General features: G+C 64.8%; 9 protein-coding genes across 24 annotated transcripts in view; 3 read left to right on the forward strand and 6 right to left on the reverse strand.

The window, feature by feature from the left end:
* Positions 1 to 26,061: 26,061 nt before the first annotated feature.
* Positions 26,062 to 38,590, reverse strand: LOC111161900 (ephrin A2). Its single transcript, XM_022525969.1, has 4 exons — positions 38,448 to 38,590; positions 28,990 to 29,303; positions 26,865 to 26,930; positions 26,062 to 26,270 (listed from the first exon to the last, which is right to left on the reverse strand). The coding sequence occupies exons 1-4, from the start codon at positions 38,588 to 38,590 to the stop codon at positions 26,149 to 26,151; spliced, it is 645 nt and encodes a 214-aa protein (XP_022381677.1). The 3' UTR covers positions 26,062 to 26,148.
* Positions 38,591 to 44,004: 5,414 nt separating this feature from the next.
* On the reverse strand, positions 44,005 to 46,099 carry LOC111161881 (chromosome unknown C19orf24 homolog). 2 transcript variants are annotated; one of them, XM_022525936.1, is made up of 3 exons: positions 45,809 to 46,096; positions 45,056 to 45,172; positions 44,005 to 44,388 (listed from the first exon to the last, which is right to left on the reverse strand). In XM_022525936.1, coding segments are annotated over exons 1-3 (375 nt in total). In that variant the 5' UTR covers positions 46,066 to 46,096; the 3' UTR covers positions 44,005 to 44,387. The 2 variants fall into 2 exon arrangements, with proteins under 2 accessions (XP_022381644.1, XP_022381643.1); XM_022525935.1 differs by having other exon boundaries at positions 44,005 to 45,172; positions 45,809 to 46,099.
* An 822-nt stretch (positions 46,100 to 46,921) lies between these two features.
* Positions 46,922 to 57,394, reverse strand: LOC111161880 (cold inducible RNA binding protein). Of its 6 annotated transcripts, none has more exons than XM_022525934.1 (8): positions 51,495 to 52,317; positions 50,389 to 50,497; positions 50,208 to 50,314; positions 49,981 to 50,119; positions 49,805 to 49,886; positions 49,628 to 49,698; positions 47,220 to 47,350; positions 46,922 to 47,057 (listed from the first exon to the last, which is right to left on the reverse strand). In XM_022525934.1, exons 2-7 carry the CDS (start codon positions 50,489 to 50,491, stop codon positions 47,346 to 47,348), a joined length of 507 nt encoding a protein of 168 aa, XP_022381642.1. In that variant the 5' UTR covers positions 50,492 to 50,497; positions 51,495 to 52,317; the 3' UTR covers positions 46,922 to 47,057; positions 47,220 to 47,345. The 6 variants fall into 6 exon arrangements, with proteins under 6 accessions (XP_022381642.1, XP_022381641.1, XP_022381639.1 ...); XM_022525933.1 differs by having other exon boundaries at positions 47,220 to 49,219; XM_022525931.1 differs by lacking the exon at positions 51,495 to 52,317 and adding an exon at positions 52,325 to 57,394 and having other exon boundaries at positions 47,220 to 49,698.
* Positions 57,395 to 62,119: 4,725 nt separating this feature from the next.
* Positions 62,120 to 68,466, reverse strand: LOC111161749 (midnolin). Of its 2 annotated transcripts, XM_022525660.1 has the most exons (8): positions 67,855 to 68,466; positions 66,732 to 66,819; positions 66,488 to 66,550; positions 64,405 to 64,533; positions 64,008 to 64,319; positions 63,709 to 63,853; positions 63,197 to 63,457; positions 62,120 to 62,560 (listed from the first exon to the last, which is right to left on the reverse strand). In XM_022525660.1, the coding sequence occupies exons 1-8, from the start codon at positions 68,085 to 68,087 to the stop codon at positions 62,283 to 62,285; spliced, it is 1,509 nt and encodes a 502-aa protein (XP_022381368.1). In that variant the 5' UTR covers positions 68,088 to 68,466; the 3' UTR covers positions 62,120 to 62,282. The 2 variants fall into 2 exon arrangements, with proteins under 2 accessions (XP_022381368.1, XP_022381369.1); XM_022525661.1 differs by lacking the exon at positions 64,405 to 64,533 and having other exon boundaries at positions 67,855 to 68,464.
* Positions 68,467 to 73,103: 4,637 nt separating this feature from the next.
* Positions 73,104 to 75,081, reverse strand: LOC111161765 (ATP synthase, H+ transporting, mitochondrial F1 complex, delta subunit). Its single transcript, XM_022525696.1, has 4 exons — positions 74,873 to 75,081; positions 74,066 to 74,219; positions 73,488 to 73,576; positions 73,104 to 73,341 (listed from the first exon to the last, which is right to left on the reverse strand). The coding sequence occupies exons 1-4, from the start codon at positions 75,011 to 75,013 to the stop codon at positions 73,219 to 73,221; spliced, it is 507 nt and encodes a 168-aa protein (XP_022381404.1). The 5' UTR covers positions 75,014 to 75,081; the 3' UTR covers positions 73,104 to 73,218.
* A 2,679-nt stretch (positions 75,082 to 77,760) lies between these two features.
* Positions 77,761 to 83,991, forward strand: LOC111161897 (CACN beta subunit associated regulatory protein). The gene is made up of 9 exons (XM_022525962.1): positions 77,761 to 77,793; positions 79,559 to 79,672; positions 79,760 to 79,899; positions 80,148 to 80,212; positions 80,542 to 80,686; positions 80,940 to 81,111; positions 81,310 to 81,447; positions 81,934 to 82,159; positions 83,301 to 83,991. The coding sequence occupies exons 2-9, from the start codon at positions 79,580 to 79,582 to the stop codon at positions 83,768 to 83,770; spliced, it is 1,449 nt and encodes a 482-aa protein (XP_022381670.1). The 5' UTR covers positions 77,761 to 77,793; positions 79,559 to 79,579; the 3' UTR covers positions 83,771 to 83,991.
* Positions 83,992 to 84,272: 281 nt separating this feature from the next.
* On the forward strand, positions 84,273 to 85,448 carry LOC111161655 (voltage-dependent calcium channel beta subunit-associated regulatory protein-like). Its single transcript, XM_022525420.1, has one exon. It carries the CDS (start codon positions 84,273 to 84,275, stop codon positions 85,446 to 85,448), a length of 1,176 nt encoding a protein of 391 aa, XP_022381128.1.
* Positions 85,449 to 86,830: 1,382 nt separating this feature from the next.
* LOC111161896 (serine/threonine kinase 11) lies at positions 86,831 to 106,015 on the reverse strand. Of its 6 annotated transcripts, XM_022525958.1 has the most exons (11): positions 105,568 to 106,015; positions 96,682 to 96,765; positions 95,568 to 95,657; positions 94,540 to 94,672; positions 94,330 to 94,466; positions 93,200 to 93,327; positions 91,177 to 91,234; positions 90,698 to 90,894; positions 88,517 to 88,552; positions 87,935 to 88,151; positions 87,117 to 87,180 (listed from the first exon to the last, which is right to left on the reverse strand). In XM_022525958.1, exons 1-10 carry the CDS (start codon positions 105,855 to 105,857, stop codon positions 87,949 to 87,951), a joined length of 1,356 nt encoding a protein of 451 aa, XP_022381666.1. In that variant the 5' UTR covers positions 105,858 to 106,015; the 3' UTR covers positions 87,117 to 87,180; positions 87,935 to 87,948. The 6 variants fall into 6 exon arrangements, 5 of the variants coding, with proteins under 5 accessions (XP_022381665.1, XP_022381666.1, XP_022381668.1 ...); XM_022525957.1 differs by lacking the exon at positions 88,517 to 88,552 and having other exon boundaries at positions 86,831 to 87,180; positions 87,935 to 88,146; XM_022525960.1 differs by lacking the exon at positions 88,517 to 88,552.
* Positions 106,016 to 116,589: 10,574 nt separating this feature from the next.
* Positions 116,590 to 133,143, forward strand: part of LOC111161775 (strawberry notch homolog 2) — a 51,897-nt gene continuing 35,343 nt past the window's right edge. Inside the window, exons 1-3 of one of the 4 annotated variants that reach the window (XM_022525712.1) lie at positions 116,590 to 116,844; positions 130,280 to 130,471; positions 132,150 to 132,266. In XM_022525712.1, coding sequence (XP_022381420.1) covers positions 130,352 to 130,471; positions 132,150 to 132,266 — 237 coding nt within the window. In that variant the 5' untranslated portion in view covers positions 116,590 to 116,844; positions 130,280 to 130,351. Of the gene's footprint in view, positions 116,845 to 127,713; positions 130,472 to 132,149; positions 132,267 to 133,143 lie in introns of those variants that run through there. The other 3 variants (XM_022525718.1, XM_022525715.1, XM_022525714.1) reach the window with 3 other exon arrangements.

The following is a 133,143-nucleotide window of genomic DNA, read 5'->3' on the forward strand; positions in this document are numbered from 1 at the left end:
GGCGGACTGCTACATTTTCCCTCATTTTGCATCCCGGAGCTCCAAGGGGATGGCCCTGAGCTGGGCCGCTGGGCTGCGCGTTCCCGAGCCATCTCCCGGCGGACCCGCATCTGGGCAGCTGGTCTGCGGCTCGCGGATTCTTGCCGTTCGTTGTCTCCACCTCTCACCCCTCAGCCCAGAGCATCTCCTGCCTCCAGCCGCGCTCGCAGTGGGTCACTAGGCATTGAAGGAGAGCCCGTGGCCCCATGGGGAAACAGACATCAGTCACCGTTCAGGATTCCACCAGGCAGGACAGCCAGAATGGGGTGGGGCGCCCACGACAGAATGCCACGGGTGTGAGGATGGGAACCAGCCCCCCTTCTCCCCAGAGAGCCCTCAAGTGCCTGATGCCATTGGCTGAGAGCTGCTGCCCGGCCCTGTCCAGAGGGTGGAAAGGAAAGTGTCCCCCATTGTCTCCCCAGAGGGACACAAAAAACAGGGACAAAGGCAGCCTTCCTAGAAGGGCTTTCTGCCCCTGCTTTGCACAGTGGTGCGGGGACGCAGACGACAGGGCAGGGGCAGCAGAAAACGTGGGACGACAGCGGGCTTTGTGCACCGTCCCCTCGCCACAAGAGAGAACGGGGCCTTCTGCAGCGTGTCCATCCAATTTCAGGAGAACCGGAACCGTGGGAGGGTTCAGCCGGCCCATTGTGCCCTGCCTTGCCCCCCCCCGGCACCCCCCAGGCCTCCTGGGGCCCAGCAGCCCCGCGGGCAGTCAGCTCCGCGTTGTGGGAGAAGGCCCCGCTTGGACAGGGTCAGGGCTGCGGCCCGAGGCAGCTCAGGGTACAGAAGGGGACCCCACTGTGAGCGCCCGGGCTCACCCCTGGTCACTCACCAGCCACCCGCGTCGGGTCGTCCCTTTCCATCCTCCTGGCGTCAACCCCCTTGCCCCAGCAGGGCGGCCGCCCCCATCAGCACGGGCATGGGGGGATCCACCAGCTCCTGCGGGGGCCGTGTGGGGGGTTCGCTGGGGCTTCCCAGCTCTGGCTTTAAGACTTTAGTAAATTTGGCAGGGGGAAGTTTCTAGAAGGGTAGAGAAAGCAGGATTTTGCTTGGAGCCAAAGGGAAAAAACCTCAGAACAAGTCGCGGTATTTCCTGCCTGTAGGAGTGGGCAAGCGGCTCTCTGGCCCGGGTGGGGTGGGCTGCCAAGGCGCCCACCCCCAGCCGCCTGTCCCCTCCACGTCCAGCGCAGGCCGTCTCTGCCCCCAGTGCCCAGGGCAATCCAAGGACCCAGGAAAGCGCTGCCCCCGACCCTGCGAAGGCTGCGTGTGGGTCCTAGGCCTCCGGCGCCCCGAACCTCACCACACGCACCGCAGGACGTCCTCGCGGGACGAGACAGCCCCAGCCAGCCCGACAGATGGGACACAAAGGGTCCAGGCGGAAAGGCAGCACAGCCCAGGCGGGCAGCAGGCAACAGCAAGACACAGGGACCCCTGAGCACCTGGGAGGGACCGAGCTCCGCGTGAGGAGAATCACTGGCCACGCAGCGTCATAGCCCGCCTTCGGGGACTTGGGAATCGGCCCCAGTGGAGAGCACATCAGCCCAGGCCTTGCCAAGCGCACGGCTCCGTTTCCCCCGCACCCCATGCACCACCCCCAGGAGCGGCCATGGGGTGACATCTGTCCAGAGCTCGCCCCGGGGGCGGCCATCACAAACCACCGTCTGTCTGGGAGGAGGACCGTCTGCCCCGGGGGAAAGGGTGTGACAGGTACCGGGCCCAGTGACAACGGGGTGCAGGGCACGTGAGCACGCCCAAGGCCACCGCTGGGGCACAGGGAAGCGGATGTGCACCCACGTCACTCATGCTGCTGGGTCCTTGGCGCCAGGCAGGGCTTGGAGAGAAGACGGGCCACTTTTCTGTGGTCGTCACGTTTCCTGTGACGCTCGAGGTGCGGTCTGCAAGGGGTGGCCAGGAACCCGGGGCTGGTGGCCGGCCGCCGGCTCTGGGAGGCGGCAGGACAGGTGTCCCGGAGCCTGTGCCTGCCCCGGCCAACTCGGACACTAATTCCCTGTCCGAGCAGGGTTAGTGCTGCCCTTCTGTGACCCTCATCTGAGCAATGGTGACAACTGTGAAATCACGGGCTGTCAGATCTGGGGGCTGCCGCGAATTACACAGTCGGTCGTCCATTCAGCGCGGGGAAAACCCGACCGTCTTCCAAAACAATGGCCTGTGTTCTCCAAAAACGTTCAGCTGCTTTTTTTTTTTTTTTGTATTGTAAAAAATATGTCCTCTAAACAAATTTTTTTTTAATTTTTTTAAGTCCTCTCTCTGCCCAACGCGGGGCTCAAACTCACGACCCTGAGATCAAGCGTCACCCACTCCCCCCAAGCGGAGGCAGCCGGACGCCCTGAAGGACACTGGGTTTAGCTCAGGGAATGGACAGAGGACAAAGGCAAAAAGGCCAGGGGCCCGGTCCGCACCCCACGGACATCCTCAGGGAGCTGGTGTTTTTATACAAACGCATGTTTTTGGTTTTTTTATGCTTCTTAAGTTTTCTTTAATTCCACTCTTTGTTTAGAAATAGTAACAGGTTCACAGACACTCATAAAGCTGGGACCGGGGAGCCGTGGTGCCGACCCCCCCCACTCCCCATCCCCCACCCCTGTCGGTCCGTGCATCCCAGCAGGGCATCGGGTCAGCGCACAGAGCTCCCTCCAGTGACCCGCGGACCCGCACCTCTGCAGGCCCGCACCCCTGCCATCCGTCGTCCGCACAGACCACCATCTGTCCCGAAGGTCTGTCACCGTGAGAATGGTCTCTCCATGTCTTTGGAGAGTGGCCGCATGCCCGAGGGGCCCACCAGGGTGCCCCTGCCGTAGTCTCTTCCTTTGTCTTCCCAGTAACGTTCTGCAGTGCCCGGACCCGCCAGTGTCCTGACGGGCTCATGGGTGGGGTCCTGTCTGGAGCTGTTGTGGGTCAAGCTGCCGGGCGTGTCCATGCTCGGGTTCCGGGGGGACACGAGTCTTCCTCTCTGGGAGGAAGGCCGGGGACGAACCCGGCAAGGCTCGTGTCCCAGTGTGTCACATGCTGCCTGGCGGTCTGTTTCCTGGCCCTCGTCGCCAGATGTGGATGCACGTCGCCTGTTGTGGTGGCTTCTCGGGGTTCCTCCGGGCGGGAAGTGAGAGGCGGGTGGCTCTCACGGTGGCTGCGGGAGGGGACGCGGTGCCCGGCACACAGCACACACTGGGATGTGGCTCCCCTCGGACCACGTGTTTCTAGAAGTGGCGTAACAGGGTGCCGGGCCGCAGGGAGCACAGGTGTCCCACGTGCATGGCCACTGCCCTCTGACACGTCTTCGAGTGGCCTTTCTCTGCAAATTGAGACGATCGACCTATTGAAAGGTGCTCACTCCAGGCGGTAACGCAGACCCAGCGTTCGCAGACATTGTAAAGGGAGCCGGGCGGGTCGGTCAGGGCTCCTCACTGCGCGCCGGCACTGACGGCGGAGAATGCCCCCGGGATGCCTGTGCTTAGCCCGGCATTGGCAGCAGGATGCGCCCCACGGCCTGGCGCGGCTTGCTGTCACCGGTCGGTTGCTCCTCGGACGCCCCCCTGCACCCCCGCCTTTGGGAGCCGCCGCTCTGTCCTCTGGACCCACGAGCTGGGCTGCTGGCGTGGATCCATGCGGGAGCGAGGTCACGCGTGTTTGCAGGTCTGCCTGGCTCCTTTCGCGCCACCGACACCGCCGGTAAGGTCGCTCGTCTCCATCCGTGTGTGTCTCCCAGACGCTCGGCACGAGGGCCGCGCACCTACGGCAGGCCCGCGGCCCCCACTTCCCTGAAATAGCCCCAGCTCGCGGCCGGTGACCCCACTGCTCCCCAGGGCCGCGGGTCGCCCCGCCCGACGCATCGCGCCTGCCGAGGGCCGTGTTTTCACTGGCTCGGTCCCTACTCTGTCTGGGGCTGGTGGCCTTTGTTGGCCCACAAGAGGAGCCGTCCGGGGAGGACGTTCACGGTGCGTCCCTGCGTGGGATGTTTTGGGTTCCCAGCGCTCAGATCTCGCACGCGTCCTTTCTTTGCGGTTGCTGACCTCCGGAGCGTGCCGAGAAAGCACGCTTGCTTTAAAAAATATCTTTAAAATTTTTAAATTAAAAAAATTTTAAATTAAAAAATACATTTTTATATTTTTTAAATTTATTTTTAAAATTTTATATTTTTAAAATTTATTTTAAAAATATATTTATTTGGGGCGCCTGGGGGGCTCAGTCGTTAAGCGTCTGCCTTCAGCTCAGGTCATGATCCCCGGGTCCTGGGATGGAGGACCGGATTGTGCTCCCTGCTCGCGGGAAGCCTGCTCTCCCTCTGCCCCTCCCCCAGCTTACATTCCCTCTCTCATTGTCAAATAAATAAATAAATAAATAATTTTAAATCTTAAAAAAAATACGTGGAATTTTATCTGGGACTTTATGGATCAAGAGCGACTCCAGAACATACGTCTTCACCGAACTCTTTATTTTGCAATGGTCTGTGCTGTATAGGAAAGTCGATTCACAGACACCCAGGCCCCCACACCTCGTGTTTGCATCTGACCTTCCCCCCAGGAAACGGGCACGGGCCTGACTGGTCGGTGAGATGAGCGCCCTGAGGGGGCTCGGGCGCAGGGAGGCCTGGTCCCGTGGGCTCTGTACCCGTGTCTGCATCGGAGTGACCTGAGGAAGCTCTCTCTCCATGGGGGGCCGGAGGTTCGTCAGCCCCCGAGCTTCCGCCCAGACCCCCCACACCCCGGACGGCATCTAAACAGAACCGGATCCCAAGCGTGTTGCAGGACGACGGGGCGACAAACCTGGGCCCCGCAGACACACCCCTACCCTCGCTGATTCGTGGAGTAACATCTGTCGCTCCCCAGACACCCGCCTCAGGTCAGACCCTTTCCTGGACTTGCCAAGAACACGGACCCGGACCCCTTTCCAGGGTAAACCCCACCACCAAGCCGGGGTGAGCCGCCCCCTTGAACGGGTCTCTCAGACGCTCCCGTCCATGCCTCTGGCTCTCGCTTCTGGCTCACGCCGAGTTTCCACCCCTGGAAGCCAGGGGCCCACTCGGCTGGTCCTGCGGGGCCCCTCTGGGTCCCTGGACTCGGCCGGCATCGTGCAGAAATCCTAGCCTTTTGGGAACAGATTTCACCTGTTTTTCCAGTAACGTCTTGTCTGTTGCCAGATCCCATCCAGGATTTGCCATTTCATCCACCTGTCACGTATCCCCAGGCTCCTCTGGCCGGGTCGTACTGTCCTCTGAGATCTACCAGGGAGGGGCGCCTGGCTGGCTCAGTCAGTGAAGCCTCTGCTTCAGCTCGGGTCGTGGTCTCGGGGCCTGGGATCGAGTCCCGCATCGGGCTCCCTGCACGGCCTCTGCCCCCACTGCTTGTACTCACTCACTCTCTCTCTCTCTCTCTGACAAATAAATAAAATCTAAAAAAAAAGAAAAAAGAATCTGATGGATTTTTCTCTCCTGTTGGTGTTTACATGAATTATTTCTAATCTCTAGGAGGTAGTTTTACTCATCCCTCAGTGTTTGCATCCCCCAAAAGATGGGTCCCCACATGTCCCAACGCCCAGAACACATGAATGGGGCCTTATCTGAAAATGAAGTCTTTGCAGATGTCATTCGTTAAGACGGGGTCCCCCTGGAGTGGGACAGTCCTGAATCCAGCGCCGCTGTCCTCACGAGAGGAGGGGGATGGGTCAGAGATGCACAGAGGAGAAGCCATGCGTCCATGTAGATGCGGTCTGGAGAGACGGAGGAGGCCTCCAGCCAAGGGATGCCACGATCGCCAGCAAGCCGCCAGCCGCTGGGAGAGCCTCAGAGCCCCGGCCCCCGTGGGCTTCGCAGGAGGGCAGCTCCGTGACACCTTGGTGCTGAACTTCTGGCCTCCAGAGCCGGGAGGGAATACATTTCTGTGTTTTGAGACCATCCTGCGTGTGGTCATTGCTTTTCCAGGGAGCGCGTGCACCTGGTGGCTCCGAGCAGACCCGGGTGCAGAGCTCTGGGAAGGCCACGGGGTCAGGGACCCCGACATGCTGCATCGTTCAGGAGGAGCCTCCAAAACGCCACCTCAGAGCTCTGGCTGGCAAGGAGTCCCCGTGCAGGTGTCCCTCCCGCCGGGCCCTCCTGTAGACGTAGCCCCCACTGCAGGCCAGGGCCCCACGTCCTCGTTTACTGGGAGAATCATCGACACAGGCTCAGCATCCAAACAAAGCGTCCCTTCAACAAGCCGCGGCAGTGGGGCTCTGTGCCTCTCCCGCTCTGCCTGGTGAGCCCCCAGAACACTCTTCCACGTGATAAACCCTGGAAACTGAATTCGCGCTCACTCATAGAAAGGGTTTTGCAGGCGTTACGAAGGACTCAAGGTGAGATCCTCCTGATTAGGGTGCGTCCTAAGTCCAATGTCAAGTGTCTTTTCCAGAGATGGGAGGAGATCGCCACGCGACCACAGACGCAGACTGGAGGGACACGACCACAGGCTGAGGACCAGCGGCCCCCGGAGCTGGGAGAGGTCCCTGGAGCCTCGGACGGATCGAGGCCCCACCGACCCGATTTCCAGGACCCGAGCACGAGGTCAGCATGTAGCAGCAGCTCCGTAAACACCTGAAAACCAGCTGCACGTCTCTCTGGAGCCACCTGCACACCCACAAGCCCCGCCGTGGCCAGCCTGGGGCAGCGACCCAGACACCTGCAGCTGCGGACACCACCGGCTGGGGCCCTCGGCTGCCCGGGACGTCTGACCCGCCCAGGTGGTGAGTCCCGTCAGCCTTCGGGGCCCTGACCCAACACAGGCTTTCACAGAAGCCCCGCTTCTGGGCACCTGGGGGTCTCACTCAGATAAGCATCCAATTCTTTTTTTTTTTTTTAAGATTTTATTTATTTATTTGACAGACAGAGATCACAAGTAGGCAGAGAGGCAGGCAGAGAGAGAGGAGGAAGCAGGTTCCCTGCTGAGCAGAGAGCCTGATGCGGGGCTCAACCCCAGGACCCTGGGATCATGACCTGAGCCGGAGGCAGAGGCTTAACCCACTGAGCCACCCAGGCGCCCCTCAAGCTTCCAATTCTTGATTGCGGCTTAGGTCAAGATCTCTGGGCTGTGGGATCGAGCCCCGCCATCCATCGGGCTCCCTGCTCAGTGGGGAGCCTGCTTCTCCCTCTGCCTCTGCCCCTCCCCCTGCTCCTGCTCTCCCTCTTCTGACAAATAAATAAAATCAAAAAAAATAAAAAATAAAAAGTTACCTTTCTAAAACCATGCCCGGGAGTGTCCCTTGGCCCCCACGCGCTGCCCCGGGGCAGACCCCGAGGCCACGACGTGCAGGGAGGGAACCAGACACAGGAGGCCACACGGGGTGTGAGTCCACACGTGTGACACGCCCAGACCAGGCTCCTCCACGGACGGGAAGGGGCTTGTGGGGGTCGGGGCTGGGGGAGGGGAAGGTGACTATTCTCTTGAGGGGACAGAATGTTCCGGAATCGGATGAAGCTGGTGGCTGCGGGACTCTGAGTGTACCGAACTGCTCACCTGAAGATGACTCATTGTATGTTGTGTGAATCTCGTCTCCGTGAAGAAGTCGCCTCCCTCATTCTGTTCTTCACGGGGACAGGGACACATGGTCGGCGTTAGCCACCGCAGGAGTAGACACTGTGGCCTACGGGGACAAAGGAGCTGGTGTTCCGATCACCCTCCAGGGAGAGAGGCGCAGACGACCCGTTCTCAGGAACTTCAGGAAAGCCATGTCAGCAAAGGCCCCTGCTGCCCAGGGCTGGTGCCGCTCGCCTCCCGCCTCCCGCCCACCGAGAATGTCCCAGAGCCCACGGCGGGACCGGTGGCCACCAGCCAGGGTCTTAGGCCCATGCAGTCCCTCCCGGGGCTTCTCCGTCAGGATCGCTGCCCCCACCTCTGCAAATCTGAGCCTCCGCTCTGGTTTGGACCCACAGGGGCTGCTGGGTCCCTGCCCCGGGGTTTAGGAAGGGGCGCGGAGGACGCCAGCCTCTTGTGCACTGCCCACAGGTGCTGCGGGCAGTCAGATGGAGGGATTCAGGCCGAACCCTGGCCCCTCCCTGCCCAGACTGCTCTTCCCCCAGCGAGGACCCAGGACTCTGCAGGTAACCCCAACACCAGACCAGCCAGGGGGTCCCTCCCTCCGTGTGGACGCTGTTCCCATTCCACAGCCAGCGACACAAGGCTCAAAATGGCCACAGCTGGGCCCCAGATCCAGGCAGGGCAGGACCAAGATCTGTCCCCTCCCCCAAGACCCTGAACCCAGGGCCCAGGCCCCTCGCATGGGCAGGGGAGGGGAACCTCTGTTCTCCTTAAGCCTCCATCTTTAAGCCCGCTGTTGCCTTGGCAACGGTCTGCAGCTGACCTTTGTGCAGAAAAAAGGGTGACCTTCCCAGTGCGGTCCCTCCGCCCCATCGCTGTTCCTCTCCCCCTCCCCCGTCTGGGCCCCCACCCGCCGAGCGGTTTAAAGGCATCTCTCTAAACAATGCATTACGGATTCCCCGAGGCCTGGCACAGCCGTAGAATTTCAATCCAGACAGCTCAGGCTTTCCTAAACTTGAGAAAAGGAGAGCTCCCCCGGTGGGGTTAGAAACGCATATTCCAGGCCTGGGGGTGTCCGATGGCAGCCCTACTCTCACCGGGCTCAGCTTCCCAGTCTGCGTCTGCCAGGCGGAGCGCTGCGAGGGCCGGGCGGGTGGGGGTGACCAGCCAGCGCGAGCTAGCCGGGCGGGGGCTGGAGCCCTGCCGCTCCACTGTGGGGACCCCTCCCCGCTCTCTTGCCCTGGAACAGCAGGGAGTGACGCGGGGGCCAAGGCTGCTCCGCACAGCTGGACGCTTGTCCGGGCCCCAACTCACCCCAGCAGTGTGTCCTCACCCTCGCGTGCCCAACCAGGCAGAGACGGGAAAGGACCAGAGGAGAACTGAATTCCTCCCAGAACTGCCCCCGGCAGGATTTCTAGCCTGAGCCCCTTCCCCTGCCTCTAGGCTGTCCTACCTGCATCGGCCTTCTGATGGCCACTGCCTGACCACATCCCTCCCCTGCTGTGGCTCCCCGGTGCCCCTGGGAGAAAAGCCAAACTCCTCCCCCACCTCCTCCTACTAGGCCACCCTGCCACCCACCAGCTTCAGGGCCTTTGCTCATGCTGTTCCTTCTGCCTAGATGCTCACCGCCCCCAGGATTCCAGCTCTCTTTAGGTCTCTGCTCTAGTGACACCTCCTCTGAGAAGCCCTCCCATCCCTTCCCTTAGTATTTGTCAACTCAGAGAGAGAGGACAGAGACAGGCCGCTCCTCCGAGCTCACTGACCACCAGCTTCTGGAGGACGGGCACCAGCTTTCCCTTCATGTCTTATTTTCCCTTTTGGGATTCCACGTCACTTTCAGACACAACGTGTTTATCTCGTGCCACGCGCTGTCCCAGCCACCTTACAAGTATGGATTCATTGGACCCATAACTGCCTGTTACCCAGACGTGCAGAGGTGGAAACCGAGGCCAAGTGAGAAGGTCTGCTTTGCTGTTGCATGTCGGCCGCTGTGGTATGTCCTGGTGCGTGTCCCCGTCACACACACGCATGTTACGTGTCATACTCTGGGGCACGGGACCAGAGCCCACCCAAATGACCTCGAGTTAACCCGACCACATCTCCAGGGACTCTGTTTCCAGGTCAGGTCCCACTCGAGGGTCAGGACTCGGACACAGTCCACCAGCAGTGGCGTGTCTGTGAGTCTACACCCTCCCCCTCTGTCCCCTGCGCTGAGACCCTTGGCTCTCATCGGCCCCCACAGGTTCCCGGGAGATGCCGTCGCACCCCGACGACAGTGCCTCAGGTTCCCCTCCTGGGGTCCTGGGGCGCTCAGCTGGGGTAGACCCCCTGGGGGCCTGACCCCCCTTCCCAGGTCCCTGCGGCCACACACACACACAGCGGGGATTTCCCAATAGGGCTGCCCCAGAACTTCAGGATGCCAGGAGCCACGTGAGGCAGCCAGCCCCTGGGCCCTAGGAACCTGACCTGGGCTTACGTCACCCTCGAGCCCCGAAGGCCACCGAGCAGACCGCGGTCAGCCTGGACACTGGGGTTCGGGGAGGCCAGAAGCGCCAGGACTAAGGCTGCTGGCCCCGTGACCTCGTATCCAGCCCTTGGCCAGCCTCCTCCGCATGGGTCTGTGTCTGTCTCCCACCCGTCATGTGACCTTCGTCTTCCTGTGTCCATCGGAGGGACACGGGTCACTACGGGCCGGGGAGAGTCAGAGAAGGGCAGTTTCCAGGGCGAGGTCTTGCCCCTGCCACAAGGGGGCCTTTGAACCACCCGTCCAGCTGCAGCCCCACAGCCCGCCTCTCTCCCATGCCCCCGCACAGCCCCCTGCAGCACTGGCATGGTGGGAAGTCTTTGGGGACCATGGGTGGGGAGTGGTCTCCTGCGGGTCTGGTTGGACACAGCCCTCTTCACATGCCGGGCTTGCCTGCCATGCCCAGCGGAGGAGCGACCCGTCTGCGGTAGGCAGGGAGCAGGCCTGTCTGCGGTTGGGAAGGTGGGCGCGGGGTCCCGGGGAATCGCTCTGGCCAGTGGAGATGCGGCTGCCAGCCCAAGCTCCCTGCAGTGGGACCAGCAGCCCTCACCACCAAGCCTGCGAGGCTTCTCCCCACTTCCCGCCGCACCGCCCCCGAGCCCTGCATGGACTCGCACTTTGCTCTTGGCCTTGGCGGGCCCTGACCTTGTATGAGGGTTTAACACTGAAGACAAGGGCAGATGGCAGCGTTTTCAGGAACAGCCTCCCCTTCTTACCTGCCAAGTAGGGATATACCCACCTGCCCGCCAGTGGTGCATGGACATACATCGCGTCCCCCACGCGCAGGAACGTCCCCGGCCACGAGCTGGAGCAAAGCCCCCATGCGCTCCCCCGGGGACGGACCCTGAGCCCATGACGCTCAGGGAGGGAACCAGACACAGAAGGCCCCACGGGGTGTGAGTCCAGGCATGTGACACGTCCACAGAGCGTAAGGGGGCCCATGGAGGCCGGGGGTGGGGCTGGGTGGTGACCGCTGACGGGACAGGGTTTCTTTTTGGGGAAGAGGCAAGTGTTGCAGAATCAGTAGAGTTGATGGATATATACCTCTGTGAACGCACTAGAATGAAAGAATTGTACTTTTTAAGTAAACGATCTAGAAGGTACATGGCCCTCCGTGAAGCTGTTTAGAAACAAGAGCTACCGTCCTGCCCAGTGTCACCTTCCTCCCTGGCTCTGGAAGTCCACCCCCGGGTAAGGCACATCCTCACCTTCACCTGGTGCCACAGGCAAGGAAGGCTTGTCTGGGAGCCTTGTAAGGTAGTGAGGCTCCCGTCCCCAGAGGCCCGAAGGCAGATTGCGGCAAGCCATAGGCAGGGGTCCCTGCCCTGGCCTCTGCTAAAACTGTCCCGCGAGCGCACGTACATTCGCACACACACATGCAACTGGGGATTTTCCCCCTTTTCTTCCAGGAAAGGGCCCTGTCATGGTCGCGGGACATCAGTGACATCGCGGATTTCATGGTGCTTTCATCACCGCCCGCCCGGCGCACAAAGGCTCCTCTAAGCCCTTCTCCTTGTATTCTCTACGTGGGAGCCTCCCGCTTCCTAGTGACTTCAAACGTCCCGATCCGATTATGGTGGGGGGTGGGGAAACAGCAGAACGGAGGAGGTGGCCTTTATCCCCTGACCCGGGCTGGGCAGGGCCCCTGGGGACTCGAGGGTCCCTGACAACATCCCACCCCACCTCGCTGCCAGTTGGAGGCCGCGGAGGGCCGGCTGGGCGTCCTCACAGGCTCTGTGCTCCCAGGCAGGAATGCCAAGCACGCAGTGGGGTGTGGGCACCGAGGGGTCCCCCGGACGTGGCTCCTGAGCTGACATGACTCACTGGAGCCCCCGAGAACATGACTCCCCCACTGGAGCCCCTGAGCCGGAGCTCCCTCACCCAGGAAATGGGGCCGATCCCACCTCTCATCTCCAAGCTCTCGCCAGCACCCTGCTCTGGTGGAAGGAAGCCTCCCCACTTCCTCGCCACGCTGGGACCCTCTTGAGAATGCCCCGGCCCTCGTGGGGCCAGCAGGATGTCGGGTCATGACCTGGAATTCAGACTAACATCGAGGGCCACAGGGAGCCACAGGGGGATTTAGGCAGGGGACGGTCATGGTCTGATCTTGGTTGTTGAAAAGTCCTTGGTGCCCTGAGAGGGAGGGAGCTGGGGGCAGTCCCTGGGATGAGGGCAGTGGGACCTGTGTGGCTCAGGGTGGGACAGACGGGGAGTGGGGAGGAGCCGGATCCCAGGGGACCCAAACTCCGGGGTGCTGGCCCAGAGGGAGGTAGGCTCAGACCCAGCTGTCTGTGAGCGGCGATCACGCTTGAATCTCAACAGGACCCTGACCAACGTGGAGAAGAGACAAAAACTGGGAGCTCCCACACACCGGAGGGCTCCAGGCCAAGAGCAGGGCGATGCCCCCACACGCTGTCCCGGGGCAGACCCCGAGCCCACGACGTGCAGGGAGGGAACCAGACACAGGAGGCCACGCAGGGTGTGAGTCCACGTGTGTGACACGCCCAGACCAGGCCCCTCCATGGACGGGAAGGGGCTCGTGGGGGGCCGGGGATGGGGATGGGGCTGTTCTCTTGGGCATTGGAATGTTCTGGAATTACACCAAGGTGATGGTCATACATTTGCTAAAAACAACCGACCTGCTCGCTTTAAGCAGGTGAGCTCCACCTGAACTGCCCCCAGCTCAGGAGACAGGAGTCACTGGCTCTTCCGGGTAAGGCCTGATCCATTCCCTCCGTCAGCGTGCGCCGCATGGTTTGTAAACCTGTTTGCGTCTTGTAGTTGACGTGACGTTCCGGAAGCCAGGGACCATTCACCAGTCTGGAAGCGTGGTCCCTGACCCCTTTCTAAGAGATATTAAAAGTGGGCATCGGCAGGTGTGGGAGGGCCCACCTGGGCGCAGGTGGGTGGCTGGTTCGGGTGAGGGTGCTGCTCTTGGCTTGGCTGGCCAAGGCTGGACAAAGCTTTGCAGCCTGTGCAAAGGCCCCAAGGCAGGGACAAGATCGGTTTATTCCGAAGGTGCAACAGGTGGGCGGGTCTGCGGGAACAAGGGGGAGGGGCGGGCCAAGGCGCACAGGTGCTCTGTGGGGCGGGGTGAGGGCCTGGGCCTGGCTCTTACTGCCAGGGACACGGTCCGAGCAGACGGCTCGGCGGTGTTGGGCCCTCCAGCCCCAGGCTGTCCCCTGCCTCCCAGAGCCTCAGGTCAGATCCAATCCTGGACTGAAATCCATGCCTGTTCTGTCCCCACGGTGACCACATGTGGAGCAGACGGGGTTAAGGGCTTCTTCCCGCAAGGAACACTGGAATGGGGTCTAGAGTGATGTGGCCTTTCTGGGGCCCAGGGACAGAAAGTGGCCCCCACGTGTGCTTGTGACCCCAAAGGGGGAACCCAGACATGCCGATACACAAAAGGCCTTCCCAGATGTGCTAATCACATAGCAAGGGGTGAGGGGCCCGGAAGCACTGTGAGCGGCTCAGCCGCCTCCGGTGGAAACCGAGAGAATTAAGCCAGAAGCCGCTCGTCAGATGGTAGGGGAGGGGCTGGCAGAGGCAGGAGGGGTCCCGGAGCAGGCTTGGGGCTTCAGCTGGGGGTGGGTCCAACCCCGAGGCTCTGGGAGGCAGAGAACAGCTTGAAGACGCCCCCTCAGGCCGTCCTCATCTCTGAGGTCCTGGCCCAGGCCCCACCTGACCACCCCCCAACCTCTCCCTGTCCCTCCCTGGCCTCCACTCCAGCCTAAGCAGCCTGTCCCCAGGCAGCCCCCCCAGCGCTGTGAGACAGTCACGTCGCCGGTACCACTCTCCCACCTCACCCACCATGGCTCCCCAGTGCCGTCCACATAAAACTCAAGTCCCCCCCACAGCCCACACAGGCTAGCCTGGCCCCCCATGGCTGGACTCCAGCTCCCGCACGTGCAGGGCCCCCCGGGCACTGACGAAGCCGTCTCTCCGTGCACAACGCCCACCCCGCCCGGGATCGCAGAACTCGCATTTCCGCTGAAGCATCACCTCCTCAGGAGAGCCCACAAGGCCCGCACGACGCACAGCCCTGGCCCCCGTCCTGAGGACCCCGAGGAGGCCCGCCCGGCCTCCACCTTCCCTCCCGCAGGACCGTGCTCGCAGCCCCCACCCACGGGCTGAGCACCCATCCTCGGTTTCCCCCGCTGCCGGACCGGCGGGCTCCTGCCTGAGACAGGTGGCTCAGGGATCGGGAGTCAAGGCTGGGCCCCAGGGTGTGTCCTTGCCATGCCCTGGACACTGTCCCCCCACCCCGCCGTCCAGCCCAAACAGATCTGTCACATTCCTTATGGCCGCTGCCTGCAGGACACAGGCCCAAGCGTGGCAGCTTTGCGCCCCCCTCCAGCCCGCCCAGGCCCGCCTCTCCCCAGCTTCTGCAGCTCTCTCCCAAGCCCCCGGGGTCACACCCGTCTCCACCAGCCTCCTCGCTCCACCTAGTGGCGGCCAGAGCCTGGAGCCGCGACAGGCCCCCAGAGGGCTCCCAGGGCACACAGCAGGGAGAAGTTTCCCCAGGCGCAGGGGGGTGGGGTGCTGGGCCATGACTGCGGTGCCTCATCCCTGCCCCCAGCTCGCCTTGGTCAGAGAGAAGAGCCGCCCACATCTCTCCTGACAAGGCCAGGAAACTGAGGCCCAGAGGGACAGGCCGGTGTGCCTCCCAGGTCACACAAAAGGGCTGGTGAGTTCCAATCAAACTCCAGGGACGGGGGACCCCATTTATGTCCCTCCCCCACCCCGGAGAAATGGAAAGAGGCCTGGAGTCAGGACCTGCCATGGGGGAAGGACAGGGGTTCAGGCAGCGGACTGCTGCTAAGGGGTCTACTGTGGGGGAAGGGGCAGGCCACACCACTCTCCTACTTCAGCCTCCGGGAGTTCAAACCCCAGGACCCACCCTGTGTCCCTGGCCAGCAACCTCTTTGGTAGGCTCACTGTTTCTTCATATATAAAATGGGTGCGATTACAGGGTCCTTGTGAGGTTCCAGGGAGGTGAGGCCAGTAGAGCCCATAGGTCAATGTTGGGTATGCAGTAGGTGCTCAATAAATGTTGGCTGTTCATGATCCTTGGGTCGTACTGCTACCAACCTCATCCACCACCACCCCGCTCTCTCTTCTCACTGGCTTCCGCCGCACAGGCCTCCTTGTGTTCTTCCCGGCACCACGCTCCTGCTGCCTCGGGCCTTTGCACATGCCGTTCTCCCTGCCAGGAAAGCCCCACATGCCCTTTCACCCTGATTAATCCAAATTTTTCCATTTTGGTTCCCACTGTGTCTCTGGCATTCAACACGGGATTGAGGGCACAGCTGGCCCTCCTGAAATGCATGAGGTTGGATGAAAATGGGACCGCTTCCCCACCTTCTCAGTCCATCATTTTGGGGAAACTGAGGCCCGGAAAGGGGCAGCAACAGCGGAGCCCTCTCGTCAGCAGACGGGCTCTGGGATGTAGTAGGGTAGGCTGAGGAAACCGCCATCCCCCCTCCCCAACCCTAGCCCCCAAGGAGGGTCGGCTGCGGAGGCAGAGCCCAGGTCAAATTGAAATTGATTGTGGGGAACAGCTCAGCAGTGTGGAACAGATGCGTGGCCGCAGGGGAGCGCAGGGGCGCCCAAGCGTGCGAATGCATTCCGGGCTGGTGAGGGAGAATGCTTTAGTCTTCAGTGGAAGCTTCTAGCAACGGCCTCCCAGGAGCTGGAGGGTGAGGGGCTAAGTTGCGGCAGCCGGCAGAAGCAAGGACCCCCCTCCCTCCATTCGTTGCTTGCCCCTCTGTCCCGGGAGCACCCTTGTGGCGACACTGTGCACCAGCCCAACTCTCATCTCAGCTCCTCTCTGGCCAGCCCTGTGGGGTCGGTGGACACGGAGAGAGTTGCAGCCCAGCTCTGCCCTCGCGTGCATCCTTAAGTGCCTACTGTATGCCTGGCTCTGGCTGGGCTCAGCATGGTTAATGTGGCTCTTCCTGGATCCTTTCTGTGCACTGGGGAGCCGCAGAGAGGACAGAGCTCGCCCAAGGAAGGCAAGTGGAGACATGAGCCCAGGCCGCGAAGCTCGGGGAACAAAGTTGTCAGCATTTCTTCAGCCCTTGTCCAGGTGGGGAAAACGGTCTTGAAGACAGTGCGAACTACAGAGGAATCTAGAGCAGGGAGGGTTTCCTGGGGCCTTCTTAGGGGTACCTCTAGGCCATGGACCCCCATAGCCACCCCTTATTGCAGAAGGTCCCACCAAGGCACAGAAACCAGGTACCCTCCCGATGAGGCCTCACTTCCCAGGAACTTCCTCTTTTGAGGCTCAGAGAGGGCAGCTGCTGGCCCACGGCTGCCCAGCCTAAAGGTAGCAGGACCCGCCTTCCCTCAGTTTCTCCTGTGGGCCTCCTCGGGGTGGTGACCAGACACGTGGCCAACAGGGCAGCAGTGTTCCTCTGAAACCTGTGTTCCCTGACCCGGAAGCCCCCCTTGGCGATGGGGCCGGGGGTCACACCCTGACCGGGCTCTCAGGGCCCCCCCCCATACGGGCCTCAGCCCGGGATTAGGGGGCCAGGGTCAGGGGTCAACGGTATCTCCCTTGGCTCCTTTCAGGCCGCAAGCGGATCCGTTCTCCCTGCCACCTCCGATTTCCTGGACAAAGGCTCGGGGGAGGGCCTGGGGGGACGGGTGGCCAAGCGCCCCTGGGAAAGTCCTGGGAGGGCCTCCACACCCCTGGCCGCCTCTGCCCTCACAGCCCCCACTGATGCTCGGTAGACGCACCCATGCCGCAGACAGGGCTGCTGAGCCCAGGAGAGGGGCTCAGCCGGGCCGCCGCGCAGGAGGCCCCTGGGCTCAGGGTCCCCAGGGGTTCTGTGAGGCTGTGGCCGGCAGGGGGCCTGCGGCTCAGCGGTGGGAGGGGGGCAAGTGGGGGGCGGGCGGAAGACAAAGGAGAGCAGGCTGGGCCCGCAGGGGCGCGTTCCGCTCGTCAGCCGTGGTTCCACTTGAGTCTATCCTGGACAGGCTGGATAATCCCTCCCCCACCACTGTTGGGCCGTGACGACTTGAAGGGGCCTGCAGGCCTGACTGATGGCTGGGGGGGGCTGGAGCCCCCCCAACATTTCCCCCCAGCTGCTGGGAATAGCTTCAAGCCATCCCCAGTGGTGACGATGGAGAAACCAAGTCACGGAGGGGCACACACAGCCCCTCACACCACACAGTGAGGCCAGGGCAGCCCAGTGGGGCCCAGACCCTGGGTCGGCCTTGCTGGGACTTCCCCACCTCCACACAACCTCACCGGGACCCTGGAGGGACTCAGAGGCCTGGGCCCAGGAATCACTCACCTCCTGTTCATTCCCCAGCACCTGGGCGGCAGGTACACACAGGCGGCTGGACCAGAGCCAGACCCAGGGCCCGGGAAGGCCCCAGAAGTGGCTGGGTCCGCCCGTCCACCGGACCTGAGCCCTGCTGGATGGACCGCCCAGTCTCACCTGGCCCTCTGCCCCTCACCCCTGGGTGCCTGGAAGGGTCTCCGTGGGGGAAGGCTGGCATCCCAGGGGGAGGGACTCTAGACCCTGAGTGTGGGATGGGACAGGGGGCCTGTGGGGGCTGAGCTGGGGAAACTGAGGCCCTAGGGACCTGGGGCACTGTTCCCATAGCAGATCCTGGGAGGGAGGTCAAGGCCACTGGGGCTAAAGCCTGCCAGGGCTCCCTGCCGCCCTCAGGAGAGACAGACGCCCTCTCTGCCACACCCCCCATGGCCCCAGGCTCCTCTGCGTGATCCTCCACCCGGCCACGCAGCCGGGCGTCCACCTGAGCTCCCAGACGGCTGAGCAAAGGTGTGGACCTGTCCACGGTGACTTCAGCCGGGTCCAGGGACCCTGAAATCCCAGCCCTGGGATCCTTAGGCCAGGGCTGGGGCTCACCAGCAGTTTGGGCCAGGCAAAGCCCCCTTCCGTGCGCCCCGGTCTTCCACACCATCAAGGCCACCTTTGGAGGGGCCCCACAGGTGTGCTGGGTCTGGGCCTATCCTGGCCTGTTTCCCCCTGTATAAAACGGTATAAAACGGTGTGAAATGGGCGCCGGCTGCTGCCGAAGAAGACTTCCCCATCTGCCTCAACTCCCGGGCACTTAGCCCCACAGCCCTCAAGAGACCGCGTCCCCTGTTAATCCAGCCACCGGCCCTCGCCTCGGTTTCCCCTCCTGGTGGCCTAATCCCTGGATTGTCAGAGGCTGGTTTTACAGACATTGAGAGGCTTTTCGTAATAGCTTTATGGGGCCTTGCCGCCTGGTGATTAGTCACTCCTTAATTGAAAACTCCCTTCCCACCCCTCCGCCCCGGGCCAGGCTCTGGAGGAGGGAGGGGGCCTGGGAGGACCGCGCAGCTATGCGGGCCTCCGGGGGGCCTCCCACATGCTCCAGTGGGGTCTCCCTGGCATCCAGCAGACTGGGGGGGGGACACTGCGAGGCTGACCCCAGCCCACGAGGGGCCAGGCCAGGACACAGAACTGTCTGTCCCATGCCCAGCCCCCAGGGCCACCACCCCACCCCACCCCACCTCACCCCACCTGGGCACACAGTGTCCTGGGTTCAAATGAGGGCATGTGACTTGTGCAGGGACCACCTCCCCCCAGCTGAGGAACTGGCCTTCCCCCAGCCCGGGGCCTACGGTCCCCTGGGCTCCTACTCTGTGCTCAAGAATGTGAGTGTCAGACTCCTCATCTCACTTCTTGATCCCCTGAGTGTCTCCCCCCGTGTCCAGCAGGCTACAGGGGTCAGGGAGTGACAACAGAGAGCCAGTGACAAGTCCCCACCCCTCCATCTACCCCTGCCATCGCTGCCGGATCCCCAACCGGGCGACTTAATTCCGCTCGTCCCCAGGATGCGGGCCGGGTTATTCACGTGGTATATATATGTATTTTAATTTAAAGACCTGCCAGCCAGCATAGCAGACTCCCGCAGTGTCCCACTGCCCCCTCATCTGAGAGAGGCTGTTCCCCACCAGGGCCCCCCATATGGGCACTCCCTAAGGAGAGAATAATGGAGAATGAGGCCAGCATCCCCAGCCTCGCCCGGTTGGTGACAAAGAGCACTTGATTTGGAGTCCATGCACAAAACACACTAACCGGGTCATTCCACCCACATTCAGCAAGGGGCACCGACTGTGCCAGCCACTGGGGTCATGCAGGGAGGGGAACCAAAGGCCCTGGTCTTGTGCGGACACTTCTCCAGCTTATCGAGAACCCGGGCTCCGAGGCCCCACTCTGGGCCACCACAGCCCCATTTTCCAGGAGAGCAAACTGGGTGCCGCGCCGGAACCCAGACCTGCCTGATGCCTGGAGCTGTGCCCTTCGCCGCCGGCAGCGAGGGACTGCCCTGTGCCTCAGTTTCCCCTCCTGGCCACGTGCCATCTAGAAGTGGAGCATAGGGGTGGGCGTGAGGAGTGATGCCAGCCATGCCCGGTCCATGAGGACTCATGAACACTCAGGCCACGGAGGGGAGCCGAGATACTGGAAACCATAACTCTGGCGCCTGGCAGGGGCGGGCCAGGTAAAGGCACAGAGCAGGCCGGTGGGCGTTCCCACGCAGGCCCCGCAGAGAGCCCCTCTGGGGGTCCCCCCACTTCAGGAAAATATCAGGCTCTCATTCTGGCTGCTCAGAGCCCAGGAACCCCACCTCTCGCTGCCTGCTCAGGCGCCCCTTCCCCGCCCCCCCAAGAGGCCCTCACTGAATCTACCTTACAGGGAAACGGATTCCAGCCTCCGGTGTGTTGCGCTTACCGGGGCTGTGGGGTGGGAGGCCCTCCCCACTAGCTGGAGTACGCACAGTCAGGCCCTCCCCCATCCCACCCGCATCCCTGCTAAAGGGGGTCCCCCCGCTCAGGCACTGACATTGGGCTGCCAGCTGGGGGGCCTGGGGCTGGACGCGCCCCCCCCTTCTGGCCTCCGCTTTGCCACCTGTAAAATGGGTCTCGGGTGGGTTTGGTCCGTGTGCAGATGCAGCACATCACACAAGTGGGGAAACCGAGTCCTCCCGGGAACGGGGCGCAGAGCGGGGCGGAGGCGGGGCCTCGGGGAGGGGCAGGGCCTGGGCCGGGGCTGGAGCCGGGGAGGGGTGGGGGTCGCGGCCTCTCCCGGGCTCCCGCCTGGCTCCCGGCGGCCGCAATTGGCTTTAAGCCCTTCGAGCCCCCAGACTGGTGCGAGGGCGGCGGCGGGGCGGGAACCGCGGCCTCTCGCCTCCTCTTCCTCCCCCAGGACCGCTCTCGCGGCGGGGGGCGGTGCGCCTGACCCAAGCCTCGGTTTCCCTCTCGTCTGGCCGGGCCGCCCTCGAGGGCTCGGTAACCGATGGTTCCGGCGATCGCGGGATCCAGGGGAGGCGTCGTGGCGGGGGTAGGTGGCGGGGGCTCGGGAAGCGCCGTCCACGAGGCCCCTCAACCCGCCTTCCATCCTCCATCCGTGCGTCCTGGAGGCTGGCGCTGGAGGGGGCAGAGGGTGGAGCATCCTGGGAAATGGCTCTGGTGAGTCTGTCCTGGAAGCTTCTCCCACGCCCACCCAGGGAGTCAGGCCAGTGCCCCCCGGGGCCCAGAGCGAAAGGCCGCCCGCCTAGGGTGGGGGTCTGGACTCGAACCCACAGCAGACCTCCAGGGATCCTGAACCCAAGCAGGTACATCAGAGTTTCAGGGAGAGGGCAGCCCCAGGGGTCCCCAACAGGGTCCGACCCCAACAGGAGTTTCCAGCGGGGACCGAACAAATGTTTCCTGGCTGCTGGGGTGGCCGGGGGATGGGACCCGGTCCATTCCCTGGGCTGCCCTAGTCCCCTGGGGCAGATCCGAATCCTGATCCCACAGAGGCCTGGGGCTCACCCTGGACGCATCCCAAGCACAAGTGGGGCCTCTGTCCTCACCTGCTGGAGAGGAGCCTCCCCTGGCACCCAGTGTCCCCCCAGACTGCACTGTCCATGAGGGCGCCTGGACCCATGGCCCTGGGCCTCTGCGCCTCCGTTTCTGGGTCGGGTGGGGTAAGGGGCAGGCAGGGAAGCGGCAACCCCCCCCCCCGAGAGTTTCTCCCAATCTCTGGCCTCAGAGGGAGGGGGCTCACCCCAAACGTTGGGGCCTCCACCACTGAGCAGGCAAGCCCCGTGTTCCTGTAAGTGTGCAGAGGGCCCACGGGGGCCACAGGCAGGGGCTCTGCTCGGCCAGGTGACTCCACAGGGAGGGAGGCACCGAGGTGTGCGCCTCCCTGGAGACCACCCGGGTCCTGGTGCTCAACACCCCAGTCCGCTCCTCCTTGGCTTCCAGTCCTGCCCCAGAGCCTCCCACGGCTCCCCCAGCTCCTCTGCACACCCCTGAGCTCTCCCCCACCCACGGCCTCCATAAAGACTGGGCCACGACTCGACTGGCTCGCCCTTCAGTCTGGTGGCCGCGGCTGTGCCACCAGCCCTTAGGCGGAGCATGCAGGCCCCTCCCCCGGCCACACCGCGCCAGCCGCTGGCGAGGGGGACCAGGAGGGGACAGGAGCCCCTCCCACGGCAGTCCGCCCTGCTGGCCACACCGGCCCAGCTGCGGACAGTTAATTTCCGACTTGTGTGTCATCTTGCTCTGATTTATGGCTCCTTGGGGGCTCCTGGGCTGTGAACTTGCTTTTTAATTGTCCATCTGTGGCCTCCTGGCCACCTGCAACCTGGACCAGGGGCCCCAATACTGTGGCCTCCTCCCGTGGTCCCTAAGTGCCCCCAGTATTGGGCCCGGAGGCCACAAGGGCCCGCAGACAAGGGAAGGGCCCAGACTGACCGCATACAGGAGAGGGGCCCGAAGTGCCCGCTCGGGGCGCTGACCTGGGTGGGAGTGACTCATCTGTCACGTTCTCTCCTTTCTGCTTCCGCAGCTTCCATGCTCCGTCGCCCCGTTCACAGCGTTTCTGGAGCGCCTGCTGCGTACCAGGCATGCTCTAGGCCCTGATGACATGGCAGTACCAGAGAGACAGGGAGGCACAGGGCTGAGACCTGCAATGGTCCCGTGGCCTTTACTTGCTGTGGAAAGCAGGGGCAATGGGGGCTTCTGGCTATGGGACTGTAATCGAGGGACTCCAGAGGACCCCTGAAGTCAGCGTGGTCCCCAACAGCCCTGAGGGTGAGGGATGATGGGCCTTGGGGAGGAGTGGAGATGGAGAGGGGCCGCCGGGGCCTCCGGGGCCGTGTCTAGGGACAGAGGGCTGACTCCGCTCCCAAGCCAAGACGCTGCAGACCTGACCAGCTCCGCCCAGGACCCCCTCTCCGTAGCGGGGCACTGAGGCAGCACAAACCAGCCTTGGAGCTGGTTCGCGTCAGGCCTGCATACCCATGGCTGCTGGGGGGCCTGTGGGGTGGTGCCCGGCATCCGGCGGAGGCTGGGGTATGGTCTCCAGGGGCCTCACTGTGCTCAGTGCAGCCTTGGGAGTGAGCGGCCACCCCGCGTGGTGACCGTGGTCTGGTAGTGGTCTGTGGCTGGCGATGGACGGGGTGGTCCCTGAGAGACCCGGGCCCTGCATGCAAGCCCCAGGCAGTACAGGGGGGTGGCGGGGGCAGCGTGGCTGTGGGGCTCTTCTGCACGTGTGCGAACGCGACTCTGCACGCAGCCTGTGGGTGACAGGTCCAAGGGGCGTGTCCCCACTGTGGGCACTGGGTCCCGGTGCTGACCAGGCCGGCCTGGCCCTGCTCCCCTGGGGGCTCCCAGCCTGCAGGGCAGAGCAGACCAGAACCAGACTCCACTCGAGGCGGGTGGGCTGAGTGGCCCGGTGGCCAGGGAGGCTGAGAGAGGACATCTCACCTGGTCCGAAGGGTCCAGGGCAGACAGCCAATCAGTGACCCATGGGAACCGTAGACCAGGCAGCGGGAACAGCCTAGGCCAAGACCCTGAGGTGGGAACAAAGCTATTTTTGTACTCATCCACCTGACGTTACCTTTTATGTTAAAACTTTGTGTTAAAGGAGTGCCTGGGTGGCTCAGTCGGTTGGGTGTCTGCCTTCAACTCAGGTCAGGGTCCTGGGATCGAGCCCCACATGGAGCTCCCTGCTCAGTGGGGAGCCTGCTTCTCCCTCTGCCTCTGCCTTTTCCTCCATTCCTGCTCCCTCCCTCTAAAATAAGTAGATAAAATCTTTTTAAAAAGTCCCGGGCGCCTGGGGTCTCAGTGGGTTGAGCCTCTGCCTTCAGTTCAAGTCATGGTCTCAGGGTCCTGGGAGGGAGGCCCCCCATCCGGGTCTCTGCTCTGTGGGGAGCCTGCTTCCCCTCCCCCGCCTGTCTCTCTGCCTACTTGTGATCTCTGTCTGTCAAATAAATAAATAAAATCTTTTAAAAAAATCCTTATAATAGCTAGCTGGAAACACCTTAAGTGTCCATAAATTAGTGAAAGGATAACCAAAAAATGTGATATAGCTCCACGCTGGGACATCACTCGGCCACAAGCAGGAGCGAGACCCCCAGGCACTGCCCTGGGGACAGACCCCAAGCCCACGATGTGCAGAGAGGGGACCAGACACAGGAGGCCACACGGGGTGTGAGTCCACACATGTGACACGTCCAGACCAGGCTCCTCCACGGACGGGAAGGGGCTCGTGGGGGTCGGGGCTGGGATCTGACAGATGATGGGGAGGGGTTGCCCTTGGGGGCAGAGAGAATTCTGGAATCAGATGGAGGGCCGGCTGCACAACTTGTGGATGTACTAACGTTTACATGGACGACAGTGTGGTACGGGAGTTATATCTCAACAACTTTTTTTTTTTTTAAGATTTTATTTATCCATTTGACAGAGAGATCACAAGCAGGCAGAGAGGCAGGCAGAGAGAGAGAGAGGAGGAAGCAGGCTCCCCGCTGAGCAGAGAGCCTGATGCGGGGCTCGATCCCAGGACCCTGGGACCACAACCTGAGCTGAAGGCAGAGGCTTAACCCACTGAGCCACCCAGGCGCCCCTCAACAACTTTTTTTAGTAAGAAAATTAAAGTCAGTGCTGGGGTCCCACCACGGTCCCAGCACCATGTCCCTCGGGTCCCCTCCCCTGTGGCAAGGGGAGGCCTCCTCCCTCTCTCAGCCTCCGGGTCCTCACCATGGATTGGGGGGTCCTTAGGGTCTCCCTCCCTGCTCAGCACAGGTGTCCCTCGGCCACCCCGCGACACCGGGCACGGCAGGTGGGACGCACACAGGGGTCTTTGTGCGGCTCAGTGGGTTCATTAAGAGGCAGGCCCTGTTGCTAGGCTAAGCTCGGCTGAATTAATTAGCTGAGAGCCTTCCCTCCCTGCTAATTGCGCCCAGGAGGCTGCAGTCCTAGCGGGTGGCCCCGAGGGGACAAGCCTCTGAGATGATCCCTGCCCGTTGGCCCTGCTGGGGCGAGGCTGGGGTGAAGGCCACTGGGACCCCACAGCTCCCGACACCTGCCTTTTGCAAAGCCAGAGAGGGACTGAGAGGCAATAGACTGACCCCTACCTTGGCCTGGGCAGTTAGGGAAACTGAGTCACGAAGCAGCAGAGCTTGGTGACATAGAGGTCAGAGAAGGTGGTTGGATTCTAAAGGAGCCGAGATGAAATCGGGGTTCGCCAATCCCCCGTCCCCGGCATGGAGCGGGGAGCCGGACGCCTTGACCAGCCCTGGGGTCCTGGCTTCCCCTGTGCTCCTGCTGCCGCCAGGGTCTCTTCCCTCCCTCCTCCCAGCTGCCCCACGGCGGGGGTGGGGTGGGGTGGGAGGGGGCTCGTTCCCATTTCTTGGCCTGGGGTTGACTGAGGTCCCTGGAGGGCAGTGAAGGACAGCCGCCAGAGGCTCATCCCAGCGCCTGGCCCCCAAGTCCCCCCGAGACCCGGCTATGACGGGCCCCAGACGTTCCTCAAAGACACCCCTCCCCGGCCCACGCCAGACGCGACCCCACACTGTGCCCCCCCCGCCCCCCAGTCAGGGTCGGTGGCCCTAAACACACAGGCACACCCTTGAGGTTTATGCTCGTTTTATTATAAAAAAATACAGAATCCAAAGTTGATCGTATCGGAAGGGGAAGCCTGCGCCGCCAGCTCCCGGCGTAGCCGCGCTGTGTAGGTACGTATAATATATAGAAAACACAGATCAGGAAAGGCGCATAGAAATATGAAATCCGTATAAATGCCGTTTGCTTCTTGAAAGGGTCGGGAGTCTCTTTCTGAGTGTGGCCCCCGCATCCTGCGTTGTCCTGTTTTCTCTTATAAACGTAGTTCCTAGCGCAGGGGGAGGGGCTCCGACAGACAATCGAGCTCACTGCGAAGGTGGCTTCTACTCTAAAAGGTCCCCCCACCCCTCGCCAAACAGAAGTGCCCCCTCCCAGGAAGGGGTAAGAGAAGAAGAAACTCTCCAGCCGTCCTTAGGAACACAGTAGAAATAAGTCACAGTATAGTTGCCCAGTCTATTTACAGAAACGTCATGTCTTCTCGGCCTGGGGTGGGGGGGCGCTCGGTGAGGCTGGGGCGGTGCCGGGGGAGGGGGCCCAAGCGGTTCTAAGCCTCAGAGGCTGTGACTCTGAAGAGGCCCCCAGTGGCACATCCCAGATTTCCACTCTGGGCAGGGGTCACCAGGAGCGAGGAGGGTGGGGCAGGGGACGGGGGTCTGAGGCGGGTCTGATTCCTGGACCAGGGCCTGCCGGCGGTCGCCACTCACCCCTTCGGTCTCAGACCGGCCTGTTCCAGGGCTCGAGGGTGGTCCAGGGTGGGCTCCAGTCCGGACCCAACAGATGGAGTGACCAGACCAGGGGTCTCCAGACCTGTGCCCCAGGGGGCCAGGGACCACCCCAACCCCCGTCCACTGTTTCCTTCCCAAAGTCAGCGGCAACAGCAAGGAATAAATTAAATTAAAAACTCAAGTCTTTCGGATTTCACCATAAAAGAAAAGCACTGCTGAGAGGTTCTTGGCTTCTCCAGGACTCTAGAAGAGCCCGCCTGGCCAGGCACCGGCCAGCTTCCGGGCCTCTCGGGCCTCGGGGTCTTTAGCCACACACCCCGCAGGGCTGGTCGTGGGGTGGCGGACAGCCCCCCAGCCTGGCAGGGGCAGCACCAGTCGTGGGAGAATCGGAGTCTTTCTCTGGTCTCTAGGCAGGGCCGTCCAGGCGGGCCGGGACTAGGAGCCCAGGAGGGTCCACAGAACGGGCACCGCGCCAAGGACGAGCCGGCAGCTCCCCAAGCCGCTGCAGGAGTTGTTGCTGGTGAAGATGGGCTCAGGGGCCTCGTACAGGGTCTCATCTGGAGGGACAAGGAGGCAGACAAGTGGGTCATCAGGTGGCCCCGCCCCCCCACCCCCCCTCCCTAACCAGCTGCACCGCCCCCAACCGGCCGCACCCCCACACCAGGGCTGATCAGCCTCAGCTGCGCCCGCCCCCCCACCCCGGCTGGGGCACTTCTGACCGTCTTCACTGGGCAGAGCACAGCAAACAGCAGGTGCCAAATCATGGGTGTCCGGCACCTGGGGGACATCACGAGGGACTGTGGAGACCCCCTCCTCTTTGGATGTGGCTCTGATGGTTCAAGAGTTCAGGACATGGGCCCTTTAGATCTATCTCAGGAAACTCCGCTGATGCTCACTCTTGGGGGAACAGGGCTCTGGCCTCAGCACAGGGCCAGGTCCTGACCTGTACTCCTGAGGGTCTGAAACGCTGTCCTCATTTACAGATGGGGAAACTGAGGCTTGGGCAGAGGCTGGCGCAGCCATCGCTGAGGTCATGGGACTCCCAGGGCTGTGCTCCAAGCACTCTGGCCCTGCTGACCACAGAGTGGGTTCTGTGGGTTCGGGACACAACGGTGGGGGACTGAACCCTGCACAGTGCCCTGAGGACTTACTAGTCGGCCGGACATAAACCTTCAGCCTCAGGCAGGGCCGGTCCACAGCATTGGGAGGCGTGGCAGCTGGAAGAGAGGGAGACGGGGATTGGTGGAGTAGGGGACCTCCTGGGGCCATGTCTCATTTCCCACACTGGCAGCTCAACCCACCCCCCCAAGGCTATGGGAGGCACCCCCCCGTAAAACTCCTGACCATACATCAAAGCCCCAGACAGGACGCTCTCTGTTTCCCAGAAGTCCTCCTGCGCACTCCCCCTGCCCCTCCCTTTGCTGAACCTGGACCCCAGAGAATGGAGGTGTCTGTCTGGTTCCATCTCACCCCACGGCAGCACAGGGAAAGGTGATGAACAAAAATGTGTTTGTTTTGAACGGGTCAGCAAAAAAAAAATCAGTATAACCCAATGATTGATCTGGGATCAGATACCTGTTCTCTGGTGCCCGTGGGCAAGTCACCCCCTATCTGGGCCTCATCTGTCACACTGTACGTGCTTTGGAAATGATGGCCTCTATGTGGGAGCCAGCAGAAGCCAGTAACCCCTGGGACAGAGGCTGCACTCCCACCTCCCCCTGAGAGGGACCCACACTGCTGGAGGTCACGCGGAGGCAGAAGCATGGTCGGGCCTTGTGCCTAACATCCCATTTTTGCTCCCTGCTTCTTGGCCCACATGAGAGTACCCTGCAGGGGACGGGGGTAGTACGCGGCATCAGCAGAGTCACAACAGAGGGGGACTTGGGGCCCAGGACAGGGAGGGGGAAGGAGGCCCAAAGGCCAGTGAGGGCCAGTGGGGTTCACACATGGGAAGTCTGTTCACGCACACAGACAGCCAGGCCTCCTGGTGGCTGCCTCCTCCGCCCTTCCCCCTAGAAGCCGCTTGTGCTGGGAGATGAAGATTAAAAAGCACGTAATAAAAATAACATTCGTCACAGAGATAGAACGAATGATTACAATAATTATCTTTATGAAACTCCCGTCCTGGAAAGAAAAATGTAATTTTTCTTATATTATGAGGACTTAATTTAAACACCTTCTTCCCCCTTCCTCCACCCACTTTTTCCTTGAATTAAAAGGAAAATATCCAAATAGACCAGCAAGGAAGAATGAGGTTTGTACAGTTTAATTTGACGCAGCGGGAACCAGGGCGGCGAGGGGCGGCCTCTGCCCACAGCCTGGCTCCCCTCCTGGCTCCCCAGAGGCCCCAAGATGCTGAGCAATGGGGACCCCCACAACACCGTGGTGCTTCAGTGCTGCCCAGAGGCATCAGCCGGGTGACAAGGTGGGCACCCGGAGGCCCCCATGTTGGTGGGGCGTGACGCCCAGGCCCCAGGATCCTGGCTGAGGTTCATGGAGAAGAACACAGCACGATCTGGACCCAAACCCAGGCCCAGCTCTGCTGTGTTCCCGCCTCCCCGCGCCCTGCCACGGGGACTTTATGGGGAAGCACACAGGGGCCCCCTGGGACCACCCCCATGGGCAGCAGAGCCAGGGGCAGCCCACCCTGTGCCCCAGTGGGGCTGTGTGTGCCTGAGGGTCCCAAGCCTTGAAAAGCAGCTCCCAAGGTCCTTGGGGAATCTTGGGCCAGGTGGGCCAGATGGGGGAGACTGGGTGGCGGGGGGAAGCTGGGGGGCACCTGGGAAATATCTGCCCAAGCCAGGCGGTCGGGCAGAACATGGGCTCTGTCCTCTCACTGGCTTTGACCATGCTTCCCTGCCCCACCAGGTTCCCCGTGCCTGCGTCCCTCCTCACTGCAATGGTGGGGAGCACCCCTGGTCTCAGGATTGGACAAACCCATGGTGGCCTGGTCCAGAGACTGAGGTCCCAGAAGGGAAGCTGTGGGTTTGGACTCTCAAGGCCCCTCTGAGCCTGTTTCCCCATCTGCAAAATGGGGACCCTTGACAAGCCTCTGGGGCTTGCTGGAAGGATACCATTCAAGAGCTTGAGCCCAGGGAGACAAAGGCCAGGGTGGGAGGAGGGCCCCAAGGGGACAGTCCAGCCCAGACCCCATCTCCCTGGGAGGGGCCTCTGCCTCCAGCACGCGGGCGCACGCTCCACGCCCTCCACCCCCACCCCCCCACACCCGCCCCGGCACCGACTCAGTACCCCGCCCCCGCACCCCAGCGCACTCACAGATGTAGTAGTACTCGTGGCCCGGCCGGAACTCGAAGCCCAGCGAGAAGGGCGTGAAGAGCTGGAACTTCTCCGAGAACTTGAGCGGCCCCCCGGGCGCCGCCGGCCGGTTGCACTCCCAGCGCTTGAAGCCGCGCTGCCGGTGGTCGCAGGACGCGTGGCCCTCGCCGTTGACCATGTACAGCACGTAGTGCTCCATGCGCTCGGCCGGCGGCAGCGGCGCCCCGTAGTGCGGGCAGTAGATGTCCAGGTAGTCGTTGATGCTCACCTCCACCGTGTAGCCGCCGCCGTCGTCCGCCGCGCCCGCGTGGAACCTGCGGCCCCGCGGTCCGCGCGGCGGGGCCGGTCGGGGGAGGGGGCCGGAGGGGGGCCGGGTCAGTGCGAGGGGTGTGGGGGGCCGGGGGCGCGGGGAGAAGTCCCAGGGCTCGAGCCCACGTGCCCACCCCCCACCCCCAGGCCGCCGCGGGCGCCCTGGGGTCCGGGCTCGCCCTGGCCTCCCGCCCACCTGCTTGGGGGGGAGGGGCGGCCGCCGGGCCTGCTGGGTAACCGCAGGCCGCCGAGCCGGTGCGGCGCCGCTGGACCCGCTCCCGTCCCCGCCCCCCACCGCCGGGCATCCGGGCCGTCTGTGGCAAGCGGCGCTGGCGCGAGCTCCTTCCCGTCACGAAATCCGTCTCCGGAAAAACGCTATCGCCTGACCCCACGCCCCTCCTCCAGGAAGCTCCCCCCACTGCCCCCCGCAGGCAGCCCCCTCAGCTTTCCCTCTGCAGATCTGGCTGCCAAGAAGGTCCCGGGTGGGGGCGCCTGGGTGGCTCAGCGGGTGAAGCCTCTGCCTTCGGCTCAGGTCATGATCTCGGGGTCCTGGGATCGAGCCCTACATGGGGGGCTCAGCAGGGAGCCTGCTTCCCCCCCACCCCGCCCCGCGCCTGCCTCTTTGCCTACTTGTGATCTCTGTCTGTCCAATAAATATAAAATCTTTAAAAAAGAAGAAGGGGCGCCTGGGTGGCTCAGTGGGTTAAAGCCTCTGCCTTTGGCTCAGGTCATGGTCCCAGGGACCTGGGATCGAGCCTCACATCAGGCTCTCTGCTCGGCGGGAAGCCTGCTTCTTCCTCTCTCTGCCTGCCTCTCTGCCTACTTGTGATAAATAAATAAATAAATAAATAAGAAATAATATAAATAAATAAATAAATATAAATAAATAAATAATATAAATAAATAAGAAAATAAATAAGAAAAAAGAACAAGAAAAAGAAGAAGGTACAGGGGGCTGTGGGGACACAGGCTGGGTGTTCTGGGCCCCAGGGGGCTAGTTCTGACCCCTCTCCTAGCCTCAGTGCCCTGTGAAGGAAGCCCCCTCCCAGCTCAGATGTGCTCTGGGTTGGACCCCCAGCCCCAACTCCTTCAGTCCCTGTGACCCTAGCAAGTCCAAGATCCTCCCTCCAGAGCCCCTAGAATTTGGCCACTGTCCCCTCCGGCCTCTTGGTCATAGCAGCGGCTTCCCCCACCCCTGACACCTCTGCCCCTCAGCCCTACTTCCCAACCTTTGCCCTGGAGGTCCCCCCACCGTCATGCAGCCTGCACCCCTTCCTTGGGGAGGCCCTCCTCCCGGGAGCCGGTCAGCTGAGAGAGGAACAGGAAGCCCCCCCACACCATCACTGCCTCAGGCTAGAGTGCCAGGAGCCCTTAGATCTCCCTGCTGTGGTCCCCTGGGTCCCTGTCATGTGAGGTGGGACAAGGGGGCCTCCGGGGAGGAGATTATCACATAAAAGGCCCAAGCAGGGGAGGGTTGGGGCGCAGGCTCCCGGGCTGCCCCTTCTCCCTCTCCGCACAGGCTTGGACGCTGAGCCCCAGTGAGGTCCACGGCAGGGACGGCCTGGTGGCTTGGACTCCAGCTCTGCCGTGCCAACCGCCCCAGTGCGGGGGGACGGGGGAGCAGCGGTGTGGCCCCCATGCCGGGCATGCTGACTGGGGGGGTGGCTGGATTATCAGAAGACCTGCGGTCCCTGAGACTGCACCGGTCGAGGGAGAGGGCTCCTAGGGCTCCAGCGGTGGGAGTGAGGCGAGCAGGAGACCTTGCTCGCTTGTGCCTCAGTTTCCCAGTCTGCACAAGCGTCTCATAGTGATTTCAAGTCTGTGGCTGAGATGGGGGCTCCAAGAATTCCTGGTCAGAGCGTCGGAGGGAGCAGGCTCGTCACCAACCCCTTCCGTGCTCCTGGGGATGTCCAGCAATGGGGAGCTCAGCTCCCCCCCGCCAGAGGTGGGCTGGCGTTTACAGACTCAGGGCAAAGAGCAGGGAGACTCGGGAAGTGGGGTCTGGTGGGGTCAGCAGAGTTCTGATCAGGCACAAGCCAGCACCCAGCTAGGCCTTGTGGTTCCTTCTCAGAAGCCTCAGTTTCCAACTCTGTGCAGTGGGGACAGTCTTTGAGACTGATGGGGGAACCCCAGGCATGTCCACTGTGGACCCTGCAGAGGTGGAGCCGCCCTGGGTCAGGGTCAGGCCGGGGCAGGGTGGGCCCGGGGCAGGGCCAGGGAGGACTGCCCTCAGCCGGTCAAGCACGGCTGTCTTGTGGGCTGGGTCTGTTCTCCAGTTGCTTGGGCAAGACCCATGCAGAAGCCCCATCAGGCTTTTTCAGGCCTCTCTGTTGCTCCTTCCCAGCCCACCGGAAGCCCCACCGATCCGCCAGTCAACAAGGGCCAAGCGCCTGGTGGGACTGCCAGTGCCCAGCCCCGCAGGGGAAGTGGAGACACAGAAACCACAGTTAGGGGGGATGCCCGGTAGGGCGTGTAGGGCCGAGCTGCTGTGCTGCCGTCCTGGCCCTGGCCCCCTCTGGGCCTCAGTTTCCCCTCTCCTCCCTGGCATCAGGCAGGGATTACACACTCAGCCTGGAGAGGACAGCTTAGCTCTCCGTGGGGCCCTTCTCAGGAGGCAGGGCTGCCCAAGCCTCAGCAGCTCTCCCCACTCCGCCCCTGCCCGTGCTTCTCCCACAATGTCTGCCTTCCTCCCTGCACTGGACCAACGTCCTTCCCCTCTCCCATTTCATCTTCCAAAAAACGTCCGAAGCCGAGGCTGCTTGGCTGGTTCAGAGGCTGGATGCATGGGCCCCAGCAGGCAGGCCGGGACCCCGGCCTCCCAAAATCCAGGGCTCGCTCTTCCGAATGTAAATCAGACCCTGTGATCCACTGGCTCACAGCTCAGCATTGCTCAGAATAAACCCACAGTCCTCCCAGGTCACGAGGTCCAAAGGCCCCACCGTTCCCACCCTGGTTGCCCTGTGATTGCTCCCAGCTCACGCCCTTCTAGCCACACCCGCCTTCCAGCTGGCCCTGTCCTGACCCCAGGACCTTTGCACACGCTGTCCCCACTGCCTGCGCCTTCCACCTCATCACATATCCCATTTCAACGTCATCACACTTTTTACCGTCACGCAGTCTGCGGTCTGCCCTCCTGGGCCATGGGGGTCAGCCTCCTCCTCCACCCCTCCCCTCCGTGCCAGCACAGGCCCTGTACACAGCATCTTGACACATGTTCGCTGACCAAACGAAGGCCTGAGGCTCAAGGTTTTTGAGGGGCTGGAGTCATAGGAAGCAGACCCAGTGGGCGAGGACCCCAGGTAGGTGGGTCCCAGAACCACCCCCACCCAGCCTCTGGCTGCCTAAGTGGACCATTTGTTTCCATCCCGCAACCCCCCCCCGGCTCTAAAATAGCGATGGCCTTGCTGCGTTGGCATTCCGGGTTCCAAGTCGGCGGGCAAACCAGGGGCGGGCGCCTGGCCCCTGCTCAGGGTGGCGCCTGAGCGGGGGAGGGGCCCAACCCCAAAACCAAGCCAGTGGGAGCAAGACAAAGCTTTCATTTTCTCCATTAGTGCAGAAGCATGATGGGCAAGTGCTCCGTGGGAACAGCCGGTCGAGACAGCAGTTCTCACTAACGGGTTAATGACTGCCGCGGGATGGGTTCCCAGACAGAGGGCTCCTGAGGCTTTCAGACCTACACCAACCCCTCCCCTGCCACACCTTCACCCGCTCCTGCTCAGCCTGCCGGCTCCACCGGCGCTGTGCACTCCTCCAGGCAGCCCTCCCAGCCCCTGGTGGGCACAACCCTGCCCACCCCCCCACCCTGCCAACCGCAGGCCTGCAGCTAATTAGTTTCAATCGGGCCATTGTCAAGTCATTAGACACTAATAGCAAAGCAACTAATTAGGAGTCTCACCCAAAATGGGAGCGGGGCAGGGAGAGCTGCACCGCCTCCCCAGACCAGAAATTGAGGCAGGGGTGAGGCGGGCAGGACGGCAAGGTGCTGTGCACCCCTGCTGCACGCGGGACTGTCTCCCTGGTCTGAGCCCAGTCGCAGCTGCCAGCGAAGGGGCCGACAGACGCCTGTGTCGAGACCCCAGCAAGGGGTGCCCTGAGTGGGCAGCAGGGCCGAGGCCCAGGCTGGGGCAGGGCCAGCCCCTCTCCCGACTCTCAGCGGGGGCCCCCAAGACCTCGGCACCCACCCCTAGCTTTCCGAGGGTAGAAAGACACCTCCCCCGTCTGAGACCTGGCCGCCTTCCTCCTAGCGCTGGGGCGCTGGGCGGGGCCTCCGAGAGACTGGGGCCGCAAGGGAACGCAGGGTCAGCCCAGGAAAGGCTGAGTATGGCCTCCCGTGTGCCCAGACAACCCAAATCGAGAGGTAGAACAATGAGGCAGGTGCTCACAAGACGGGGGGGCGGGGGGGGGGAGCCGGTCTCCGACACCCCTGCCCCCCAGGATGCTCCAGACACGCCTGTCTCTAGGAAGGGGGTCATCCGACGGGGCCATGGATGAGTACCTCCCCACCGGTGCATAACGGGGTGGGCAGGTCACACAGGGTGCAGGGCTGCGGCGGGGGGGGGGCAGCTGAGGGGACAACCAGGCTCACGTGGTGGACGGAACCCCTCGAAGCCATGGTCCCCAGGTCCAGCTGGAAGACCGAGGCACGGCGGCTGAGCCCTCTGCCCTGTGGGACAAGAGTGCAGGCCTCGGGGTGAGACCCCGGCCAGGGCTGGCCTGCCAGAGTTCAAAGTCTGGCCAAGGTGAAGACCCCGCCAGCTGTCTGTGCCGAGACGCACCTGCCTTTCGGCTGTGTGGGGGCAGGAAGGTGGCTCTGCCCTTCCACTGGCACAGCAGCTGGCATCGAGGGGCAGGAGACCCGGCCAAGCCTTGCTTTGGATCCAGCTCCAGAAGAGAAAATCCCCCCAAAGCCACACCACGGGGCAAGGCTGGCTGTGTCCCCGCTGCCTAAGGAGGGGGAAGGGGCGTGGGGGGTGTCACGGGGAAAACACGGGTCCAGCTTAGGGGTTGTGGGATGGGGCCTCAGAGACTCGGCCTCCCAGACTGCCTTAGTGCACCTGCTGTCCCGAGAGCCAGCTCCGGCCATGGTCCTGAGGACCCCGCAGGGACGTCTGCTGGGGGGCCTGGGTCGGCGCCCCCAGGCAGACGAGGCCCCAGGCTGCTGCACATACAGCGTATCCTGGGGCCTCGGCCACGAGCCTCATTCTTCATCTGCACGCGGATGCTGCCCACGGCGGTCTACCATTGGGGGGGACGGAGGCCGGGGACACAGAGGACCCCTCGCCCGTCCCCCGCAGGTGGGGGCGTCGCAGTGCAGGCTGCCCCACCGCGGACCCAGTCGCAGACCCCACCGAGGACCCCGCTGCCGACCTCTCCGCAGACCCCATCGCCGACCCCTTAGCAGACCCCCTGGCGGACCCCGTCCCGCTTCCCTGCTCCTCACCCGCTCTCAGGGCCGCAGTCGCTATCACTGCGAATGCGGGGCCGAGCCCCAGAGGCCCCCGCGTTTGGCCGGCAGGAGCTGCCTGGGTTTCCCTCTGAGCCCCCGGGGTCACAGCCCTGGCCAGCCCAGCCCCTGGGCTCTGTGCCCGCGGGCTGCGTGCCGCACCGGCCCGCCCCACTCCACAGAGGAGACGGGAGGCTCCCAGCAGCCCCGCCTGCCTCTGGCTTCCCGGGGTTCCCCACGGCACCCCCAGCCCCACGGGGCCCCGCTCGCCAAGCCCTGGACGCCAGGCACGCTAACCTCTCTCGAACGAAACAGAAAACCCTCCCACGGCAAACCACAGCAACAGCCGGTGGAAGCCGTTCCTCCCTGGAGGCCCGGGTGAGGCTGCAGGGCCGGGGGCCCAGGGACACCCGGCACCTGCACCCCAGAGAAGACGCTTCTCCAGTCACCATGCTCCTGTCCGCAGCCCCCTGTCGCAGAAGCACCCCGACCCCACTCAGAGGCACACGCAGCCCTCAGTGTGCCCGACCTGCCCGGGGAGGGTGGGCTCGAGCCCCCACCCCCAGCCCCGTGGCCTCTCGGGAGGCCGGTCTCCGTCAGGTGGGGCCTCTTGGGGGTGGGGGGCGCCCTGCACGACGCCGGCCCTGGGCCTCCCAGGCCCCTCGAAGCACAGGCAGCCTGGGGCCCCCCAGGACCGACGCACACCCACCCTGGGGAGGACACAGCCAGCTCCAGCGGGACAGCGGGGCCTCCGCGGGGACAGCAAGCCGCGCCATCGGTGTGGACGGTCAGACCCCTCCATGGAGGCTCCGGGACGGCCAGGCCAGGCCGCGCACACAGACACACATGTGCAGACATGTGTGCTCCACGCCCAGCCACACCAGACACATGTGTGCGCCCCCCACGGCCCCGCAAGAGATCCACGTGCCCCCAGACACCACACACATCCCACACACAGACACGCGTGCAAACACGCCGGAGCCAGGCGCCGTGCACACGGAGCACATGCGTCACCCTGCCGCACACGCAGACCTGCCCCTCCTGCGCCCCTGGGACCCTGGCATGTCCTGGACGAAAACCCGCACCTACACCCAGACACGCGGCCCGAGACCAGAAGGCGCACGGAAGCTTCCCGGCGTGGCACACCTGCCCCAAGGGAGGGCGGCTGGCCCGGGACCCCTGGCCCCGACACCCAGCGGCCAGCCCAGGGGCGACCAGGAGGGGCCGGCCGGACAGACGGCTGGACGGCCAACCCAGGGGGGTGCCGGGGCCTGGTGACCGGCTGGACCGCAGGGCCCCACCCTACCACAGCCGTCCGCGGGGTGCGGGGGGCCGTCTGCTGCCGCGTGAGCGCAGGGAACGCGCCGCGCACGGCGGGAGAATGTCGTTTGGGACACGGAGCCGCATCCCTGTACCTTGGTGCGGGTGCGAGGCTCAGGCGGGCGAGAATGGCCGGCCTCCCCACAGCACTGCCCGTGCCTGGCTGCGCCCGCTCCCCTCTGAGCACACCCGTTCCTCTGGCTCCTCCACTGACCGCCCAACCCCCACTCCAGTGTGCTCAGCCCTCATTCTGACCCCCTTCCTTGCCCGCCCTTTGTGTGTGCCCCTCTCCCACTCAGGCACGGCTCCCCCACCCTGGCCTTGCGTTTCCCCACCTCTACCTGCCACAGCTGCTGGCAACCCAGCCAGGCCTGTGTCTCGCGTCCCTACCCGTGGGGCCACCTCCTGCTGCAGGCCCTGCTCGCTGACCCTGTACCTCTGCTCTGGGCCATGTCCCTGGGACTTGTGCCTTCGGGAAATCTCCATTCCGGGCGCCCTCGGACCCGAGGCCCAACACCACCCCTCCTCCTGTGTCCGGCACACACCCTGTCACTGGCCACGGGTTCCAGGCCAGCCACCCCCAGATGGCAAGCCTCCTCCTGGGGGGTCCCTAGACCACCGAGGCCTTCGGTCAGCCGGTCGGAGTGGGGGCTGTCAGGTTCACCACAGACGGTGTCCGAGCGGCCGGGCAGAGCCAGGCTCCAGGGGTGGCCTCCAACCCCCCGCTGGGATCCTGCCCGTAGCCCTGTGGCAGGTGGGGCAGCGGGCAGCCCCGAACACTCCCTTCCGTCCCCATCTGAGGCTCCTCATGTGTTTGGTGTTTGCTAGAACAAAGGACAGGCTATGCCTGGGACGGAGATTCCAAAGCTGAAACCGAAAACTTGGGCCGGGGAAGCCCTGCCCGCTGGGGTCCCCCCCTGCCCACTGGGCTCCCCCGCTCAGCCGCAGTGAAGAGCCTTAATCAAACCCACATGTAACTGGCGGGGCAGGCGGCTCAGGGAACCCGCTCCATGGCGGCCTGGCTGTCCCTCTGCAGCCCAGGGTCTCTGCCCTCTGCCCCGGGGCCCAACCCCACAGCTGGACAACTGAGGGGGTGTCTGGGTGCGCTCCCTGCCCCCCACGGCAGGACACTGGCTACCCTTGTCCCAGGGTCTGCCTCAAAGACAGCCCTTTATGCAACTTTCTGCCTGAGGATGGAGAACGCCAGGGGACGGGACCGGGATGGCAGGGGACAGTGGGCTCTGGAGGGTGTCTGCCGGCACTCGGAGCAGGGGGAAAGTGACCAGTGACCCAGGGACAGGAAGCAGGGAGGCTGGCCTCCCTGGCTCCTATGTGCAGCCCAGCCAGTCATGGGAACACAGTGTAGCCAGGAGTGCTGGGGCTGACCCCAAAGCCGTAGGAGCTCCAAGCCCATCTCCCATGGGACCCCCAGTGCACTCAGCCTCCGAGAGCCAGAGATGGCCCAGAGGCTTCAGCAGATGTTCAGGACATGGTCAGTCACCAGCAAACTTTTCCCACCCCGACTGCCAGGGACTTCTGCTGCCCCCCAAACTGCACTTAGCACTGGACACCGAGGGGGATGTGCAGGCAGGCAGGACACCTCAGCCAGCCACAGCAGGCTGGACACGAGGTCACCTGGGTCCCCACCCCAGCTTGGCTCCCCTCACCGTGACCTTGAGCCAGCCACTGAGCCACTCTGTGCCTCGGGTTCCCCACCAGCACCAGGCAGACGGGAGAGGATGCTGCTGGGTCGGACCCCCAGACTGCGGCCCGGAACCCCATCAGCCTCAGTCTCCCCATCTCTACAAAGTTGGGACCAGGGACCCCCTGGAGTGAAGGCAGTTAGGGGCTGGCGGGGAGGAATACATTAACTTCCCCAAGTTCACGTGGGGACCCACTGCAGGACGTACCCACGGCCCCCTTGCCCTGGGGGCCACGGTGCCCCATGTGGCACAGTTCAGCGACAAGGTTCCCCGGGGATCTCCTCCAACTATGACGCCGGCAGGGGCCCCCCGGAGAGGCCCCAGGATGGGGGACCCCCAAGTCCGGGGAAGGAACTCGGGGCTGAGCAGCTCCTGAGGGTGCCCGAGGGGGGGTGCCCCCCAACTCCGGGGCCGGCGGCGCTCGGGGCGTGCAGGGCGTCCGGTGGGGCGCGCGGGGGGTGGGGTGGGGGATGCACGAGGAGCGGGAGTCCCCCGAACTCCCGGGCGCCGGAACTCCCTCGGGGCTGGCGCGCGGGACCCGGCGCCCCCACTCCCGAGGCGGAGCGCGCGGGGGGCCGCCCCGAGTCGGGGCGGGGAGGCCCGGCCCGGGCGGCGGGAGGGTCGGGCGGGGGTCGGGGGGCCCGGGGCGCCGGCGCCGCCTCCCCGCGCGCGGCCGCGCTCACCTGGGGTTGCTGCGGTTCCAGTAGACAGCGTAGCGGTCCGAGTTGGCGCGGGCGGCGTCCTCGGCGCGCGCGAAGGGCGGCGGCGGCGGCAGCGGGAGGAGCAGCAGCAGCAGGGGCAGCAGCGGGCGCTGCGCGGGCGCCATGGCCCCGGTCCGGCCGCCCCGCGCTCGCCTGGCCGCCGCCTGCCAGCCGTCTCCGCCTCCTCCGCCGCCGCCGAGCGGGCGGGCGCGGGGCGGGCGGGAGGAGGGCGCGCCGGCGCTTGGAGATCCGCGGCCGCCCTCGCCCGGGCGCGCGCGACCTCGGGCGCCGAGAAGGCAGGCGGCGGCGGGCGACGCGCCGGGGTCGCCCCGGGCGCCGGCCCCGGCCGCGGACTCTCGCAGCGCGGGCCGCCGCCGCCGCCGCAGCCGCTGGGGAGGGGCCGGGGCTCCGGCCTTTGTCCCGCCCGAGCGCCGGGAGGGCCGCGGGCGCCCCCTCCTGCCGCGCCCCGGCCACGCGGGGGTCTGAGCGCCGGGGTGGGAGGTGCGGGGGCTCCTGCCTCCAGCGCGCCCGCCAGCCTGGCCGAACCGTGCCGGGCCGGTCCCGGGTGGGGCTGCCTGCTGCGGGCATACCAACCCCTCCGCCCCGCCCCGCCCCCGCCCCAGCCTCGCCGGGGTCCTGCCCCGGAGACACCGGACTCGGACTCGGAGTGTGCCCGCCTCGTGCCACCCCCCTCCCCATGATCACTCTCACTAGGACCTGGCCGAGGGTCCCCGAGTTCCTGTCAATCGGGCCACCAAGGCAGTCTGCAGAGCCTGACGGCTGGCAAGGGGCAGGAGGCCCAGGGAGGATTCACCCATCTCCCCTCGATCATTAAACCCAGACCCCACATCCTGAACTAGGCTGAGCTAACTCCCTGCCTCCCTGCTCCCCCGAAGTCCAAAGTCCTGGACCACCAAAGCTACTGCCTCCCTGGGGGACTCCAGGACCATCACTCATCCTCTCTTGGCCTCCGTTTCCTCTTCTGGGAAATGGAACCCGAGTCCCTGCTTCAGCTCCTAAGGGTGCCGGGCAAATAATAAGGCCGGACACAGTCTAACCGCACCGTTCAGGGTGGGCGCCAAGCAGCCCCGTGTGGGAACCAGGCCAGCAGCAGATTAAGGCGACACACAGGCGAAATCCGTTGGGGGAGGAAGGCCCGGAAGGGTACTTGGGCAGAGGGTACAGCGTAAGCAAAGGCCCAGAGTGCCTGGCCTGTTCAGGGGACTCAGAGTCATCGCTCCTGGGCAGCTGACTGCAGGTGAGGAACTGGGGGCCTGTCCATCCACTGCTGTCCTTGGTCACGCCACAGCCTTTCTGTCTGTCGAGGTGCTCTGTCCCCAGGTGCTGGCTGGAAACTGTCATGGCGTCCAGCCGGGTCCCACCGCTCTGGGTTTGTTTCCCGGGCCCAGGCCCGGTGAAGTACAAGGTCCAGGAGCCAAGAGCGCTTGAGCTGGAAGTTCCCACGTGAGGGGTTACCACAAGTCCGGAGACTGGCAGAGCAAGCGTCACCTCGGCCAGGTGGATGGACCCATCCCGGCCATGTACCTCCGGTGCGTCGCTGCTGTACCCAACGTGCGTCCCGGCCCGTGCTCTGGCTGCGGCCTCTCTCAGAGTCCTTCCCTTCCTCTGGCCTTTGGGTTCCGCTCATGTATCCAGGCCTGTCCGTCCCTGCCCCCCGCCCCCGCCGGCAGGTTCTCAGTCCTCTGCGCTCCGGGGAACTCAGCCGGTCTGTTCTGGGTGTTCTGGCTTCTGGGTTTATCCTCTTACCTGACTACGGGCACCCAAGTCTCAGGGTGGCCCCGTGGCTCCAGAGAGCAGGGTGGGAACCTGTCCACAGCCAGTGGCCAGGGCAGGCCCAGCAGGCCCAGAGAAGCCAGAACTGGCTTGGGGTCACCTGGCAGGGCCTTCAAATACAGCCTGTGGACAGCGCGGACTGCGGGCCGGGGGCTCCAGTAGCACAGGCCGGCCTCACCCAGGCTGATGGGTCTGGCTCTTCGGAGAGCACAGGGGTGGTCGCTCCTAGTGGGGACCCCTCCCCAGGCACAGGTATGGCAGTAGGGCCATAAGCCCCGTGGGGGGCAGCATGCCCAGCCCAGTCCAGTGTCCTGCTTGACGAAGAGGGGCCTTCTGGAAGCTCCCTCTGTCCTCTGATTTGATGGGACCTCACAGTTGGGCGTGGGGTCTCTTCCATCAAAGCCTGCAGGACTTGGACCCGCAGGGGCGAGGGGAGCTGGGCAGGGCACACCAGGCAGAGGGCACTGCCTGACAGAGGCCCCGCGACGGGTCTGCTCATTTGCATGCAGGGGCAACCAAGGCAAGAACCGCCAGAGCCGCTGTCTGAGCGGATTTGAGCTGAAGCTCTGTTTTCCTTCTGTTCTTGTCTCTCTCTCAAGGTCAGAGCCAGAGCAGGGACAGGAACAAAGGCGCACGTCCCCCATTCAGCCTCTCTGCGCCCCCGCAGGCAGCTCCTGGAGGAGGGGCCCTGCGAAGGGGAGGGCAGGGCACTCCAAGGCCTGGCCCCAGGCAACGTGGGGGCGGGGGCACAGTGGCTCCTGGGGACTCCTGTCCTACCGGGGGCCCCTGTGGGCACCTGGAGGCCCTGACCCCGGGGCTGGCGGCCATCTCAGCCTCCAGGTGCCGCCAGCGGTGGCGGGGGGGGACGTCAGCTGGGGCAGGGATCATTCTGGGGTAAGCTTCTTCTGGAGTGAAGAGTCAGAGATCAGGTTCCCTCTGGGGACAGGGGTCAGTTTTGGGTTCAAGGCTCAGGCAAGGTCAAAGGTCATTCAGGGTTGGCTGTCAGCCCCCGGCCCAGATCCAGAATAGGGTCTCTGATGGGGTACGTCCCTGTCCACCAGGTCTTGGGGTCTGCCCCAGACTCGGGGAGGGTCTTGTCCAGGCCAGGCCCGGACTGCACCCCTGACCCCCACCCCAGTTCCCGCCACCTGCTGCCCACAGGGTGAGTCCCCGTGCCTTGGGATCAGCACCCAGTGCCCTTACACCTGCGAAGCCTGCAGTGGCAGGAGAAAGCTAAGGGCATGCTGGAGAAATTTCTCGGTAAAGAACAGATTAGACCCAAGCTGCCTCCGCCTCGGCTCTAACGGGTGTCCGTGGCCCCGGCTTGGCCAGAGGGAGACCCTACCAGAGCCAGCAGAGGAGGCCCCTCAGCTCCTGGGAAGACACCTGGCCTTGACCCCTGCCAGGGGCCATCAGCCCAGTTCAGCCTGGCTGTGAGACGTCCCTTCGGGAGCTTGAGCGACCAGATGGGGAACTGAGGCTGGGGGCGGGTCCTGTCCTCCGTGGGAGCCCGAGACCCAAACCCGGCCCTTGGCCGTGCCTAGCGTGTGTGCCGCTGGTGACAGTGGTGGGGAATTGAGGTGTCGGGAGGGGCCTCCAGGGCTCTGGGCAGTGGATCTGTGCACCCCCTCCCTCCCGGTGCAGGAACACTGGTGTGTGTATCCACATGCTTGCGCATGCGTGCCAGAGGTGGAGGGGCGTTCGGAGCCCCCCCCCTCCTGCTCATCCACGTGCACACATGGGCCCTGGACCCGGCAGGCCCTGGGCGGGGACTTTCATCTCCAGCTGACAGGCCCCTCTCCTGGCTTTTAGCCGCTGAGAACTTCCTGCTAATAGTGCATTAACCTTGGCGGGGGCCGCCAATCACTCGGCGCCCACACGGGGGTGTGGGTGCGCAGGGACGCGGCAGCTGACAGACGTAAGGGCCGGGAAGCTGGCGGGGGCACCCCACCCTGCCCAACTGGGGTGGGCATGAGGCGGCCGGGCCTGGGGGGGACATGCAGTGTGTTCCCAGCTCCGGGTGGCAGAGCGCAGGGTCTCTCCTGACCTCATTAGAGTAATTAATGTGCCTTTTGAAGCTCGAAAAATCGCTCAGAGCTGTGGGAAAGGGGCACAGATCACAGGACGGGAGAGCTGGGGATGGCGTCTGTGTGCCTGTTAAAAATGTGCCCCAGGGGGCGCCTGGGTGGCTCGGTGGGTTAGGCCGCTGCCTTCGGCTCGGGTCATGGTCTCAGGTTCCTGGGATGGAGCCCCGCATAGGGCTCTCTGCTCAGCGGGGAGCCTGCTTCCTCCTCTCTCTCTGCCTGCCTCTCTGCCTGCTCGTGATCTCTGTCAAATAAATAAATAAAACTCTTAAAAAAAATTAAAAAAAAAATGTGCCCCAGCGGGTCTGATACACGGGGACGGACGGAAAAGAAGAGCGAGGGGAAGAGACGACGCAGGAGAGAAACAGACAAGCAGGCGGAGAGTCACAGTCAGAGGAAGCCGCACCAGCACAAAATCATAGAGACAGAGACCCGTGGTGGGAACAGATGGAGAAAGAGCCAGGGCCAGAGGAGCAGGGGCTGGGACATCTCCGGGCTGCCCAGGGACGCTGGCTGTGCTGGACTTTCCCGCGGGACCCTCCGTGCAAGACCTTCCCAAAGAAAAGGATGTGAGGAGCAGTCAGGGAGGACTTCCTGGAGGCAGCAGCTGGCCACCAGAGAAGAAAGGGGAAATGTGAGCCCACTTGGGGTGGGGAGGAGGCCAACTGAGATGCCGAGGGAAGCAGACTAGGGACCATCGCAGGAGACTCCGGCTGAAGGGGGGACCAGCTGGCTGTGGCGGAGACTGCTTTTCTGCGTGCTGGCAGCAGGCAGGGGCCGGGCTTTGCACGGTGGGGCAGGTCAGCCAGCCCTGGGAAGTGGACGGCCCACGGGGCTGGCAGATCCCGAGCGGGCAGCAGGCTCTGCTCATGCCCCCGCGGACAAGGTGGGGCTCAGGACAAGGCGTGAGAAACGGAGGCCCCAGCTGGCCCTATTTCCCATCTGCACCACAGGCTCTCAAGGGCAAGACAGGCCACACACCCCCTGCCCCCCCACCCCCCAGCAGGCCGGCAGGGAAGAGGCTGCATGGCACAAGGCTGCCACCTGGTGGCAGCGCCTCACAAAGACACGGCTGGGTGGCCACGGGCCAGCCCCTCTTCTCTGCCTCTCCGGCATCAAACCTAGAGGGTGGGGGGTGTCGGGCCAGAACCGGAATCTGCCCAGAAAGCGCAGCTCACAAGGAGAACGAGGCCCATGGAGAAACCCACCAACCTCCTCGCAGGGACGCTTCCACAGGGCCGCTGGGGAAGGGTGCGGCAGGCACAGGGGCCCAAGGCTGCAGAACCTCCAGCCCCCCCCCACTACCGCCCCAGGGCTCCTTGGGGAACACCCCCAAATGAGCCAGAGGTGCAAGCGCGGCCAGGCAGGACACTGGAGAATGGGACTCCGGCTTCAGCAAGCACAGAGGAGGGAGCCCTTGAATAAGGGCTTTGACCTGAACAGAGTTTTCTCTGGGCCCAGAGACAACGTCCCTGAAGAACCTTGTCCAGGCAGGTGAGGTAGGTCTCCCCCAGCTCGCCGTCTACCCTGGGGGACTCCTCACTGGACCCCCAGGACAGCTGGGGACAGGTCCACAGAAGCCCGGCTCGGTCACAGATGAGCCTCCGGCCACCTGCACGTTGTCACACAGGGTTGGGCCCCGCGCAGAGCAGAGCAGCAGCTACACATCCACGGCGGCTTTTATTGTCCCCAGCCCCACGGGAAAACGCCCCCAGACAGGTCCCTCATCCCGCCCCGCCCACCCACCCAGCGTTCGCTGGGGCTGCCCCATCCCCACGGAGCAGGGGGAGCAGCACCAGTCACAGTCCAGCCGTTCTCCGGGGCCTCTGATTTCCACCCAGCATCCGACACAGTCCTGTCTGGGCGAAGGGCCGAGGCGGCTTCGGGCTGAGGCGTGAGCGAGGCAGGACCCGTGCGGGCTCTCAGAGTCCGTGTCAAAGCTGGCAGGAGGGTCAGAGGGGCACACCAGACACTGGGAGCAGGGTCCATCTCTTGTTCTCTCCCTGGGGCTTCTGGAAATGCCGCCTCCCTGACCGGAGGAGCGTCTGGAGATGAGGAGCAGAGGGTGAGACCCCGCTGTGCCTGGGGTCCATCCTGCAAGGGATGAGCAGAGCCCGCACCTGTCCGGCCCCTCCCCCACCAAGGTCCACCACAATGAGCTGCTGGGCCCTACCAGATGGCCCAGCTCAGGAGGAGGGGCCCCCCAGCCACAGGGGATCTCAGATCACACCAATGCCTCCCCTTGGGGCCTAAAAAACCTGAAGAGTCTCCTGGTCTCTTGGCCTCCACGCCTGCACCTCCCACCCCAGCACACCGAGGTTGGGGTTAGGCAGGCCCTCACTCCTGCTTCAGACCGGTTGCCGGCTCTGCGCCCAGTGGGCCCTGATACTCCTCCGGGGCGGGGCCCGACGGAGGCCATCCCTGACCCAGCCCCTCCGCAGCTGCCCCACTGTTTTTTCTCTGCCCCGACACTGGGGCCTTCGAGGTTGGAGCACAGCCAGCACTGGTGCAAGCACCGCAGCCTTGGAGAGCTGACTACCGGAGGCCGGGAGCCGGCGAGCCCTGCTCCGGGGCCACACAGCCTGCAGCTGCAAGGCCAGCCCTGGGATCACAGCGAGGCCTCAGAGGCCCTCAGCCCCTGACCCTCCGACCTGGCCCACCCCGCTGCCCCGCGACAGGAGTCCCTGGCGCTCGAGGGGAGGCCGGCGCTACCATCTCAGATTCCGCGTTTCAAAGACGACCTCCTCGTCGCTGTCCAGCGATGCCGTCTCCGCGGGGTCTTCGCTGCTGGCCAGCAGGCCATACCTCCGCCTCTGCGGCTTCTTCAACCTGCAAGCAGGCCCAGGCAAGCTCGGGGGCCACGCGCGGGCGCGTCCAGGGCTGGGTGCTGACACCCCGTCCTGCTTCGCGCCCACCCCGCGGCCAGACCCCTCCAAGCCGCGCCACGGAGCTGCCTAGTCTGCGCGCTCCCCTCGCGCTCCGCCCACCACAGGGACTCTCCCTGGCTCCGACGGTCCTCGCGGAGGCCCGGCTGGGGAAGGGCCCCACTCCCGGCCCTCCCCCCACGCGCAGAAAGGGGACACGGCTCCGCGGACGCGGCCGGAGCCGCCGGGGCCGCGGTCGGAGCCGCCAGGGCCGCGGTCACCAGAGCCCGGGAAGGGCCTGTCCGGGGGTTCTGGGCACGCTCGGCGCCGCGGGCAAACGGCCCCGGGAGGACCCCGCCAGCCTACCCGGCCCGCCGGCCAGCGCGGGGGCGACGCAGCCGAGGTCCACCACCGACGCGCACCCCGCGGCGCCGCCGCACAGGCAGCCGCAGAGGGGCGGGGCCCATCCCGCCCCGCCCACGTGACGAGCGCGCGCCCCCAGTCCGCGCCGAGGGGCGGGGCTGGGCGCAGACACGTGAGGCGCCAGGCGCACGACGACTGGCCGCGGCTGGGCGGCGGGGGCGGCGCGCGGCGCACGCACCTGAACGCCCGGATGAGGAAGTAGAGCGCGGCCAGGCCGCTGAGGCCCGTGAGCACGTAGAAGGAACGCAGCAGCGCCGAGCCCGGCGAGCCCGGCGGCCGCGAGTACGTGCTGTTGTGCGGCGAGCCCGGCTGGCTCCCGTTCGTCACGGCGGACGTTGGCGACAGCGTGGCCTCCTCGGCTCCGTACAGCAGCGCCCGCGGCGGCAGCAGCAGCAGCAGCAGCAGGAGCGGCGGCAGCGGCACGCGCGGCCCCATGGCCCGGCGGAAGCGGTGGCTGCGCCCCGCCTCCGCAAGCAGTTGTCATTCATTGGCGCGGCGGCGGCGTCAGCCAATGGACCTCGGGGGCGGGGCCTAACGCCCGCAGAGACCCGCCCCCACCGCGCGGCTCCCCGGGTACTCTTGGGCGGGGCCCGCAGGGCGCTGAGCTCGGCCTGCTGCGCGCGCACCTCGGGTTCCCCGGCCCGCGGCCCCCAGCCCGCCCGCGCCTCCTCCCTGAGGAAGCGCTCCCCGCACGCAGTGGGATCCAAGCCCATGGCCCGCAACACCGCGGGGGGCAGTGCTCTCCAGGCGCTCGGTCCCGGGACCTGCGGCTGTTCTCACCCCGGGCCAGAGGGTGGGGATCCAGCTGGTGGGGGCACCTCGCTCTCACAGGCCGCAGGCTACACTGACCGGGCTCCGGGCTCCCTGCCATCACCCTCCCCACCCCACTGGGAGCTGAGGTGCGCAGCTCAGGGCCCACGGCAGCGCCACCAAGGGTCAGCCCCAGGGCTCTGCACCCCAAGACGGGGGCAGGAGGCAACCAGCCCGGGAAGCAAGCTCTGCCCTGCAGGCAACTCAAAATGGGAGGCTCTGGGGGTCACTATACCAAGACCCCGCGAGAGCGGGCCTGCCTCAGATGAGGGGGGCTGGGGACCACCACCACCTCGCACCCTGACTGCTGCCCCTCTAAACCCACGAGAACCGCGCAAGGAGACGACCGAGTGACTAGGTGGTCGCTCCTGCTTGGGCTCAGCTTGGGCCCTGAACAAAGGCCAGGAGATGGTTTCTCTGGCGGACTCCAAGTCCCTCTCCACGCCGGGCTCTGCGGCCACGCCCCCAAGCCAAACTCAGATTTCCGTGTGGACACACCAGGCCTTTATTCAAATCCAACGTCCAGGTCCCGCTCCCGTCGAGGGAGAGTACTGGCACAGGGCTGGTCCTCCCGGCCACGTGAACCCAGCCCCTCAGCCTCCCCAGGGATGCACCTGCTGGAAAACAAGAAGCAGGGGGGGATAAGGAGGGATCCAGTGGGAAGCCCAACCTCCGGCTGGGGTCACAGTGGGGCAGCTCAGGAGAGGAGAACCCACTGGATGGGCCGGGCACAACCAGGGCCAAGGGGCCTCACTCGCCCACCCCAGAAGAGCACTTACAGGTACATGGTCGGAGGTAAGCAGCCGTGCCTCTGGCTCTTGCTTCCAGGTGACGGCCCTCCTGGGACATTGACCCCAGGTCATCGCTGCTCTCTGGCCACCCTTCCAAGTCATACTGGCTTCCTTTCAACCTGCCAAAGCAAAGAAGCGTTACGCCCAGTGTCCCCACTACGGCTCGCATTTGCCCCGTCTCCCTTCCCCCGAAACCATCCACAGCTCCTAGGAGGGTCTCAACCTAGTCATCGGGGGCATCCCGGAAGCGGCCCGGTCACAGGCTGGCGTGCCCAGGATGGGCCTGCGCCTTTCCGATGGGCCAGGCCACGTTCCACCCCTCAGCAGAGCCAGCTACCCAACGGGGACGGAGCTGCTTAGAGAAGAGCGTGGGCTCTGGGAAAAACTCGTGGCGGCAACAGACATCAGAGAAAGCTAGTTAGGAGCCTGAGTAAGGAGGTCTGGAAAAGACGGTCCATTGATGAACAAAAATTCCAAAAACCAGGGCGTTCGGTGGCCTCCAATCCTGCCTATGGATCGAACCTATTCCTGAGGCGTGACTGCCTGGCCGCAGGCGGGGAAGGGTCAATGGCCAAGGTCTGACTCTAGTGCTAGCTTGATTAAAAAAAAAAAAGGAAAAAAAAAAAAAAGGAAAAGGAAAAACCGTCAAAGGACCATTCCCCAGGTACATGACTTTACTTTCAAACGAGCTCTCGACAAGGAGGGATGCGGACACGAGCAAAAGGAGTTACCTCGAATTACAGGGCTACTTCCACATATGAGCTAGCCAAGGGAGCAGCTTGCGTCTCAGAGGGTTCTGTTGGGCGCACAACACTTCTGTCCTCCGAGGGGCTGCAGCTTCCATAGGCTAGCGGTGAAAGCTCAGAACTTGTAAAGCAACAGCAGGGCTAGCTAACGAGCCGGTCAGTCTGCGGTCGCCCAGGGACGCTGCCTGCTGCCCGCTCTCTGGCCTGCCTCTGGACTAAGGCGGTCTGGGTCGGCGTCACGTGCCCGAGTGTCCACCGGCCCTGCTAAACTGCTCTCCCCGTCACCCGCCTCCTTGCCTACACCGGGACCAAAGGCAGTCCGCGTCCCACGGGGCCCGGCAAGCATCTGTCCGTCTGGCCCTCCCTGTCTAGCGCTCCAGGGGCCTCGGGCAGGACTGGCAGACCTCCTCCTCAAACTGCTCCCCGCTCCGATCCAACTGCCTCGACCCGGAGCAGGGAGTGTGTTGTGCAATGAAAGGGAAATTGTCAGAGCAAGGTTCATTTCAGACGGTCTTTTAATCGGCTTCGTGAAGCCAAAGAAAACTGCGTACAAGAGTTCCTTAACCACTTCAAATACAACATCAATAAGATATGCATACGTCTTCCAGTAAAAAAGGACAATATAAATAAACATTTTCAAGAACCTCTCGAGGGACGTCTGCGATCTACTGGGTCATACATAGCACAGAAGGGCCGTTCACGCCAGGCCCAGGGCAGCCGGAGCGCCTCTGTGGCTGCCGCAGGACGGGTCCGACCATGCGACACTCAGAAACGTTACACAGAGTTGGAAAAAGCCACAGCGTGCTCAGCTTCCGACAAAAAGCGGATTCAGAGTCCGTTCAATCTTAAGAGAAGAGACCGGGGCGCCCAACGTCGGGGGCCTGACCCCGCTAAAAAGAGGAACAAAAACGGCAACACAACCCCCAGTGATTTCCTAAAAAACTTATGGCTCCTGGTAGAAACGACAAAGGAAAATCTGAAGTGCTTTTCAAAACGTTTTTAAAACCCTTAAAAACGAACAGCGCTTCCTTAAAAAGAAAGGTCTAGCAATGAGGCCATCTGGGGGTCAGAAGCAGTCAGGCTGTGTTTGACAAGATCAGAACCGAGAAGACTACAAAAGTGGGGTACAAGGAGGTGTGTTCACTACACATCAACGATTCAGCGAAGCTCCCAAAATCTTTAAATATACAGCCATTGGAAGGACGATCTTGAGCAGGAAGGATTTTTACTCGTTGTGTGTAGCTGAGAACAAGAAGCAGGTACAGTGTAAAAGCACTGAAGCGCGCGACAAGGTGCAGCATTCCACTCCCGGGTCGGACCTGGAGGGCTCAGCCCAGCGCCCAGCGCCTCGGGAGGCACCAACCCCCCCACGGCTGAGTGCAGGGCGGCAGGGCGGGGCGGCCGCACATGCACAGATGCTGCCCACTCGGGGTGGGGGGGCCCTCACTCTCCCTTTCCTCCTCAGTCAGTCTGGTTTTGCCTTTACGTTTCGCAGCAGAGACGGCGGCTGGCACGGAGACCCAGAGAGCAGCCTTGTCCCTTACGGGCAAGGACAGTGGCAGAGTCTGAGTGTCGCCTGCACAGGGCGCCAAGGCTTACTGAGCTCCCACCGCAGGCCCCGCAGCGTGGTGCCCTCGGAGCGGGACTTACCGTAACTGTCGTAGCTGTCTCTGTAGGACCCGCCGGAGCTCCGATCACCATAGCCGCCACCTTGACTCCGGCTGAAAAAAAGACACCTCAGGCCATGCACGCCACCCGCCTGCCCGCCCTGCGCCAGTGTCCAGAGGGCAGCCTCGCACACCCCCGGGGCAGGACCTCAGCCACCACCTGCTGTAGTAGTCTCTGGAGCCTCCATAGCCCCCGCTCCTGGACTCAAACCGGCTCCCCCCGTAGCCTCGGTCCCCTCCTCCTGCAGCCAGGGACAAGGAAGCGGTCAGCCCACCGCCTACCAGCACCGGCCCACCAGGCTCCTGGGGACAAGGCCCTGAGCAGGCAGCACTCACCTCTGGAGAACCCGCGGCCCCGGCCTCGGCCCCCTCGGAAGAAGCCCCGGCCCCCCGCGGAGCCACCTCGGTACCCACGGGACCGGTTGTCGGACGACTTGCCGGCCTGGTCTACCCGGATCTGCCTCCCGTCCACGGACTGGAAGCGGAGACGGCGCGGTCAGCCTCTACCCTCGCCGCCCACTCTGCACACCGCGACCCGCACCCCGGGGGACAGCCTCCCTCACCTTCCCGTTCATGGCCATCATGGCGTCCTTGGCGTCGTCGATGTTCTCGAAGGTGACAAAACCAAACCCTCGCGACCGCTGGGTCTCCCGGTCTTTCACGACCACCACTGTCCGGGAGAGACGCGGGGTCTGCATTCAGCCCTCCCCGGCGGCCCCGCCCGGCCCCCGGCGCCCGCCTCACCTTCGGAGATCTGCCCGTACTTGGAGAAGACCTGCTCCAGCGACTGCTCGTTGGTGTCGAAGCTGAGCCCGCCGACGAAAAGCTTGCCTTCGTCCGATGCCATGGCGGCCTGCGGCAAACGCGGTTGAGACCCCGGGGCCGCCGGGGGCGTCAGGGACCGCCAGCCCACTTCGCGCAAAGGCCCGTGGCGTGTGGGATGAACGCCGCGACCCTCCGCGCCCGCCTCCGGTGCACGCCGGGACCGCTGGGTTCACGGGGACCCCGCACCTGCTCTGCGCCCCCCGCCCCGGGCTGCGAGATCCCCGCGGGCCGGCGCTGCATCCCGGCCGCCCGGGCTGTCCAGGCCGAGGGCCCCAGGGACGGCTACGGTGGGACACCTCAGGGGGGCGTCGGCCTCCATCGTGAGCGGCTGCGCGCAGCCCGGGCTTCCCCTCCGTGAGCAGGACCATGAGGTGGGGAAGGGCAACGTGCTTGGTCCACTGCGGGGCCCCGTGAGGGCGGGAACCGGGGGGCTGGGCACTGGGCGCGGGGGCGGGGGCCTCCCACGTGGAGCCTGACGTGTGGGGCTGCGGCCCGCTTGGGCCGACTCTTTCCCGGCTGGGAGAAACCCCGCCGAGCACCGCCGAAAACACCGGCCAGAACGCGCGGCGGGCCGCGTCTCTCGGACCCTAGTTTGGGGAACTGGGAGGGCGACGGGCCTACGCGGCCCCCGCGCGACTCCAACGGGAAACCGGGAGCGGCGGCCCGGGCCACGCAGCGTGGCCCCGCCCACCGCCGCGCGCATGCGCCCCGCGCACGCCCTGCGCCACTCCATCCGGGGACCCGGCACTCCCGCCATTTCGCTGGGTGCAGCCTCGCGCTCGCGGCCGCCATTTTGCGGTGGCGTCCCGCTCGCGGAGAGCCGGGCCCGAGGGAAGGACGCTCTCCGGCCACAGTTTGGCCCGGTGTCCCGCTGCCCATCGCCGCCGGCGGGGCGGACTCCACCCCGGGCCCGCCCCGGCGCCGCCCCCGCCCAGGGGCGTGCCGCCGCCGTCCCGCCTCCTCCGGCCGGCCGCAAGCCGCTTGCCGCCCCGGGCCCGCGGAGTCGGTGCCGCCAGGGCCCTCACCACTGAGTCGGGAAGGTCCCTGACGCAGGCGGGAACAGGGCGCAGCACAACGAGCCAAGCCTCCTAACGCGCGACTGAGGGGGGGGCGCCGAGCGCCCGGCCTTAAGTACGCCGCCGCGGGTCCCCGCCCCCCCCTGCCCCGCGCCAGCCAATCCGAGGGCTCATCAGCTGCAGCAACATCTCATATTCATGAGGCAGGGGCTGGGCTTGTCCCGGCTCCTCCCCACTCCCGTGCGCGCGGGTTCCGGGCGCGATAATTGGCGAGGACGCGCCTCGCCCGCAGTCCCCCGCCCGCGACCCGGAGGCGGGCCCGGCGCGCGGCGGGGCGGAGCTGACCCACAACCGCATGCCCGCCCCCACCCCACCTCCCGGTCTGTGGTCGGGAACAAAGGGGTCTCTGGAGGCCAAGGCCCCAAACCTCCCGGGCATCTCTTGGTGTGGCTCGAACTCAGACTTGCGCTCTGCCTCGGCAGTCGCCGCCAATGCAGCCTTGGCCAAGTCCCTATCCCCACCGGAGCCCCAACTGTCAGTCCACCTGAACCCTGACATCATTCTGATATCCACGCCAAATAACCGGATACTCTGGTACTCCCGGGACCCCACTACTTCATGGAATGGGCCCCTACGCCACCCCAAACCCCAAGACTGAGACAACCCCACGTGTGTGGATCCCAATACTCACCAAGCTCCCATTTCCTCCTACTTCGCAATTTTGGGGCGCCCCAATCGCAGGCAACCTGCTTTGCCTACAAATCTCCACCAGCACCCACACCTCCTTCCACCCCAATCCTGACATCTGCTTGGTGCTGTGCCCACACCCCCACACTCACCTAGACAGACGCCTCTGTGCATTGCAGCTCCGGAGGGCTGGCTGACCCCCTCCTGGGCACCCAGCCCATCACTGGGGCCAGCCCTGCACCCAACATTGGTCTCAACCCTTGGGCTCCCCTCCAGCATGCGTTCCGGCTTCCTGCCCGCACATGAACAGACTCATCATCGGTGGTGGGGTGAGCAATGCTCTCTTCCTCTCCTGTCTGGGGGTTCCGAGACCTCTGCTATCAGAAGAACAAGCTTTGCAGGAACCCTCACCTGCAAGATTGCTCTCGGAGAGTCCCAAGGCCACTTTATGGGAGCCCCTGTGTGGCCACCATTTGCCCCCGTGCAGGCTTTGGCTTGTGTTGTCTCTGGTGACCCTGGACGCCTCCACGGGATGGAAAAAACTAGTGCAGAACCCTGCCTGCCCACGCCCTGCTCTGGACAGTCTTCAGAGGGTAGACGCCATGCAGAGGAGTTGGAGTACTTGGGAACAGAGGACCCCCCCCCCGCTTTGTTGCCCACCACAGAGAAGTTCCAGCCCCGCTCCAGGCCCCCTCAGACTTGCTGACACCCTCAGGCGGGCCTAGCTGACCAAGTAAGGCACACAGGCAAGGACATGGTCTCCCGTAACAAGATCACTGGGACCCCTCCCCCATTTAGGAGCCCCCTCCTGCAGAGAAACTCCTGACTCATTGCCACCCCCCCCCCCACACACACGTCGCTGCCTGGTGCCACAGCCCTCCCCGTCAGAGGCAGCCCGCTGCTGCGTCAGCCTCTCACGCAGGGTGGTTATTAAAAGGAGCAAAAAGAGACGCCAGCTCTCAGCTCCCTCCGCCTCCCAGCCGGCGTGGAGGGGGGGGGCTGGTGGGCTGGGGCCAGGTCAGCCCAGCTCGGGAACACTTGCCTGCCACCCTTTTTGGTGGGCTCCCCTAGCAAAGTCAGGTCAGGGGCTCCTGGCTCCAGCCCAGACCTGGTGTCCCCGCAGCCTTGGTGGCCCAGAATCATTCCCTGGCCTAGGCCCCGCCCCCAAGGCTCCGCGGTTCTGAGTCTGCCTTCCCCTGGTTTTGTGAAGCGCTCTGTTCATTCATTCCTTCCTTCCACCAGCACGCGGTTATTAAACATTTACTACAAGCCTGTTGCTGCATCTCCATGTATACCCATGACTGTCCTGGGTTCCCATCTCAGAAAGGACCCATGCCTGGGGACACCTGTGGCCAACTCTGCCCGCTCTGGGCATTGTGCGGGGACTGCGTGCTGGCGTCTCAGGTGTGCGGCCTGTCTCCGTCCCCGCCTGCATCCCTGTGGTTTCCTGCATCTGCTTTTCCGTGGGTGGGGGGCGGCTCTCACACCTTCCTCGCTGTAGCGACCGCTGCGCCACGCTCTCCCCACGGACACGAGGCGGCGCTGCGGCCTCGCTGTCACCCCAGCCAGGGGCTCCGGGTCCCGCCGCGTGCTCCAGCGTGGGACGAGGTCTTCGTTCCGCCCAAAGGCCTGACCCCGCGCCTCTGCCAGCACGCTGGGAGGATGGGTCTCAAAATAGCCGCGGGCAGGGGAGAGGCTGCTATTCGCGGCCTGGACGCGCGGTGCTCGCCGCCTGCCCGACGGGACGGGGATTAGGCCGGGAGGTCCCCGTCGGCGCGTCTACAAATCGCCCCTCTGCGGAGGGGGCGCCCGCCTCGGGGACCACTTCTCCCACCGCGGTCCAGCCGCTCCCCGCCTGGACTCCCCACCCGCGGACGTCGCCATGGAGACGAGGGCGGGTCTATCTCGTTCCCGCGGCGCCCCCTCCGCCTTCCTGCCCGGCCGGGCCTCGGGACGCCGGGTCCTCCCCCGACCCTGGCTAATGACCGGGCGGGAGGCGGTAATGAGCGTCTGGGTCCCGGACGGGCGTTGGCCGGGATGAAAGGCGCGTGGGGGGTGGGGGGAGGACGACCCTCGGGCCGCGTAATTATCGCCCCCTCCCGGTCGACCAGGCGGGGGCCGGGACAGTGCACCTGGCGGCCTCCCGGCGGGGGCGCACAAATGGGACCGTCCTGGCAGAGACTCGCTGGCCCGCCTGGCCCAAACCCGCAGGGCCCAGAGCCAGGGTGGGGGAAGTGGAGACTGGATGAGTGCGCGCGTTGCCAGGTGTGGTGCACATGTGTGCCGGTGAGCTGGGAGTCGTGGGTAAACAGACAGGATGGCAGGGCACCGTGCCTGCGTGGATGCAAAAGTGGGGCTGTGTGTGCCCAGGTATGGAAGTGTGTGGACAGTGCTCCGTGCGCAAGACACGACGGGGGCGTACATGGACTCCAGAGCGTGTGCATAAGGGACACGGATGTGGGACCAGTCACGGACAGGCCTGCGTGTGTGTGACTCCCGGGCAGGCCTCACAGAGAGGTGGGCACCCCCGTGGTTGGAGGCGTGACTCTTGCCCCTGGGGTGGGCCGTTGTGCTTTGTGTCAGCAGTGGCCAGGGTCTTGCAGGGCAGAGGACGGCTGCAGGAGGCCAGAAGCCCGGCAGAGTCAAACTGTCCCCCCCCCCTCCACCCGGCTCTGGCTCCTACCTGCAGGAGGTGTGGACCCTCCCCTGTCTCTGAGGCCCCAGGTGGCTGCTGACCGTGAACACAGGAAGCTCAGCTCTTTGCCACCCTGAAGCGCTAGAAGGGGCTGCCCCTGGCGTCAGTTTCCCTCCTGTTCCTAGGAAGGGGTCTCCGCAGTGGAGAATGTGCAGGACAGGGGATGGGCAGAGGCACCCAGTGGAGCCCCCTGTGAGTGAAGGCCCAGGAACACGAGGCTGGCACCATCCTGCTCCCACCCTGGCTCCCACCCGAGTTGCAAGGGCCGGGCACTGGATGGTTTGTGGCCATGAGCACAGACTGTGGGGTGGGGCCTAGAGGGGCCACAGAGACACGCCGGCCCACCAGTGTGAGGGCAAGGCCTCTGGATGTCACACTCCCGGCCCTCGGGTTTGCACGTTTGCTCTTTTTTGTACTCCAGATGCCCCAGAGGCCCAGACGGTGACCCTGTCCTTTCTGCAGAGGATCCCGGAGGCACGTGTGTGGTGGACAAACACACAAGTACATCAAACATGTGCCAGATGTCTGAGAAACGCCAGACCTTGAGCACAAAGACCCCCTCTGTGTGCTCACGAAAACCCTGAGGCTTGCCTTGGTGGGGGCCAGGGCCACAGCCCGCTGGATTTTGAGGCTGGGGAGGGGCTGAGGTTCACACCTCCCGACCCCTGGCGGGTAGGAGGAGCTGTCCCCCACAAGTGTCCTATCCACTCACTTGACCTTAGCCCCACACTCAAGATGGCACCCACACACAGCCTCCCTATGGGTACAAGGAGGGGCAGAAGGACCCCTTCCCGGGGCTTGTGGCTCCACGGCAACACTGGAGTGGCCGGAGGGAGACATAGTGGCCCCCTCCTGTGGCAGTCGCCAGGGGCTCAGGGAAGACAGTTGTGTCCGTGTGGCCTGGGCTGCCCCAAGCATCCGCCGCACAAGTGCTGGTGTCCCACAGCTGTCTTGCTTTTCCTTGAAGGTCAGTGAGGGCCGGGTGCCCTGCTGGGCAGGCTGGTGTGGCCAGGCCCCTCTCAGGGCCTCAGTTGCCCATCTGAGACGTGGGTGCAGCAGCAGGGATTCCTGGGGTCAGTGAGGCTGAATGGGGACAAGAGCCCCCCAGGAGGCACTTGGGGTTCTCTGCCCTTTCTTCTGTCGCAGGCACACGGGAAATGGTCTGATGCTCATGCCCCTTCTTCCAGGTCCCACCAGGGATGGAGTGAGTGAGGGCACACACCCCACCTGTCCCCAACCCAGATAAGCAGCTCTCTGCTTCTCTGGCAGGCCTATAGCCACGGAGGGTATGGTGGGCCGGAGTGTGTGGCTGGAGCAATGGGCCGTGTTCTGGGAGGGTGCTGTTGTGGGTGACAAGTCTCTGAGGCTCTGAGTGCCTGCCCTGCCGGGTGTGACTTTCAATTCTGCGGTTTTCTTAAGGGAGGTCTTGGTCCAGGGTGAGAAGGGGGGGGGCATTGTTTTGAAAATCATAGCGTCGAGGGACTTTGTGGTGGCATCAAAGTGTGAGTGGGGCAGTGTGTGTGTGGGGGCGGGCCTGTGTACTGCAGAGCCAGGAGCCTGGCACTCAGGTGGGAATCCGTATCGGGCCCCTAACTGTTGGAGGGTGCACTTCTTCAGAGCGTGGGCGAGAGGGGCGGGTTGGGGGGGTGGCGTGTGTGGGAGGTGGGCCGTGCGCAGTGTCTGGGGGGGGAGGCGCAGGCGGTCTGCTCGCAGCCAGCTGTCTAGAGCCCTGACCGCCCCCCCCGCCCTGCCTGCGGGCAGCCCCGCCCACATTCCGGAGGAGGGGGTGCCCCCTACAGCCCCTGCCGGCACCCCAACCTCTGACCCATCCCTAGCCCACTCCCTCCAGCAGCAGCTGGCTCCAGGGAAGGGCAGCCGGGCGGGGGTGGAGGCTGGAATGTGTGCCGGGGGTGATGGAGGGCTCCCCGCTCCGGAGAGGGGGCGGAAGTGGGGGAGGAGCCGGTGGGACAGGGACCCAGATACCAACAGAGACAGACGGAGACCCTGAGGAAGGCCAACAGAGGAGAGGACAACCCGCCGCCTGCAGGAGAGGCAGCAAAGGAAGTAGATAGGGGGCAGAACTAGAGGGGAGAAGGAGAGGTGGCGAGCCAGGGACAGGGACCCGGAGGGAGGGCCGTCACAGGGGCAAGGCCCCAGGTGACAGCAGCCCCGCCCCCACACCGGGTCACACCAGAAGCTGCCTGTCCCCTGCCCTCCCAGGGCTGGGCAGCCGTGGGTGGGGCTGGAGTCAAGACTCCTGGGTTGGGCCCCAGCACCCTTGGCTGTGGCTTGGTAACTCCCATTCCCCAGGCGCCTAGAGAGGCAGGCAGGTCCCACTGGGCCTGGTGGGGGCGGCTGTGCCCAGGGCACCCGCCTGGTGCTGGGGCTGCGGGAGCTGGCCCCAACGGGATACCGCTCACTCCTGTCTCCCCACATGGCTCCTTGCCAGAGGCCGGCTCCTCCCCAAGTCAGGCCCTGACCCCAGCCTTTGGCATTTCAAAACCGTGGAGCCAACCCCAATTATCCATTTGCCCCCCCCCCCCCCCGCCCCCCGGCCCGGCCCCCGGGGCACCCCCCCCCACCCCCCCCCCCCCCCCCCCCCCCCCCCGGGGACTCTGGCCTGGAGCAGAAAGCAGTGACCCCAGTGACCTTCTCCTGCTTGCCCACGGCGGTCGCATCAACCAGGAGCAGTGTCCCCCGGGACCCAAGCCTCCAGTCCAGACTCCACAGCTTGGCAGCCACACCAGTGCACACGGCCCGCCCGACCCGCGACTGAGTCTTGCGCCTGCCCAGCGGGGGGCTACCCTTGGACCCGAAGTTCCCCACCAGGCGGGGCCTGCTCCTGCTCCCACCGACCGCTACCTTCTCCGAGGGGACTCCTGATCACAGCAAAACTTGCTCCCGCTAGCCTCCCGCGGCCCCTTGCCGACCACCTCTGCCGCCTTCGGACAGCGCTTCACCCGGCGCTCCTCCGGCCCGGGCCCGGCCGTCCGGCCACTTGGATGTTCTGGGCCCTCCTCCCCGGGGGCCCGTCTCAATCCCCAGCCACAGATTTGGGGAATCACCCCCTTCGGGTCCTCGCCTCGGCGTTTTCCTCCCGCCGTTTGTTTCCTCTCCCCCAGCTCACTTCGCAGCTGTTACCAGTACACCTGCCTGCGCGTCTCCGGGTCGTGGCACACGATGTCTCCCACCTAGGGGCACCCCTTCCCTCTTCCAACGCTTGGCAAACTCCTATTCCTTTGGCAAAGCCTCAGGCCGGGGGCACTCCCCCCCGCCCGGGGGCCGCGTGCTCTCCCCCCCGCCCGGGGGCCGCGTGCTCCCCCAATCCGGAGGTCGCGCCGCCGAGCCGAGGAGGGGGCAGCACACAATGCCGGGACGTGGAAGGAGGGGTGCGAGCGAGCGCGCTGGTGCTGGGGTCCACGTGCGGCGCCCTCCGCTACGCCCCCTCTTCCGTCCCGGCGCTGCGGAGCCGTCAGACCCTCGGCGCGCCTCCCGCCCCCAAGTTTGCAGACGCGCGACCACAGGGAGGGCCCCCCCAACCGCCTCCGCGCCGCGCTTGCGCACTCGGCTGGCTCGGGCGCGGTCCCACCCTCCGGCGCGGACGCCACGCTGCCATTGGTGCGCGCGGAAGAACGAACGGCGGGGCCACCAGTGAGGCGTCCCCGGGGATGAGTGGGCCGGACCCGAGCCCCCCTCCCCGACGAGCGGACGGGGGCGACCGGGGCGCCCTCCCCGCGGTGACGTCAGGCCCGATTCGCGGCGCGTTGCCGTGGAAACCGCGATTCCATTCCTGCGGGTTTCCGGGGGCCACCCCCTCCCATTCAGCTTTTTCCTCAATGGGAGGAGGGGGCGGCGCAGGGCAGACACCGCCCCCTGCGATCTCCGCAGCCCCAGCCGTCGCTGGGCCTCAGTTTACCTTACTTTCGAGTGGCCTAGCCTGCAGCCCCTCCGGCCGCAGCTCCCTTTGGCCCGGCACCTCCCCGCGGCGAGTTGTGTGCGCTGCGCGCCCTTCCAGGGGGAAGGAGGCCAAGGGCCCGCTACCCCCACCGGGGTGTAGTTCCCTTACGACCCCAGGGCAGGGCCGCGAACGTTGGACTCCCGAGCTGGGCTCCAGGTAGCGCCCTGAGGGATGGGTTCCTGGGCAGCAGGGCAAGGCCCCCCGCCCTGCCGCGCGCACACATAGCCTGTGATGCAGCAGCCGGTGATTCAGCGGGCGCCTCAGCTGACACCTCCTTCCACACCCCCAACCCAGCCCTGCGGAGTCACCTGGGTACAGCCCTCAGCCCTGACCCTCAGGGCTGCGTGGGCGGAAGTTTCCACCTGAGGTGTCCCACCCACATCTCCAACCTGTGGCCGTTGACTAAGGTCTGGAGGGATCACCCTGACATGTGGCACCCAACCTTCCTGCTGTGGGCTTGGGATGATTTGGAGGTGACTGGACAGGGAGACGGGCAGAAGGGCCTTCTGGAGATGTTCCCAGGACACTCCTGGGACAGCACCTGTGTCCCTTACCCCTGGGGTCCCTGGAGCTGGGAGGGCAAGGACTTGGGCCACCCAAAATCTGCCCAGGAGTGAGTGGTCACCAGTTTGACAAACATCCCAATCTTCTAGGGCGACTGATTGTTTCTCCCTGGGCTCGGAGTTTTCTCGCCTATTAGATGGGACTGTAATTAGTTGTAACTTCTAGTTGGCAGGGTTTGGGAACTGAGGAAGTACAGGTGAGGATGCTGGTACTGTCCTCTCTCTGCCCAGCCCCAAAGTGGATGACAGGGGGACCCCAGTGGACTTGCCCCTGGCCCAGCCTTTGGGAAATGCCAGTTGAGGAAGTCCCCAGGCAGAGCAAGGACGCCCAGGAGAGGGGTGTTCCTGCGTAGGGCATGGCCCGGACAAAGGCCTGAGGCATGACCATCAGGGATGGGGAGCGCTGGAATGCAAGGCCAGGGTGAGGCCAGAGGGGTGAGAGTTCACCCAGGGCTGTGACGGCCAGGCCAGTGGCCTCGAACACAAGCCTCGGGCCCTGGGGAACCTCTGATTTCCACTAGACAGCTCCAGGAGGCCCGGTACCCAGGAGAGGGCTCAGGTCAGCGCTCCAGCCAGGCAGCACCTCCTGCCTGGCCCAGCATTTGAAGCAGGCTCCCCGTCAGTGGCTGGGGACATCGAGGCCCAACGAGCGTGGTCAGGTAGCCCTGGTGAGAGTCCCAGGGGTCAGTCCCCAGCCCACTTCCCAGAGCCGGGAACGGAGGCCCCACCCATGGCGTGCTGTTAGCAGGCAGCCCCGTGCCCACACCCTGCAGGACTTCCGGCCTTGAGTACCGGGAAGTGGCTGGCCCCTCCCTCTCCTGCTGGGGCAACTTCCTGCCCGCCCTTACCTCAAGCCGGGGAGGGAACGTGGGAACCGTTCTGGGATCAGGCCCCACCCACTCCCCAGCTGCCACTACCTGTCGGTCTCGCCGGGGGCCCCCTCTTCAGGGGAAACAGCCGCCAGCCGTGCCACTCCCAGGCTTTAAGACCACCCGTCGTACCTGGGAGCGCCCTCTGTGATGGCCAAGACCCCTCCCCCCCGCCAAGTGGGCAGCACATTCACTCGTTTCATCTTGTTTATTACTTGAAATCACGGTGTTTGTATAGGTTTAATCTTTCCCAATTTTGTTTTCATACAGGAAACTCAGGCAAGGTGCCGGGACACCCCACAGCCCGACCCCTGAGGGTGGGTAATGCTTTCTTGGGGGAGCCCTGGTGAGGGCAGAGAGGGACGGGCTGCCTGGGTTCCTGCCTGGGGCCTCCACCCTCAGACCCGTGGAGGCACAGGTGTTATTTAAAAATTGTTTAAAAAAACAAAACAAACAAAAAAAAACCCCGACAAAACAGAACACATTTAAATAGGTATCCAACACAGTTCTTCAAAAACAAACCCACTCCTTTTTTCTCCTTTTTCTTTTTTTTTTTGGAAAATGAAAACAAACAAAAATCAGTGACCCCTACCCTCTGACCCCTCCCTACCCCCCCCCCCACAAAAAAGTTTACAGAGCTACAATTAACACATGATGTTCACATCTGAAACCATTAACTTTAAACACATAATGGGGGGGGGGTTCACCTACAATAGGATGAAAGGAGGGAACAGGCAGGGGGTGGGGGTGTCTGGAGGACAGAAAGGCAGGGCAAGGACCAGACTTGGGCAGGGGGCAGGGCCTGATCATCTCCATTATCAGTAAAAAATAAGTGAATGAAAAAAAACTCCACCCCCATTGAAATGGCCCCAGTAGAGGGCTTGTCCCTCTGCCCCAGGGGAATCTGGGGATAAGGGCACAAGTGGGGAGGGTCCAATTTAGACCAGCAGCGAAGCCCCCCCCCAGGGGGTTAATGCTACACAGCGTCACCCCTACTGGGGCTTCACAGCTCAGCACCCCCTCCTCTCCTGACTGCCAGGGGGCCCTCCAGACACAGCCCACAGGCCACATCTCTCTCGGGTTGGGCCAGGAAGGAGGGCTGGGGGTGATTCCTCCGTCCCCCAACCATTTCTCTCCCAGTTTTCAAGAGACTCCCAACCACTATTGGCTCAGAAAATTAATAGTCTATAAATACCCCAAGCTCAGAGCAAAAAGGGGGTGGGGCCAGGGGAGATGGCACAGTGCGTGGACGCAAAGGCTGGTGGCTGGTCTGTCCCCCTCCCTCCCTTTCCTATTAGGAGAGGGCCCCACACTTCCACCTGAACCCCAGAGGCAGGCTGGGGCCAGCCTACTGAAGCGCCCCTCCTCTTTTTTTCCTGGAAAAATAGACCAAGAGAAAAAAGCATAGGTGTGGAGGAGACCTGGCCGCAGGGGCAGCGCAGCGGGTCTCCAGTGGCTGTGGGGCCTGCCGGCCACCCTGAAGGCCAGGGTGCAGCTGCAGTGGGCCTTCCCTCCTTGGCCCTGCCCGTCTGTAAAGTGCATCATGAGGCATCTACGTTTTTGACTTAAACCTGAAGGGGTGGGGGCGGCTTCCTCGTCTCGTCCCACTCTCGGCCATCTGGAGTGACTGCTACATCTCTGGAGCTTGGGAAGTGGGCGGGGAGGGCCCGGCTTGGCCGAGGACGGGAGCCACCACGGGAGGAAGAGGTGGGGAAGTGTGAGCTGAACCAAGGAGGCAGGAACCAAGTCCACGGAGAGTTCATTAAACCATGGTAAGAATGGAAATTAAAACAAACAAAAAAAAAACCCCCCCAAAACCCCAAAAACTGAAGAAAAAAAAAAACAAAAAACAAAAAACAAAAAACAAAAACAAAAACAACAACAAAAAAAAAACCCAAAAACCAGAAGGAAGCTGGTAGGAAGGGAGGGGCCTCCCACTGCCCTGACCCCAACTGCCTGCCCTCCCGCGCGCAGGCTGGCCCAGGGGACTCTCCGCTCAAGGTGGCCGGGCGAGGGACGTGGTTCCTAGGCCACCACGAACTCTGACTTAATGTCAGGGTTGACTTCCGGCTTCCAAACGGAGTCCTCGAAGTCGAGGCCCAAGCCGGAGGCCTCACTGGGCCCGCTGCCCCCACCGCCACCGCTGGTGTCGCTGCGGCCGGCCTTGCGGCTTGGCGGCCAGTGGTAGGGCCCGCGGGCATCCCGCCGGGCCTTCCTGCGGAGCCGTTTCTGCTGGAGCAGGAGCTGGAGGCGCTCCACCTTGCAGCGGGTGGCCCGATTTTCTGTCTGCCGCAGCCGGTCCCCTGAAAGGAGGCAGTGACCATGAGCCCTGTGGCCCTTGGGGGGAGAGGCCAGACAACCCCCAATCCCCACGGCATGAGGCACCACCCAGCATTCCCGGTCGCCAGGAGGTGTCTCAGACTGGAGGCTTCTCAGGCCCCGTCCACCGCAAGACCCGGCCAAGGCGGGTGCTGGAGCACACCGCCAGCCCCACTGGTCAGGTGGGACGTTGGCCCTCAGGCTGGTGGCTTTGTTTCCCCTTCATGACCTGGGCCGGAGGCCCGCCAAGGCAGAACAGTGACACTGTTCCACAGGGCTCAGGATTTCCTGGGGCCGGCTGGGTCTCTGGGGGACTCAAGCCACCCCTGGAGCAGCAATGCCCCCTCCTTCATCAGACCAGGCCATTCACAGAGGCCCCACCTGCCATCTGGACAAAGTGCAGGGGGGTGGGGGGAGGGAAGGAAGCGCCCCCCTCGGGAGAGGACAAGGACACTTTGTGCCCCAAACACACATGCTCCGTTCTCTCCGCTCTCCTGCGGAGCAAGGCAAGCAGCAGCTGCCGCCCCCCCTCCCAGCCCCCCGGCGGGTCAGCTGCTCTGAGCCACGCACAGAGGGGCCTTGAACAGCCCAGGGACGGGCGGGGTGCGCTGGACACTCACCCAGGGGCTTGCACATGCGGGCCTGGCTCAGGGAGGCCGGGGCTGCAGCCGCCAGCTTCTCGCAGGAGGTAGTTTTGGGGGTGAGGTCCGGGGCAGGTGAGGCGGGCGCGCACTGCGCGTGGCAGCGCAGCTGGGTCAGGGACGGGGGCATGCCCTGGTAGTGCCGCGTGGCACTCAGAAGGTCGTTGAGGATCTGCAGGATGGTGCCGATGTCACGCCGCGGCCGCCCGCTGCTGTCCTGGCAGTTGGGGTGCAGTGTGCCTGCAGGAAGTGGGGGGCTGCTGGTGAGTGCGGGCGGGATGGACACGTGGCCTCTGAAGCGCATGCGCAGACAGGTGGGCCCCCAGGGTGGGAGCAAGCACGCGGGGACCTGCGCCTCCTGGGGGCCCACAGCCTCCTGTATGGTGGGGCACGGGCCAGGAGACCCCGGGGGGCGACGGGTGAGATCTTACCCCCACCCAGGCGCTGCCTCTGGGTGGCAGGGATCTGTGCAGGGGTACTGCGACACCTACCAGAGAATGTCCCTGAGAAGACCCCCGGGGCATGGTTCACGAAGCTCTCGATGACAGCGCCAGGCTTGCGGGAGCGGGAGGTAGGGCTCCCCCCGGGGGTGGAAGTGGGGCTAGCGCCAGCACTGGCAGGGGGCGAACAGTCCATCTGCAGGATGCCGGGGAGAAGAAGGCAGGTCAGCTGCGGTGGGGGGGGGGGGGTGGGGGGGGGAGCAAGGACAGTCCCTGGAGGCTGTAGACCTGGGGCTCTGAGCCCCCAACCCTCCGTGAGGCGGGGGACAGCCCACCTTTCCCAGACTCACCTCAGGGCAGGCGGCGGAAGCGGAATGGGATCGGAAGGAGCCGGCGGTGACAGGCGAGGGGGACGTGGGGGCAGGGCTGCTGGCCATCGGGGGGACTCGGGCAGCACCGGCCATGGGCCGGCAGGGGGACACGGGGGCGGCCATGCTGGGGTCCCCACGGGCAGCGGCGGCGGCAGCGGCGGCGGCAGCCAGCACGTGGCGGTGCTGGAGCGGGGCGTGCTGGGCGGCCAGCTGCAGCTGCACGAACATCATGTGGTCCCCCACGCGCAGCGCCAGGGTCAGCGGCGAGCGGCCCGACAGGAAGTCACTGACCTGTAGAGAGGGGCCCGTCAGCGCCAGGGCCCCAGCCTACTGCGCCCCCAGCCCGGCCCAGCCCCGGCACCCCACGCTGCGTGACCTGGGGCCTCTCGCCGCCCCTCTCTGGGCTCTGGGGTCCCTGTCGGTGCCACGGACGCTTAAATAAAATGAATCGGTATTTCCGGAAGACGCCTCCGCCAGCCCGGCCCGGCCCGGGCGCCACTGGGGGCTGTGGGGGACAGAGGCGGGTCAGATGGGGGGGCCTGGCCCTCCCTGGCCAGCTTGGTTCTTTCAAGGGGAAACTGAGGCCAGAGGGGGCAAGACCCAGTCAGCAGTCGCTGCCCTCAAATACCCCCACCCTCCCAGCTCCCCATCCTCTGCCTGTGAACACCAGAGGGGAGTCAATCGCAGACCCCCTCCCAGTTAAGCCACCCAGGCAGCGAGTGGGCGGGAATTCCTGGACAAATTCTTCTTCCTAACCTTTGCTTTCTCAAGATAAATATTTATCTGTCCTGGGTGGGGCTGAGGCTGAGGGGGAGGCTTCGCTGCTGGAGGGGGCCCTGATGGTTCTGAGGCCTGGGTCCCACGAGACCTCTATGCAGCCCCAACACAAACCCTCAGATCTGGTGGGTGGCGGTGGCAGGGGGTGCATCCGACACCCAGTGCAGACTGGGTCCCTCCTCTGGAGCCTGGCCAGTGCTGAGCTTGCCCCCCCGGGGGGGGGGGTGGGGGGGGGGGGGGTGGAGGTTTCTGAGAAGTGACACAGGCCGGGATGACTCAGAACCACCGCCTCCCAGCCCTCCGCTGGCAGCGGCTGGCGTAACCTTCTCTGCTTGGGGGCCGCAGGGAGGCGGCGAGGAAGGCGGGCAGTGTGCAGCTCCCCCAAACCCTGAAGCCTGGTCTGCAGGGTACCCTCCCCGGGTCCAGAAGCTCCCCTTGCAGGAAAGGCTTGGGGTGGCTCCCCAAGAGCAGCTGGGGAGTCCCCCCCCACCCCTCCGCCCTGCAACTTCCTCCCTGGGGAGGGCGAACAGGCGGGCATGACTCGGTGCCAGGCGGGGCAACAGCCCTGGGAGCCAGTCACTCCGCCCAGCGCCCCCCCCCCCCCGCCTCCTGACGCAGGCACTGTGGGGCGGATGTGAACCAAAGACACCCCTGGCCCCCCTGCCAACCGCAGGCCCCCCTGAGAGCCGATAGCTCAGTTCCCATCTTCACCGGGAAATCCAGTGCGGCCCCCACCCAGCTTCTGGGACCCCAGCTCTGCCTGTAGCCCACCGGCCCTCCTGATGGCAGACCACCCAGCACCAGCGCCCCTCTTCCTCCTCACTACCTAGCTGGTGAGGACAGGATGCTACATGTCGGGGAGGGGGCGAGGGCCTCCAGGCAGGAGGAAGGGAAGCCGCTGAGCAGGTTTCCTGCGGCCAGCCCAGCCCACCCCCTAGCCGGGGCGGGCAGCAGCCTGCTTCCCCACCCTGGCAGCAGGCGGATAGCTGAAGCCTGTGTCACCCTCCTGGGAGGAGGGCCCTGCCGCCAGAAAAATGAGGAAAGGAAGAGGTAAAAAAAAAAAAAAAGATAAATAAATAAATGCTGCAACAAAACCGGGAACCCGGCCGTGGGCCAGTCCCTGCCTTCCTCCTCAGCTCCTGGCCAGTTGCTAAATATTTTCCTAACATCCTGTCTAGGCTAAGGCCCTGGGGTGAGAGCCCCCCTCCCCCTTTTGGGGCAGAGAACAAAGGCCAAAGGGAGAAGGGGAGGGAGTCACCCCTTACAATGGGGTCAAAGAAGCCGGAAGGAGTGTCACCCAAGCTGGCCCCTCCAGTCCTCCTCCCACCCACCCACAGAAATGTTTAAAAAAAAAAAAAGATCGCCCTGGGGAAACCGCAGTGGCTGTGGAGGGAGTACTCCTCAGTATAGGGCTGGGGCCCCAGGCCCAAGGTCACCCCGGCAGGCAGGCTTGTGAAAGCCCAGCCCCCTCCTCCATGGCAGCCACCGTGGGAGAGAAGGCCCTCAAGGTCAGGTGGTGAGTGCGGAGAGGGAGGAGGAAGAGGAAGCTGGGTGACCAGCCCAAACTGGCAGGAAGACTGGGCGGTGCGTCCCCTCCCTCCCCACGGGTCTCCTGGGAGCACAACCACCCCCCCACTCCCAGGCCCTCCCTCTGGTCTCAGAGGGACCGGCGCGGGTCTTACCTGTGTCTCGGTCAGGCTCTCCAGGGCCTGCATCACAGACTGCTCTGGCCTCGAGGCCTGGGACTGAAACAGAGAAGGCGCTCTGAGCGGGCGCTCGGCTGCAAGAGGGCCCGGGCACCAGGGCGGGGGAGCTGCTTGCCGGCGGGGCCGCCCTGGCAGGGTGTGTGCTGGGAACCAAGCTCTCAGGGGAAGGGGCTGCCCGCCTGCGCCAGAGCCTCTGGGGCACTGTGCCCCAGCCATTTACCATGAGGCCCGCCTCCACGGTGGGCACCAGCGTCAGCTTGCTGCCATCCCCCACGCCGAACTCCTGCAGCTTCCCCGAACTGAGCCGGCTAGGGGGAGGAAGGAAGGGAGAGGGTGAGGCCAAGGAGACACGGCGGTGAGGCGGAAGCACAGGCCAGGGGGGAGGGCTGTGTTCCTGGGGGAGATATGGGAGCTCTACCCACCCCTATCCCTTCCCAGCTCCCCAACCAGAGGGGGGATATGTGTGTGTATGTAGGGGGAGTGTCAAGTATCTGGCCCCGAAGGCCCCCATGCAAGTGGCTCAAACCTCCTCGGGGAAGAAGCCCCACTCTGGGCTGGGGCACCACCTCAGCACCTCAACAAAGCACTTTTTTGTCGACAGGCGCAGTGCACCCTTGCGGTCCTCTGCCACCCTCCCCTCACCCCACGGCCGGCCCCTGCCTGTAACTCCGGCCCGGAGCTTCTCTCTGTGGGAGCCACAGACCTTAGCCTTTAGGGTCTTTTGCAGTGCCGGGCTACCCCTCCTCCCTCCCTCCCCGGCGCCCGGCGCAGGCCGCGGCGGCTCAGACAAAGGAGACCCTCCCCCACCCGCCCCTCCCCCACTGGGGCCCCTCCGCTGGGGATGGACACTGTGTGTCCCTGGAGGCCCGCGGGGGGGAGTGCTCCCCGGCCTGGAGGCGATTTAAATACCAGGGGGGAGGGGGAGACTGCGGGAGTGCTCGGTGGTTAGAACAAAGGGGGGTAGAAAAACGCAAGTAGGGGAAGAAAACAGCCAGACGTAGGGGGGGGGCACCGAGCAGATGCGGAAGCCAGCGGGAAAGCAGGCAGAGAAGGAGGCGGCCGCGCCCCCCCAACCCCGCTGCCGAGACCCCCACGCTGACCCGGGACTCCTGCCTTCCCAGGAGGGAGGGGGACGCCCTCGCAGCAGCCTTTGTGCAGCGACCCCGGGCGGGGGAGGGGGCCGAGGCAGGCAAGGCCGAGCAGAGGGCGCCCGAGAGCGCGCGGCGCGCCCCCGCCCCCCGTCTGGCCGCCCCCTTCCTTTCCCGTGCGGCGCGCTCTTTGTTCCCGCCCGGGGGCCGGGGCCCGAGGGGGCGGCGGGTCCGAGGGCGGCGCGCGGTACCTACGTGTCTTTGTGGAGCAGCGCCAGGCGCTCCTTGGGCACTTTGAGCCGCTGGGACAGCCGCTTGCGCAGCCCCTCCACCGTTTCGTCCGGGGGCACCGACAGCTCATAGCGGGTGCCCGTTGTGCTATGGATCGCCAGACTCATGGGCGCCGCCTCGGCCGCCGGGCCTAGCTCGCAGGCGCCGCCGGGGGCCCCGCGCCGGCAGCTCCGGGCGCTGCCGGGCTGCGGCTCCATCCCCGGCCCGCGCTGGAGGGCTGGGGTCCACTGGGCGCCGCCAATCCTCGTCGCGCCTCCGGGCAGTGCGGGGGGGTTGGGCTCCCCGAACCGGGGGTCCTCGTCGTTCCTAGGGGAAGCGCACGAACCCTTCGAGAAAGTCCCAGGAGCGGAAGGTGAATCAAGAATCAAAAATCCGAGTGGCGCTCCGGGGTCGCTCTGGCTCGTCGGGGCGCCTTCCGGGGGTGGGGACTGCACTCGCGGCTCCTTTCAAGGACGCTGGGCGTGGGGGAGGGTCCCGAGGAAGGGGCGCCGCTTAGGCGGTCGCGTTCGGTGTCGGCCGCCGCTCGGGCCGCGCTTCCCCGCGCGTCCCCTCCCTTAGCAACAGCCGTCCCCGCCGCCGCCGCCGCCGCTTGAAAGATCTGGGGGTGAAAGTAACAAGAAAAAAAAGTTATAATGTATCAACGTTCCAAGGGGCGGGACTGCCGCCCCCTCCCATTCACTACTTACTCCGCCAGCCCTGAGTCGGCCAATCGCCGCGCGCCGAACGCCCAGTCGGCCGCGCGGGCGGGCCAATGAGAAGCGCCGTGGAGCTGCCCCACGTGGCCGTGCGGGCCCGCCCATCGCCCCGCCCCCGGCCCGGCGGCCAAGGGGAGCTCGGCGGGGGCGGGGCTGGCGCCGCTCCGGCCCGCCCCCGCGCTCCACCCGCCCGCGCCGGGGGCCATTCATACCGCCCGCAACAAAGGGCAGGCGGCCCGAGGGGGATCGGGTTGAGTTGGGGAGCGGCGGCGCGGGGTCCCTGTCCCGGACGGCGCGGCGTGGGGGCGGGCACTATCCCCGCGCCGGGAGGGGCAGGAAGCCGGGGTACCTCCCCCCGCGTCTGTCCGGGAAGCCGCCGCGAGCGGAAGCGGGAGGCGATTCCTGCGCTTCGGGGCCCGGACGGCTCTCAGGAGGTTCGGCCGCCGGGCGTCCCCCACCCGTGGGGCGTGAGGTCCCGGGGAGGAGCGGGGCTGCGGGCGGGGCCTGCACCGCGGTGACGTGGGCCGGTGCCGGGAGGGCCCTCCCCCTCCCGCACCTTCCCGCGCCGGTACCACCTCGCGTCCCCCCCCTGTCCCGCGGGCCCGGCCCGCTTCCCTAGTTGCGCCCGCCCGAGCCGTGACGTGACGCAGCGTCCTCGGCTGCGCCCGCGCGCGCCGCTTTGAGCTGCGGTGAGTCAGCAGCGCCAGCGCGCCCCCTGCCGGCCTCGTCCGGGAGCGCTGCCTGAAGTCCTGGGGAGGGGGCGAAGCAGCTGCCCCGGGGCGGGAGAGAGGCCTACGGGACTGCTGGCGAGGTGGGAACCTCCGCTAGGGGTCTGGAGCCTCTAAGGCGGGAGGCCAGGCCGCACAACTGGAGAAACTGAGGCTGAACAGCAACTTGCTCAAGGTCACTTGCGGGGTAGGAAGAGTTGCCCGGTAGGCGGGGCGGGGGCTGAGGTCTTGCCTGGGCGGTGCTGCTTGCGCCGAGCCCCTCCCATCCCACGACCCGAGGGGCTCGCCAGGGCTGGAGACACCCCGAGCCCTGCCTGCCCCGAAAACAAAGAAAAGTGGGACACCTTTAAGAGCCTAGAGTGGGGCCTTCCTACTAGTCAGGCGAGATCCCACCCGCACTCACCGGACGCGGCCGGTCCAAGGTCTCAACAGTCCCGAGTGTACCCACGTCCGGGGACAGAGCGCGGTGGCGGGGCAGGTCTGGGGCCGAGCGGGCGGCCCCCAAGCCTTTATCCGCACCGCCTTCCCTCGGGGTGGAGTTTGGGCGGGCAGGGGGCGGAGGGCCGGGCGGCCGGTGACGCAGGCGGGCCCCCGCCCCTGCCTGCAGGCCGGGGCCCTTGGGGCGCCTTAGGTTCTGGGCCACCCACCCCGAAGCCTCGCCTCGTATATTGGGGGTCTTTCCATAAATGCTGCTGAACCCAAGGTCACGAACGGCAGCGCCGATGGGTCGGATCCCCAGGACGGGGTTTTGGGGTGCACAGGTTGGCTCCCGCCCCGCCCCCTTTCCTGCCACTCTAGGCCCGGTGCTTCCGCCTGGGGGCGCCCGTGTGGGGGAGCGCAAGGGAGGGGGGGGTGCCTGAGTCAGAGGCCACGGTCCAGGAAAACAGGCTGGAGTCACCTGCCTGTTGTGGGGGTGCCCCAGCCAGCTGCCCCAGCAGCCTGGCCTCCTGCATCCCTTAACGGTGACCTCAGAAGGCATTTACGGAGCGATTAACCTGCGCCAGGCCAGCCTAGTGCAGCTAGTCACCACCCACCGCGCTGTGACCTTTCCGAGCCTGTTTCCGCGGTTCTCCACGGCGGTAGACGGATGGGGAGAATCCAGCTCGGCTCATTCTGGGGGCCCGGGGTGGGCAGGATCACCCCACCCATTTCACAGACCAGTTAACTGACAGCAAACAGCAGCAGGTGGAAATGCGGCCAGTCCTCGTTCTCCCAGCATGTGCTCTGGGTCCAGTCCTCGTTCTCCCAGCATGTGCTCTGGGTCGGCAACTGAGGACGACCCTGAGTGGTGTGGGGTGCTCAGTCTTCCTGCTCCCCTGCCCCTTGTCCATTTATCTGGTTTCTCACTGTATCTGGCCTGACCACCTCCACCCCACCCTAGTCATGGGCACCCCTCCCAGGGCTGTGTTCCTTTCCAGGTCTCCATCCTGCTCCCACCCAAAGTTCCTGCAGCCTTCGACCTGCCCCCTCCCACCCTCACCATCACCTCCACACCCAGAGGCTCCCAGCCCCACAGGGTCAGGAGACCTTTGGGAGGGGGGCCACTGGGGGCTGGGATGGAGGAAGTGCTGGAGCCTGGAGAGGAGGCTATGGGGCCACCGCTGAGGGCCCTGCTGCTGGAGGAACAGGGGGGTGGCAGAGGGAGCTGTGTGCCCTGAAGCCAAGCATTTGGCGCTGGGTCAGGGACTTACAGGCACGGCAGACTGGGCTGTGTGATCTGCGGAGGGGGTGAGACCTTGCCCTTCAGGTCACCAGGGGAGCAGCTGGTCCTCCCGGAACTGGGGCCCTGAGGGTCCATGCACATTTAGGAGTGGGACAGCGCTCTCAGGAAGGGACCATGGGCCCAGCCTGACTCTACAGGTCCAACTTAAGAAACACACCAAGTCAATCCACTTCCTGCTTTCTTTTCCCGTTTAAAGGATCCCGTGCTCTAGTCAGCCCCTGGGTGTGGGCACACACGCAGTCCAAGGGGACCCCCTTCCTCAAAGAAGAACAAGCCTTGTGTGAGCCTGCTCTCGAGCGAAGGGTGGTGACCTCCGGTTCCTGGTTGTATGACCCACTCCACCCTGGGTGTCTCCAGCCCAGGACAAGGCTCCGGGCAACTTAGGCTGTCCCTGCAGACCCACATCAGGTGTGGGCATCCCTAACACCCCAAGGCTCCCATCTCCCTCAGGAGGCCTGCTCTGTGCCGAAGAATCTTACCTATGTTCAGAGCTGTCCCTGGCCAGAGGCTGAACCCTCTCAGGAACAGGGGTACGGCTAGAAGGACCGCTGGTTTGGGTGCCCGTCCAGCAGCTTGGCTCAACGTGCTGTGGTCGCACTGCCTTACCTGTCCGTGGCGTTATTTACGGTTCCCAAAGCGTAACCATGAACTCCAAAACCCAGAACAGGGAGGGGTGGGCCTGCTCCTGTGAGCCCACGGCTGTCACAACACCCTTTGGCCTGGGGAGAGTTAGCTGCTCGGCCTACAGCCTGAGCAGGGGGACCCAGGAAGAAAGACCCCATAGCTGTGAGCTCACTAAGAAGCCTCCACAAGCAAGGCTCCCGCGACATGGAGCACCAATGAAGCCAGGGGACAGTCACTCGCACGGGACCATGACACACAAATCCACAGCCCATCTGTGCTGACAACATGCCCGGGGGTTGGGGGGGGGCTCCCTGTCACCTCCAGACTGCCAGTGACACACGGGAAGGTCCAGGCTCTCCCACACACTCACCACCCTGGAATCCCCTGTCAGCCCTGCTCAGGCCCACGGCTCAGGCAGGGGGGTGAGGAGACCCCTCCCCCAAAGTCTCCTGCCGGGCCACCTGGAGCCAGCTTCTGGGCCATCCCCATGCTTGCAACCGAGAAGAAATGGAACAGCACACAAGCTGCGCAGAGCCAGGGCTGCCCCCGCCCGGCAGCCCCACCCCATCTGGGGCCAGCCCAGGGGCCTGGATGGCACAGGTGCCAACACCACCAGGGACGAGGCGCTTGGCCAGCCAGGCCACCCACAGGCCGGGTGAACAGAGGGCTGGGCCTCTGTGGGAGCAGGCAGGACCCGCCTCTTCCCAGCGTGGCTGGGGCGGGCCGGGGAGCCCACAGGGCAGACGGCACATCCTGAAACTTGGCAGAGCCCCAGGTGGCTGTCCAGCAGCCCAGGCCTGGCCCTGGAGCGGCAGCCACGCCCCTGCCTGCCGTCTCCCCACGCCCGGCCAGCAGCCTGTGCCAATCCCCACCCTCCTGGGCTGATGGCACCCCGCCCACCACCTACCCTGGTTTTACAGGCCATGCCCCCTGCACACCCCACTCCCCAGTTTACTACAGACCCCCGAGGACCTTTCGGCCCCAGCTTCTAAGCCCTGGAGCCTCAGGCTGGTGTTCAACGCCTGATCCCCGTGCAGAGACACACACGGCTGGGACAAAGGCCAGGGAAGGTCCTGAAGACAGAGATCCAGGCAGCACACAGAAGCAGCGTACACGAGTCGGGTCCCTGGCTTTTAATGGGGGGCTCGAGCTGGGGTCAGGCCATCCCTTGGAGGCAGCTGGGAGCAGGTCTCCATGGCAGGGGCTACAGGCTCAGGGGGATGGTGGTTGACACATGAGGTTGGGGGCGGGAGACACAGCCCCTCCTTAAACAGCAGAGCAGGTGTCTGGGCTTACCCCCAGCCACCAGGCCTGCCCGCCCTGGTGAGGAGGCGGGATCCCGGCGGGCTCTCGGCGGGAAGCTAGCGCCGTGCTGCCCCCTGGCGGCCTTCTCTGGCGAGACCGCTCCGGCCACAGGAGAAGCCCCGCAGGCGGCTCGCAGCCCCCCCCCCCCCCCCCGCCGTCAGACCGGCCCCCTGCCAGCCGGCTCAGCCTGCCCGGGACACCCCCTGCCCAGTTCTGGGCCTCGGTTTCGCTGCTGGCCAGGGCCACGCACCGCCTACTCGAGAGCCTTCACCAGGGCCTCGTTGGCCTCGATGCGGATCTGGATCTCAGCCCTGGAGGCCTCATCCGCGGCCCCTGACAGCTCCGACTGTGCCTTCTCCAAGTTCACCTTGGCTGCCTGCGGGAAGCGGGGAATGGGTGAGAGCCAAGCGGCGACCCCAGCCTGGTGCCGGCCCCTCCACCAAACTCGAGTTCCCTTCCCGGAAGTCATCTCTAGCACAGCCCCGGCCTCCTCGGTGCATCTGTCTCCCTTGGGACACTCACCCCCACGTCGAGCATGTCCAGCGTCACGGCCTCTTCGGCCAGCAACTGCACGGAGGAATCAGCGTTCACTGTGACGGAGCCACTGCTCACTACAGGAAGAGGAAGGCGTGAGACCTCCACACCCACCTGCAGGTGACACGATCACCCCCAAACCAGGAAAGTGGCTCCACGCTGTAGCCCTAGAGTCTAGCACAGAAAACAGGCAGCCGGAGAGAATGACACACGCACATGGGGCTCAGGGGCACCCACTGGAGGCTGGACGCAGGGGACACCCACCAGCCCATCAGCTAAGCCAGCACGAGGACGGAGGCGGGAGCCAGGTTCGAACCCTGCTGCGCCTCACAGCTGTGCTAGTGGAGGCACGTCTTGGAATGCAGGGACCTGCACCTCCTAAGGGGCCCCTCTGGCACTGGGCTTGACCTCTCTGTCAGACCCCTGTCCCCCGCCCCGCCTCCCTACAAGCTCCTTAACCCCAAGCCTGCTCTGTGCCCTTTACTTTTCCCAAACCCGTGCCCAGACACTGGACCCGACCTGGGGAAGTACGCGACCCCTAGCCAGCCCCTTCCCACCAGACTCACCAAAGTATTTGGAGGTGGTGCCGTCCTCAGCATGGACAACCACCAGCCCCGGCCGCAGGACCTGCAGGGTGGGGACGTGGGCCGCAAGGATGCCAAAGGCTCCTGTCTGTGTGGGGACATCCACTTGCCGGACATTGGCACCGTTGAAAAACACCTGGAAAGACGACACGGAGCGCGTCACTGCAGGCCAGTCTTCCGGCGCTGGGACCGGCTCTCCTGCAGGAAAAGGGCCAAAGGCAGGAAGGAACACTGACGGCGGACACAGAGACGCCCCCCGCGCGAGACCGGGGCTTTGGCCCCCGCAGCCTCCCCCTGCCGACCTCTAGCGCAGGGCCCGACCACACAAAAACGCTGCAGGAGCACAAAGGGCGCACCAACCCGGGCGGGCACCCAAGAGAACGAGTGTCCGACGCTGTGGGACATGCGGAGCGGGCGGGGGGGGGGGCGGGGAGGTCGAGTCCGTGGACGTTGGCTTCCAGAGAAAACTGTACAGGACTCGGATTCCACACCACAGGGAAGAGCGTAGGGCTCGGGAGGGAGTGCGGGGGGCGACTCCGAGGTGGGGGGCTCGGAAGCCGGACCAAATGAGACGGAAGGGGCGCGGGTCCGGGATCCCAGAAGAGGTTGGGGGCCTCGGACACCCGGAGGCTGCGGAGCCCGGATTCTGGACGACACCGGGGAGGGACCCAGGGAGCGGGACAAATGGGGATCGACACCCCAAAGGCTGGGGTCTCCGACTGCGGACACTACGGGTCCGGACCGGAGACGGCGACCAAGCGGGGTCCCGAGCCAGACCGGCCTCCGAACCTGCGTCGGTGAGGCGAAGGTGAAGGACATCTGTCCCGGGCCCGCAGCCGGGGCCGGAGCAGCGGCGGCCTCGGCGTAGGCGCGGGCCTGGCGTGCGAGGGTACGCAGGCCCGGACGGCGGAGCAGCGCGGCGGGTAGCATGGCGACGGCTGCCGGGGTACTCCAGCCGAACGCTGGAAACGGAGGACGAGGAGGACGACGCGCGGGGACCTCTGGGAAGAGGAGTCCTGGCAAAGGCGCACGCGCGCACTACGACTCCCAGCGAGCCGCGCACATGGACGATGCATCGCGCCCCGCGCGCGGCATGCTGGGGCTTGTAGTTTTCTTCCAGTTCCAGAGGCCAGCCGCGGGGTAAGATCGGGTATGTGCCAAAAGCCTCCGCGGAGCAGGGATTACTTGAATTCAAGATTTTGGGGGCGCTCCTTGGATGCCAGGTGCTAGAGCCATCAAGAGGAATACCAAGATTCCGGCTTTGGTTTGGGGCGGTGGGGACGTTTAACAAACATCAGTGTGACGAATACGCAAACCATATGGCACGTTGGAAGCTACGAAGTACTCAAAAGAGCAAAGAAAAGCAGCGCTGGGGGCCAGGATGGGGTGGGCTGCGACTGTCGGACGCAGACGTGCTGGGAAGGGCATCCTGGGCCTATCTAGCGCGGACAAGTGCCGGGCGCCGCGGGCGCGGCTCGGATGCAATACTCGACGGCGCCGGCAGAGGGCACTCGGCGACTGGAGATACACGCACCGAGGCCTCGTCCGGCCTCCGCCCCCGCGCGCCGCTGACGCACGGACGCGTGCGCGGGCGGCCCGGGGCTGCGCTGACGTCTCCTCGGCTCGCGCAGCCTCGCTCGCGGCGTTGACGTCACCACTCCGCCCCCGCGCTCACGCAGGTGGCGCCCAGGGCCAGGCCTCCAGGCTCACATCTTGGTCTCCGGCAAAACGTGGAGTGTGGGTTGGACGGGGTCGGGGCCCACACCGGGGAGGGCCTTGGCTGAGGGGCCGAGGGGTGCAGCCACAGGGGAGGGGGTGTCACTCCTGGGCCCGGGTCTGGGCACACGCGTTGCGACGCGGTGCTGCCCCCCGTGGCTCCCCAACCCCAGGGGCTGCCTGCATCCTAGCTGCCTGCCTTCCAGCATCGGGGGCGCCTGTGGCCAACACAGGGGAAGGATGCAGACCTAGTGCCCAGACCCCCGCCGCCTCTGGGCATCCCGGCCCAGGGTGTGTGCGCACAGAGGGAAGCCGGTTCGCATTTCTAGGGGTGCGTCCCGTGTGCAGTTCCCAACCTTTCCCAGAGCCCCAGGCCCCACATGGAGGTGAGCCTAATCTACCTCATCAGTCCGCTACTCGAACCCATCCACTGGGCAATTTCTCTCCCATTCCTACTCCAGGGGGGCCAATGCGTAAAGGCAGGACCTGTTACTCAGGCCCCAAACCTAGGGTGACCCTGGAGCTCTCCAGTGGACCCCCGTGGGCATGGCCTGTCCACTCAGTGGCCACTCTTACTGGTTTGCACAGCCCCAGCCTCCTCCCCTGTCCTCCAGGCAGGTGAGTTCACACACAGCCAGCGGCACCATGTCATTCTCTTGCTGGGAACCACAAGACGGCTTCCCTTGTTCCCTCCAACACAACACTTTGATTTCCAAACCTACTTTCTTACCCCAGGTCCTTTGCACATCCAGCTCCTGCTCACTTGAATCAGCTCTTGCCTGGGTGTTCACTCGACTGGCAGATTGTCTTTGACGTGCCGGCTGGTGCTATGCCTGGGGACCCAGCTCCTGACTTGGGACTCACCCTGCAGTGACGGAGTGGGTGAGGAGGACACGACACACTGGAGCAAATAACAGGCGACATGCAGGGCCACAGAAAGGGGCAGGGTGGGAGCTGCTGTTTACCAAAGGTAGCCAAGAGGACATGCACTGAGACTTGGCCATTTAGGAAAGAGTTGAAGGAAGCCAGGGAATGACTCTTGAAGCTGAGTGGGAAAGAAAGAGCCTTCGAGGCTCGGCACCTGCCAGTGCAAAGGCTCTGAGGTTGAAGTGGTAGTGTCAGTTTTCACTGGAGGGGAAAGGGGTGACACCGTGTTGAGCATAGGGCCAGGGGGCTTGGGCTAGGACCCAGACCACCCTGCTGCAGGTTGGTGTCCTACGAGGACATCTAGAAGAACAAGTCACGATTCTCTGAGATGGAGAATGGGGGCAGCTTTGTGGGTCATCATCAGGCATGGAGTCTCTGCTGGAGTAGTTCTGATGTCACCCGGCGCTGGGCAGGCCATGGTGGCACTCAGCACAGGTCATATTCTATTATCGTTGCTCGTTGTTTGTCCCAACAAGACGCAGCGCCTGGTGAACCTGGCAGTGCCACATATTAGGGAAGAGAAGCGGGGAGCATATATCCAACCCCCCCCAGACTGTGTATCCTGGGGACTCCCAGGTTGGGGGAGGCGAAGGAGGGGAAACCAATGGACGGGACTCCTCCCCTTCTTTCCGCGTCCCTGCGGACCCTGGGAAGGGTCAGAAGCTGTGTCGCAGGGGAGGGGGTGGAGACTCAGCTACCGCCGGGAGAGCCGCTCGGCGTGGGGAGGGGGCGTCCGCGAGCGCAGGCTCCGCCTCCCACTCCCGCCGGAAGGGAAGGGGAGGCGGTGGCCCGCGCGCAGTGAGCCAGACGCGGCGGCGAGCGCGGCGGCGAGCGCGGCGGGGGCGGTCGGCCCGGGACCGGGTGGCACCCAGCGGGTCGGAGCGGGCTCGCCGCCAACGCGGTCACGTGCGCGGTCCCTCCTCTTGCGCCTGCCTCCCCCGCGCGCCGCGCTCTCCATTCATAAATTCTCCGCCTGCTCCGCGGCCACCGGGCACCGGAGCCCGCCGGGAACGCCGCGCAGCCGCCCGCCCGCCCGCCCCCCATGGGCCGCGCGCCCTGGCGCTGAGGTAGGCGCGGCGGGCCCGGGGATACGCCAAGGCGGGCGGGGGCAGGCCGAGGCCGCGCGGCCCGTGGGATCGCCGCCGGCTCCCGACCACCCGCCCTTTCCGCGACGCGGCGAGGCCGGAGGGAGGGAGTGGGGGGAGCAGGGGCGGGCGTGCGGGCCGGTCCGCGGGCCCCGCAACCCCCGTTTGGGGCCCGGGAGGGGGACCCCCCCCCCCGCCCACGCCCTATCCCGGCCTCAGTTTCCCCTGAGATGCAGCGAGCGCGATGGCGTCTCCGTCTCCTGGATTAGCCCGAAGCGGCGATGTGCCCGGAGCCCGGCTCTCTGCCTCTCCGTGAGGGCTCGCCATCCCGTCCCCGGGGCTGGTTGGGGGCGCAGGGATGGGCGCGGTGGCGAGCGAGCTCGGGAAGGACCGGCTGGACCTCAGGGGCGGGCCCGTGGGGAACGTCCGCCCTCGGGTCTGGTCCCCGCCTACCCCTAGGAGTCCACCTCTCTCACCCCTCGGCTTCCTGCCATCTTTTCTGGCCTCCTGTCACGGCCCCTGCGCTTCTGCCCCCTCCCCCAGCCGGGACTCATTTCCCGACCTACATTTTGCGCGCCCCATCCCCTTGAGGATACCGGGCAGCCTCGGTCGTTCTCGGACCGAGCGCTGAGAACACCTGGCTTTCGCCAGGCCCTCCCCCTCGCCCCCATTCTCGGGGCCTGTTTCCCCCCGCTGTCGAGTGGGGTTACAACCCGGAGGGGCCGGGGACGCGGGAGCGTACACAGGCTCCCCCTCTCCCCTGGGGAAAGGCCGAACGCGCGCCCTGCCACTCAGGGCTGTGGGGCACCCGGCCCAGACTCTGCCGCCCGAGATTACAGAGTGCAGTCCCGGGTCCTTCCCACCGGGAGGAGCTGGCGTAGGGAGGGCGGGCAGGTGCGCTCTCCAGGCAGCCCCTTTCCCGAGGGCTGAGCTCCCCTCCCCGGCCTCAGTTTACCCCGAGCCCAAAGCAAACGTGGAGGCTGGCGTGCTTGGCCAGAGCTGCTGCTCGTGGAGGCGCAGGGCCCCGCGCTGGGCACTGGCGGGGAGGCGGCTGCAGCAGCCATCTTGCCACCCAGGACCGGCTCAAGCCGCCCTGCAGGAGGCCTCCCTCCCCCGCACCCCCTCCTCTCCCCCAATGCGCCCTGGCAACACCCCCCCTCCCCGCTCGGCCTGCTCGCTCAGTCGCCATGGGAACCGGATTCTTCAGGGCTGGGAACAGATGCGCCTTCTTTGGCCTTTTCGCTCCCGCTAGCACTGGGTGGAGGGGGACAGCTACCTCCCGGAGTTGTGACTTGTAGGCACTGAGCTCAGTTCCTGCACCCCGTTCCACAATCCTGGCACCACTCCCTGTAGAAGCAGTCTCCGGGGCTGCGGCAGGCGGCCCCTCCTCTCCCCCGATGCGGCTGGCAGGGCCCCTGGGGTCTCCCGGTAGTGAGCCAACAGCCTCAGTGTCCCCGTTCCTCCTAGGACTGCTTTCCCCTTTCTGGGCAGGGTTCCCGGCCAGCTGCTGCCTTGCTGGGCCGGCCCCACCGGCTGGGGAGGTGATGGATAGCATACACCTCCCCCGTTCTAAACATGGGGAAACGGAGGTCCTCACGTTGATCTAAGCGGGGTGGGGGCTGCCTCGGGGCTCTCCTCCACCTCCCGGTGAGTCACTGCCCGGTGTGGACTCCTACTCCCACTCCCTGGGAGCTAGGAGAGGGAGGGGACAGAGGAGCTGGTCTGAGCAGGCCCTGCCCCCCACCAGGCTCCTCCTCCTAGCTTCAAAATGCAGCCCACGCCCACCATGGCCACGGCCGCCAGCACCGCTGCCACCGTCGCCCTGACCTCGAGGTGGGACAACGCCACCGGCAGCCCCACCGTGAGTGAGGGGTTTGGAGTGGGGTGGCTGGGCCGGGCGGGCCTCCAGAGGCCACGCCCAGCGGTCCTGACCCCTGCTGGCCCACAGGCGGAGCCTGACCCCATCCTGGACAACTACGTGCTGCTGGTGGTGGTCATGTCGCTCTTCGTTGGTGGCACGCTAGTGGTGCTGTCCGGCGTGCTCCTCGTGTGCAGGCGCTGCTGGGAGGCTCACCCGCGCTTCAACAGGTGCGCAGTCCACCCACCCCAGCGGCCTCCCCGGGGTCCCTGCGGGCCTGGAGCCGGGGGACCGTGCGAGCGCGCACACGCGCGTGCGTGCCGACAGCAGGCGTGAATGTCAGCCCGTGTGGTGTTGGGGGCCTGCTTCTGAGTGCCTGGGGAGCACGGTGTGTCTGCACCGGGGCCTGGCCCCGGGAGCTCGGGTCCTGGCAGGTGGGCCCTCCGACCCACCTTGCTGTCCTGCGGTATCTCCCCAGAGCGACGGAGGAAGCGGAAAAGACCGCCACCACCTACCTGGACAATGGCGCTCGCCCGGCCCAAGGTGCGGCGCCCCGCCAGGCCCGCCCCCTGCCCACCTGCCCGCCCTCCCGCCCGCCCCCTCGGGCCGCCTGACCGGCTGTGTCTGTCTGTCTCCCCCACCAGACTGGGCGCAGCTCGATTCCGACTCATCTCTGTTTCCTTAGAGCCCGCGCGTAGGTGCTCACAGGCGCGTGCTGAGCGAGTGAGTGTGTGAGCGGATGTGTGAGTGCCGCCCCGCCCCCGCCGGGCCCCGCCCCTCGCCCCCGCCCCGCCCCGCCCCGCCCCGGCCGGCCGCCCGCCCAGCGCCAGGCGCGGCCCGCCCGGGGCCCACCCTCTCGGCTCTCCTCGCAGACCCCGACTTCAGGGGGGAGGACCCTGAGGGCCAGGACGCGGAGACGGAGCGCTTCCTGTCCACCAGCTCCACCGGCCGCCGGGTGTCCTTCAACGAGGCTGCCCTGTTTGAGCAGAGCCGGAAGTCGCAGGACAAGGGCCGCAGGTAAGGGGCGGCGCGGCTGCAAGGGACCCGGTCCCTAAGGGATGTCCCAGAGCCTGATGCCCTGTGACTGCGCTCCCTGAGCGGTGGGTGCTGGGCGCTGGCCTTGCTCTCCCCCAGAATTGACGGGGTGGGCTGTGGAGCCAGGGACAGCTGGTGTCGGCTTGGGGGTTCAGGCTGTCCAATGGAGGGCCGAGCGTGGGGCGGGGCGGGGGGTGCTGGCTGGCACGGTGACTGGCAGCCATGCCGGGCGCAGGTACACCCTGACGGAGGGGGACTTCCACCACCTGAAGAATGCCCGCCTCACCCACCTGCACCTGCCGCCCCTCAAGATCGTCACAATCCATGAGTGCGACCTGGGTGAAGCCGGCGCAGCCACCCCTCCCCACGCCACCGCCGCCCCCAAGGCCAACCTCGCCATCTTCCAGGTGAGTGTAGGGATGGCAGCCGGCTTGGGGCTCATTGGACAGGACAGCGCCCCTGCTGGTGGTCCCTTTCTCTCTGGGCTGGGCCCCTCATCTTAGGACAGGGGAGGGGGACCTGGCTGGGGTGCACAGTGGGCTGTGGGTCCAGCAGTCCCCCTCACCCACCCATGCTCTTTGACCTGTTACTGCTTCCTCCCCTAGCCCCCGGGGAAGGCCCTCACCGGCCACTCCGTGGGCCCCAGCTCCGCCCTGCCAGGTGACCCCTACAACTCAGCCGTGGGCCCTGCTGACTTCGAGATCAGCCCCTTGGCATCCAGCGACTCCGGGGAAGGCACCTGGGTGAGGGCCCCCGAGCGGCCCCTCCCCTCCCTGCCCCACTCCAGGACAGAGGTCAGCCCGTGGCCTCCCCCACCCTCACTCCCCTTGCTCCTGCCTGACCTCCTGCATGGGAAGAAGAGGGGTAGGCGGCACGTAGACTACGCAGCCACCCCTCACGCGCACAGAGCGTTCCAGCGGCTGGAAGGGGCAGGTCAGGACCCAGCCCGAGCCAGGGTACAAATGCTCTCGGACACTCACCCTTGGTGACACCTCTGTCTGGGGCTGGGAGGACCAGATCTGGCCGGCGCCTGGCTGAACCCCTGAGCTCAGCGTAGCTTCCAGCCGGCCACTGAGCGCCCTTTGCTGCTCCTCTTCATTCTGGGTGGGGCGCGGTGGCGCTGTCTGCTAGAGCTGCCCACTCGCGTGCAGAGCCGGGCCTAGGCTGGAGCCAGCGTGCAGGGCAGCAAGGACAGGGCCCTGGCTGAGAGCATTCCTCTTTTCTTCTAGTTGGATCCAGGCACCAGGAGCAGCAGGCCTGCCGGCCCAGGGCCCGCAACGGGGCACAGGGAGGCCGGGCGCGGGGAGGCAGGCCCTGGCTCTGGGGCCGGACCCGTCCTGCAGTTCTTCACCCGGCTGCGGCGCCATGCGAGCCTGGACGGGGCCAGCCCCTACTTCAAGGTCAAGAAATGGAAGCTGGACCCCAGCCAACGGGCATCCAGTCTGGACACCAGAGGTAAGCTGGGACCCTTGGCAGAAACTGGGCCCCGGGGGTACAGCTCCCACTGCTGCCCCAGGCAGCCTTCAAGAAGGAGGTTTCACGCCCAGGGAGGGGTCAGTGCTCTCGGACCCCAGGCGCCTGCCCCATACTGGCTGGCGGCACCTGTCTGCCGGCAGGCATCTTGCCCAAGGGCTGCCAGCTGGTTGGGTCGCACACTGGGCCCCAGCGAAGCAGGGGGTTGGCAGACCGGTGACCTGTAAGGCAGGAGACAACAGTGGTTTTGGATCTGTCGTCAGCCTGTCTGGTGTGGCAGTGTGGAAGGAGCTGCAGACTGCGTATACATGAGTGTAGATACGCGCCAATAAAACTTTATTTACAACAACAGCTTGCAGGCCCGTTCGGCCCCGGGGCTGGGCCTGAGCATCCACAGGCCTGAACTACTGAGACCAGCCCTTCAATCCTGCAGAGCCCAGATCATGGAGAGCCCAGGACACAGGGCTTCCTCATCCCCAGTCCAAAGCAGGAGCCTGTGTCTGGGGTTGGGGAGGTGGGCACCGACGTCTCTATGGATCCCTTTCCGGGGGACTCGGCCAGGACAGGACAGGCTGCGGGGCTGCCTGCTGCCTGCGGGGGGGGGCCCCAGTGCCAGGACAGGTGAGGAGACGGCACAAGCCCCCGTGTTGGGGGCTGGCTCCAGCTAGCGCAGGGAGAGGATAGCCTACTCCACTGCCTTTGGGAGCAGAGATGGAGACCCTGATTCCTGAGGACGATTAGAGTGGAACGTAGGTGCACAAGTGCCCGGAACCTGTCTGCTGGCTGACTGGCCTCCCCACACCTGCGGCTTTCCCACCCAAGCTTCTCCCAGGCCCTGCAGGGGGCCCACGGGCAGAGGCAGAGCTGCAAAAGAAGGACCCCCCCCCACCCCGGCCCCCTGCCGGCCTGTCCATCACTCTCCCGCACACTCCGTTCTGCCCTTCACTTCGGGGGGCCAGTGCGGGTCTTGGCTCGGGCCGTATGTTTTTGGCCAGAGCTGTTCTGGAGTACTGTTACCTCCTGGACAACCTGACTCACACCTGTTTGTGCCTCGGTTCCCCCCCCCACCGCAGAGCGGGGGGAACCCTCCCCTGGCCCCAGGCTGACGCGCCTTCCTCTACAGGCTCCCCCAAGCGGCACCAGTTCCAGCGGCAGCGGGCAGCCAGCGAGAGCACAGAGCAGGAGGAGGGGGCCGCCCCCCATGGGGATTTCATCCAGTACATTGCCAGCGCAGGCGCCGCTGTGGCCTTCCCGCCCCCCCGCCCCTTTCTGGCCAGCCCCACCAGCCCGTCCCCCACCCTCGGCAGGTATTTTTCAGTAGATAGAAGTGCTAGGGGTGGACCTGTGGGCCCCTGCCCCCCTCAGTCCCCTCCCCCTTGCCCTGGGGAGGGCTCTCCTAACCCTGCAGACACAGGGTTCCGAGCCTCCGGTTCCGCCAGTCCTCCTGGAGGCTGCCTCACTGGGTCCACCTCTCCAGCATGCATCCCAAGAGGGAAACAGGGGGAGACAGGGGAAGGGCAGAAGGGCAGGTGGGGCCCTGGACGATGGCCCCAGGGTCCCCAAGACAGGATGCCTGCCCAGTCAGGGCTGTGAGGGGCACGTGCCTGCTTGGATGTTACTGCTTCCCAGTGGGGTCCACGGCCTGATGGGCTCTGCTGTGGCCTGGTGCTCCTTCCCACCTGCCTGTGTTCCTGACAGCTGCATGGCCCCTTCTCAGAAACTGTGACCCCTTCTGCCAGCAGCACCCCAACACTGCCCTCCTGGATGGGAGCAGTGGGGTGGTAAGGTCCAGGACTAGAGGCTGAGTGGGGCTACCCCTGATCCAGTCCATCCCCAGCCAGTCCCTTCCACACTGAGATGTTAGGAAGAAAGCAGCCCCACAGGACAATGTCCCTCTCTCCAGGTGAGGAGCCGGCCGCCTATGCTACGAGCAGGTGCTTGGCTGAGACACTGTAAAATGACCTGGTTGAAAAGCAGGTGCCAGGAAGACTCAGATTTACCCAGAAAATATACCCTGCAACGGGGACTGGCAACATTTTTCTTAAAAAAAAATTCATTTTCGCAGAGCCTGGCCAAGCCTAGGGGGTCCCCACCCATGCCCGCCCTTCCGGACCCAGAGTCAGGGGGGCTGGGGAGAAAATGCAGGGGCGTGCACAGCCTTCTTGACCGCTGCGGCCTGGCTTGCAGGCTAGAGGCAGCCGAGGAGGTGGGCGCCGCGGGAGGAGCGAGCCCCGAGTCTCCCCCAGAGTCTAGCGGCGGCGTGGGGACTGAGCAGCTGCAGCAGCAGGAGTCCGATGGCGAGCGGGACTCGGGGCCGGAGCAGGCGCAGACCAGCTACCGGGATATCTGGAGCCTGCGCGCCTCCCTCGAGCTGCATGCCGCGGCCGCCTCGGACCACAGCAGCAGTGGCAACGACCGCGACTCGGTGCGCAGCGGCGACAGTTCGGGCTCGGGCTCCGGGACCACCGCGCCCGCCTTCCCGCCGCCCTCGCCGCCGCCCACACCGCGATCCGCGGACGGCGAGGCGGGAGGTCCGCGGAAGCTGCTTCAGATGGACAGCGGCTACGCCAGCATCGAGGGCCGCGGCGCGGGCGACGACGGACTGCCCAGCGCGTCCGAGAAGCGCTCTTCCTTCACCAGCGCCGGCCGCACGGCCACTGTGGGCAGCAGCTTTGAGGGGGCGCTGGCGCCCACGGAGGCGCCCACCCGGCCCCGCAGCCCCCGCGCCTGGCCCCGCCGCGCCCCGCGCCGCGACTACAGCATCGACGAGAAGACAGACGCGCTCTTCCACGAGTTCCTGCGCCACGACCCGCACTTCGACGACGCACTGCCCTGCGCCACCCGCCACCGCGCGCGCGCGCACCCGCACCCGCACGCGCGCAAGCAGTGGCAGCAGCGCGGCCGGCAGCACAGCGACCCCGGCGCGCGCGCCGCCACTCCCGTCCCCCCCGCGCCCCCGTTCCGCCCAGACCCCCGGCCCCCACGTGCGCCTCTGCGCCGCGGCGACAGCGTCGACTGCCCGTCCGAGGGCCGCGCGGGCGAGGACCCGGCGGCGCCCGCCATTCCGGTCATCGAGGAGGAGCCCGGCGGCGGCGGAGGCGGCGGTTGCCCCGGCTCGGGCCTGTGCGTCGGGCCCCCGGGGACGCTGCTGGACAAGCTGGCGGCCGGCCTCGACGACAGACTGTTCCCGCCGCGCCTCGCCCAGCCCATCGCCGCGGCTCCCGCGCTGGCCGCCGCCGCGCCGACGTCTCCCGACCACAGCCCGGCCTAAGCCCCGCGCCCCGCACCCGCCTCGTCAGCGTCTCGGCGCCGCTCGGGGCCCGCGCCGCGGGACGCGCCTCCAGCCGCCCCCCGGTGCGCGCGCTCTCGCCCTCGGGTCACCTTCGCGCGGCCTCCGGTGCGCACGCGCACAGCCCCACCCCCGGCACGGAGTCGGGACACTCCGCGGCTCCTCAGCGTGTGGGCCCGGACCGGAGGGAGCGGGGCCGCTTCTCCATCTACCTTTGGCCTCGACGGCAGTCCCCGCGCTGGGGCGTCTTGCGCACAGAATGCCGGGAGGTGCACGCTGGTACCGGCACCCGGGAGGCTCTGGGTGGAGGAGCCAAGTGAGGCGCATGCGCGGGGCGCCCCGAGTGGGGCCCACAGAGCCTCGAGGGGGCCGGGCCGCACGCGCCGGAGTCTGCCGCGGGGCGCATGCGCCGAGCTGGGACCGCACCGCGGCTGAGCGGGAGCCGGCCACGCTGGCTCTGGGCTGGCCGGGTGGGTGGAGGCCGCAGCCGCCCAGGCCCCGAAGCTGTTTACCTCACCGCGGCCTGTGCTCGCGACCCCCGGCGCCCCCTGAGCAATAAACCCCGATCCGCTCGTCCCCGCGCCCGCCCCAAGCATGTGAGCGGGCCGCCCGCCGCCGCCGCCCAAAGAGCTGCCACGACTCGTGTTTGGAGACACACAAAACCCAAACGGCCACGGGTTCAAGGTTCCCGAGCTTTATTTATTGCCAAAAGATGGGGCCGCCCGCGCCTGCGGCCGCCCCGCCACACCCCATCCCGTTCCTCGGAGCTTCCTGCCGTCTGTGTTCCATCCCGTGATGGTGTTTCTCGTGTTTGTTTTCTGGTTGATTATAAATATTTACCGCACACGCTCGCTTAGTTCCAGTTTTCTCTGGGGACCCGGGAGCACAGAGCCCTCGGAAACGGGGCGGGGGTCCGGCGATCAGGGAGTCCCCTGGCCACCGGTGGGCCCTGGGGCTGCGCTGAGGGTCCTGCTGAGCTTTGGGGAGACCGGTCACCACTGAGAGGGCTGATGTCCAGCACGGCTGAAGGAGGACCCAGGTCCCACCACCTGCCTGCCCGCTGGGCTGGGAGGTCCACTGAGGGGCTCGGACTCAGACCCACTGCCCGTAGGACAGCGGTGCCGCCCCACAATTCCCGCACACCCTTCACAACCACAGCTCAAATCCACCGGCTTTATTTTTTCTTAAAAAAAAGAAAAAAGGAAAAGGAACCAACCAAACAGCAACAACAGGGCCGCGGCCCGGCTCCCTTGGGCTCGGGGCATGCATCTTGGCAGGCAAGCCTGTTCCTCCTGCGGCTCCTGACGCGGCTGTGGTCTGAGCCCACCACCAGCTGTGGGAGGCGCCAGCGTGGAGCAGAGTGAAAGGAAGTCCGGGCGGGGTGAGAGCCAGCAGGTCTGAACATAAAGTGCACGGCAAGGGCTTCCCGCCGGGCTGCGGGCTGCCACGCGTCCTCCTCCTCGGGCCAGGGGAAGGGGCCCCGCACACGGCTGCAGAGTCATCAAGAGGTCGTGTCTGCTGGCCGTGAGGGGAAGGCCAGACCCCAGCCCCTGCAGTCCCCCAGCCACAGCCCTCCAAGACCCGTGGCTTCCCGAGGGGCAGTCGGCAAGGAGGGTATGGTGGTGGCCTTCCTGGGCAGCAGGTGTGGGCCAGCAGTCGGCGGGAAGACTGAGGACCTGGGCCGCGGCACCTGGCTGGGGTTCCATGAGACAGGCTGCAGACGGAACACACGGGTCACTCCTGGGCCAGCAAACAGGCTGTGCATCCCAGGAGGCAGGCCCCATCCTGGTGTTAGGGCGGGGAAACGGAGGCCTGCTTATATAGGGCTGTCAGCCATCCAGAGAGGCCGGGAAAGGTAGTGCTGATTCCAGGGGTCACCCTGTCCTTCACGCGCTGCCCAGTGGAGTTATGCACCAGCCTCCACAGAGGAAGCTGGGTTCCAGCCCTCCGAGCTGGTTCTGATGTCGGCAGGTAGGCACCACAGGGCCACTGGGGCGGCGGGCAGCTCCCCCGGAGAGGGCACCCCCCTGCAACCTGAGCAGCATCTTCCGCTCCCCTGCGGCCCGATTTCCCACCACACACACCTTCTCCGACTCGGGCAGGCAGGGGCGGGAACGGGAAGCAGAGGGGGGCGGAGCAGCCACCAGGATCATAGCCTAGGCCAAACTGAAGCCGTCCCCACCTCCCACCCACCCACCCACAGTGCCTCATATGCCACTGGGTGGAGTCCAGCATCGCCCAGGGCTGGCAGGACAGGCTGCCAGCGGGAGGGACCCCCTCCTGCACACGGGAACGGCTGCCCCAGCCCCAGCTGCCCGGCCAGGGTCCAGCCGGCCGTGGGCGAGGACTGACAGAGCAGGGAAGGCAGACCTGGTGGCCCCGGCCAGCGGCAGCTGCAGCGGTGTCAGGCCACAAGTGGCCGGCGCCGCGCACGGCCCCCGCCCTCCCCCACGCGCCGCACGGCCCACCTGCGGCCGCTGCCTCACTGCTGCTTGCAGGCTGATAGCCTGCGGGTCTTGCCGCCGGCGGAGCAGGCCTTGCGGGCGGGGTTGGAGGCAGCGCCGGCCCGGCGCTCTGCCCTGGATCTGGTGCTCAGCGGCGCTGACTCGGTGCCGTTGGCGCACAGCACTTTGGGTAGGCCCCGGCTCTGCCCGTTCTGCCCAGACTCCTCCTCTGGGACCTGTCCTAGGAGGGAGAGGGCGAGTGTGGGCTGATGGGAGCCTGAGGCCGACTACCTGTGCCCCCTGCCCCGCCCCAATCCCCAGGCCTAGGTCCTCTCCAGCCAGCCAGGCCCAGGCTCCTCTACCACCTGCACCCCCCTTGCCCACCCAGGTCCTGCCTGCGGGTCCCCTCAACCAGCTAGAAAAATAAATGCCCTCGTGGAGTCGGCCAGCCAAGGGGGGTGCCCAGCCCACGCTCACCTGCCTGCCCCTGTGCGAGCCGGGTTTCTGCGCTCAGGAGGGCCTGGCCTGTCCCACACACCCTCCACCCCAGCACATGGTGGAGGACCAGGGTCCCGGGGCACAGGGCCCTATGCTGGGCCCGCTCACCTGTGTGGAGGCCAGACCTCACTGGGCCCTGTGGGGCTGAGAGGGGCTGGGTTCAGGCCAGGTGGGCAACACTCATCTTTCCCCTTGAGGCCAGCCTCAGCTCCCCATACTGGGCACAGGATGAAGAGATCAGTCAGGGGCCTGCTGTGCCCCTACTCGCTACCAGGCAGCACCGGCCCTTGCTGGCGTCCAGGGGGGGGTCACAGGCCTGGAGCCGCACAACTGCCTCAATCCTGTGCTCTGAGGTGTGCTGGGAGGAGGAGGAGGAGGGCACACAGGGGTCAGCCGACCTGCCAGGGCCTGCATAGCTCATTCAGTGCACATGGAAAATTGGCCTCTTGCCCACACCCCACCCTCCCCGGACTCGGGTGGGAAGCTGCCCTCAGCGGCCTCTAGTCCGCCTCTTTGCCAGCACAGAGCCCCCTCTAGGCCAAAGGTCCCCAGTATCTGACTCAGCAGCTTCTAGAACTTGCCGTGAGCCACCCCTATGCACACAGGAGGCATCCTAGATCAGAGCTCATCACTGTTGACAAGTTTCTGCCAGGGAGAGGTCTTGTGTGGGGTGAGGAGCCCCGCTATGACAGGGGAGGAGCCCCGCAGGCACTGAGCCCCGCAGCTCCACACACACCACCTGGAGCCCAGCTACAGTCACAGCCACTGTGGCTGCGGGTCGGGGCAGGAGGGGTGGGTACAGGATCTGGTCTCCTGATCCTCAAAGGACTGGAGCATCGCCCACAACCACCCACCTCTGGCCCAAGGCCCGTCACCCAGCTTTCAGGGCAGGAGGCAGACCCCCACAGTGGGGACAGTCCCGGGAGACCAAGGCCAAGCAGCTGAGCGCCTCTGAGGGCGACCACAGCACTGGGACTGCAGTGAGGAGGGGACGAGGCCTCAGCACAGCCACTGTGGACCCACGAGGGCTCCGAGAAAGCATCAGCGGTCCTGGAAGAGGCTCTGCTCCTTCTACCACGGATGGACAGTCGGGCGTCGGACTCCAGCCGGAGAGCCGCTGTGGCACGAGCCCTGCCCAGCCACAACAGGCAGCTCCTGGCCTCTCACACACACAGTCAGGGGTCTGGGCATCTGGCAGAGTGCTCACCCCACCTTGCTGAGACAGCAGATGGCCCGCCAGCGAGGGCCGCTCCCAAGGTCCTGACACGAGAGCCCAGCACCTCTGAGAGGCAGGACACCTCTTTCCCGTTCTACAGAAGACCTCTACAAGGCCACAGACACCAAGCACGCATCACCTCCTGGGACTCTACAGGGTTACCGCTGAGCCAAAGCCACTGCCACTTGGGGTCCAGCTCCAGAACGGGCATCTCAGACCCCCAAGCACGCCTGCTCAAGTGGGATGCCTGAACCCCGCCCCAGCTCTGCCAGGAAAACATCTTTGGGCCCACAGCATTACTGCCTAGTGGGGTGTCCCCAGGGGCCCCACCCACCACACAGGCCACCCCCGCACACCAGGTTTGTCTACAATAAAAATCTAACATTTGGCAAACGAGCCAGGGAAAAGGGAGAAAAGGGAGACAAGTGTCACCCGCACAGGCACAGCGGGGCAAACCTTTATGATGGGAGCCTGTGAAACCGGCCCCAGAACGAACGGTGAACACTGGGGGTGGGACAGCTGCCCTGGCCACCCTCAGACACCTGGGCAGGGTCAGGGAGGGTCGGTGGCCAGGCACCCAGGCCTGGCCTCTCCGGCACCGGCTGGCACTGCGGGGGGCAGGGGCAGGGGCATCGCTACACTATGGCCTCGAGCCCTTCTGCGCCCCTGGCCTCAGCTTCCTCTCCAGAAAGGTCTGAGCACTGGCTCTTCTGCGTGCCTCTCTCCTCTCTAAGCCCTGCCTCAGACGCCTCCTCGCCACCTGGGGAAGCAAGGCGACATGCATCAGGGTGGGCGGCCTGGTGCCAGGAGGGCCACTGGACCCTCTCAGGCCCATCAGAGGGGCTGCCCCCCCCCACCACCCGGCAGGATGTGCTGTGCACGCCCCAGAACACGGGAGGGCGCCCCGGGGGCCTCTGCCCTACAGGATCCCCACCTGCCTCTGTGGGAGAGGGGAGGGGCGGCCACACCCCCAGGGCTGTCTGTGCCCGCCAGGGACATCAGGGACGTGCGCTCTGCAACGGAGGCAGGTGACACGGAGGCCAGGCCGAGGCTGTGGCGGCGGCCGCACTCACCGGGCACCGTGAAGTCCTGAGTGTAGATGATGTCATCCTCGATATCGAACAGGCCCTCATCCCCATTGTCGTCGGCACAGCCATGCAGGTCCTCCAGGTAGGGCACCACCGTCATGCCGCGCCAGCGGTCCTTGCCGTCCGCGCTCGGCGGGATGGGTACTGGCTCCTCAGCCGGCGCGTGCTTCTTCCGGAACCAGCTGTAGAAGTCCGCAAGTCAGGACAGCCGGAGGCTCACCTGGCTCCCTGCACTGCTCTTGCCCTCGGAACAGGGCGGCTGTCAACCTCCGGGCCCACCCCTAAAATCTGTCTGGGGGGTGGGGTGGGCAGGAGACTGAGGGCCAGGAACACCCCTGTAACCCCAGACCCCCACAACCCACCCCCACCCAGTCCCACCGTGCACTCCCATGTTCGCCCAGAACCTCCCCATTTACGCCCCCACGAGGACCCCGACCCCGCTGCTGGGCCACGCAGGTGCTCACCTGTGCTGCCTGATCTGCTGAATAGAGAACCTCCGGGCGGGCTCGTACTCCAGCATCCCTGGCGGGACAGCAGCGGCCACGGGGGTCAGCGCTGGGCACGCGGCACCCCCAGGAGGAGGGGTGCTGGCGTGCGGGAGTGCAGCTCCAGCTCAGGGTGCTCCCGGCACCTCCCACCGGGGTCCGCCATGGCCTCCACCGGCAGGGCTGACCCAGGCGTGGGGCACAGACGCAGTCCGTGGCTGCGTGAGGACGAGGCACTGTGGCCCTAGGAGGCAGCCCGGCAGGGAGCGGCAAAGCCACAGGCAGCACCAGTGGTTGGGAAGAAAGCCAAGGGGCAGCAAGTGCTTTTCACGCAGACGCCAGAGGGAAGGGGGAGAGGCCTATCCCGGGGACACACAGCCTGTGCACACGCAGGCCGGCTCTCTGCCTCGCTCCCGCAAGGGCCCTGGGGCCGGGGCAGGGCCCACCCCTGAGCCCACCGCTTCCGCTTCCGGCTTCCTCAGAGCAGGCGGCTGGAGCTTCTCGAGCGCCAGCCGGAGGATGGGTGGGGGGCCCAGTTCTGAGAGCTCAGCACAGCACCCACAAGGAGGGCAACCTTGTTCTCAGGACACGGACGGCGACTTGGAGAGCTGGGGACTCGGAACCCTGAAGGTCTGAGTGGGGCCGGAGAGGAGGTGAGACCACAGGTCACGGCCCCCATGCTCAAGGGCAGGCAAGGACTGCCACCAGGCCTCAGGGCCAAGAGGGTGCTCTAGGAGACACTGGGAGCCACCCCACCAGTTCTAGCTACAGAAAGAGCCTCCAGGGCACGCACCCCCAGCGCAAAGGCCCCAAGGCAGGCTTAGGTGCAGGGGGATGTGCAGACCAACAGTCCTGGCCACCTCGGCCTTAGGTCAAATGAGGTGGAGGGGGTAAGGGATGGGGCGGCCCCGCCTGGATCTGCGCACGGGGACCCTGACGCCCTCGGCCATCTAGATCACCGGCCTTTCTGAACACTGAGAAGGTAAGGGCAGTCGTGGAGCGAGCAAACAGATTTCACTCAGGGAACACTCCACCCAGCCGGGGCCTGCCCTTGTAGCCGTCCCTGCAGTGATCCCCAGCGCCTCGGCCCTCGGCCAGGAGGCTGGGGGGGAGTGGGAGGAGGTCAGAGGCCTGTGCTCTGGGCGCACTCGAGGATGGGGACAGCTGACGTCACATCCCTTCCACAAAGAGTGCCCGAGAACTTCCACAAACTTGGAGACGGAAAGGAGAAGGCTAGGTCTGAGCAGCAGGAGGGCTGCACCCACCCAGCCATCTTTCGGGGTCCCAGGGAGGGAATGGGGAGCTGCCTGTGTGCCCAGGGGTGCAGTCCAGCCGCTGCCGGCCAGCAGCCCAGCTTGGGCTCTACTTCACTTGCACCAAAACCTAAAAACCAGCCTGACCCTGTTCTAGAAAACTCTCAAGCGCCCCCAGGGTCACAGGAACCTACTGTCTCCACCGTAAGTTATATGCGGTCTAGAAAGGGACGAAGGCTCTAACCCGAGGCAGCATCTCCGCTAGGACAGGAACCGGGGACAAGTGGGGGTGATGGTCTGCACATGCCAGGTCAATCAGGCTCCAGCCCAGTGTCAGGACGCAGACATCGCCAGCCCACCCCTTCCAAGCGGCCGCATCCGGCGGCCCAACCCCAACAGGCCCGGCCTTGGCTGCTTGGGTGCCACCTGCGGCACAGCCTGGGCCTGGAAGCCACCCAGGGACTCCGCGGCTGCGGTGGGGTGGGGGCCCCTAGGGTGCCGGCTGCTCTTTTCCTCTGGGGGGTGGGGGTGGGAAGAGGCTGGAACAAAAGGCCCAAAGCGGCTGTAGGCAGGCTCCAGCCTCAGCCGCTGTCCGCTCACTGCGCCCGTTCCCTGGAGGGGCTGCTGAGAGGAGACCCAGAGGCCTCCAGAGGCCAGTGGTCAGCACAGCACCCCTAGGACCCCCATCACCCTCTGGCAGCCTGCTCCCGACCCCTCCAGCCCCACAGGTGCCGTCCCGGGGGCCTCACCTCTCAGCAAGTCCGAGAGTGGGGGTCCACAGTCACCCGGAATCGTGTAGTCTCCCTTCCCGATGTTCTCAAACAACTTGTAGATGTTGTCCCCCTCAAATGGGTACAGGCCTGTCGTGATGTTATAGCTTCGCCCCCAACGGGAAGGAGAGAGGCCGGTCAGTCAGGGCTCCTCCTGCAGCGCCGGCCAGGACCCAGCCTGGCACGGGAGCCTTGAAGCTCCCTCACCCGTAGGGCCCCATGCTGGGCGGTGGAAATGTTTGCAACAGACAGTGGCATGGGCTACGCCACTTGGGATACCCAAACCCACCGCAAAATACATCTTACAAGGGTGGCTCTTGTGGCATGTGAATTCTCTCTCGATAATAACATACAACAGGGCGCCTGGGCGGCTCAGTTGGTTACTTGTCCGACAACTGATCTCAACCTCAGGTCTCGATCTCAGGGTTGAGTCCAAGCCCCACATTGGGCCCCACAATGCCCAGTGTGGAGCCTACAACCAGTCAGTCAAATAAAATAAAATGGACCCCTGTGCTGGCCAGCAACTGCCCTACAAGGGGGGGCAGGAGGGAAGGTTCTGGGCTGCGCTGGTCAGTGCTGGGCTCGGCCGGTATATCTCTGCAGTGCACACCCGACTCAGGAGACTCCCAGTGAGCACCGCAGCCCAGTCAGCACGGCTCAGGTGCGCGTGCTCAGGGTTGTGCGCGATGGGCGGGAGAGCAGAACCCAGGTGGGAGGCCTACAGCTGGCTGGGCAGCGGTGCAACCTGCCCCGGAAACCAGCAGGAAGAAGACGGGGACGTGCCCTTAGCACAAGGCGGGAGGCCGGGTACGGCCCAAGGACGGCCAGTGTGTGTGCCCCCACATCAGGTCTCTGACCCTGAGGACCCCACAAGATGGGAAGCAGCCCCATCTACTCCTACCCACAGGGGCCCCCACTCTTGGCTCCACAGCCTCTCTGGCGCTCTGGCCACCCCAGTATACCCGGGAATGGTATCTGGGGAACCCACTAAGAGGGGCAGGTTCTAGAAGCCTAGAGCCCAAACATGGTTCCTGAGTCCTTGGTGGGTAAAGGAAGGACCCCTGGGGCAGGGGGGCAGAGCAGGGGGACCAAGGCCCCTGGGCACTTACAGAGTGACCCCAGCCGACCAGATGTCCACCTTAAACCCGGAGAAGGTGTCCAGGCCGTTGGCAATCTCAGGGGGCTGGAACGCTGGGGAGCCCTGGCTTGTCCGGCATGTGTCGTCCTCGGCAAAGGGGTGCAGGGCCTGCGGCAATAGCGCGGCCCTCAGCAAGCGGCCCTTGGGCCCCCGCCCCCGCGCGCCGCCGGAGGGACGCTACCTCAGCCACACCCAGGTCGGAGATCTTGAGCGTGCCGCTGGTGGTGAGTAGCAGGTTGCCTGGCTTGATGTCCTTGTGCACGATGCCCTGGCTGTGCAGGTACTCCAGGCCGTCCACCAGCTGGCAGAAGTACCTGCGGGGGGGCGGGACTCCGTAACTGGCCCCGCCCAGAGCACCCGGCCCAGCCTGGCTACCGCCGCCCCTGGGGTGCACCTGCCAGGACCAAAGACAGGACACTGCGGCTCAGCAGTCCCAGGAGCCGGGCCAACAGGAAGGACAGGACAGGCAGCCTGGCCAAGCGACTGCCGCCCCAAAGGCTGATGCAGCCCTCTGACCCAAGCCTCCCAGGGAAGGCAGAGGAGGGCGCCCTGGCCCCCAGCTGCTCCCCAAGCCAGCCAGCCTTTCTTCCTGCTCTCCATGAGCCCAAGGGCCGTGCCCTGTCCTCCACAATCAGTCTGCCCTCGATGTGACCGTGTCGCCTCCCTGGAACTGCCCCCTGGGGCCAGGGACATGTGACCCCCCAGAAGGGCCAGCTGGCCTGTGGCAGCTCCATCCTCATCAGGGACATCTCAGGGACCGAGAGGTCTCCAAGCCCGAGGCAGCGGGCGCGCCCAGGTGGGCAGCTGGCAGAGGGGCTGCTGCCCCGCGGCTGGGCTGGGTGTGCTGCACACAGAGCTCCCAAGGCTGAGGCTGAACACACACCAGAGCGTTCGTCACACGGACGACACAACACCTATCCAAGGGCTGCCTGGGCGGCGGGGGGGGAGCGGTCGGTTAACTGTCCCACTCTTGGTTTCCGCTCAAGTCGTGATCTCAGGGGCCTGAGAGGAGCCTGCTGGGAGCTGAGCCCTGCAGGGAGTGGGCTGGACGTCCTCGCCCTCCGCCCTCCACCCACGGGCCAGTGCGCGCGGGCTCTGTGTCCCCACCACCCTTCCGCCCTCTCTCTGAAAAGAAAATGAAAGAGCTCGCGGCTTGAACTCGGGCCCGGATCCCCGGGGCCCGCGGGCAGCCCCGCAGCAGGCACTCACCCGTGGGCCTGGCACACAGGGAAGCGCTTCTCGGGCACGCTGTCCAGCATCTCCTGCATGCCGCACACGCAGTACTCCATCACCATATACGTGCGGCGCTAAGGAAGACGCGCCACGAAGAGCCCCCCGGGGGGGTGCGCACAGCAGACGCCCGTGTGCAGGGCCCAGGGGAAGAGGACCCTGATGCTTCTGGGGGCTGTGTTAACAGAGGTAAGCAGGAGCCCCCGAAGACAGCGAGAAAAACCGCAGGGATGACAGCGCCTATAAGGCAACTCTGCCCTCCCACTGAGCCGCCCAGGGTCACCTCGTAGAGGCCTATGGCCGCCTCGTCTGGGCTCAGCGCCCTGGACCCACAAGGAGGCCTCCCCAGGGATTCAACAGCCTGAGGAGCTCCATCCGCCCGAAGCCCAGTAGGAGGTGAGGAAACACAGCCTGCAGGACAGAAGGAAGGGGTCGCCGGGCCACACTGGAAGGGGCCAAGTGTCTCAGGCCAGCTAGAGAGAAGGACAAAGCCCCCACCGTGTCCCCAGTAGAGGTGGCCCTGAGAGCAAGCTGGAGGGGAGCCATGGGCTCAACACCCCATCACCCCGTGCCCATCACTTCTGTGAGAAGACACCTGCCCCCCGATGAGACCTAGGGCCCCCACACGCCTACTCCCTAGACCTGGAGCTGCCCAGAGCCTCACCCCCCTTAAGAGGTGGGGCCCATCCCCGGAGAGGAAAGGGCAAAGGCCGAGGACACTCCCACAGAAGCACTCCTGCGGAATGATACACTCCCCACACTGCGTTCTACCAGCACCAGAGGGGCCCTTGATGCCAGAGGCAAGGAGAGCGCTGGCCACGAGCCCCCCAAGCTCAGAGCCACCCAGACCCGGCACTCCCACTCCCGGGCACAGGGTAACGGGAGGGCCCAGCAGCCACACAAGTAAGGGAGGTCTGAGACACTGTGGGGCCCCCGCAGATGACCCGAGGGCTTTATGGTCCACGCCCTGCGGCACTAGCTGCTGCGGCCTTCGGGGCTCCCAGCAGGAGTCACAAAGGGGAGGCTTCAGGGTCAGGAAGACGGTGCTCGAGGCCCACCGCTGTCCCCCCCAGCACAGCAGCCACAAGGATATATTTTTTGCTTCTCTTCATTGTATAGCACGTCCACCAGCTGAATGACGTTTTTGTGCCGTAATCTCCTCAGAAGTTGGATTTCCCTAAAGACAAAAAACAGGCGTGAACAGGCCCACCAGTGAGAAGGGCTGGTGCTTTGTCCAGATCGGCCCGCTCCCTCTGCTTGGGAAGAAGAGTGAGCTTGCCCTCCGGGTGCCGTGCAGAGGACACACCGGGCTCTGAGGCACGTGGGTGCTGGGAGAGCCAGCAGAGGCTCTCCTGCTTCCCCTCCAACCAAGCAGTCCACCCCGCAACAGCAACAGGGGCTCCCCCCGAGTCTGCGGGCTTCAACAGGGACAACCCCATCCGGAAGCTTTCTGAACATTTTAACGGAACGGTTCTTCCTCATGAGGGACCACAGGACGCAGCACAGGGACAGCAGGTCAAGTGTAGAGCAGGCACGTTCCGTGTGCCGCGGCCGCAGCTCAGCTCCCCGGGACACCCAGCATCCCTTCCGTGCCTCCCCGGAGGAACAAATCCCCAGGCACCGTGCCACAGCTGGACCGGCTCCATGAGGACCGTCTTCCTCTCCCTGGCACTCCACAGCTCTGCAGGAAGGATGGAGAACCCTTCTCACGAGAGCCCCGGAGACCTCCGCTGCTCCAGTCCTGGCATGGGGAGAAAGCAGCTGCACCGGCCCCACCAGAAGGGACACCAAGGCACAGACATCCGCCTGGCGCCGGCCTCACCCATGGGCCTGTGCCAGCGCCGTCTGCTCTGCAGATGGTGCTGCACCTGTCCAGGCTCTGGGCAGGCGTTGGGGGAGGGTACGGTTGAGCAACCAGCCAAGTCGGCATCCCCGTGCAGGTATGCCCACGGTAACCGGAGCACGTCCACGCGGAAATCCCTGTGAGCACGTTCGTGGCAGCACGAGCCACAGCGACCCGAGGTGGGAACAGCACCAGGGCTCATCACCAGGTGGAGGAACAAACATAGTGTGTCCACCACACACAGGAGTGTCCTTTGGCCACGAGCAGGAACGAGGCCCCCATGCGCCACCGCGGGACGGACCCGAGCCCACGACGTGCACAGAGGGAACCAGACACGGGAGTCCACACGGGGTGACACGTCCCGACCAGGCTCCTCCACGGACAACTCCACGGGGGTTGGGGTGGGAGTGGGGAGTGACCGCTGATGGGGAAAGGGTTGCCTCTGGGGAGATGGCATATTCTGAAGTACGACAAAGGCGATCCATAGGAATACACTAAGTACTGCCAAACTGTATGACTGTGAGCTACATCTCAGTGACGTTCTTTTAAAAGTCCTCACCTGGCTGCCCTAGCCTGGGACCTAAGAACAGCTCCTCAGAGACTCGGGTCCCATCCATCCCGCTGTCCAGGCTCGGGGAGAAGGCTGCCTCTTCCAGGAGGCCCTTGCTGACAGCCTCCCCCCACGCAGTGCATGAATCCTGTGCCCCGCACCCAGGGTGCAGGCCCTCTGTAGGGCCCTGAAGCCCGCAAACACCCAGCAGCCACTGCCACAGAGCCGCCGGGACCCCAGAAAGGGCATCCGTGCACGGCGCCCACCCCAGACGGGAGACCCCAGGCCGAGAGCCCAGGAGGCCATCAACACGCAGAATGGAGCACAGCCTCGTGGCCACTTTCCCCCAAACTCACCGACAGAAGCCTGTGCCCACCCCCACCAGAGCGTTCCAGGTGAGACAAGAGTTCTACCCTGGTTTTCCCGGGTTCTTAGACGGTGCCCTAACCATCGGCCTCCTGAGGTCCTGGGACACTGCACACACTTCACGACACGCGCTGAGTGGGGGTGACTCACAGACGCTGGGGTCACCCTGGTTTGTACCCTCTGACCCCGGGGGATTTACTCTCGTGTCCAGCCTGAGCAGGGACCAGACTCAATCTTTTTTCCAAATAATTAATGCAGGGTTTGTCCCCCTTGGCCCTGCTGACATTCTGGGCAGGTCACTCTCTGTGGGAGTGTCCAGGCACTGTGTGGGGGGTGGTCAGCAGCGTGCCTGGCCCCCACCCCCTCGGTGGCAGGAGCACCCCAGTCCTGCCGACCACAGACGTCTCCAGACACCACCCACTGTCCTCGGGAGCAGGACAGCGTCAGGTGAAAGCTCTGCTGTAAGGGACCCAGAAGGTCCCTGACGGCTTGGCTCTGACCCTCGAGCCCTGGAGCCAGTGCAGGGGGTCCCTGGAAGCCAGGAGCCACCTTCCTCCCCCACCCCTCCCCACCCTGCCCTGACCCAACCCATCCCGTCGCCCTGACTCTCACGCCCTGCACCCGGGGCTCACAAACACTCTGTTTCCATCTGACCAATGTATGGTGGCAGCAACACCCACTTCCGCGGCGTGGTGCCCCATCAGCACCCCCAGCCTGCGGGCTTCAGGGTCACTGCCACGTGCCGCCTGGCCTGAGTGCACCTGGTGTGCATGCAGAGCAGCTCCTCTCAGAGGCCACCGTCCGGAACCTGCTGTCCACCCAGGGAGACCGACACCCCCGAACCACCTGGTCAGCAGCCAGGCCTGGGAGGCAGCCGCGGGGGCGCCTGTCCAGGGTCTGCGGCCAGGGTGGAGGCAGCAGAGGCCCGGGAATGACACCGCCCCAGACGAGAGGGGCATCCATAAAGGACGCAAGCCAGTTAGCAAGCCCTGAGGGGCCAGTGGGGACGGAGGGGTCAGCCACGGAGAAAGGCCCCAGCTCCTCCAAGCTCCAGCTTCCTAGGACTGCACACGAGACTGGGAACCGTCAGGGCGGACCCCGGCACTAGAATGAGATTCCGCGACACACTGGGGCAGCTCCGGTCAGCGGACGCAGCCTGGGGAGGCAGGGGCTTCCTCGAGCCGTCCACACCAGCCTCCCCAGTGCAGAGACTCCCTCGGGACGCTTCTCCTCTCCATCCGGAGAGATGCCCGTGGGTGCGTATGACACAGACTAAGCCCATGAGCGGACGGCGCCAGCCCGCTCGGTCTGGGCAGCGTGGGACCCTCCCTCTCTGCGCGCGGCGTTCAGGCCCACGCTGGCGTGGCGCGTACTTGAAAAATAAGTAACATAAAGATCACAAAAATAAAACTAAAAACACCTGTGCTGGGACAAAGAGGCCTTTCCTCTATGCAGCCGAGCGGCAGCCACCTATGGGGGCAGGTGCCGAGGAAGCGGGGCTGGAGAGTCTGCCGCTGAGCGCCCCTGGCCTCCGCTGACGGCGCCCGCGACCGCACCGCCAAGCTCCTGCACGGCGGGGCAGCAGAAGGGCACCGCGGCCCCAGCACCGCGTATGCCAGCTCCTTCCTAGTAAGAGGGCGAGCCCACCGCTCCGCATTCTCTTCTGGCTCCAGCCAGCCCAGACAGAGCCTCCCCCTCGCCCACGGCCGCCAGGGGGAACCACCGCCATATCAGTGTCCGTCTTCTGGAACAAGCTCACGGCACTCCGCAAAGCAGAGGGCAGCGCCCTCTCCCCTGCGAGGAAACCGCTCTCCACTCCTACTCCGATGCCCGTAAAGCGCGCTCTTCACAGGAACAGAAAAGGCCAGGCTGGCCACCACGGGGGCTGCCCCGCTCGTGGGCTCACCGGGATCACGCCAGCCCCCTTCGCCAGGCCGGGAGCGAGCGGACACGACGGCCAACCCCATAGAAGGGGCCGTGGGAGCCACGGGCGCGGAGCTTCCCTGGAGACCCCGCGGGAAGGGGTGCGCCCAGCCACGCGCCCAGCCGCCTCCGGGCACACTGAGGGCCAGCGCCTCTATTCCCAGCATCCCCTACAAGTGACAGCTCCGGTCCGAGGCCAAGAAGAAATGACGCATAAAGAAAAAGGCAAAGTGGGCAGCTTGGCCAGGGTGAAGTGAAGGCACAGGAGGCGGTGCCTCCCGCCCGTGCCCCCCCCACTCCGGGGCTCCGCGCTATGCTCCCTCACCTCCCCGCCCCCGCCCGGAACCTTCCCCGGGACTGCCGCCTGACCCAAGTGGGCAGCTTATCAGTTCACTGTCGATTAAGCAGAAGAAAAACTGAACGAGGTTCAGGAAGCCATTCAAACTCGGAGAAGCACCAAGCAGCTGCCTCCAAGGGCAGGCCAGCCCCGAACACAACACACAGGGGTGGGGACAGGCCCACGGCCACTGCCTTGGGAAGCATCCGCTCCACACACCCAGAATGAGACGGGGCCACCCAGCGAACCCCTGTCACTTCCCTCCAGACAGAGACGGGTCTGCTGCGTGCCCAAGGGGCGGGCCAGGGGCCAGTGGCCCTGCCAAAGGGACACTGAGCAAGACGCCCCCTCACCTCCCAGCCCCTTTGCTGATGCTTCTAAATGTATGACCAGAGACCCCAGAGTCCAGGGAGATGAAAGCAAGGGAAATTGCTAGAAGCAGAACTCAATGCAGACACGTGCCCGCACGTCCCCAGCAGCACAAATCATAAAAGGCATCAAGTGGAATCAGCGCAAAGACCCGTGGGGCTGGATGCACAACAGGACGCGTCCCCACATGTGGGAGTGTCCCTGGCCCCGGCAGGAGTGAGGAGCCCCCATGCGGGGCCCTGGGGATGGACCGAGACTGCGACGTCAGGGGAGGGAAGCAGACACAGGAGGCCCCGCCAGGTGTGAGTCCACGCGGTGACACGCCCAGACCAGGCTCCTCCGAGGCCGGGAAGGGCCTTGCAGGGGCCGGGGAGGGCGAGACGGCTGACAGGACAGGGCTGCCTGCTGGGGACCTGACGCAGTGTCGAGTCTCACAGGCGGGTGCGCAGCACTGAAACGTGCCTCAATGCTGAGAGTCTGGGTACGCGGGTCACGCACTGGCAAGGCTGTCGCGAACATAAACCAGAGCTCGGCCACGTGGTGGCTCTGGGATAAAGGGCAGCTCTGGCAGCGTTCCACACGCTCCCAGGACTGGCACACGTCCCTCCGGCCCCCAGAGCCCAGGCTGGCTGGGGGTCTCTGCATTTCAGAATCAAGACCCCCCGCCCCGAAAGACCAGACATCAAGGAGGCCACCAGGACCTTCAACAGGGGTGAGCAGCCTGGCCCTCCTGCTGCCACCTCTGGCGACTGGCCAGCCAGCCCGGGCTCACAGTGGAACCCTTCCCAATATGGGGCGGGGGAGGGACTCATGCCACACACGCCACTTGGGACAGGAACAAGAGCCGGCAAAGTCCAGAGCTCTGAGCCGGGACATACTAAAATTCCACCCGCTCACTACCCAGACCCAGCTATCTGCCAATCACCACAAGACAGTCCTGGCCTCACGGAGGCCCCCGCCCGGCCACTGGCACCTGCTCAGAGCTGCCGTCCATCTGCCAGGGACTGGGAGGACCAGGTGCTCCTGGGGGTGACTCAGGATGCAGAAGCCGCTGGACGAGACTGGCTAGGGAGGCTGGGGGAGGACCAGCAGTCTGGACGTAGCTCCTCAAACATGCACAAGCTCCGACCCAAACCTCCACTTGTGGGGACATGCCCTTCAAACACCCCTGCACTTCTTATGGGACCGTGACACAAAGTAACCCACCTCCACCGCAGACAGAGCCACCAGCACAGGGTGGGTCAGAGCCCGCGACAGAGCCCCGCCGCCACCAAGGCCACCAGGACGCCTGACCTGAGAAAAGCAGCCTAGCTCAGGCAAAAGGACAGGGCTCCAAGGACCGTGGCCTGATGGCCAACGGTGACGGCCCCTGTGCCCATTCTACAGGGAGCAGCAAGCGATTTCTACCCCCAAAACAGTCGAGGGAAGATAAAGCCCCAGAGAGCGTCTTGGGATGCAGGGCACTCTGCGGAGCGAGCCGCGGCGTCCAGGCGTCCAGGGTCCGGCCCGCACCTGCGGCCACAGCCACCCTCCCGCACAGACACTCGGTAGGCGGCCTGCACAGCTGAAGCCACCACCACCTGTCCCCCGACCGGCGCCAGCCCGGGTGCCTCTCCCTGCATGAAAGCCCGCTGGCAGGACCCACAGCCACGGGTCACCCTCGCTGACCCCAGAGAGAGGGAGACCCCACTCACGTCCTCTTCCCAACATTCACGGAGCCAGTGCATGTGATTCTACGGCCTCTCAGAAAAACAGGTACGAACGACTTTCTAAAAACAATGAAGAATAAATATATAATAATAAAAATGATAGGGAAGGGCGCCTGGGTGGCTCAGGGGGTTAAGCCTCTGCCTTCGGCTCAGGTCATGGTCCCAGGGTGCTGGGATCGAGCCCCGCATCGGGCTCTCTGCTCCGCAGGGAGTGTGCTTCCCCCCCCCACCGCCTCTCTACCTGCTTGTGATCTCCGTCTGTCAAATAAATACATAAAATCTTTTAATAAAAAGAAATAGGAATATACGAAAAGTGCTTGGACAGATTTAAAAAACAACCAAAAAAGACTGGAGGAAACCTGGCAAGATGGGTCAGTTCTGAGATCGTGAATGATTCCTTTTTTTTTCTTCCACTTGAAGCTTTCTGAAACGGTTTAGCTCTGTAATGAGAACCTACTAGTTTTAAGAGGCGTGAAGGGCAGAGGGGGCTAGCAGAGGCCCTCGGCAGTCCCAGAGAGGAAACCACACTGAGGGGGTGCCCCAGGCAGCCCCCACTTTGGTCACAGACGTCACTCTTTACAAAGAAAGCTTCTGATCCAAGTCGGGACTCCTGACACTTGTCTGGAAGGTTCCGGACACTTCACTTGGAGAAAAGCTACTGGAGTTTATTAAGCCTCTCGGAGACAAAAGAGCCCTTTTTCCCTGCAGCTGGCTGGCAGCAAGGCTGTCCCGGGAGCCCAGACCTCCCCTTGCAAGGACACCCCTTTCTTTCCTATGAGAGCCAGACCCTGCGCTGATGAAACGGGCCCAGCCTCCTGCAGCTGGGACACCTTATGCTCACTGCCGAGCCAGCCGGGGACCCCCCCACTCTGCCTCCTGGGCCTCCGTTTCCCCTCAGGTTTTTCCGATGGACACTGCGGGACCGAGCTCCTTGCAGCCCCAACATTGCACACCCAGTCTCCACAAGCTCCTGGGGCCCTGGCTGAGTGCTCAGGAAGGCTGAGACTGGGACACCAGTGCTCACCGACCCTCTGGTCGGCCTCTGGGCATGTGTCTCCCATGGAGCAAGAGAATTCCTGGAGGTAGCCACCAGTCCTCTAACTTGACCTTGTCAAACACACACCTCGTCCCACGACGAGCGCCCTCGCAGGAGGCACCTGCCCCCCGCAGCGGGCGTCCAGAGATATCCGGGACCCGCTCAACTCTGGGCTACCCAGTGCCCCAGGACAGCCAGCAAGGTGGGCTTGCGTGCCTCTGAGCGCACATCAGTTGGTGCTGGAACCCAGCCCGGGCCCTTGAACGGGACTCAGGGACTCCAGGAACCTTGGGGTGCTGCTCCCCAGAGGCTGGGGCCTGGGGCCCAGAGCAGCACAGAGCAATGCGGCCAGCCAGACCGCCTGCACGGACCCGCACTGCCTCCAACCAGCAGAGTTCAACCACGCAGAAGAGACCAGCAGCCTGCTGCCCGGGCGTTCTCAGGGATGGGACCTGAGAGGGGCCAGGGGGACAAAGATGGACCCGGAGACTGGGAGAGGGCTCTGTTTCCAGAGGCATGACTCAGGAAGCCAGGATGCAGGTGCTCACAGCCCCCCCCCAACCCACAGCCCCCAGAAGCTTCTGACTTCCAAGCCAGCAGCTGGCGGGGAATGGATCTCTGAACCGGGGGGTGAGTACATCGGGGCCCCTGCCCGGTACCACCTCACAGGTAAGAGATGGGCCCTAGGGCACCGGGCCATCCCTGCTTCGCGTCCACAGGCTGGGGCACGAAAATCGTTAAGAGGCCTCAACATACCGCCCATCCGCCTTTGGACCGCACTGGCAGACGACTGCTCTGACTGGCTCGGCACCAACACCAGAGCGGGCCCAGCTTCGGTTCTCCTTCCCATCCACAATGTCGCCACGCCCAGACCCGAGCCGGCCCAGAACAAGTGAACAGAGCTGAGCTTATGCGTGAGTGTAGGTTGGACAGGAAGGAGGGAGGTGAAAGCGGACAGGGGAGCAGCACTTTCCAGGATGGGGCTGGAGGGAGGGCCAGCAACAGGACGTCCAAGGTCGTCCCTCAGTCCTGCCTCAGTCCTGCGCCCGCAGCCTGGCCCGTTAGATAAACCCCTTCTTGGAAACTGGAGGCTGGGAGGAGCATGAGCCCAGGCAGGGTGGGGTCCCAGTGGGTGGCAGCCATAAGCAGGGGCGCCCCCTCCGGAAAGCAGCGAGAGTGATGGAGACAGGGCTCCCACCGTCCGCGGGGCTGGGAAGACTGCTGCAGGCGGACGCGGACACCTGTGTGGTGCCTCGAGCTGGCCCGCGCCTGAAGAAGTTTGGGTAAAAAGTTGGCCAGGGCACAAGTTGATCCCTCTCCCAGGGGGACAAGCCACCTGGGCCTGCAGCCATGGATGTATCCAGTATCACATCCCAAGTGAGAGAGAAAAGGCTAGGTTACCTCTTGCTGACCGAAAGGCCAGTGCAAACAATTATTTTTGGCAGCCGCGGGGCTCCCCTCCAACAGGGTAAACAAATCGCATTTCGAGGGCCCTGGTAACAGCTGCCCACTGTGCGGAAAGCCTGCTGGTGGCGGCCCAGGCCGCTCAGGAACACAGATTCCCAGGGCCAAAGGAACACTGGCTGGTTCCACTGGGCACAGCTGCGGGGGTGAAGGGGGATGGGGCACACCCCCCCCAACTGAAGGAAGGGGACACCCGGGTGCAGCGAGTTGGCCCGCCTCTCTCGGAGTCCTTCAGCATTTCCAACAACACTTGCCCTGGCAAGCACCACCCGGGAGCGGGCTGGTCACCTCCAAGCTCTAAGGAAAGGGGGAAGGAAGGAAGGAAGGAAGGAAGAGGAACGCCCCTGCTGGCCACACACTGACCCAAGAAACCCGCACTTACTTCTTGACGTTCGCCTCCCCGTTGGGGATCCTCCGCAACTTCTTCTTCTTGAGGATCTTGACGGCCCTCCGGCACAGCGTCTCCGAGTCCAGCACCTCCTTCACCTTGCCGTACGACCCCTCCCCCAGGAGGTCTCCCATCAAGTACTTGCCGATGAGCTTGGCCCGCTTGCGCCGCGGCTGGTAGATGACCTCCGTGGAGTCGATGCGGTGGATGAACGTGTCCATCCCCACGGACATCAGCTCCCCCTCCGTAAACATGCCCAGCTGCGGCGGGTCGGCCACATCCATTCTGGACCCGGCCCTCCGACTCCCGCCGGCGGCCCTTATCTCCCTTATCGACCGCCCCTGGCGCGCGCGGGTCTTCCTTTTGTCTCCCTACAATTCCCTTCTCAAGAAAAACACCCCCAAACAAAAACGAAACAAAAAAACAAAACCGAAAGTCAACAAAAACTCAAAAGAAAAAAGAAAAAGAAGAAAAAAGCAAAAAACCCTTCTTCGGGAAGAAACGATTGTACTCGTCGCGAGTTCAGGGGGCGCGCCTGGCCCGGAGCCCCGGCCCCCGAGGGCGCGGAGCGTCACAAGTCTGGGTGCCCGCCCGCCTCGCAGCGTCGGGTCGGGCCGGCGCGTCCGCCGGGGCCGTCCGCAGGCCGCTGGGGCTCCCGCGCGCTAGGTCATCCTCCGGGGGCGCACGGCGCGGCGGCCAGAACGAGTCTTCCCCGGGCCGGGCATTACCTGCGGGCCGCGGCGCGCGACCACACCGGGCCCCGGGCCGCGCCGCCGAGCTTCGCCGGGCGCCGGGCGCGCTGCCGGGGGCGGCTCCCGGCGGGGCCCGCCGTCCCGGGGGCCCGAGGCCGCGGCAGGCGCCTATCCGGCCGCGCGGCGGGCACCGACGTCCGCCCCCGCCAGCCCCGGCGGCGCGTCGGGGGGCCGGGGGGCTGCCCGGGGCCCTCCCGCCGCGGGGAGCAACTTCCGTCGGAGCCGGCCGCGGCCGCGGCGCCCCCACACCGGCCTGGGACCCCGCAGCGGCCGCCCCCCGCCCCAAACGGCAGCCCGCGCTCGCTCTCGGCCGCGAACGCCGCGGGCCGCGGGCCTCGGGCCGCGGGCCGCGGGGCCCCGCAGGGCGCCGGGCGGCCGGGGCGGCGCAGGAAGAAGGCCCGGGCCGGGGGTTCCCGAGGCCGCCGGGGCCCGGACGGCGCGCGCCCCCGCCGCAGCCGCCGCACGTGTGGAGCAGGCGGGGCGGCGCGGAGGCCCAGCCCATGCAAGGCGGCGCGGAGCCGGCCGGCGCCCGCCGCCGCTGCCTCCCGCGCCCCGCCTCAGTCGCGGACACCCCGGGCCGCCTCCCCCTTCCGCGCCCGACACGCCGCCGCCATCTTGTTTACCTCCCGCCCCCGCCCTGCGCCGCCGCGCCGCCGCACGCCCGCCGCGGGACCCGCCCCCCCCCGCCGCCGACGTGCCCGCCCGTTGGCTGACCTGGAAGGCCCCGCCCTCGCAGCCCGCCCCGCCGCCAATGCCGATTGGGCCGTTTGGACCCCGGCGGGCGCCCAAGCGGGGCATTGGTTCACTCTCGGCCCCGCCCCAGGGGTGGCTCCAGCTCGGCTCATTGGCCCGCGGAGGCGCCCGTCACGGGGCGGGGGGAAGGGGTTGGCGGGAAGCGGGCGCGGGGAGACGAGCCCGCGGTGTTGACCTCCGAGAGGCTCGGGGTTGGGGTCGGAGGTTGTGAGCGACAACGGCCACCGGGGAACGGCTGCGGGGCGGGCAGAGCCCTCGAGGGCCGGGAGCCTTGGCTCGGGGACCCCGGGGGCGCCTGCTGGGGCCGCTGAGCCCAGGCGTCCCTTCTAGGCCAGGTCAAGGGTCAGGAAAGAGCCGCAAGCCAGGGGCCCCGGCCAGGCCGTGGAGCCCTAGTCTGGATGTCCGGTCGGAGCCCGATCGGCCCGCGCGCTGGGCACGGAGATGACCTCAGAGATAAAGAAAGAAGTGGCGCAGAGTGGCCGGTTGCAAGCCACAGGCCTCGGCGGAGGCTCCGGGGCCAGAGCCCGCAGGGCAGCTGTCCCGGCGCCCGCAGGCGCTCTGGCTCGGGTCCGCGGGGTGCACGAGATTTGCCCTCGGTTCCTCTCTTTCTGCTCTGGAGCACGCGACCGTCAGGGCCATTATTTCGCCGCAGCAAACTGCTGGTCCTGGGAGAAGCTTCTGGTCGGCTACGGCCCCAAAGTGGGCGCTTTGGGAGCTGACACCATCAGCTCCAGGCAGGGTTCTGAGCCCAAGACTTGTGAGCTCCCCAGCAGCGTGTGAGGCCTTGAGTGTGCCCCCAGGAGTTCCATCGCATTCCCAAATGACCCGGAGGGGGCGATTGGTGTAGCTCGCAGGGGCGGGAAGGCCACTCCAGCGGGACCCGCAGCCCCCAAACTCCTGTTGAGAAGGAGATCTGAGGATGGGAACAAAAGCCAAGAGTAAAATAGGAAAAGAACCAGGAAAATCCGTGAAACCCAAAGATGTTCTTTGAAGTGATCTTGAAAAAAGGACAAAGCTCTAAGCAGGTTGACGGAGAAAGAAAGATGACCAACGCCAGGAATGAAAGAAAGGCGGTCACTACAGACCCCAGAGCTATTAAAAAGGATCACGTGCTAGAAACAATCTACACCCATAGATTCCACTCTAGGGCCGTAAATGGCACCCAGCTTCGAAAGACACCGAAATGAAAACTCACCTGCGGGGAAACATAATCAGCACAGCTCCGTAACAGAGAGAAAATTTTTCGACAAAGACGATGAAGGCCTAGACCTTTCAGTGGCAAATTTTCACCAAACATTTCAGAAGAGGTATCATCGTTTCTAGACCGTCTCACCCATGAAACAGAACAGGAGGGGCTTTTGCCTGACTGAAATCCCTTTGGTATCTTCGGTTGCGCTAGCTGCCTGTTTACACTCCAGATTCTTGACATCTCGGTGTCTTCAGGCGTCCTATTCCTTCACAGAACCTACTCTCCTCTCCTGACGGACCGACACCGCGGAAGGGGCTCAGGACATGTTTGATGACCATTGTAGAAAGAGTCATTGAAGGCACCACGCCGGCTCAGAAGCCCCCTGGGTCGTTCCCTAGAGATCAGCCGCCATCAGTCTGATTTCCTTTTCCAAACTTGTCACCACGAGAAATTGTCTCATGTACTTCTTTATCGATTTTTCTTCCATCTCGGACACTAGACTGGGAGCTCCCTGGGACCAGGGCTGGATCTGTTTTGGTCACTCCTGTGTCCTCGGCACTGAGAGCTGTGCCGTACGTGACTGTATTGTTGGCCACGTGTGTCCATTAAGCTCTCGTAACATGGTTGTCCAAACTGAGATGTTCTGTGTGACCACACACAATTTCCAAGGCTTTGCGTGAAAAGATATAAAGGTATACAGTATCTTGTTAATAATTTACATTGATTGCACAATGAAATGACAGTCTTGGACGTGGCGGATGAAAGGAAATACGTCATTACGATGAACCACTTCACACCCACTGGCATGGCTGTGACAAAAACGACGGACAGTAGTCAGTGTGGACGAGGACGCGGAGAAACTGGAAATCTGGTACAAATGGTGTGGCCACTTTGGAAAAAAAGCCAAAAGGTTAAATACAGTGTTTCCACGTGGCCCGGCCAGTCCCGGGCATGAACCCGCAGTCTACACAGAGAGTCCTGCACTGCGCCTTCCCAACAGCACGATTCACAAGAGCCAGAAGTGGGGAAAGACAAATGCCCACCCACAGGTGAACAGATACACACAGTGGGTCCCCACGCGCAGGAGTGTCCCTCGGCCGCGAGGAACAGGCTCCTCCATGGACTGGAGGGCTCACAGGGCGGGGCTGGGGGAGGGGCTGGGGAGTGACAGCTGATGGGGACGGGGTTGCTTTTGGAGTCTTGGAATGTTCTCTCACGGTGAACTGAGGCTTGTGGAGAGGAGGGCACCTGCCCAGGCCATGGTGGGGCTGGGACTGCAGGGGATGGGGGGGGTGGGGGGGCATTTACAGTGGGGGACCACAGGTTATACATGCGAACTCTAGGTTGTGGGGGGCCCCAGTTATAGAGGGGTCCAGGTTGCAGCCCCTGTGTCACAGATAAAGGGCCCCAGGTTACAGGGGACCTCAGCTTGTAGGTGGGAGCCCTAGGTTGCAGGCACAGACCCTCAGTTACAGGTGGGGGACCCCATTATAGGTAGCCAGCCTCAGATTATCAATGGGGGGCTCCAGGGTACAGACAGCGGCCCCAGCTTACTGGCAAGGGCTCGAGGTTATAAAGGGTAGCCTCAAGTGACAGGTGGGGGCCCACCAGCCCCTCCAGGGCTTAGGCCTGGCCTCTGCCCTCAGCCCTCATCTCCTCCCCACACTCTGTCCCCCCCACCTCTCTTTTCTCCTGCCCGCCCCATGACCCCATACACATAGACACTTGTGCCCAGCTGAACCCCTTACCCGCCCCCCCCGACCCTCTCACGGCCCCCAGCTCTGACGCCAAGACTCCCTTTACCCCCTCCCCAAACCAAGGACAGAGGAAGCCGATGGCCTTTCTGACCAGTCTTCTGGCTGGCCGCTCCATCCGGGATTTCCTTCTGCCCAGTGTGTCTCTTCCATGTGGGGTTCTTGACCCCAGGCCTGTGCCCCCTGCATGGACCCCGCTCAGCCCCATGCCCACAGAGAAGGGGCCCCGGGAGCCCGCGGAGTCCTTCCAAAGGGAGGTTGGTCCCCACTGGGAATGCAGCCAGGGTTCCAGGTTGGGATGTGGCTGGGAGGGGCAGGGTGTGTGGGGTCCTCTGCGGCCGCCAGGGGGCAGGCAGGGATCACAGCCGAGTCTCCCCGCCTTGGGGGGGTGCGAGGGGGAAGGGCGCGCGGCCATGAGTGCCTGTGCGTGGGGGGGTTGGAGAGAGTGTGTGTCTCTGGGTGGGAATGGAATGCTCCGGACCACTCGGGACCCCTCAGGGCAGGAGCATTCTGGGTCATTGCCATGTTCCCTGCCCCCCCTTGTTGGACCTTGTCACACACTTGTCACGGACAGAGCAGGGATTCCTGGAGTCACACAGCTTCCCTGTAAGCCGGGTCCCTCTGGCTTTCCCAGACAGAATGTACCTCCTGAAGGATTCAGGAGAAAAATGTCCTGCTACGGCCCCTCATATTTTTATGTTTAAGGTTTTTTGGGTTGAAAGGTGGTCCCTGAAAGAGATGTTCCTGCCCAAATTCCCAGAGTCTGTGAATGTTTGGAAATAGGGTTTTGGGGCGCCTGAGGGGCTCCGTGGGTTAAGCCTCTGCCTTCGGCTCAGGTCATGATCTCAGGGTCCTGGGATCGAGCCCCGCATTGGGGTCTCTGCTCAGCAGGGAGCCTGCTTCTCCCTCTCCCGCTCTCACCCTGCTTGTGCTTGTGCTCTCTCTGTCAAAATCTTACAAAAAGAACCACGTGAAAGTCTGTTCCAATGTCATGCAGAGCTTACAAGGAAGGGTGACAGGCTAGACTTGGCCTGCAGACCTCTCCAGGCAGCTACGCAGTCTTGCTCAGGCTTCGGGCTGCTCTCCAGTGGCCCACGAGAAGGACTGAGCGGTGCTAGACAGAGGGATCTTGGTGACGTTCTTTGAAGGCTGGATCTAGCCAAGCCTGAAAGCAGTTGGATCAATGGGTTTCATGGGGGGGGTGACTCTGCCCCCCCTAGGGGACACCTGTGCTTGTCACATGGTAGGGGGGGGTTCATGGCATGGAGGGAGTGTGGGCCAGGAACGCTGCCCAGCTCCCCCCACCCCAGCACTGAGGACAGTTGCTCGATGCAAAGAACCATTTGGCCCCAAATGTCAGCCGTGCCAACGGGGAGAACCCTGAGTTAGAGCTATCCCTGGACCTTTCAGTCCCATGAGCAAAAAAATTCCCATCCACACACGCACACACACAAAAAGACGTTTCAGTTGCAGTTTCTGTCACTTGCAACCAAAAGATTCTAACGGAGAGCTGGGAGAGAAGACTCCTGCCGGGGGTTTTAGACCTGGACGTGCGGACAGCTGGGGCAGAGCGCCCGGGGCAGGGGCGACGGCAGGGGGAGGGGCAGGCGCCAGGCCCATGCTTTATGTAGTTATCGGCCTAGTTTTAGATCTATGGGCAAGCGGACAAGGTACTGTGGGGGGCTCCTGCGTACCCGGCACCCTTCCCCATGCTGAGAACCTCTCCCCTTAGCGTGGGACACTTGTCATCCATATGCTAGGGACTGATCTCGATTTAAGATTTCTGTAGTTCTCCCCAGTGTTCCTTTTCTGCCCCAGGACCCCACTGGGATCCCACAAGGCGCTCAGCTGTCGTGTCTCCTTAGGCCCCTCTGGGAAGTGACAGTTTACCAGACTCCCCTTGATTTTGAGGACTGGACCGTGTTGACGTTGGGAATTTCATAAATCTTCCCGTGATTGGGGTTTGTGCAGTGTGATTCTCTGGGTGAGACCGGGGACATGGGTTTTGGAGGAAGACCGCAGAGGTGAGGGGCCCTTCTCATCTGGTCCTCTCGGGCCCCTGCTGTCCACACAGCCGACGCGTCAGTGGCCACGGAACTGTGTGAGCATGGGGCTTGCCCGTCTGAGCCAGGGACCGGACCCACCAGCGGATCCGTGACTCCAGGGTACAGGCCGCCTCTGCTGTGACATCTGTCATCCCACTGTCGGTGGCGATGGTCTTTCTGTTTTCAAGAGGTGGTTGTTGTTCTTTAAGTAAACTCTACACCCAAGAGGGGCTGGGACTCATGACCCTGAGATCAAAAGTCACACGCTCTGTGGACTCAGCCGGCCGGGCGTCTCTCAATTGTCGTCTTCTTTTTCTTTTGGTGAAATTCACATAAAGTCTGGCATTTTAAGATGTGTATATATATATTTTTTTTTTTAAAAGATTTTATCTATTTATTTAACAGACAGAGACACAGTGAGAGAGGGAACACAAGTAGGGGAGAGCCAGAGGGAGAAGCAGGCTTCCCGCTGAGCAGGGAGCCCAATGTGGGGCTCGATCCCAAGACCCCAGAATCATGACCTGAGCTGAAGGCAGATGCTTAGCAACTGAGTCCCCCAGGCGCCCTAAAATCCAGCATTTTAAGCCACACTGTTCAGCCACACTGAGGGCATGCACAGAGCCCCACGCCACTACCTCCCTGGTTTCAGAATATTTCGTCATCCCTGAAACATCAAGTCCCCATCGCAGTCACCCCCTCCTCCCCAGCCCCCGGCCCCCACGAGCCCCCTTCCTGTCCGTGGAGGAGCCTGGTCGGGACGTGTCACACGCGTGGACTCACACCCTGTGTGGTCTCCTGTGTCTGGTCCCCTCCCTGCGCATCATGGGCTCTGGGTCCGTCCCTGGGGCAGTGCATGGGGACGCCTCGCTCCTGCTCGCGGCCGGGGGACACTCCCACATGTGGGGGACAGCATGTGTGTCCCTTTACCTGTTTGCCCTTCTTGGCTCTTGGGAACCGTGCCTCCATGAAGTGTTTTGCTTTCTTTAAACGTTGTTGCTGTAAAGTGCTCACCATACCCCATGCCCTGCTGAAGGGTCTCTCCCCAAATTCTCACAAAAACTCTCCCTTGGGGGGGGTGTACTATGATTATCCCCATTTCGTAGATGGGGAAACTGAGGAACAGAGAAGTTCAATAACTTGCCTGGGGTCACACAGCCACTGGGCAGCAGACCAAGATTTGAACCAGGGCAGTCTGAACTCTGGGGTCCTATAGCTAGAACTCCCCCAGCCCGCAGGACGCAAAGTGACCCGCAGAAGCGGAAGAGCCCAGACCAGCCCAGGTGCCGCCCCTGAAGCCGGCACATTCTCGCCTGTTAAACCCAGATTGCCCTGCAGACTCGGAGGGCGCGTCTGACTTAGGGCTGGGGATTCTGGCTCCATCCTAAGCCTGCTGGAGATGGCGGGTGCTGGGGTCCCACGAAGTTCTCCAAATGCCCCCGACATGCCTTGTCCCTCAGGAGTCTGGCCCCTGTGGTGCCTGTTGGACCTGCATGTGAGTCAGCCCAGCCCTGGAGTTTCCCTTCAGGGCAGGGCAGATCCAAGGTGAAGGTTCTGGAAGTCCCAGCGCAGGGGACATCAGTGCCCAGGACCAGCTGCTCGGCGGGGATGACATGACGGCCAGGGTGGGGGCAAGGGTGGGGGTTTCATCTAGCGGCTCAGACCCTCACCGGGCAGGGTGTCCTGGTATCTCTGCCGTGGCCTGGGAGCCTCAGGGGGCCTGTCCCGCTTTCTGCTTCCCAGAAGTGCCACGGTCCCCCTGGCCGTCGCACCCCCCCCATCCGCCACCGACCCCCTGCCTGCCTGTAGCCCCCCAATACTTCCCTCCCAGTAGCACCTGCAGCCCCTCCCCTGCCCAGCCCCCGCTGCATCTCTGCTGGTGCTCCCCGTGCCCTCTTGGCTCCCCGGAGAATGCCAAGCCAAGTCCCCTGTGACTTGGGGCTGTAGGTGAGTCCTGGGGGAGGGGCATTTGAGGGCCCTCACCCACCCCCTACCCCAACTCTTCTCCAGCTCAACCCTGGCTCACCACAGGCCCTCGACAGAAAGGAATTCAAAGTCTGGCTCCTTTGGCTTTGGGGCAGCAGCTCAGTGTCCTCAGGGCTGGAGATGAGGCCCAACAAGCGAACCCCGGGCCACCCTGGATGAGCTGCTCCATAACCTTCAGTGGCTTCCCAGTGCCCCTGGGATGAAGGCCTTGCCCTAGCTTTGCAGGCTCCCCATCGGCCCACTACGCCCCCACCCCGTCCCACTCTCATGGCCCTCGCTGCTCTGGACCCCTGAGCGTGCTGGGCCATCTCCCTGACTGCCCATCCCCCCCGGGGGTGGACAGCGGATCCTCCTTGTCTTTCCTGCCTGTGCTGCAACCTGACAACCTCAGGGGGCGGGGGGTGTTTGCTCGGAGATCACCGTGAAGCCCAGCAGCCAGGGTGTCCCAGCCCCAGTGCAGAGGTGGGAAATCCTGTCTGGGGCAGATCTCAAACCCACTGGACTGGTTTGCTGTTCCCGGAAGTGTTCCGGCTCGAGGCAGCCCTGGTTGGGCGGGCGAGAGCCTATTCTGGGCTTGGGCCGGGGCAGTAAGGAGACAAGGGAGCCAGGGGACCCTGGAGCCAGCCCGCCAGAGCTGCCTGAGGACACGTGGGGCAGGTGGCCGGTGCACCTGGCGAGAGGGAGGTGGCTGGACAGGGCGGGCTCAGCTGGGGAAGGCGGCTGGGCTAGCAGGAGGCAGAGATAGTGGGTAGGACAGATGGAAGGACATGGGGACAGACACAGGGATGGAGCAGGAGGGTACAAACATGGCTCCTGCCCCTCCCTCAGTTTCCCCTTCTGCTCCATGGAAAGGGCTGGAGAGGGAGAAAGAAGAGGGGCATGGGAGGAGGGATGGGGAGAGGGGAGGCAGGAGCAGAGCCGCAGGGCTGGGGCGGAGGGGGGCAGGGGAAGTGGGCACAGAAAGGAGAAGCGGTGAGGGATCCTGAGCCGGGAGGCGGGCAGGGAGGCACTCCCACTGCTGGGGAACACTGGGGCTTTCCAGAATATGGAGAAACAGGAAGCAGCTTCATTCCCCACCCCCAGCCGCAGGGCCTCACTGGGGCCTGGCCCTCCTGCCCCACCACCCCTGCCCCGGTCTGAGGGTCTCGGCGGGACCGGCAGGGGGCCAGGCTCCTCCTCCCTGGTGAGCCCTCCTCCCACCTCTGTCTCCTGGACGGCAGGATGGACCAAGCCCTGCAGGCCTTCCCAGGAGGGAAGCTGAGGTTAGGGGTCTCCTCAGTCCTTCCCCAGACGGGGAACCTGAGGGGGAGCCCAAGACTCTCCCCTCCTCGACCCACAGGGAGGCTCACAGGGAACCTGACTCCCGGGGGGTCTGGAGTTCTCTGCCCTCTGAGTGCGCTCGGTGTTCTCTGTACTCCTTCTTAGGGCCCTGCTCTTTGACGGCTGACAGTGCTGGGGTTCAGAGACAGGCACCGGCCTGGCTCTGGGATCCCATTTCTGCCTGTGGTCTCCCCACACTGGGTTGCCTGATCTCACCAAGAAAAACACGGGACTCCCAGTTAGATATGGATTTTACAGAGGGTTTTTTTTTTTTTTTTGTAAGATTTTATTTATTTGACAGACAGAGATTACAAGTAGGCAGTGAGGCAGGCAGAGAGAGAGGAGGAAGCAGGGTCCCCGCTGAGCAGAGAGCCCGATGCTGGGCTCAATCCCAGGACCCCGAGATCATGACCTGAGCTGAAGGCAGAGGCTTAACCCACTGAGCCCCCCAGGCGCCCCTAGATATGGATTTTAAATAAACAGATACAACTTCTTCAGTGTAAATGTATCCCAGCTGCTGCCCGGGATGTACTTAAACACTAAAATATGATTCTTCGCGTACCTCGAATTCAGTTTTAACTGGATGTCCTGCCCTTTACCTCGTGGTCCTACTTCCTCCAGACGTCAAGATGCCTGGGGGAGGTTTGGGGCGGGGGCTTCTGCGTGGGACCAGGACAGAGGGAGGGCTTGGGGGAGGCTCTCTGACCCCCAGCCAGACAGACCTTTGGCCTTCCGTGAGCCTGGTACCCATCCTGGGGGGTGGGGACGTGGGGCACATCTGACCCGCTGGGCATGTCCCTGCCCTCAGAGGGAGTCCTTCTGCAGCCCGAGCCATAGAGCGGGGGCTCTCCAGGGCCCCCATCCCCACTGTTCAGAGCCTTATAAAAAGTCCCTCCGCCCCAGGCTTCCTCGTGATGATCGACTCCTTCAACACTCACTTAGGTGACTCTGTGGCCTTTTCTGAGGAAAGATCCAGAAGTTCATCTGGAAATACTCGTAATGGCCAGATACTAGGCGCTGATAGTTTGCAACTCAGTAACCTAGAAGGCAGCTACGCTCATTACACCCATCCCCATTTTACCGGTGGGGAAAGGGAGGCACAGAGAGGTTAAATAACTTTCTGGGGGGTCACACAGCGCAGGAGCCACACTGCCCCCAAGTCCGGGCCTCCACCTCTGCTGCTGAGTCCCTTCGGCTCTCCCAGGCCGCCTCTTGCAATTCCCTGGAAATCCCCAAATCTGACTAATTCCCTAGACATCCCCAGACTTGGCAGATTGCGTCTGCTGAGACGGCTGGACCCACCCCGGCCTGGGCAGACTGCCCCCATTCCAGGCAAAATTACCCAGAGGGACCGCGTGGTTTCTTGAGGTGGACGTGGCAAAGGCCGAGCCCATGCCTCCCCACGGCTCACCCTGCGACCCCGTGCCAGCTACCGGACAGCCCCGCGTCGCCGTTCACCCACCGGCCAAAAACAGGTAACAGCACTCCCTGCCTGGGAAGGTCACGCTGGGGACAGGGCCGGCCTCCTGGGTGTGTGACTCTGGGCCTCGCCCAGGCCCCGCACCCAGGGGCTCTGCTGTCGCCGTATTGACATTCTTAATACTTTTTGGATGAGGGGCTCTCCGTCTTCATTTCTCACTGGGAGCCGCAAATTATGTGGCTGGTCCTGTGTGGGAGGAAATGGGAAGATGCCCCCGGAAGCCGTCTATGCCCTGTGTCAGCTTATTCTTGCTTTTGACCCTTAACTGTCTGTCGCTCAGTATGGCTTATTTTCACTAGCTATGAAAAATGGTTTCAAAGTCAAGGCTACAACCCAAACTGGTGAAAACTACACATACCAATGCAAAGCTCGTTCTGAATAAACCATTTCTCCTCTCTGGGTCTCGGTTTTCCGTCTACTTCCTTCTGCTTGCGGGTTTGGATACCGGGAGCCTCTGGCCTGGGTTCTGTGGGGCAAACAGGTTTTAAACATACTCGTTTCCTTTACACACCCTTACAGGTCTGTGAACCACTTTTATTTGCCCGGACCACCCTTCCTATGCTTGTTTATGGGCAAACTCCTACTTGAACTTCAAAGCCCCAGGTTCAACCCCCCCACCCCATAATCTGCGAGGCAAAGATTTTACCCCTCCCTTGGCCCCAGGCCTGATCTTGCAGATGGGGGTATCTGGTCCTGGCTCTGTCTCTCCTGGACTGGGAGCTTCCTGAGGACAGGCCTGAGAACCAGACCCTCTGGGGCCCCAGCTTTGTCCAGCCTAAGGCCAGACTCAGAGTTTGCCGAACCAACAAGCACATGGAGAGATCACCTGTCATTTCAGGGGGCTGGAATGGGCACAGGAGGCCTCTGGCTGGTGGCGAGGTGGGGCAATGGTCCCAGGGCTTTCACGAGTCAACACCCAGCTAGGGAAGGGCTGGTGGCTCCCAGACTGGATCTGCCTGAACCGGCCTGGCCCCCCCCCACGGTGATCCAATGGGCTCAAGTCACAGGAGCTCGACGGTCCTGCCAAAGCCCAGTCCCACCCGCTTCCTGGCACCGCTGAGAATCCCCGCCTCATTTGCATCAGGCCCCAGGAGGCCCTAACCTGGAGCAACCCAGATAGATGCCCAGGCGCGGTGCATCTATCTGGGTTGGACCCTGCTCTCTCTCCCGGGACTCACCAGACGCCTGCCCCGCCCCCCACCCATGTGCTGGGTTCCCTGCTAGGGGGTCCCCGAGGTCCCAGAACTCCTACTGGGGTGGAGACAGATCAATAAGCAGACAACTACTGGTGGGGAGGGAGAGAGCACGGCGGGCCGGGGCCGTCTCGGAGGGTTTCGGGGAGTATCTGAGGTGGGGACTTCAGAGCTAAGATCTGGGTTACGGGAGAAACCCAGCGGCTTAAAGTTCCGGCGCGAGAGTGCAGGGTGGGGTGGGCCCGGAGGCGGCGCAGATTCAACTCGATCTCCACGTTTGCAAAGGAGGAAACTGAGGCCCGCAAGGAAGCGAAGTGCTAGGGTCCCAACAGAAGCGGGCAGGGTGGGACGCGAACCCGTGGTCTCCTCAGGGAGGCGTCAGGGCCTCCGGCAGCCCAGGGACCCCGCCCCCTCCCCGCCCACCAGAGTCCCCGCCCACCAGAGTCCCCGCCCCGCGGCATGACCGGAAGTGAGCGGGGCCCCCAAGATGGCGCCCGAAACCCGGAAGTGAGCGCCGCTGAGGCGAAGCTCGGAGAGACGGAGGCGCCGCGGGATCCGCGCCCGGCCGGACCCAGGTCGGAGGTGAGGCGCGTCGGTCCGACGCTCGCTGCGACTCCGCCGCTCCCGCCCGGCCCGAGCCGCGCTCCCCCACCCGCTCGGGCCCCGGCCAGCCGCGGCCGCCCGCGCCCCGGGCCGGGGGTGCCGGGGTTCCGGGGCCGCGGGCGGAGGGAGCGCGGCGGCGTGTCCCCGCCTTCCCCGGCGACCCCCCGACCCCGCCCTCCGCCGCGAGCCCTGGCCCCGCCCTCCTGTGCGCCCCCCCTCTCCGACCCCGCCCTCCGCCGTGAGCCCGGGGCGCGCGCTCGGCCGGGAGCCCCGAGTTCGCCCTCATCGGGGACCCCCGCCGCCCTGCCCGCATCCGGACCCGCGGCGCGGCGCGCTCCCACCGCTTTCCTCCCTCCGCGTTCGGTGTCCCCCGTGGAGGGCGTCGTCACGGCGACTCCCCCACCCCTCCCTTCTAGCGGCCCCCGAGCCCGACTCCTTCGGGTCCCCTTGCGCCTGCACTCCTCGGGGCCCCCACCCCTCCCTTCTGGTGGCCTCTTCCTCCGGGGCCCCAGCCCCTTCCTTTCCGGCGGCTTCTGACCCCAGGCCCGCGGCGACTCCTGCCCTTTCCTCCTCTCCGGGCTCGGGGGCCCGGGCTGCCGCTCGCCACGCTCCGGGAGCGGCAGACCCTCAGGTCTCGCGGCTTGGGCGTGGGGGCGGCCGGCTCTGGGCCGAGTCCGCAGAGCCTTGTGCCTGCGTGGGAGCCCCGAGGACGGGGGTTGGGGAGGGGGCAGAGATGCGGAGGGCAGCCTGGGGGGTGGGTGGGAGGTGATGCCAGCCTCCCTGCCCCCATCCCTGGGGTGTGAGGTGCTGGGTCTGGAGTCAGGGAGCAGGGGTGTGGACGGCCAGGCGGGCTCTCCTGGGAGGCCTCGGGAGTCTCTGTGCAGAACGTTACTAGTGGTCAGGAAAGGAGGAAAGTCTGTAAAAAGTGTGTCGGGGCACCCCCGGCTTCTGCTTCCCGGAATGGACGTGAGTGCCGCCTGCTCTGAATGTCCTTCCCGCCCGTCCAGCGCCTGGCCGGGCTCGGTGGGTGCCATGTGTTTGCGCGCCGCCTGGGAGGGTGTCGCGCCCGAAGCTGGCCACGGTGAAGAGCGCGGGCGGTGTGGGGGTGTGATTTCATGGTGTGGCCTGGGGGCTGGCGTTGCACCGGCTGGAGCTGCTGCCCGGCCTGCTGGGTCTTCCCTGTCGACACCTGGGAAAGCCGCGAGGAGGCTGGGGCTGGGGCCCCGGGGGCCGCGGACCTCCCAGGAAATAAAGATGGCCACCTGTCAGAAGCAGGACACCCCAGAGGCCGACCGAGGGCGCCACGGTTGGATGGGAGGCCTGGCCCTTCTCCCGGGGGCCGGTGGAGGGCTCCACCCGGCTCTGCGCTTCACCCTGCGCCGCCCGCCTGGCTGTGGGGGGCGCTTGTGAGCAGGGCGGCTGAGTGTGTCCGTCTTTGAGGCTGAGACCCTGGGCCCCTTGGCCCGGCTGTTTGGTTTTTCTCGTGGGGAGCCCCTGCATTTCCCCAGGGGGGGCCCCAGAGGTGGGCGTTGGCCGCTCAGAGCTTTCTGCTCTGAACCCCAGTCCCCCAGGACATCCACCTGTGGAGTCCTCAGAGGGAACAGGGACCATGAAATCTGGGCCCTGGGTGGGCGGGCCAGGGACGGCAGGGCAGGCGAGTGGCCCCAGGGCCCCACACGGTGGGGAAGATGCCCCCAGGCCCCCGGCAGACCCCTGAGGAGCCCCGCAAGTGCAGGGCACTGACGTGGGACAGGCCACCGTGGGGGGGAGGGGGAGGCGTGCTGGGGATTTTGGAGGGCAGGAGGGTCGTTTGTTGAACTCGGAGGATCTGAGCAGACGTCTGTTCACACCTACCCCAGCCAGCACCTGCTGGGGTGTGTTTGTGTGTGTGTGTGTGTGTGTGTGTGTGTGTGTGTGTGTGTTGTGGGGACATCTGTGTTGTGGCCGAGGGCTGGGGTGACGAGATTTCCAGGAGAGCCTGTCCTGCGGAAGAGGTAGTGCCTTCGCAGCCGGGGCCGGGTGGAGCCGTGGGCCGTGTGCAGGCGGACAGCCCAGGGCCGGCGCCCCCCAGCTGCGTGACCTTGGTTCAGTCACTGCCCGGGCCTGGGGGGACACCAAGGCCGGCTCCCCATACCCTGCGGGCAAGGCCTCCACTGGGGCAGGACCAGCTCGGGCTGGCCCAGCTTAGTTCTAGCAAAGTGTCAGAGGCCCCTCCAGCAAGGGCCAGGCCGGAAACGCTGACGGAGCGAGCTTGGCTGGGAATAAAGAGGCAACTGTGTCCAGTCCCCAGAGGCCGTCTCCCTCCCAGGATGGCCTCCTCTGGATAAGAGGCCTTTAGGGCGGCGGCGGGGCGGGGGTGGGGACTGCTTGCGGTCCGGTGCTGGTGGCGGGCGGCAGGGGCAGACGTCCCCTAAATGTGTGAACACTGCGGGGCTGAGTGTGGAGTGGGGAGGTGGTCCCGGGGTGTCCACATGTGGACATGTGTGTGCAAGTGCGTGTGTACACGCACATGTGCACCCACTCGGGCGGGCATCCCCGTGAGTATGGGGCATGTGGCACGTGAACACGTGTGTGTGTCTGTCCGCTCTCGCCTGCGTGTGCCGTGTTGTGCTCTCCTGTGCTGCGTGCCTTGTGCGTGCATGTCGTTGCACACGAGAGAGTGTGCGTCACGCGTGTGGAACGTGTCACGCGCAGGCTTGGAGTGTGTCAGCCACCGCTCCCGCAGCCAGGGGCTGTGTGCTGGATCGGCAGGGAGGGCTGGGTCCAGCAGGGCCCCAGGGAGCCAGACAGTGGGGTCACCCGGTCGCTCTGGCCCTGCTGTGTCCTGCCCTCTTCTGCCCGACCTGCACGCACCCGCGAGTCCTCCCCGCTGAGTGGACCCCAGTCCCTGTCCCTTGGAACGGCCCTCCCCCACTCCTGCTGTGCAGACTCCTTCATCTTCCTGCCCTTGGTGGCAGCAGGCCCTCGAGGCCCCCGCTTCCCTTGCTGCTAGGCGGGTGACTCGGGTGAGGGTGAAGACTGCGCTTCTGGTGCTCGGGCCGCGTCCCAGCCTGCCAGGCCCCCAGGGGAGGCAGAGATAGACTGGTCGTTTGCTTACGTGCTATCATGTGGACAGACCTCAGAACTCGACAAGTAGGGAGGGAACCAGACACAGAAGGCCCCACGGCGTGTGAGTCCACATGTGTGACATGCCCAGACCAGGCTCCTCCACAGGCAGGGAGGGGGCTCGCCGGGGTCCGGGGGCTGGGGGAGTGATGGCTGATGGGGACGGGGCTGCTTTCGGGCTGATGGAATGTCGTGGCACTAGACGGAGACGACGGTTGCACAACTCTGTGAACGTTCCAAAAACTACAGAGTTGTGTACCTAAACGTGTGACGTGCATGGCTTGTGGACTGTGCCTTCCCCAGAACGAGAAAGCGTTTTTAAAAGAGGCGGGGCCTGTCCTTGCCGCTCAGATGCCTGTGTTCTGCGGCCTGGGGGTGAGCCCTGAGCCTGGGCCCCTGCTGCCTCCTCATCCAGGCACGGGTCGGCTGTCGGGCGTCTTCTGGCCTCCGGGGGACAGAGGACGTGCCATCCTCTGTCACGAGTGTGACGGCTGGGCGCCCCTCACCAAACTCCAGCTCTGTCCCGAACCACCACCACAGGTGGACGTGGAGGGGGGCCTGTGAGACGTAGTCCTGGGGGCTTTTTGACTTCTGGTGTCGGGGTGCCTCGGGTCGGCCCTGATTGCCTGAGGACCGCCCCCCCCCCATGAGACCAGGTGACTGCAGGAGAGGAGTGATGCCATACGGTCCCACCCAAGTTCATCCATTCACTGTAGGCCCTCCTCGGCAGCTGCAGGGGTGCCCACCCCGTGCTGTCCACACGTGCTGGGTGGGCACAAGGCCGAGGGAAGCCGAGAGGTGCCTGTCAGGGAGGGGCATTCATGTGGCCCCTGCTGTGTGGTGGAGGAAGCGTTTGGCCTCGGTGCCTCCCCGGACACTCGCGGCGTGTCTCTGCGTCTCAGGTACCTGCTCCTGTGGGTCCTGCTCCTGGAGCCCCACAGCAGGGGAGCCCCCGCCGTCCACGGGGAAGGGCTGGCTCACCCGCCGGCCCTCGGGGCACACAGTTCCCGGGGTTTCCGTGCCTCCCGGAATGGGCTCTGTGGGCTGCCAGCTGCCTCGGATGCTGTGTGCTCCTTGCGGGCGGCCCTGACTGGCGCCCAGACGCCCCGTCTGGATTGGCCTCTGTCACCTCAGGAACAGATCCCCAAGTGAAACTGAAAGAGGCCTTCCTTGCCCTCCTTCCGAGGTCTGCTACGTCTCAGGAGCCACGTGTGCCATGTTCTGGAAGGCAGGTCACCCGTTTCCTGGGAGTCCCAGCCCAGAGGGTCGGAGGCTGCTGGCATAGGGTGCTGGGACGGCAGGAGGAAGGGCTGGGTCTGGCCGCAGGGCTGCAGTGAGCCGTAAACTTTTATGGCCCTGACTCACCAGGTGGGGCCACCATCCCTGTGCCCCGGATGACCCAGGGGTGCCGGGAGTGGCCGGTGTCCTGCCAGCGGAGCCAACATGTTCCTCGGCACATGGGGCAGACTGAGGGGGGCCGCCCTGGCTCCAACCCTGGCCCCATGCATGCCCGCGTCAGGCATGGAGCTGGGAAGGTGGGCTCATTGGCTAGCTCAGACCCTTGTCTCCCCTGCTGGGGCTCCCCGGGCATCCAGATCTGTCTGTGGCTGGGTTTGCACAGGGGCTGCACGGGTCACAGTGCTCACTGGGATGGCTCCGGGTATCTGGAGTGTCTTCCTTGGCCACTCAGCTTGGAAGCTGTGGAGTGGGCACGGAGGACCCCCCTCCCTCCCCTGCCTGGTCCCAGTGAGGTTCTGAGCTTGGCGCTTGCCGCAGCACGGGCTGTTGGAGCCTCTCCCGGTGTCATTCGGGCGGACGTGAGCCGGCCAGGGCATTTTCAGGGGGTTTTCATCAGACTCCAGCCGTCCAGGAGCTCCCCTGTTTTGAGGTCGGTCGCTGTGGGAGGCTGTCAGGAACAGCTGTGGGAAGGGTTCTAGGTTGTCACGGGCTGGTGGGTGGGGGTTCTAGGTTGTCCGGGGCCAGCACTGTGGAACCTGGAGGAAGGCGCCGCATACAGGAGGGTGTGGATGTGATGCTGGATTGCTGCCTTGGAGAAGTCAGGGCTGGCACCCCCAAACCTAGGCCTGCCACTTCTCTTGGAGGACCACCCATCTGACGCCCTGGGTCGCATTCCTGCATGGTAGAGGCTGTGTTGCCACAGCGGGGCCCCGCCCCACCCCACCTCTCTGAGGCCTTGGGGAAGCTCCCCCGAGAAGGGCTTGCTGGGGGCTTCTGTTCCCCAGACCCTGCGAGCGCGGGGGAGGCAGGGGCAGCCTCGCTGCCCGCCGGTCCGCTTACGAGCTGCGTGCCAAGTTGCGCGGCTCCGTGAAGGTCTCAGAGAGCAGGGCCCTCAAGGCCCCTGAGATGGGGGTGACCCCGGATGTCCCCGGGCCCCAGCGTCCTCACAGGCCCTCGGAAGCAGAGAACTTTCTCCGCTGGAGGCCGAAGGGGAGCGAGAGACTCGAAGCCTGAGTGGGCCTCCGTGTCTGCGGCCGGTGGCAGGGACACGGGCCTCCTGTCGTGCTGACGGCTGCGCGGGCTTGCAGGGGCATCTCCGCAAAGCACCTGGTGTGAAGCCCAGGCCCGGTGAGGCCCAGGGCAAGGGTGGCGAGCCAGCCTGGACCCCTGTCCTGTGGGGCGTGAGGCAGTCCAGGGCAGCCACGTGGGCTGCTCAGGCGGGGCCGTTGGCCACGGGAGAAGCAAAACAGTTCCCGGCTCTGTTCGCAGGTCTCCGAGCGCCTGCTGCCGTGCTGCGGGGGCCTCCGGCCTCTTCCCAGCAGTGGGCACAGCGTCCAGCCCGGTGCCGGTGTTCCCGGGGATGGAGCACGGGAGACTGTCGAGCATGGGTGCTGTGCCCAAGACCAGCCCAGAGCTCCGAGGGGCCTTCCCCTCCTGCGGGACACCAGGAGCTGGTGTTTGGGCAAAGGTCCCTGTGATGTTCTTGGCTCCAGGTGGGACTAAAGGGGGCTGAGGGGGTTGCTGGCTGGTCAGGCCGCTCACCCAGAACTCACAGGACCCAGCCGTGGGCGGCAGGAGCCCCTGTGCTGCTCAGGGCTCTCTGGGGCTAGGCAGAGAGACGTGGCACGCCAGCCAGCCTGAAGCAAGCCCGAGAGCGAGCAGGGATGGCAGCGAGCCCTGGGAGGACAGGCCACCCTCTGTGTAGACAGACAGAGTAGGGCACACCGGTGTCAGTGGGCCAGGAAGTCTGGGGCCAGTGGGATTTGGCCTGAATGTGCTCCGGGGAAGAAGACGTGGGTGTCAGAGGAGACCACAAGCTCAGTGTATATAGTGCCTTTTAAAAACCGCGAGTGAGCGCACGACGGAGGAGACACTTCCCAGAGGGGCCACGTGGAAGGTGCTCGGTGCCTGTAGGCAGTGTCGGCGTGGACAGTGGTTTAACGGTCTGGGCCACTGGGGCAGCTAGCCGGTGCCAGAGCAAGCGGGTCGTACTGCCCCTTGGCAAGCCGCATGCCTCTCCCCGCTAAAGCTGAACTGAATCTGGAGGGGGGGGGGCCCTGGGGACCCCAAGAGATCTGGGCTCAGATGCCCTCAGCTGTGACTGAGGAGGCTCCACGTTCCGGTCCCCATGTCCTCTGGGCCCTTGGGGGGCGTGAAGGACTGTGTGCCCCTGAAGGCGGGCCCGTAGGGCTGGTGGGGGAGGGCAGCGACTGGCCCCCTAGGGCTGCTCGCCTCTGGCATGTCCTGTACACTCAGGTGCGGCCTGCCCGAGCACCTGGCTCCCTGTAGGGCCGTCAGGCAGTCCCTTCGCCTCTCCCGTCACGGGGCCATCACCACGGCTGCCCCGAGGGAGCTGGTCTCTCCTGGACCAGGGGTGGGTCTGTGGGCCCACGGCTGGCAGGGGCAGGCAGCGAGCCAGAGGCGAGCCCACATCTGTCTCCAGAACCCAGTCCCAGGCTGTGTTTGCCGGGGGTCGTCTTCGCCCGGCGTTCTGCTTCTCCACGTGCAGTTTCTCCCAGGGGCCGCCGTCCGCTGCGTGTGAGGAGAGCGAGAGCCTCTGCTGCGAGCTGGGAGGCGCCGGGGCCTGTTGCGGCCACGTGCCTGTCCCTGCACTCGGCTCCTGGGGTGGCGTGCAGTGTCCCACGTGCGTTCCCCACACGGTCGAGCTCTGCCGCTTCTGCTCTCGGGGGTCAGGCTCGGGTGACAGGCCGTGCAGCGGTCCTCCTGCCAGGGCCACCTCTGCTCCCAGTCAGCTTACTGGTCTTGCGTTCAGCCACGTGTTGACCGTGCCAGGCCAGGGCTGAGGTGTCTGATGTGGAGGAAATGTGGGGCCTCCCCCCCGCCCCATGCCTGTCCCCAGGACGGCTCTTCCTCTGTGTCCCAGGGGCACGGGAGGTTTTGCAGGAGCCGTATCAGTTGAGACACTGCTCCTGGGCGGCAGGTCTGCGGGGTTGGGCTCTGGGGTCCTGCAGGCCGCCTTTCACGGCATTGAGAACAGAGCTGGAACTCCCACCCTTAAACGGCTGTGCTCCGAAATAGGGACTCTGGGTGCACCCACCGTATCCTTCTTATCCCCCTTCCTGCCCTGCCTGAGCTGTGCACAGGGGGCCAGGGCCCCTGCCTGGCTTTGGCATCCCAGAGCCTCTGCATTCCAGATGCGTCCTGGGAACTCTGTAGAAATCCGAGGTCACGCGCTCGGTGCCAGCCTGGCCTGGAGCTCCGGGTCGGCAGCGCTCCCAGCCCCCAGGGCTTGCAGGGCTCTGGGCTGAGGGTTGGGGCGGCTCCAGCTGGGGTTTGCTTCCTCCTCCAGGCCTAGTATCCCGGGGGGCGGGGGGCCTTAACAACCAACCACACTCTGGGCCGCTTGAACCACAGAACTTTGTTGTCCCCAGTTCCAGAGGCCATAAACCTGAGCTCAAGGTGTGGCAGGGCCGGGCTCCCTCTGGGAGCTCCAGGGGAGGGTCCCTCCTGCCTCTCCAGCTCCCAGGGCTCCGGTGCTCCTCGGCATGCGGCTGCGTGGCTCCAGTGTCTGTCCCTATGGCACGCGGCTGTCTCAGCATGTCTCCCTCTCCACCCCCGCCCCATCCTGGGATCTCAGGACCTTCCTTCAGAGCCAGGTGGAAGGCGGGCCAGAAAGGCTGTCCTCTCCTGCCCAGGGGGAGGCCAGCAAGTCCCAGCTGCCCAGAGACACGGTTTCGGGGGCTGCCTGATCCTGGCCCGGCAGGGTACAGATGAGGGAGTGAGCCATGGTGGGCCTGCGGTCTGGGCAGTCAGCGCGATCGGGACAGCCTGCTCAGAGTGTGTGGGGGGCTGAGCCAGCAGAGCTGGGGTGACAGCTGAGGGGGTCAGCAGAGAGTCTGGGTGCCTGCAGGTGCCTGCTGGCTGGGGGCGTGTCGGGGTCAGCCTGTCCCAGGCCATGGCCTCTTCCTGCGCTGCACTGCCCCGTTGTCTTGTTTGGGCCACCGAGTCCCTGCTCTTTTCGTTTTACAGTGACTCATTTGAAAACCCGATCTCAAAAAGGAAATTGTGGGAACGTAAACCACGATCGTGAAGCGCGGGCCTGTGTGGGCACCCATGCTTCACCTGTCATGGGGTGCTCTAAAAATACACCCCAGGCCCACTAGGGTGCTGAGCGCCGAGCCAGCCCCGCATTGTCTGGGTTTCGTCCCTCCGTGCCTGGAGAGCCCACCTGGTGCCCACCGGGGCTGGTCCTGAAGCAGCTGGCGCCCCCCAGGGACCGGGCTCGGGGGCCCAGGCAGGGTTCTGCGGGCAGCACTGGGCAGTGAGAAGTGGGGGAGGGCAGCTGAGGCGGGAAAGCAGGGGACTAGGACAGGTGGGGTCCTGAGGGTGTGCAGAAGGAGGGCTGGCCGGTGCCTTGGGGGTACGGGGAAATAGGAAGCCTGAGCCTGTGGAGGCTCTGGGGTGGTGAGAGGTGACATTGGTTGGGTGTTGGAGGAAGGGGGCTCTGTAGGGTGGCCTCTGGGGGGATGAGGTGGTGGTGGGTGTGGTGTGAGATTAACGGAATATAAAATTTGCTCTTTTGAAGTGTACGATTCAGTGTCTTTCACTATATTCCTAGTATCGTACAAACAGAACCACTACCTAATTCCAGAACATTCCATCAGTCCGACAGCTAGTCCTGTCCCCATCAGCTATCACGTGGCTGTTGGCCCCCATGAGGTCTTTCCTGTCCCTGGAGAAGCCTGGTGCGGGTGTGTCACATGCGTGGACTCACACCCTGTGCCCTTCTGTGTCTGGTTCCCTCCCTGAGCGTCGTGGGCTCAGGGTCAGTCCCTGGGCAGCGTGTGGGGGCGCCTCGCTCCTGCTGGGGCCGATCACATGCCCGTGGGCAGACAGACCACGTTGTGTCCTCTCACCCTTTCATGGACGCTGGGTGTCCTGTGGCTGTTGTGACTCCTGCCACTGTGGACACGTGTGTACAGGTTTTGTGCGGACAAGTATTTTCACCTCTCCTAGGGCTCCGGGGAAGCGGCTCGTGATTACCCCCATGCGCCCTGGCCTCGGGTGGCGCTTTCTAAAGGAGCAGCCCAGGGTCCTGTAGCCGCAGAGTCTGGAAGCAACCTGCTTGTGGGAGGGGTTCAACTTCACTCCAGGTCGTGGCTGCTGAGAGAGGGAAGCTGTGGCAGGCAGGGCATGGACAGGGCTTACCGGGCGGGCTTGCGGGGCATGCGCGAGCACGGGCTACCGAAGGGGCGGCAGTCGAACCCCAGGGACGAGGGCCAGCCGGCCAGCACCTGTGGCCAGCTCCGTGAGCTTTCTCTGTGGATAAAGGTCATTCCTGCCTGCCTCTGTCCCAGGTGCTGGGAGCAGAGCCCCCTCAAGGGGGGGGTCCTCCAAATCCAGGAGATTTCTGGGGCCGCAGGGAGGGGAGCGGTCACTGGGTCCCTGCGGCCTTGCGCTCTGCTGAGTGCCCGGCCAGCCTTGGCCACGGACCTCCACACAACCCATTTCTTCTGATGAGCAAAACTGGGGCTCAGAGGAGCTACGGTGCCCCTGCGTTGTCAGAGAATTGTTAGGAGGCTGAGCTGGGTTTTGACCCCATCTGCATGACCCCAGAATCTTTAAAAGGAATGGCCGAGACCCTGAATCACCGCTAACTGTGTGTTCATCCAGGAAGACCTCAGGACTTTCCACTCTTGGCTTCTAAGGCTGTGTCCCACCGGGTCTTGGCTTGCAGGAGCCGGCGGGTGCAAGGACAGGCCGGGGCAGGCCGGGGCCTCCAGGCTGGGGGAAGTGCTGTCCCGGTTGCAGGGGGTGCCTGTGAGCCTGCGAAGCTGAGCCGGGCAGCGGCAGGTCCTTGGGGCCCAGATGCAGCCCTCTGCTGGAGCTCAGGCCTGCGGGCCCCTTCGCTGGCCAGGAGCTCGGGGTAAAGGCAGCCCCTCCCCGCCCCCTGAGGGATTGCATAAGCTGCCCGCGTGCGGACAGTGATTACTGGAAGTCCCGAGGATTTCTTCATCCAGGGCTTGGCGGGGAGCGGCAGCTGCCTCCCCTTCCTGCCTCTCCTCGGTGATTAATGTCCTCAGCCACTGCCGGCCTGAGGAGCTCCAGGGCCAGCCTAGGGTCTGGGCTCCCGTGGCGGTGGGTGGGGACCAGGGGAGCCTAGGGCACAGGCCACGGGGCAGATGGAAATCGGGTGGGAAGCCTTGTGCCTCTGTAGTCAGCCCCGGTGGCATTTTCTGCGCCTGCTCTGCCTGCCTTCTAGAGCAGGACCGTTCTTGGTGGGGAAGCTGTGTGTCTGTGCCCCTTCCTGGCTCACCTTGGCCCCGACTCCCCCAGAGACGCTCCTGCGAGCCCAGTCTGGTGGCAGAGGGACAGGGCTGGCGCTCAGCTTGGAGGTGCCGGCCGGGTTGGACTTTGACTCCCAGCCTCAGACTCGCCAGGTCACGGAGCCGGGCCCATGGGATGGGCAAGGATTGTTGCTCACACCAGGGCCCAGGGCTCTCTTCCTGGGTGGCAGGAACGGACCCCTGGGGCCAAGTTACTTGTTATTTGGTGGGCCAGGCAGCGCTCGCTGGTCATGTGGACAGCGGTGGGGAGCGCGGTGGGGCAGCCCAGCCGCACTGGAAGGGCTGCCGCCATCCTGGAGGTCCGTCCCAGAGCTCGTCTTCGTTCTGGCCCAGGCACTGCTCCGTGTGGCCGGGAGCCCCTCTGGGTTGCACTTGCTGCCTAGGTGGGCCCTGTGGTCAAGAGTCCAGTCCCGGTGCCCGCAGGGGGTGCGGTCGGGTCGTGGTTGGGGCCTCCTGAGTACTTGGAGCACGGGGTCGGAGCCCAGCCCCAGGGGCTACTCGAGTGTGCTCAGACTACACTGGGGGTAGAGGTCCCCTCCCACCCCGGCATGGCCCCTGGGGAGGGGCGCCCCAACACCGTGCGGTCAGGGGAGCCTCCGCGCCCACCCTCCACTCCAAAGGCATGGCTGGCTGTGCTGAGCCCACCTGCTCTGTGCCCACCTGACCTGGCCACCCCTTAGCCCACTCTCCCTTATCCCTGGGGCTGTGCCCTCACCTGTTGGGCCTCAAGGGTGACCTTGGGATGTGCCATGTCTCTCCCCAGGTCATGATGCCGCCACCGCGGAGCAAGAAACCCAGATAGACACACCCGCGGCCTGGGTCGCGGAGCCCCCCGATGCTGGTGGTGGGGCCTGCCATGGACGGGGAGCTTCCGCAGCGCGAGCCCCCTCCAGCGGGCGGCACCCTCTACAGCCCGCCCCCCCTGCAGACCCCGCTGTGCGGGCCCGGCGTCCAGGTGAGTCTGGCCCCCCCAGCGTCAGCCTGGGCGCAGGGGTGGGGAGGGACACACTGCTCCTGGGGCTGCAGCTACGGCCACCCCCTGCCTGGGCCTCGAGCGGAGGTCCCAGCCCCCACTTCCCAGGGAGGCCCCTTAGGGGTGCCCAGCTGCCCCCAAGTTTCTCAGACATGAGCCACTGGGTTGGTTTCGCCAAGGTCAGGACTGGCCCTTAGGAAGACGCTCGGGCCTGGGCTGTTGTCCTCACCGGCAGGACAAGGGCTGTGACCTCCGCAACATATTATTTTGAGGTTTTTTTATTTTCGATGTAATGGACCTTACGTCCTTTAAGGTTTACTTGAGGGAGAGAAGGGGAGGGGGCAGAGGGGGAGGAAGAGAAACCTCAGGCAGAGTCCCTGCTGAGCGTGGGGCTCGGTCCTGTGACTCTGGGATCACAACCTGCACCGAAATCAAGAGTCGGACCAACTGAGCCACCCTGGCGTCCCCCAACGTTTGTGTCGTAAGCAGTTGTAGATTTATAGGAAAATGGAGCACAGAGTTTCCACATACCCTGCTTTCTGCATTGTTAACACGTTGTGTTAATGATCGCACTGAGCTGTTCCGACTGATAAACCACCACGGGGACATGATGGACGACAGGCCCCAGGTGACACCAGGGCTCATGGTTGGTGCTGCACACCCTGTGGGTTCGGACGAACGTCACGGACACCGAGCCACCATCACAACGTGGCACAGAGTAGCTCCCGGGCCTCTCGGCCCTCTGGGCTCCGCGCTGTCACCCTCTCGCACCCCGGCCTCCACGGCCCTGGCTTTTCCAGAACACCCCGGACTCAGAGCCCCACAGCGTGTGGCCTTCACAGCCTGGCTGGTCTTGCTCAGGGATGCGCTGCTGAGGTCCCTCCAGTCTCTGCCGGGCTCAAGGGCTCGTTTCTTCTCAGTGCTGAGTAATGCTCCCCGTCTGGGCGGAGCTCCGGGGTCTACCTGCTCGCACACAGAAGGGCATCGCGGCTACTCCCGAGCTTCGCCGACTGTGGTTGAGGGCACATAGGTTCCAGCCCGGCCTGCTCAGTGGCCGAGTGCACGCAGGGTCCAGCGCTCCGCAGCAAGTCAGGCCTGGAGCCTCCCTTTTCTGGGGCAGAACCGGGGTTCTTTCTGCCTTAGAAGAGCAGACTTTCTCAGCAGGGAGACTGGAGCTGTCAGGACGGGGGCAGAGGGCTGGCTGGGGCTGCCAGGGGCCGTCCTTCAGGAAAGTGTCAGCTGGTTCCTTCCCCTCCGTCCTGCTGGCTTAGGGCTGGGAGGAGGCCCGGTAGCAGGAGAGACCAAGAATCAGGCTTGGATTTCAGAGGAGCCGGGAAGTGGGCCACTGGGGTCAGGCACTGCTCAGGGTCAAATGCCCAGAACCATCGGGGGGTGTCCCAGATCCATAATCGGAACATTGGAAAGCAGCTGGGTGGCGTGGACTGAGTTCTGTCTGTCTTGGTGTGCCCACTGGTAACCTAACGTCACAGGCCTAACCTGCACAGTTACTGGCGTGAGCCACAGCAGTCTGGGAAGGGCAGACCTCCCCATCCGCGTTACCACTGAAGATGCCATGTCCGCGCCATTGGCCGGCGGCCAGCACCTCTGGCCAGGGCCCCAGACGCCACCGTGCGCCTCCTCTCTCTCCCCTTCCTGGTAGAGCTGTGTCCACACGTCCTCTGACCTTCCATGTCCCCTGCCTCCCTCTGAACCTCCGTCCGCGCCGTTGTGCCCGATGCCTTCCTGTCCCCGTGTGCTGCCTGGCCCGGGGCTGTGGGTAAGTGTGTCCTGGGGCTTGGTCTTGCCCAGTTCTGTAGTCTCTGTAGTCTTGGAGCGAGTGCTCATCATTCCTAATAGTGCTACAGGGTTCCTGCTTGTCAGCGTCCCATAATTTGCTTAATTGTTTCCCTATTGTTGGGCTTCTGGGGTGATTCCAGTTTTTTGCCACTAGAAATACCACCCTTGTGTTTCCCCCTTGTGGATGAGGCTGGGATGGGGGGTCCTTCCGAATCAGAACTCCTGGGTCAGAAGGAGCCCCGGGTAGGGCCGCAGAGGATGGGGCTCTACCACAGGGATCCTGCTGCTGCCACGGCCCCTTTATGGTGGCCCGCGATGGAGGCTAGGGTGCCGGTGCTCCTTGGACAGCTCTGGACCAGCCATGCTCAGAAGCAGGCGTGGAGGGACCTGCTGGGGCTGCGATGTGGGCCCGGCCGAGGGCAGTGCCTCTCAGGCCCATCCCCTCCAGCTGTCAGAATTGGCGGAGCTCGGTGCTCCGCGGTGTCGCGCGGGGCCGGGCCGGCCCTCCCAGGGCGTCTGCGGAGCCTGTCCCTGCGGGCCTCCAGCCGTGAGGGCCCCTTCGCCAGGCCACGCCGGGCCAGCCCGTGCTGACACTGGATGCGCGCGGCCCGCCTCTGTGGCTGGGCTCAGCACTCCCCCTCCATCGTGTCCGGGCGGAACCGAGCTCTGGCAGAGGGACGCGCCCAGGACCGTCACTGTCACTGGGGCGGCCTGGCCGAGCCCTGAGAGCGCGGACGCGCAACCAGCGCTAAGCTCCACGCAGACAAAGGATACTAATGTGTGTCCCACGCAATATTTACTCTAAAAATTGCTTTTTTAAACGAGATTTTACTTATCTATTTGAGAGAGAATGGCAG

This window comes from Enhydra lutris, unplaced genomic scaffold (assembly GCF_002288905.1).
Source record: "Enhydra lutris kenyoni isolate GAN:26980312 unplaced genomic scaffold, ASM228890v2 scaffoldscaffold86, whole genome shotgun sequence".
NCBI lineage: Eukaryota > Metazoa > Chordata > Mammalia > Carnivora > Mustelidae > Enhydra > Enhydra lutris.

Excerpts from the sequence above, each read along its gene's own strand:
- LOC111161900 (XM_022525969.1), bottom strand. The coding sequence starts at position 38,590 with ATGGCGCCCGCGCAGCGCCCGCTGCTGCCCCTGCTGCTGCTGCTCCTC. Across the intron at positions 26,931-28,989 it reads CCACGAGTACTACTACATCT|CTGCCACGCCTCCCAATGCT; the intron begins GTGAGTGCGCTG and ends CCTCTCTTCCAG. Across the intron at positions 26,271-26,864 it reads GGTTTATGTCCGGCCGACTA|ATGAGACCCTGTACGAGGCC; the intron begins GTAAGTCCTCAG and ends TTGTCCCTCCAG.
- LOC111161881 (XM_022525935.1), bottom strand. The coding sequence starts at position 46,065 with ATGGGGCCGCGCGTGCCGCTGCCGCCGCTCCTGCTGCTGCTGCTGCTG. Across the intron at positions 45,173-45,808 it reads TTCCTCATCCGGGCGTTCAG|GTTGAAGAAGCCGCAGAGGC; the intron begins GTGCGTGCGCCG and ends GCCTGCTTGCAG.
- LOC111161880 (XM_022525928.1), bottom strand. The coding sequence starts at position 57,303 with ATGTGGGGAGACAGGAGTGAGCGGTATCCCGTTGGGGCCAGCTCCCGC.
- LOC111161749 (XM_022525660.1), bottom strand. The coding sequence starts at position 68,087 with ATGGAGCCGCAGCCCGGCAGCGCCCGGAGCTGCCGGCGCGGGGCCCCC. Across the intron at positions 66,820-67,854 it reads GCGCTGCTCCACAAAGACAC|CCGGCTCAGTTCGGGGAAGC; the intron begins GTAGGTACCGCG and ends TCCTCCCCCTAG. Across the intron at positions 64,534-66,487 it reads AGAGCCTGACCGAGACACAG|CCCCCAGTGGCGCCCGGGCC; the intron begins GTAAGACCCGCG and ends TGTCCCCCACAG.
- LOC111161765 (XM_022525696.1), bottom strand. The coding sequence starts at position 75,013 with ATGCTACCCGCCGCGCTGCTCCGCCGTCCGGGCCTGCGTACCCTCGCA. Across the intron at positions 73,577-74,065 it reads CACCACCTCCAAATACTTTG|TGAGCAGTGGCTCCGTCACA; the intron begins GTGAGTCTGGTG and ends CTCTTCCTGTAG. Across the intron at positions 73,342-73,487 it reads TGGACATGCTCGACGTGGGG|GCAGCCAAGGTGAACTTGGA; the intron begins GTGAGTGTCCCA and ends CGCTTCCCGCAG.
- LOC111161897 (XM_022525962.1), top strand. The coding sequence starts at position 79,580 with ATGCAGCCCACGCCCACCATGGCCACGGCCGCCAGCACCGCTGCCACC. Across the intron at positions 79,673-79,759 it reads ACGCCACCGGCAGCCCCACC|GCGGAGCCTGACCCCATCCT; the intron begins GTGAGTGAGGGG and ends GCTGGCCCACAG. Across the intron at positions 80,687-80,939 it reads TCGCAGGACAAGGGCCGCAG|GTACACCCTGACGGAGGGGG; the intron begins GTAAGGGGCGGC and ends TGCCGGGCGCAG.
- LOC111161655 (XM_022525420.1), top strand. The coding sequence starts at position 84,273 with ATGCCCGCCCTTCCGGACCCAGAGTCAGGGGGGCTGGGGAGAAAATGC.
- LOC111161896 (XM_022525957.1), bottom strand. The coding sequence starts at position 105,857 with ATGGATGTGGCCGACCCGCCGCAGCTGGGCATGTTTACGGAGGGGGAG. Across the intron at positions 95,658-96,681 it reads AATGAAGAGAAGCAAAAAAT|GTATATGGTGATGGAGTACT; the intron begins ATATCCTTGTGG and ends TTAGCGCCGCAC. Across the intron at positions 93,328-94,329 it reads TGGTCGGCTGGGGTCACTCT|CTATAACATCACGACAGGCC; the intron begins GTAAGTGCCCAG and ends TTGGGGGCGAAG.